This window comes from Argiope bruennichi, chromosome 8 (genome assembly GCF_947563725.1).
Source record: "Argiope bruennichi chromosome 8, qqArgBrue1.1, whole genome shotgun sequence".
Classification (NCBI taxonomy): domain Eukaryota; kingdom Metazoa; phylum Arthropoda; class Arachnida; order Araneae; family Araneidae; genus Argiope; species Argiope bruennichi.
Window position 1 is genome coordinate 64,425,701 of NC_079158.1, and position 144,179 is coordinate 64,569,879.

The 144,179-nt window shown below is 28.3% G+C and overlaps 2 protein-coding genes across 2 annotated transcripts; one reads left to right on the plus strand and one right to left on the minus strand.

The window, feature by feature from the left end:
• Nucleotides 1–21,468: 21,468 nt before the first annotated feature.
• LOC129980580 (ubiquitin carboxyl-terminal hydrolase 40-like) lies at nt 21,469–92,109 on the minus strand. The gene is made up of 30 exons (XM_056090957.1): nt 91,740–92,109; nt 90,098–90,273; nt 79,383–79,508; nt 77,739–77,777; nt 77,406–77,552; nt 68,564–68,650; nt 61,397–61,453; nt 60,295–60,347; nt 59,069–59,141; nt 58,738–58,860; nt 57,348–57,416; nt 57,025–57,230; nt 56,164–56,324; nt 55,567–55,648; nt 53,886–54,054; nt 52,073–52,166; nt 48,682–48,755; nt 44,986–45,187; nt 42,519–42,691; nt 41,248–41,310; nt 39,936–40,041; nt 38,822–38,910; nt 37,451–37,574; nt 36,212–36,454; nt 34,200–34,428; nt 34,029–34,091; nt 28,167–28,386; nt 26,866–26,961; nt 25,970–26,070; nt 21,469–25,084 (listed from the first exon to the last, which is right to left on the minus strand). The coding sequence occupies exons 1-30, from the start codon at nt 91,921–91,923 to the stop codon at nt 24,958–24,960; spliced, it is 3,756 nt and encodes a 1,251-aa protein (XP_055946932.1). The 5' UTR covers nt 91,924–92,109; the 3' UTR covers nt 21,469–24,957.
• A 13,388-nt stretch (nt 92,110–105,497) lies between these two features.
• On the plus strand, nt 105,498–124,666 carry LOC129980581 (ATP-binding cassette sub-family F member 2-like). The gene is made up of 15 exons (XM_056090958.1): nt 105,498–105,636; nt 107,913–108,099; nt 108,969–109,181; nt 109,986–110,174; nt 111,475–111,615; nt 112,979–113,105; nt 113,862–113,964; nt 114,073–114,168; nt 117,043–117,162; nt 118,310–118,399; nt 119,205–119,315; nt 120,579–120,641; nt 120,768–120,896; nt 122,006–122,209; nt 123,923–124,666. Exons 2-15 carry the CDS (start codon nt 107,934–107,936, stop codon nt 124,040–124,042), a joined length of 1,872 nt encoding a protein of 623 aa, XP_055946933.1. The 5' UTR covers nt 105,498–105,636; nt 107,913–107,933; the 3' UTR covers nt 124,043–124,666.
• Nucleotides 124,667–144,179: the final 19,513 nt, after the last annotated feature.

Genomic DNA, 144,179 nt, shown 5'->3' on the forward strand with positions numbered 1-144,179 from the left:
TTTAATAGGAGTCTCATAGATAAGAATCTATATACTTTAAAAATATTGTTTAACAATATCGATTTACATGAATAAATACAAGGGGTAATAAACTATAATGAAAACGCTACCGTCATTTACGAAACTCGAGATTTCATTATCCTAAAACTCTTACCTACAGAGACACTAGTATAAATGTTGATTTGTGTTATCCATCAAAACACAAGCATTGCGTGTCAAATGTCATCTAACTCGACAGGTGCAGTGTCTGATAAGAATCGACATATGCTTTCAATTTTACTATTTAATAACATCAGTATGAAACAGCAAATAAACATCCAAATATTTATTTTTTAGATTTTTGATAATAATTTATTTACGTAGAAGCTGTATTTGTGTGCGTTTTATTCTGTACGAGAGCATGAACTTTCTTTCGCAATTTACTCGCAAAGCATTGACATAGCGATGGAAGAGAAAGAGGTTAAAGATGCCTCGTTTGTCAAGAGTATAGGGGTGGATGCACCTTACAGATATATCGTGTATTTTGCTTTGCAACACCTCTTCTAATAGTAGCAACTAGTTATTTTTTTTATTGTAAAAGCTATTATATTTATCTTGAAAATATATACCAATCTTCTATGATTAATATAGTAAAAATCTTCAATAATGCTTTATTATCTCTATCTCTATTATTAATAATAATAATTGTGAGTGCATGTTGGCATTCCACAAGTCAGATCATTAGTCCTACAGCTACCAAATTTGGCGCATGTATGTTTTGGAGTATAGAAATGTGCACCTTGGAGATTTTTTTTTTCGAAATTTTAATTAGAATAATAAATAAAAAAAATAAGCTGGATTTGGTCGTTTTTGTATCATAAGTTTCAAAAATATTATTGAATAAAATAAATTTTAAACCATTTCAAAATTTAAAAAAAAATGTTTTTTTAATGTTTAGTGTCTTTAAACCAATCTAATAATCGTACATATTTTCCCCAAATTTAGGTATTATTTTTTGTGTGTGCCTAATTTCCAACTATATATTACATTATTGCCCCAAAATTCAAACCGTTTTCATTGTTTCTTCAAATATTAAATCGCGTGATTTTCTTATATTGTTGACCGCTAAAGAAGATGGATTTTGTTTGATATATGCATTACAAGATGAATAAAAAATGAAATATTTAAAATGTGCTAATTGAACATTAATATTTTTCATATAATGCATCATTTACAAAGGATATATTTAAATTCACCTTCACTTGTCTTTTTCTTTTCCTCTAACCAATTCAAGTTTTAATAGTTTTTTCATATTTTATCTGAATAAAAAAAAAATCGGAAGTCTGCTTTTTACACAAATAAGCCTAATTGCCATTAATAATTAATTATGCTTTCTCTAAATGGATATTAAAACGAAATTAAAAATGCCAAGTCTTTTCACTGCTTCGAATCTGCATTCTACTTAAACCAAAAATATGTTATTTAGTCGACAGGATTAGAAAAATACATTACATATATATATATCGCTTATTATTTAAAAAAAATAAAAGTTTGTATTATTTTAAAATGAAAGTATGCCATTTAAATGTAGTTAATGAAAAAAAAATCGCAAAGTTTTGCTGAAGGATAAAAAAAAAAAAAAAATTCATCATCTTTTTCTGTTGTTGTTTTTAACTTCTTTTTAATATTTCAGTGGAAAAGCTCCTTTTTACATTAAAAAAAAATAGTATTATGGTGTTTTTTTGAGTATGAGGTGAATAGTGACCTCGAAAACATCAAAGGAAAGAAAGTAACTACTTCTTTATCATGTTACATCAAATCAAATATTTTTTCTTCAATTTTTAAAATATTGATATGCTCTTCTATATTTCTGGTGGCTGTAATTAAAAAAAAGCATCACCAGTAAACTCTGCATAAATATTTGTTTCATTTAACAGCTGCCCATTCTTTAGAGATGCAAAACCCCATGAATTTATTTTTAAAAGTTAATTTTTTAAAATGGAATTTTACTTTTCTGCTTTGAGACTTCTATGATCAACAGAGATGATAAAAAGCGATAAATATGTAAAAATAATACAGGAAATGAATCAACAAAAAAAACGAAATATAAGGCGGGGCGATTCTGTAGTCCATTGCGCATGTAACTGATTGGTTGATTTGAAAGAAAAAAACATTCTTTCCTTCCTATTCAAGTTTGGAAAAGTATTATCGAATTGACTGGATAGAGATATCTCGTATATACATTTTTTCTATCTTTTTAGATTATTAGCTCATTCATAATGTGAGCATATTCTTCCTGCACAAATCGCGTCTTCTTGCCATAATAAACCGAATCCAAGACTTTCCGTAATAAAAAGAGAAGTACGCGAAATGTATCCGAAATCTAAGCAAAATAAACAGAACTGACAGTAAAACGCAAAAAGACTAGTTACGGTTACACAGCAATAACAAGGAAAAAAAAGAAGAAAAGAATTCGGAGAGAGATCAGAAACGCAAATCAGAATCAAGTGGAACGTTACACAAGCCAGCTTTGTTTATTTACGTTATTCTTACCCCCCTCCCCCACAATAGCTGATGAGTGAAATACCAAAGGCTGAATATGAGCAAACTGAAGGTCAGGATGCTAACACTATATTTATTTCAAAATTAATGGACACAGGGAGCCATCTAGTGGCGTTTAAAATTGTTCCAGTTTAGAATGCATATATGCATCACCGTCCCATGATTTCGATTTCCAGAAATACACGGGTGGGACGCCCGGCTGTGGGAGACGACCACTGGTGTTGCATATATGACATGCCCGTCGTGAAAGGATTAAAGGAAGTACTGTAATCCTCAAATAATTCGAACTCAAGATTTCGACGAATCTCTACGTTTTAGACCTCTGAGTTTGAAAAACACATTTTTGAAAAATATCTATTCGTCATTTGCCTATTTTAACAAAAAAAAAAAAAAAAAAAAAAAAACTCTTTGATCTAGAAAGAAAGAAATGTGGTATATGATCTTTACATCAATCTGTAGATTTGTATCGAAGTTTGAGTAAAATCTATTGAGAGGAAGTCTGTCTATCCAGCTGTTCGAATATAAGTTAACACGATAATTAAAAAACGAAGAGAATTAGATAGATAAAATTCGGTACACAGATTTTAAATCCATGTCAAATTTTAGGCCATATCCAACTACAGGTTGACTGTCTGTCAGTCTATATTTTCAGAAACATGTAAACGTGATAATTCAAAAACACAATCACCTAAATATATCAAATTTGGTATGGGATTTTGTGATTGCAAATGCAGTTTTGTGTCAAATCTTTGTTTCAATTGGTTAAGAAAAACGTGTGAAAAACACAAATTCTATTGCTATTAATTCGATACTATTAACGGCATGTCAGGAATTAATCGCCAAATAACTCGCCAATGATGACACAATAGATTCAGAAAAAAATATTAAATTCGTATCTATTGTCTAATTTCGTATCTATTGTACATCTAATTTCGTATCTATTGTACATCATCTATTGTGCCATGATAGGCGTTCTCTGTCATGACAAATTTATTAGAGATTATATGAGAAAGTTTTGAGAAGATCACTATTGCTGGTTTTAAGTTGCAGTCTCTTAAAAAATGTGTTTTGATGCAATGCTAATTTCTAAGATGCCTAGCTGCCATTGGTTTTAGTTTCAAACCTGTTTTCCACTACTTTCTCTTGTTTTTATCAGTATGCTTACCCATGCGTAAAAGTTAGTATTATGCTTTAATTTTGCTTAATTTAAATGTATGTGCATAATTTAGATGCTGAGATAGATCAGCATAACTTTAAGGATCGGGATATCAGCAATAAATAGATACGTTTGGTCATGGTTTAGAGATCATGTGTTAAATTACTACGTTTATAAAGTGACATCTTAGAAGCAGTTTTTAGAAAAACTACATTAAATGAATTTGATTCGTTCAAAACAAATAATACAAATAAAACCATAAATGTTAAGAGTATATGATACTGATACCGGAATTGAACACCTAAATCAAATGCCAACATAGAAATCCGCAATATTACTAATGTTGACAGCTGAAGGTCATTGCGGATCCACTATAGAGAAAAGCATCATTAGGGCAACGTTTCAGCAGCCAGAACTAATGGTATAACTCCTGATTTTGCTTGATAGACCCTGGTGATTCGAAGTGAGCTGTACTTTTGCTTAAACTTCTTTATTTACATTCCTTTTGCGATGAGTAGTTCATATAATACATGGCTGATTGCGGTTGGCTTTGTTAAACCTTACAAACTGAAGTTGTTTACAGCTTCTGAGGGGGCTGGGGAGCCGATGCAGGTCAATGTTCTAATGAACCCCCTTAAAGACTCGACGGAAGGGCGGGTAAAGGGGTTGCCGTAATTTTAACATTGCAAAGTTTGGCGTTAAGCGACATTCGCATGAACAGACCCAATATGTTTGAAATGAGTCGATCCTTCTAAACTATGCATCGAACAAAGAAATATTCCTGCTAAAGCTCTGCTAACGTAAAACTAACATTGAAGCAGTTGAAAAGTATTCACAATTTGTTTCAGTAATCACATAAAACAGCGGGTGAGGTTTCCACAAAACTTTCTCACATAAACTCTAATAAAGGTGTTATCCTAGAGAATGCTGTGCATTACATTGGTGTACAGTAGTGATAAAATATTAAGCCTTTTTACAATAGTTACAAAATATTAAGCATTTTTAATGAATCTATCGTGTCATCCTTGGCGAATTATTTGGTGATTAATCCCTGGCTTAATAGTATCCGAAAATCAAATTTGAGTTTCAGACGCGTTTTACCCGAATACTACACTCGTGTTCCGTCCTTGAGACTAGGGATTGCAATACCGGTATACCGGGATACCGAATACCGGTATTTTGAGCCATTTGTACAATTTTGTAATACCGGTATTCACAAGTTTAAATACCGGTTTTTCGGTATTGACTAGAAATTTTTAAAATTGTCTCCGCTATTTGTTCAGGTATCGCGATCATATAGCATACGTTTTTGTTTTTATGTCTCCTTAACGGGCGAAATTAATTAGCTAATTAATGGCTTAATTAATTGCTTAAATCAGAATGAGCGAAACATGGATTACCCCTGAAAGAAAATATTGTATCCATAACGACTAATGGAGCAACAGTTATGAAAAAAGTTGGAAAGTTGATTGGTGCAAATCAGCAGTTGTGATATGCACATGGAATTCAATTAGGAGTAATAGATGTATTATACCAAAAATATAAAGAACAGAACAATCCAAATACTGTGGATATAGAAACTTCGGATTCCAACTTTGAAAAGAGTAAGAGTGAGGGTGATATTGACAATGAAGATAATGACAATGTAATTGTTGAAGAAGATATTGCTAATGAGGATGAAATATTAACATATCAAGAATTGCTTCCTATAATTTATGAAGTTCGAAAAATTGTTAAAATATTTAAACGTTCCCCTATAAAAAGGATATATTACTAAAATATATACTAACTGAAAATAAAACAGAATGTATGCTAATATTAGATTCTAAAACACGTTGGAACAGTTTACTCCTAATGATGGAACGATTTTTGAAACTGAGAAATCCAATCCAAAAAGCAATAGTCGACTTAAACCTGTAAATTAATTTTTCAGAGAGTGAATTCGACATAATATCCAGAACTATATCAGCTCTACTTCCAATAAAACTGACTGTTGAGGCATTATGTCGGAGAGATTCTAATTTATTAACAGCTAATGCAGCAATAAATTTCACGTTGCAGTCACTGAAAGAACAGCACACATTAGTATCTGAAGAATTGCATATTACATTGAAAAATCGCACAGAAGAAAGACATACCGAAATAGGAAATGTCTTATGGTACTTACATAATTCTAATGATTTAAATAATGAAAATGAAAAGAAGAAAAGAAATATAACCAATTCAAATCTGATTTAAGTTAGAGTAAAGTTTCTTAAAATTTTTTTCCCACAAACCTATCCACATTCAGAATTCGGTTCAATTATCTAAGATTATGATGTCACTATCTGTAAAACTACACCTTTTTGAAGAAATCAGTCATTTGTGTTTGCTTCTTGCTTTGGAAGCATTTTCTCTTTGCTTGGAAGCAAAAAAAAAAAAAAAAAAAACCCTTAGTGCGGCAGGCGCGGATAATCGGGAGTCTACTGTAAATAAGATGTTTCTTTACTTTTTTGTGATTATATCTAATATATAAAATTCTCGTGTCACAGTTTTCGTTGCCATACTCCTCCGAAACGGCTTGACCTATTTTGATGAAATTTTTTGTGCTTATCCGGTATCTATGAGAATCGGCCAACATCTATTTTTCATCCCCCTAAATGTTAGGGGTAGTCCATTATTAATTAAAAACTAACTTTCCCGCCAAAAAAATCTTCCATTTTTCCCAACGCCAACTTTTCCGCCAAAAAAATCTTCCATTTTCCCCATCGCCAAATAAGTAAGGCATCAGTTGTTTTTTTCTCCCAACAGTAAATAGGCTAGGGTTAACATTTTTCGACGGATTATTTCAAACGATTCTGTTTATTTTCTTAATGTTTTATGCATTTAAAATTAAACATTGTTAATTAATCCATGTTTTAGATTCATTCTGAAGTACTTTTGAATTAAAATAACACAGAATAAAGGAAATTAAAAATGTCTAATCTGCATAGCGTTACCCCAACTGGCGTAGAAAAATTTACGCATTTGCGTTGACGTAACTGGCGAAGAAAATCCACGCATGCGCATTGTTCTGATTGTCCGTTGTTGGCATGCCAACCAACGGACGATTTAAATTATTTTTAGGTTAGTTGCATGCTTTTGTAAGTAAAATGTATTTATGTTAGTTATATATTTTTTGTATATGCTTATAGTTTTAAGTACATCGTTTTTTAAGTAGATTTTTTTAAACCTGTTTTCGACCGATTATTTTAAACGATTCATTTTATTTTCTTAGTGTTTGATGCATTTAAAATTAAACATTGTTAATGAATCGATCTGTTCATGATGAATCTGAGAAATTTTTGTTGACAAATTCTTGAGATATTACATAAATTAAGGAAGATATTCTTTAGTGACCATAAAGTTTAAACGCTCAGTGACTCTATTATCAGTAATCATATTATTAAAAAAAAATGCTTTGTTTCAGTAAAAAATATTATTATATTAATTGCAGATTAATCATTTACACTGTAATTTAAAGCATAATTTCTACGAGGGGTAACAGAAAATTAGAGAGATACATATCACGCTATAACTGAAGGCCTTTATAATATTATGAGTGAATTATATGACTATCAAAATTTGAAGTTTTAAAATATTTTGCTGAAGAATCTATTAAAGTTGGAATTGCGTAAAATGTTTAATGGTACGGCCGGAGTTTTATCCCCTGCTTGGCGAAATTTTTAAAAATCGCAAACAACGGCCTTGCGAAATGTTCAAAAGCAAAGAAGCAGATGTTCAATTATAGTGCATAATAAAGATTGCCAGCTTTGGTGCGTTATCGCAACTTGGCGAAGAAGGGGGTTAAACTCCGGTTAAACCTATTTAATTATTAAAATTTAAACGAACATTAAGATTGGCGAACCGGCTGGTCGCCAAAGGCGGCTAGTACTGTTATAATTTACAAGTTACAAATTATTTTTTGTAATATTTACACTCTCTAACAAAACTGGCAAATAAAAAAAAAAGAAATGCCTGTGTTTTCTTTCTTTTTCCAAAATTTCTAATACCGGTATTAAGATTTAAAAAATACCGAATACCGGTATTGAAATTTTGGTCCGGTATTGCAATCCCTACTTGAGACGCCTTTCCCCTATTCCAGCTGTAGTCATCAGGAAACCGGCGCATGTGCTGTTTCTGTTGAACTTTGATACGCTTCTTTTTTATACTTTGTGATTCAGAATTTGTAATGTCTAATTAGAGATGTAACGTAGAACGATGTTTCTTTGTGTTCGTCAATAAATGTTATTCTATGTTTTATGATATCTTCGATTCATTGAAAGCTAGAAATAGATTTTAGATGTAGATCATAAATAATTAAAACCACATAATAGAATTAGAATGGCGCGATTACATTTAGATTTATTTGATGAAAGTTCTGACGCCATACTACATCAATCAACTCGTAAACACAAAATTACATACTAAATTTGATATATTTAAATCATTGCGACTTTGAGTTATCGCGCTTACATGTTTTTAAAGGAATAGACAGACAGTCAATCCCTAGTTGGATTTGGCTCAAAATTTGATAGGTGCCTAGATTATAGATGTGGATTCTGTGTATTGAATTTTATCTATCTAGATATCTTCGTTTTGTAGTTATTTCGATAAACTATATTCGAACGATTGGACAGACAGATTTCCTTTGAGCACATTATGCTCTCCTCGACATTGCAAATATTGCAACCCGTCTCAAACATTTAATGTTTTCTCAGTTCTTGTAAAAAAAAAAAAATAGTTGCTTTGGGCAGCTAACCACCCACGGATGATCCATCGACTCTTAATAATATTTAGCCCATCTTTACTCCCGTACCATTTCATCAAGAGACAGAAGCCCGGGTTCTTCCTGTGTCATTAACAAACAAAATAGTGCTCCAACTCAGGCACTATTGAATCAAGTTTCCAGCTAATAACCTCAGAGGAAATCAATTTATTCAAATAATATCAAATTGTAAGCTACAGATTCACAATATTTCACACAATTATAACATTCAGCCCAGCGTGCCAACTCTTAGTAAGTTTACTTTGCATCATTCATCAGGTTTCTTTTTAGTTTTCTTTATCCACCAATCAAACACTGATAAGAAGTGCTTTGGCTGTTTAACATATATCTAATTCAAGTAGTAGAACTGTGCTTGTTAATTTATGCATTGGCTCATACCAGTAGTACAACCAGAGTAAATGTTGCTGACGTCATATTATTCTTATGGAGGGGGAACAGTATTCTCATCGTTTCACATCTGCTGCAGGTAATCAAGATAGACTTTATTTACAAGGAATGGAGGTTAAGTCACCAGGAACTTCCATTTGTTGCCCTTCTGTATTGTCTGTTGAATTTTGACTTTCATGATTTCTCATAAATCAATCCTTTATTAGATAGTCGCACCGAAGTATTTTAAGGAAGTAAGAGGCATCTAACAAATAAGCGTCAGTAGACACATATTTGAAAGGCCAGGACAATGTGAGAGAGATTAGATATCTTTAATCCAGAGCGGGGTTTCTTATAGACTCAGTTTTGCTTAGTTAGATTAATGTCTCATTTTAAAGCAACAAGGGGTTTATTTTAAAATGGAACTCATAACTTTGAATTATAATCAGGTATAATAAAAGTAACACCAAAATTGGCTTTCTTTTGCCAAATTTCACATTATACCAACAAGATGTTCGGTACTTGGCTGATTTGAGGTGAAGCGGATTTGCATATCTCATGGACTCGATTCTAAAACCCAGGATTTTCCAATCTTGTAATCGAGATTTCCATGAAACCACCATGACCCTGAATTTCTTATTGGAAGGAATACGAAAAGATAAGCGAGCAAATATGTACGAAAAAGCGAAAAGAGGCTTCCTTTAAATTGTAGTTTTGGAATAAATGCTGGGACTGTGCCGTTGTCGGATTCCAGTGATTATGAATTTAATTATATTTAGTATTATGATATGGTTTATAATGCAAAGGGTAAAACTGCCTAACTCCTTGCAACCCCTTTAAACCCCGTTCCGACGACCCGTACACATCTTGAGTCCGGTGGATTTTTGTCCTCTTTCCCGTCTCTTGTGGTTTTCCGAGGTTCTTTTATGTTTGTTCATTTTACCGACAATTTGCGGGAAACTCCCGATCGACGTCCACAGACGGGGGTGGTCCTACAATGGGTCAGATGAAAGATTTATGATCATATCCATAAAGGCAACGGACTGTCTGAATGGAGATTTAGCAGGTATTAACAGTCCCTGGGATAAAAACTCCGAATAAATGCTAGATTATTTTTGTGTTTCTGTGTGCATTTCGACAAGCTCAATAAATTAACTTTTTAATTAAATACAGTCAATTCTTCCCCCATTCGTTTTCGACATAAAGAATCAAGCAGAGAGAATTTCTAGCATTATACATTTGTAAATAATAAACAGGAATAAAGATTGATATTTGCCAGAAATTTGCTATCTTTCACTCTAAATGGATAAAGATTCCCCACTAACGACTTCCAGTTCCAATTTTTTACGTTTGCAGTTCTAAAAATTTAACATTACAGAAGTATATTAAAATAAGATCATGTTCTATAATAAAATTAATTAAATACTTATAGCATATGAAAGATCTTTAATTCATAAACTCGATGAAAATCTCGAACCGCGTTCTGGAACAATGAGCATCTCAACCTTCCCGCCATTCGGTTTTAATCTAGCTCCTTACTTTATATAGAAATGTGGAATGTACAATTCATTCATCGATTCTTTGTAATATTAATGTAAATATAAGTAATCTATAATGCATTTCATTCTCTTATTACTTAAGTGTTATCAGATTGCAAAGTACATCATCTTGGAAATCGAGATCTTTTAGTAGAATTTCAAATCTCAAACGTAACATTATCAGATGGCAGCTTAGTTTTTGAGTATATGAGTTTAAATTTTTCGTTGATGGTGTGGTGTGGTGTGGAAATTTGTTGACTGAGAATTTGTTTTCTTCAGAAAACTAAGAATTTTATAGATACATTTTTTTAAAATTACAAGGCTGGCTCTCCACAGTTTTTCACTTCAAAAAAAATCTGCATATTAAATAAAGCCATCAGCAATTAAAACTTTTTTTAAAGCAAATTCGCTGTAAATATAGAAAAATACACTTGTCTATTTTTTTTTTATGTTTCTTTCTTCTTTTTTCAGAATAGCCAATTTCTGTATCTGAATAAAAGAAATACAGCTAATCAACCTACCGAAGCCAGTAAAGTGCTAGAAAAAAAGAAGAGATACATTGTTGTAATTTGATCTCCTGCTAGAATCCTAGAAAATGGAATACGTGATGGGTAATGAAGGGTTATTCATCTTGCCTATTGCTGTACTTACTGAACTGCATAAATGGTTGCTATATTTTGACTGCCAAAAGTACCAACTCGCAAAAAGTATCGGTTTCATAATCAATCACCCAAAGAAATGGAACAGGGCTTCATCTATTCCATTCGACTGGATTCACATATTATCATATTGTCCATATTTTAAACTCACAGAGAGTCAAAAACTGGAACAAGTCCACGCCCCTACCATACGTGCGATTGCGCAAGTATAAGTGACCTACAGCAATTTGGTGTTATGCTTGTGAATCGTTCGATAATCTCTTGGCGGTTGGAAAATTCACCAAAAACCGCTTTCCCGCCAATTCGAAACACGTGCCTAACGTACGAGAAGGTTGAGCTAAATCGGGAAAGTCGGGGAAATGTCAAAGATTGAGAGGAGCTATTTTTAGAAATCCAATTTTTCTGGAGTGGCTCCGGAAGAGCCATCTCGCGGCTGAAGGAGGGAACCAAGCAGCTGCGGGAAAATCCACTTTCCCTGCTCCTGAACTGTGGAAAATCGGCGATTCAAGAAGAGGTCGTGGGGCATCGGAGGGGAAAAGAGAGACGCTTTTAAAATTGATCGGGCACGTTTTAGTGAAAGAATAACTTTGATCCAACGTGCCATGAAGAGAAAGATAAAAGGAAAAATAGAGTTATTTAAAGTGACAGTTTCCCAAGAAACGTGCGCAAAATATATTTGGGTGGTGTGGAAAAATTTTAAACCCTCTTGTTCAGATACGGCAGAGTTACTAGATAGGCAAATTAGGCAATTGCCTAAGGGCCCTACAGCTTCAGAAGCTTTGAGACCAAAAGATTTTTCCCAATATTTCAAGTTATTTATCAAATTTCTTGCAATCAGAATCTTTTAAAATTGAACAAACGCTTTCATATTCATTCGGCTTGTTTTGGTGAAAGAATAACTTTGATCCATGGTGCCATGGAGAGTAAGAGAAGGAGAGTAAAGTTATTTAAAATGAGTTTCCGAAAAAACATGTACAAAACATATTTTGTTACAAAAAAACAAAAAAAAAAACAACAACTTTAAACTATCCTATGCAGATAGGGCGAAGTTACTAGACAGACAATTGTCAGAGGCCTCACAACTTTAGAACTTTGAGACCACGAGATCTTTTTTTTTTTTTTTTTCTCCTTCTTCTTCTAAACAGTACTTTGAAAATTATTTATTAAACTTATTCATACTAAAATCAAACATTGTTTAAGTCAACTTTGGAGCACTATTCCACTAGCATTCTTCATTAATTATTATTTGCCAATTTTATATTATGTTTTTTTTTAATAATTCTAAAAAGATTGTGATGTTTTATTATTTAAAAAAATATTCGATCCTGGTAAGAAATATTATTTAGATTTTGTTTTTTCTCTCTCCCTCTTTTTTTTTCACTCTTGCTTAAAATTACTTTTTAATTTCTGTTATTCAATTTTTGATGTATGATATACCAAAACGAACTTTACAGAAAGTAAATCTGTAATAAAGCATTTTTCTATTTCAGTTAGTCAAAATGTGCTTCTTAAAATTATTTAAATAAAGGTTAAATTAAACTAGTAAAAAATACTTGGTTTTGAAAGTTTAGAAGAAAAAAGAGTCCTGGAAATTTGAATTGCTTAAGATTGTCTCTAGACGGCTTAATATAGTCCGGTTTTTCAGAGAAAGAACAGAAAATAAAAGAAAAAAATTAGTAAGCATCTGTTAAATACGAAAAATAAGCTCGGTATTATTTTTACAGTATATATCTAAATCTATCTTTTAAATAATTTTCAATATTACACAGCAAATATTTTATATTTGTTTGATTGAAGTGAGATAGATTATTTAATTATTCATGGACAGAAAGAAACAGGAAATGATAATATTAGAAAGTGCTTTCTTGAACTTATTTTTTTTTTTGAGACTTTTAAGTAAAACTCCTTGTGTGCTAAAAAGTAAAACACAAGATTTACAAATATAAATCAATACTCATTCAAAGATGGAAAGACGCTCCGTGTGGAAAAGACAAAAGTATATATAATGATATTTTAAAATCTAATTAAAAACCTAATTCATTTCCTAATTTTTATATTAATTTATCCTATATTAACATATATTAGAATTCTAAAATTTTCTCTTATTTTCCTGATTCAATTCTCACTTTTTGTTTGATTAATTAATTCTACACGCGCTCTAGAAAACAGCCGATTTCAGCATTATCTCACGCTCCGAATGAAGAGATACAAATCCTTAATGCTTGCAACATTCTTTTAAAGATACCTAAGATTCCCTTTCCTAAGTCGACATGTGTAAAAGAAATCCCTATCAAAATCTCATAGTAAAATCACTGAAGGGAAAAATTTCTGTCTGTTTTGCACTCCTATCGCGATGTAAACGAACGTCAATTTTATCATCGCTTTTTCTACATTAAAATGCCTCTCGTAGCGAAATAAATCGAAGTTAAAATCCCCAAAGTTTTTTTTCTATTCGGTCAGGCAACTGCTAAAATATGTTTGTATTTAAATACAAATTAAAAGAAAAAGATACAGTATATGAAAATACATAAAAATAACAATATATATATATATATATATATACAATGGGGAAGAATATGATCAAAATAAAATTATGAAAAGAAATATATATATATATATATAAGGCACAAATTTGAAGCAAGAGAAAACTGAAACCAACAAAAATCATTAAAAAAAAAGAGAAAGAATTAAAATGGGAACAAAAAAGGCTAATAAATATATGTGTGTGTTTATGCGCACACACGTGTCTATGTAAATAAACACAGAAATTGCAATCTAAATATTACGGGGAAAACATGCTTTTTCGATCAATATTCGGTCGTGAAGAAAAATTCTGAGTTGTTGGGGCACAGCTTTGGAAGACAACGAATTCGAGATCGATATCACTGGAAATTCGACCCGTCTACATTACATTTAAATCCGTAAGTATATTTTCTCCACATCGGTACTACTAGAAATACGCTGGGTAGAATATTGGATCACTTATTAATCAAGTGGCATAGCGAATGGGGGTAAAGGTAAATCGGGGGGAAAAACTTATTTTTTTCTATCGCGTAAACAGTGCGAAATTATAAGAAATAAAATGAGTTAAAAAAATATATATTTATTTTCCCGTTCCTATATGTGGCTAATTTGATTGCTTTTCGTTAATTTTTAAAATTCTAAAATTTTTCATAATCTATTTACAGCAGTATTTGCTATTTAATACTCATTTTATTAAATAAAAAAATAATATTTATTTATTTGAAACTGAATTTGTAACTTCCGCTCACATATTCCAAAGTAAAAATAAAAGATAAATGGTGAATTACTCCATTTTATTTTTAGCTTCTAATTGTCGATAATTATTTCCACGTTTCATCTTGTCCATGAATTAAAATAGTTGACTGTATATGCGTAATAAAATATTCAATTCTAAAAAATATCAATTTTTATTTATTTTCTAGCAGTACATTGAAAAACTCAAAAGTGTTTAGCAGTACATTGAAAAACTCAAAAGTAGAATTTTTCATTCGTCAGCAAAGAAAGGAATGCAAAAATAGATAAAGTGATAAAAATAAATAAATAAAAACTTTAACATGACTTTGTGTTTTTAAATATCATTTCTTTTTCTTTTTTTTAGCGTGATATTTCACACATACCAGATAATATTTGAAATTTGGACTTAATGGGCAGTTTCAGGAACTATGGGCAATATAATCGTTTCTAGACTTAAACTTTTCTAGATACTTCTGATCAGTGTTGACCTTTAAATAAATGTTAGTTTCTAAGTGCAATAATAGTTTTAAAAAATTGTTTTCTTGTGGGATTTTTCAATGACGGGGGGGGGGGGGGAGGAGGAGGAAATCGAAATATCAATGTATGGATTAACTTTCCATTAGTACTTATATAAAACTATTAACCTTTTGTACTCGAATGTCTTCTCTCAGTCCCCATTCAAAATGGTGTATCATTTTGATATCTTATTTATTTATTAATTTTAATAGCTAAAAATCCTACAGAATTCTAAAAAGTTGTAGATTTATTTTTCAAGGAAACGACTTAAAACAATTGCATGTATTTATTTTTTGGTGTAAGCCCAAGTATTAAGTGAATAATAATGCATTGAATTATTTTTCCGACTGCAAAGGGTTAACTTATTTAAGCCAACGAAAACTCTTGTTAAAAGATAAATGTGAGTGGTTCCAATACTATTCGCGGTCGGAATATTCCAAATTATTATTGTCCGAAACTTCTGAATGTTTTTATCTTTGCAACTGACTTACTAGTTTTTAACATTTGTCCAAAGGCCAATTTTCTAAAGTGTTTTCTTTCATACAGCATGAGGGTCAACACCATGTTTTCAATATGGATTAATAAAAAGTTCTCTGTTTTCATTTGCAGAATCTGTAAACTTATGATTCGTTGAAACGGTTTTGAACACGGACTTTGGGCTCTGTGAAGTATTAATATTTAACAACTGTAGCGCAGTTGATTTCAAAATAATTTTTTACAAATTTATTTTAATATCATCTGAATACTTTGTTATTATTAACCGTCTAAAAAGGACCTATTTGCCAACATCACGAATAGCAAATTCGTCAATACAATTTATCGATTTTATGGAATTGAAATATCCAGAAGTTCTTCCATAGAAGTTGAAATATCCTGAAGAAGAAAATATGTTCTTTATTTATAAGTCAACAAAAGGGAGTAAATCTATAACACTCGAATTCTCTTATAAATCAAATTTCCAAGTATCAACTGGCTAGAATTAAGAATAAAATGCCGGACAAAAAATTCAAAATACAGGAATATTTTTTAATAACTAAAGTATCGTGGAAATTATTTATATTGATATATACCACCTCAGTTGAAGTTTTTATTTTCCAGTATGACATCAATGGATTTTTTTACTTTTTTGTATATGAAGTATAAGGAAAGTACAGTAATCGTCAAAAAATTCGAACTCGAGATTTTGACGAATCTCCACATTTTAGACTTTCCTAAGTTCTAAAAACACATTTTTGAAAAATGTCCGTTCGTCTGTCTGTGACAAAGATAAATAATAATAATACAAAAAATGAGTTGGAAGGATGAAAGTTAGTATGAAGGCTTAAAACCAAATTTGTAGATTTCTTTCAAATTTTAAACAAAATCCGATCAGGGGAAGTTTGTCTGTCCGGCTGTTTGAATATAAGTTAGCATGATAGCTATAAAATAAAGAGAGCTTGATAGATAAAATATAAAATACCAAATTTTGAGCGATATCAAAAAAAGGGTTGACCGTCTGTCGGTCTGTACTTTCAGAAACCTGTAAACGAGATAACTCGAAAACGCAATGACTTAAATATTTCAAATTTGGCACGTGATTTTGTAACTTTAAGTCTTCAAGCTTTATGTCAAATTTTTGTTTCAATAGGTTGGGAAGAACGCGTCTGAAAGCCAAATTCTATCTTTGGATACTTTTGACCGCATGCCAGGGATTAATCAACACAACACTCGCCAAGGATCACACGATAAATTCAGTAAAAATGCTAAATTCACGCCAAAGGTTAATATTTCGTAACTGTTGGTCGCCAACATCATGCAAGGCGTTCAATGGGATAATGTCTTTATTGGAGAATATGAGCGAAAGTTTGGTTTATTTATTATTAATATTATTATGGGGAATATTGCATAGACAAATGGAAAAGCAATGTCTTTGAACTTATCAGAACTAATAAAAGTGAGTTATTCAGATTTTACCCCGAAAACCAATTTAAAAATATGCAGAACATTAAACAAGCAATTTTTGAATCGACTTGGTTGAATTTTTTTAATAGCAAATCTTTAACCAGTTATTAATTTCATATCGATACTAAACGGCTGATCGATCAAGTATTTTCAAGATAACATGTGAAACTAATTATTTCGTCACACTTTTGTTCAGCATTTTCATGCATCGTGTGAGGTTATATATAAAAATGCAAGCTACACAGATTTCTTTAACCAGACTAAATCAATAACTGATTGCAAAGAACTGCTTTCAATGGCTTCAGGTGCGTGCAAATTGAATTTGGATTTATTGGCTTATGCCTGCTTCTTCCAACTAAAGTCGCATATTAGATGGCAATCAAATCCCAGCTGTCAGTGATGAAAAATGGCTGAAAATATAATCGAGAAGATGTAGGGGGATATCATCGATAAGATATATGGCACCGTACTGGTAGTGGGAAAGGCATATGATTAATGGGCAGACTGGAATGTAAGCTCTCGAAACCAGAACCATGTTGAGCAACTACGATTGTGGAAGTGATGACTGACTGAACAATATGTTTCTTACTCACACAGAATCATTAGCATTTTTTTTTGTAGTCTATGCTTTCCTTCTGCCTATTGTATTGTATCAAACTGTCACAATGAGAATCTAGCTCCAGGGAGGAAACTTCCAACAAATCGATTGGTCGCCACGGTCTCTAGAATCAATGCCATCTAACACGTATTATAGAATGTTATGGGAGATGTTCTCCTGGGAAACAAATAAGCTATCATTCTCACTTTCAGGGAAAAGTGGATGGATCTATCTCAATACCTCATAAATCACATGGTGGCCGACTACAATAATTTTGACAGATGCTTCACCGCGTTTCGTCCTTAATGGATCTTTTTTCTTTATTCCCCATTTTTATTAAATTCGTAACTCTCTTATTTCAATAATTAATCTATGTGTGCTGTTATCACTAAGAATTTACTACTTTCTTTCATTTGCATTTTTAACATTAACAGTAATTTTTAATATCTTACTTTAAAAAATAAACATACAGCAGATTTGATTGATGAATCTACAAAAAAAAAAATTTGGCTTATTGAACTAAGGAAAACTCTGTTTAAAATGAATACAGCGAAAAATATTGACAATTTTTAATCTAAAGATAGAAGCAAGGATTTATTTAATAATTAATAGATGGTTAATAACTAATTAGCAAGTAAATCTGATAAAAAAAAGTAATAATATTTAAAATTACTTTGTTTAAAAATAATAAATATCAAAAGAAAGTAATAAAGTAAATAAGTTTATTACAAGTAAATAATTGCAATAAACAAACAGCATATACAGCTTTGAATACAATATTATAGTTAAAATTTCGAAATACACAGCGCAACTTTTTAAAATAGAAAGTTTGTAAAATCTGTAGATTTAAAAAATTATTCGTTTTCTGTCTATGGATGCACAATTATGAATGGATTTAACAAATAAAAATAATGCAGAAAAAGTTTTTAAAAATGTAAAGTTTTAACTTTGTATTAAATAAAATAAATTCGAATTATATACAACAAAAAAAACATTTTCATAAAGTTTAGCATTTGATTTTAACAGGAAATTCAAGGGACCAAAGAAACAATCGAATCGATCCTTTTGTCCTCAATGATCGCATCTGAATAAATTTTTTTTAAGTTCTTAATTCCTTCTGCAATTTTATTTCTGGACAGTGCATTAAAACTAATAAATAAAATCTCTCGCTTAAAACTTCTTTTTTGAATACGTTGGATATGAATTGCACAGCTTATTTTGAAATTTTGATTTGTCATACGCAAAATGATGTGCTGAAATTAATCTCATGTAAACATAAGATACAACAAATTAATTTCAATTAACAATTTAATTAATCGAAATCGATCATTTCTTCAACTCCATTTTTCACTCTTATATTTAGAAAAGTGAACTTTTTGAGAAGATAATTTTCTTTGATTGTTAAAAGGAGAGAAAAAAATCCACAAATAAAATACATTTGGTTTTGGACTTCTTCAGTCCATGAGGAAACCTTAATAATGACCAGTTTTATCAGATAAAAATGTGAAAGGATTCTGTTAACACTCGGAAGCCTTAAAAGGTGAAAGTTGCAAGGTGGTAAATCGCAGGTCATCTCTTCAAGTCTGGAAGAAAATAAAATAAACAGAAAGTACCGTGTTTCTTAATTTTCTCTTCTCCCAACAAGCAATTAACTTTGTAATTCTTCGTTGTATCTTCTCATACACACGCACACAAAAACTACAATCGTAAAAAAAAAAAAAATCTACCAGGAGGATTTGATGAATTTTCACTGTTTATATATTTTTACAAATAATAAAGATAAATGTGTGTGTGTTGGCGTTCTACAGGCCAGACTGTTTGACTGAATTTTCACTGTTTGATGAATTTTCACTGTTTATATATTTTTACAAATAATAAAGATAAATGTGTGTGTGTTGGCGTTCTACAGGCCAGACTGTTTGACTGAATTTTCACTGTTTGATGAATTTTCACTGTTTGATGAATTTTCACTGTTTGATGAATTTTCACTGTTTGATGAATTTTCACTGTTTATATATTTTTACAAATAATAAAGATAAATGTGTGTGTGTTGGCGTTCTACAGGCCAGACTGTTTGACTCAGAACCGCCAAATTTCGTTCAGATATACTTTGAAAAATGGGAGTGTGCACCTACCTCTGAACTATTTTTTGAAATTTTTATTAATTAAAAAATAAACTAGATTTTCATGTTTTTTCGAAATAACTTCCAAAAATATTCCAGCACAAAAATGACTGATGACTTTTAAAGACTCTCCTCACCCCCACCCCCCAAAAATCTTCCCATTGATGCTAATTTATTTGCTGTAAAATACTTTTGTTGTTGTGAATGAAATCAAAATCATTTTCATTGTTTCATCAAATATTTGTTGAAATTTGAATTCTTTTCTCTAATTTAATTTTCTTCCTTTTGTTGAAAACTAAAGGAGGACTCTAATATCTATATATTTTACATGACGAATAAAAAAGTAAAGCTACAAAACTGCTAAATTTAGAAAATAAACGAACCGGGCGTGATAATGATATGATGTCATGGAACTGGTCTCCGTCAGAAAAATTTATATATACAATGAAAAGAAAATATGCAAGACTTTTTAAGTAACACAGTTTTAATGGCTGGCAATTTGATAGAATCATGGACGTGAAGTTTTTTCTAAATGATTTAAATGAAATTAACTATAACCAATATCTCCAGTGAAACAGCTAGTCGCTCAAAATGGCTCTCGAAATAACTCAACAGGTTCTCAACAGGCCAGACCATTTGAATTACAGTTACCAAATTTACTCATATAACCTTTGAAAGATAGCAATGCACAGCTAATAAAAATCTTTTACCACGATAACTTCCAAACATGTTATAAACTAAAAATAATTTTTGCACTCTCTAAAATTAAATATATATAATTTCAATGATACCGATATTTTTTGATGCAGAAATTTTCCTTCTATCATTTTTCAAGCAATTTTTAAAATATATTTTAAGTGCATATTAAAATAATATTTTCATTTTTGGGCCTAAAACTTCATTCTGGATTTTTTTCCCATTTTAGATTATTAAGATATGAAGAATCGGAAAAGAGAAAATAAACGATATCATCTGCAAACAGAAAAAATCTATGGAATTCCAATCAATAAAGGTCAAGCCTTTTTTTTTTTTTAACATAAAATTTTGACTGAAAATTTTCATTTATTAATAATTAATGTTTTTATACTTGTAATCACACTGAATACAGGATTTTATATAAAAAAATCTAGATAAAAAGAATAGCTGCAACTTTTCTTTTGAAAAAAAAATTAAAATATAAGAACAGAAAAATGACAACTAGCAACATACCTCTTCCTATTTCTATCAAGCAAGTGAAACTGAAAAATCCTCCGATTTCCTTAAGAAATATCATATATACATATATATTCACTGAAAAGGAAATTAATCAAGCAACAAAAAGACTCATTCGTTTATTCTTTGAGTACATAATTTCAATATTGGTGCTATTGAATTAACAGTTTCAGAAGTTATAGAACTCAAACTGCATCATATTAAAGAACCTAATCAAAATTGTAGGCTTCAAATGATTTCTAAAATGTACAGTTTTTGAAGATAAACATAAATTATTAGAAAAAGTGGAAAATGAAGTTTCATAACTTTTCCATTTCATAGATTACAAGATCTGTTCATTGGTTTTATTATTCTGAATAATAATATTCTTGTGGAAGAAAAGTTTAATTTTATAAATATTGCTAAATTATCATTTATTTATTCCATTTGCTTTAGACCAATTTTTCATCTCATCTCTCTATATCCAAAATATTAAAAAAATACGTGGAAACAAAGCTAGTACAGATTCATGTACAAATGAATAAATCAATAAATATTTCCCCTCAATCTTTTCCAATTATTTCTTTTAACAAATTGTGCACTTTTGTTTTAAAAAAATATAGCAAATTATTTTTATTTAAAAATTGGAAAGATTCATTAACGGTTTTTTGTTATGCTGCATAAATAATATAATAAAATGACAGTGAAACAAAAAAAAATTTTTAGTCTGTGTAAAAGCAGTGTATCAAATTAGAAGTCAATATCGCTCTCTGGATAAATTTATTTAATAAATAGTAACACTATAAAAGAATACACAAAATATTATGGCAAACATTCTCAATTTTGTTAACAAAATTCATTTTCAGACATTCATACCAAAAGCTGGACACAACCAGGAATCATCACACCAATATTTCAGTTTCAGAATTATTTAAAGAAAAGTGAAGAAACCAATATTAAGAAAAATTAAGGTCTGCAACATAGAATCAAAGCCAGCAAATACCATATAAATATCTTTACATAATTGATAATTATGTAAATATTTTTTAAATAACATACATTTCTGAAATTCAGGAACATTATTTACACACAATGTGCTAAGAGATAAATTATTGTATCATAAAATTGAAGTATTACAGAAATCAAACTTTATGAATTGGTTTATATTTAATTTATTTTATGTAGCATATTTAATGCTTCCCTAAAAAAATAAGCATCAACAAATACACACCAGATAAACAATTTAAGAAATCATTATTCATTTTTATATAAAATTAATTGCTTTTATGATTCCTTTTTCATATTAGACTTAATATGAAAAAGAAGGAAGAGGAAATGGGAGTGGGTGTGATTAAAGCATCTATTTCTTAAATAATTTTAAACAATTTAAAACTTTTTATCGGTAAGGAATGACAAAAATAAATTATAACAAAATGAATATATTTAAAAAGTAAAGCATTTTAGGTGATGTCAAAATGTTTTGAAAACACAATGAAAGAATTCATACTTCAAGTAAGAAAGTATTGCTAAGGTTTTTATTGTTTGGATATATAGTTTCTTTAAGTGAAACTCAAGTAATCCATATAGAATTTTTATTACAAAAAATTGTTATTATTTTTACTTTATAAAAATTTCAATAAAAAAATTTCCAAACTTAATAAAAAAAAATTGCATGACATTGTGTATCAAATAACTGAATTTCGATTACACTTGTCTCGAGTCTTTTCAATTAATGACAAATTTTTCTTATTGGAATTATTCACACTATTTTGTAGTTGCAAATTTAAAATTCTGCAATTTCAGTGGTTATTATATGATACTTTAAAGAAAAAAATGTTAATGCATATATATAAAAAATAACAGTTTTCAAATATCATGTAAATTTTTTCAGCAATAAATGTACTTATTTTATGACTATTAATATTTCATATTAAATATCATATTCAATTTCAGTTTAAATAATTAAAAAAAGTTTGTCATTCAAACAATAACTATCTTATAGCAACTTAACACTGATGGTGACAATTTTATAAATGTGTGGCATGAAATACTTAAAAAAAATCTTTGAATTTATATAAAGTAGGTGTTAATCATCATAGATCATTAGTTGAATGTTTACACATAATCCAGAGAATACCAGAATCTTAAAAACACAGCTTATCTACAATTATTAGAAGAGGCAAAGAACTTACTAAACACAGAATATATCACAATGAGCAATGTATCTCAATAAATTTTAATTACAGTATATTAAAAATTCAATGTAGCTGAGAGAATAGAAAATGTTTGCTAATAAGGTACTTGCAGATATTTATGGCCCCTAGGTTTAATCATCAAGCAAATAAGAAATATTGCCCAGATGGTTGCATTATGCATAATGGAACTTGGGTTGATCTTGATGTAATCTAAAAAAATCATCTGAATCAGGGCCCATAAATATCTACAGGTATCATTAAAAGAAGTAAATTTCAAGGGGAAATAATTCTTTTTAGGTTGCAGGCAATAAAAAAATACACAAGTATCACAAAATACTTTTTAGGATAGTTATACAACCGTAAAAAATAGTCTGTTGAAAATTTTTATTTTAAAAACACACATTTTACTTTGAGTAAAAGTATGTCCAGGTATGCTAATTTTGTTGGCCTTTGAAAATTACAAAATAAACCTGTGACAGATGCTATTACCAATCTCTGTAACAAATGATATAAAAAAATGTAATTTTCATAAACTGCTAGCACTATCTTGATAAGATTGAGAGTGCAACAGAAAAATGTTTGTACAAAAATACTTGTACTGTAATCTAACAACTCCATGTGTGTCTGTATCAATAATAAATGGGGGAGGAGGAGGAGGAGGACTAATGAGTATTAACACCATGAATAGTTTCACAATCAATATTGAGAGTCAGAATTTTATAACTACTCCCTTCTTCTACTTTCTTATTATGAATATGAGGCAATACAAGATTAACAAATGCATAGAGGAATATGAAAGCAAAATTTTTTGAAAAGTTATGATATTAAAATTTTTGCACTATGTTTTAGTCTAACAGTCTTATCTTAGTGGTGCCAGCAGTCAGTGAAAATTATAGTGTTTATATATATATTTTTTTTGTCTTAGATATAGTTAATAGCATCTTGAGAAACCTATAAATCTTTAAACAATTACGCTAGATACACACTAATTTTAGTCTTATCTCATGATCACAAAATGTATGAAAAATCAACATGGTAAGTTAATTTATTCAAAAAGCTACCAAATTAATTTTGGTAGATGCTTTAATCTTTTATCATTGATAATGAGTATTGTGAAAATACTAGATATTTTATTTTTAATGGTATTCTAATCTAGAAACTATTATTCAATGTTTATGAGAAATGTTTATTTCAAAATAGCTTCTTTTTTTTATTTAAATAAGTATGGATTATAAATATATTTTTTATAAAGATTTGAATTGCAAAAGCTAGGTACATGCAGGAAATTTGAAATTCTGCATAATATTCAAATATTTCAATAATATTCAAATTGGAAAAATTATTAAAAAAAGAATTATCAAAAACAATTTTATAATGAGTTTTATTTTCCTATATTATTACATATTTAGTAGCACCAATAATTGAAATACATTGAGATCAAATGAAATTTAAGTTTTCTCAATATCTACAAACAAAATTTAACACCTATTATTATTATTATTTTGTTTCTTTCGAGGGGGAAAAAAGAACGTTTAACAATAACTTTTTTTATAGTTTCAAACTTCAAAATTTAGAAACACAATTTTTTTCTTTATCACATATAAACTATATACACTACTTTTTAATATACAAAGCAAAGCAACAAAAAAACTCTGCATTAGAGTTTCTTTAAAAAAAATTATATAAAAGTAACTTACCATTCACACATTCTATCAAAACAGAGTGCTCTGCAAATATTTCCCAGCGAACCCAAGAGAAAAACTTGCTAAAGCAACAGTAAAAACATACCCTGGTTTGCTTCCAAAATTAAATAAATATAAGACAATTTCATATAAACTTATATTATTTACACAGATTTTTGTATATAGTGTTTACAATTTTTTTTATCAAAACAAAATGCAGTTTCAAACATCAATATTATGCACAGCGTAGTATTTAAAGGAATCTGATGCTAGTCTCTCAAAAAATATTTTTGGCTTCGGAGATGTGGATTTTCATATTCGCCATCTCCAAAGTTCATCACTATCTGTCATATTTTAACAGCAGAGGTTCTAAAATGTAGAGCAACTCAAGTAAAATCATCTACATGGATTGTAATTCCTACTTCACACTTTTTAGCATGCCTAGGAAGTTCTCGGTCACTTCCACCTAACATCCATTCACCACATCTGGAAGGACTTTTATCTTCTTGCCGTCTGAAAAAAAAAATTATATTGTTTCATACCTTTGTTATCTCAATAAAATCATCAAACAACTATGAATGAAAATGTATTTTAGTATCCAAGTTCTCAACACTAATGATTAATTATATCATTTTGGATTACAAATTGTTCAAGAATACTTTTTAAAATGTTCTTTGAGTTAATATGCTTTGATTTTTGGTTATTTTCAAATCGTTATAATAGAATTTCCAGTGTCATTTTAGATATAACTTTCTTTTCACATCTAACCTCCTATTTTTAAAATCATTTGGGTTCAGTTATCTCAGAATACTGGAATACCCAAGTTTATCTTTCAAAGGTATAAGAAAAACCACAAAGGTAAAGTACCACAATGACAGCCCTAGTTATAAAGGAAATGTATGCTTAGTACTAATGCATCTAAGTGAGAACCTGTAACGAATAACGCAAATGCCATGGATATTCAATCAGTCATTCCTAATGAATAGGAATAAGGGGAAAGAATTATCTACAGTGATTCCATGTTTAGGTACCTGCCACAGTTTCACAGGAGGGACAATTTTGGCCTTTCAGCATGTAATGCTTCAACATGCTTTTTTTTTTCTCTGAAAATTTTGACTTAAAGGATAATTACATATTGGTCAGCCAAATAAGTTTAAAAGAGAGATAAATGAAAAGTGAGAGAACCCAGTTCTCCACAAACAATAGGAGGAATTTAAAAAAAAAAAACTTCTCATGAATCCTTATAGTTTGGCAACGCTGCTTCAAATGACTTTCTTACAATAAAATAGAAAAATAATTAAAATACTAAATAAAGTAGCATTAGAAAAACTGAATAAAATATTAATCTGTAATTAGAAATGTTTCATTTATAAATCCAATCAAAGTATCAATACTCACTTAATACGTTTATTTTCAGCAGCTATTCTTAAGATTTCTTGACCTTCAATATCTTGTTGAGTTAGGAAATCGTCCTGATCATCAGGATCACTTAAACGATCCTGTTGACAAAATATGCAATTGTAAATCAAATACATAAATTAAAGGAATATCATCTCTGATTTTAGAATTTATTTCTTTTCCCTGTATGTGCAAATTTTCACTTCTCAAATAATAATAAAACAGTATTAAAGATAAATTTTATAATCCTACATCAGTTTTTTTTTTCAAATAAATTAAATTATTTTTCTCATTATTTGCTTTAAATTATTCCAATTTTTTTATTATTTTTTATTTTACCTTAATTCAAAACAAAACCTGTTTGCAACTTTATTAAAATAGTGTTGAATTATACATTTAAAAGATCACCTGAGAATTTGAAAAATTAATACTATGACCCACATAGTGAGATAAGCCATAAACATTTGTTAATTTTTTAAATATAACACTCAAGAACTACACTAAAGAAGAAGAAGGGGAAAAAAATGCCCAATTAAATAAATAAAAATAAAATAGGTTAACATACATAATTATTTTTATGACTTTAATAAATCTTCATCGACTTTATCAGTATTACAATAAATAATCATAAAAATACATACTAAATATTTAAAGACTAACATTCTAAATCTAAATATTATTTATTATTATAAAGGCTGAATCATATTATAAATTTTAATGTTTTGAAAATATATATAGTTTTTGTATTTCCCAAAGATACAAAATTCAAGCTTATTTTTAAGTACAGGAGACATAAAAAGTCAAATCTATAATGGTTGTTTAAGAACACAGGATAGCACTTATAGAAACCTTATTAAATATTTAAAGAAATTATTTTATGAGAAAATAAAGATTACCTTTACACCTAATGTATCACCATCTTTCATAAAATAAGGTGAATTCCTCAAATTTGATTTTCCTGTGCCCCATCTTTTCTTGCGAGTATTTTTCTTCTTTACCATGAAAAGAAAATTTTTTTTTAATACAATTGAAGAAATAATTTAAATTGCCAGAAATTACCTTAATAATACTAATTACTATTAAAATAAAAATAAACAAATTTCAAATTGAATTACATGTAGCTTTAGGAACTTGAACATTTTTTTTACAAAGTAAATTACATTCCAATAGAAATAATTTTAATATCAATAATATTCACAATATTTCCATTTACATAAATTATTTTGTCAGTTCGTTCATGGCAAATATAATCTATTTTGTTGATTTAACCTGCTATGCAAACTATAGAAGTATTAAATAACAGAAATAGAATCACTTCATAAAAGTCAATTAACAAAAACATAAATTAATATAATGTAAACTTTTTCAGATAATCAATTTAAGATATAAATATGGACAAACAGTACATTAAAAAACTAGTTATTAAGGAGAAATTTAGCCTGAATATGCTTGAAATAACGGAGTTTTGTTGAGTGAAAAAATACTCCAAAAATTGTGGGTAGCACTATGAACACTCATAAACACAATAAAACAAAACTTACAGAAGCAGAAGATGTCTGCATAATATCCCTACTGCTTCTACTTTTTAACAGCTAAATTATCATTTCCTCCTCATTTTAGAAGATTACTCCTTTTGCTACCAGTCTTGTTAAAATTCCCACATTTGGAAAGTTTGGTATGAAATATTTTCCCCCAAATTATTTTCTACCTTTCTGAGCTTTCTTTGTAATCCTCTTACAGCTTTAAGTGCATTATTTCTTTTTTAATCAAACATAAATTTAATGCTTTTCATGTATTTTAATCAAATAACAAGTCCTTTTTATTAATGGATCTTATTCTAGAATAGTTTGAAATATGCAACTTAAATTAAAATCAGTTCAAAACAAACAAAAATAAATAATATAAAACAATTCTAAAGACATGTAATTGAAGACATGAATTTAAATGTTTTTTTTTTTTTTTAATTTTGCGACCAGGCATTTTTTAAAAAATTTATTATTGGATGGCCCCACTGGCTTAAATTCAACATTTTAATTTAATTAAATTTATTACTAACTGATAGTCTATTTCTGCAAGTATTAAAATTGTGCAATGATAATAAGATTACGAAAACACACAAAATTTTAATACTCTAACACATTAATAGCGAAGTTCCATTTTTATAAATATAAAACAAGTTAAAAAAGTAAAAACTTACTGAGCTTGTTCCATCATCAATTATAAGCCACTGACATTTTTCAGGAAAATGTTTAGCTGCTACTATCCTACTTACAGGGCAACCCACACAGTCTGCAATAGCTTGCTTTAAAGCCTTAGGACCAGATGATTTAGAAGTTTCCCAAACCATTTCTATAGGTGCGGTATATTGTTTGATTTCAGGCAGTCTCTGACGAATATTTAACAAAATTTCTGAATGCCTGTGAAAAGAAATTTAAACTAATAAAATTTATCTAAAAATGAAATATATTTATTGCAAAGATGGTTCAACGTTCTGTTCTGAATGGTTATTATATTTCCAGAAGATTAGAAAAGCATTTTCCAGATTTTTTCCCAAATTATGCCATGAGCAAAATTGTATTTTTTAGAAATAATGACAAAAATAGTTTTTTAAAAAAAAGCACTAACCACTTTGATTTCGGACAATAATCTACAATTTCTAAATGAAATACACAATTAAAATTATATCCATTTTGTATTAAACTATTCCTATAAATTTTTTATTATTTATCTTGTAAATAAAAAAACACAAAGGAAAATGAACTTGTCACTTTGAGAACCTTCTAGAATAGAATTGTGGAATGGAATTGATTGAATTCTAAATTTCATTAATTATCTACATAGCTCCGTGAAACTGTTTAAAATGAGGCTAAATTAATGATAACTGATTTTAAGAAAGAATACAATATACGACAAGCGAGAGACTATTCATGCTTATTTAAAAATTAAGCAAAGGAGACAGAGGCTGCTAGAATTATAGGATTTTCCTAAAATTTTCATGTATTCTAAATTTTTAAAATGAAAGCTTAATACCCTTTACTGCAAGAAAATCGTTTTTAGCAATCAAATATTTTTTTGTGATCATAATCTTGATTAAAAAATTGAGTTCAAAAATATATTTAAATGAGAAAACAAAAGATTCATGAATTCATATGTTAATAAAATGTTTTTATGTTTTTAAAAGCAAGTTTTTATTTATATATTAAGGAATGTAATGTATCAAAAATGTAGATCCTCCCCCAAATATATATATATACACTGGTGGACAAAATTAAGAGATGGAAGACATTTTCCCAAATATCTCAAAAAATACTGAATATAAATAAATGAAATTTGGTATGGATATAGCTTATACCATGATAATAAAGAATGCAAAACAAAAATGAAAGTGCCATTCACTGGCAAGACCTATTGCTAATAAATCCAATGTAGTCTGAACTTAAGGATAAAAGATGACAATAAAAGTGAGGCTTGTACAGTGTGTGTTACCTCTAGTATGGTGTATAGTCACCCCTGATAGACAGACAGCATGCACAACGAGTATGCATGCTGTTAATAAGGGAGTTAAGGAGGGGTTGTGGAAGACCCTTCCATTCTTCCACCAGAGCAATTTTTAACTCTAGAATAATTCTGGGGGGAGGTTGGCGCATCACAATAGCTCCCCCAAGAGCATCTTAAGCATTTTCAATAGGATTCATGTCAGGGAATTTGGCTGGCCAATCCATTCGTTGAATGTCCTCTCTTTCCAGATACTCATCAACCATGAGAGCCCTATGTGGTCGCGCATTGTCGTCCATAAAAATGAACTCAAGGCCAACAGCGCTCCTGAAAAGACGCACATAGGGCTCTAAGACCTCCTGCCTGTACCTCTGAGCATTCATGGAACCATTGTCAAACACATGGAGCGGTGTGCGGGTATCTTGCATGATCCCTGCCCAAACCATGAGTCCTCCACCAGCATAATGGTCCATTTCGATAATGTTGCTGGGATGGTATCGGGTTCCAGGTTCCCTCCAAATCAATAACCGTCCAGAATCAGGTTGTAGACTGATTCTGGACTCATCGGTGAAGAGAACATTAGCCCATTGAAGCTGTGTCCAATTCTGATGTTGTCTGCATCATTCTGCACGCGCTCTTTTGTGGGAAGGTGTGAGTGGGATGCAAATAGCGGGCTTCCTGGCATACAGCCCTCTTTCATGGAGTCTTCTCGAAACTGTCTTCCTCGAAATTGATGTTCCTGTAGCAGCCGCGAGGTCCCTAGACAATTGAGTGGCTGTAGGCGTCCTCTGGCGCTTAGCTGAAATGAACAAATACCGGTCTTCATTGGCCGTTGTAGCCCTCGGACGACCTTGTCCTGATCGTCTGCATACTGTCCCACTAGTTTTAAATTGACTCCACAAACTGGAAATAACGCTTGGTGTTACATCCAATTCCCTAGCAACCTGAGCTTGGGACTGGCCTGCCTCAAGTATACCCACAATTCTCCACCTCATACCATCGTCTAAACGATTATGTTCACTCATTTCACCTAAAAACCAGCAAGAAACAACACGATTATTCAAAAAATGCACTTAAATCTGCAACTGTGTTGAAGAGTGGAATGAGATGAACAGCTCGATGCGGACTTTTATACCTCCTGCTGGTTTAGCAACGCCCACAAGAATACGTAAACTTATCTCAGGGCCAATAGCGCAACAGTGACTATATATGGCAATCAACTGTCCAGGTTTTGTGCGGCATTTTTAGAGAAATGTGCGAAAATGCTTTCCGTCTCTTAATTTTGTCCACCAGTGTATATATATGAAAAAATGTGCAATGCTGATAGAACCAATCCAGGAAAATTTAAATCCCATTTATAATATACTAGCTGATATATTCAGTATTACCCGGGATGAAAATACTTTTATCATTTTATTGTCTATCAGTAAAAAAAAAAAAAAAAAAAAAAAAAAAAAAAAAAAATTATTTATTAAAACCATCCTTATGCTTCAGTAATTATGATCAAAATAATAAAATATAATGTGATTAAGTAAAACTTTTTTAACTGATGGCAATTAGACATCAATGATGTTACAATTTAGGGGTAACCTACTGTCTGTCCACGACAAGAACACTGCTAGACAATCATCTATGTTTACGGCGGGCGTTATAGAAACAGGTTCCGGTAGGGACGATCCATTTTGAATGGGTGGAATCGGACAGAAGTCTGGGGGTATTCTTTTTCTTGGCGTCAGTGTGAAGCGATAAAAGAAAACCTGTTGCTCATTCGTCTTCTCGCTTTAGTCGCAGTTGCACGTATCTTTATATTCGCTTAGCTTACTTCTCTTATATTTTATTAATCTTTTCTTTGGTTATTAACTGCATTTCATTATTTAATATTTTTTTTGTCTCTTAAATTTTGATATCCTTTAAAATGCCTTTTCGTTTTAAGAAATGAGAGGCTTTAAAATCTCAAGCACGTTACTATGGCTAAATTAAGATAAAACCTTGGAAATTAATTAAATTGAAATTAGAGTTTAAAATATCATTACATATGTATATATATGTAATGATAGAGTTGAAGTATATTATAAGATAGTTAAAGTTAGAAGATATTAGAAGATAGTTAAAGAAGAATATTTTACAATTCAGTATTTAATTTTCATCGAAATTATTGAATAATTTCCTTAAATCTAAAGGTATAATTAATTCAGTTATCTCCTATCACAATCATTGTCAAGATAAAAAATTGAGAAGGAAAAACAAAAAAACGTTCTTTTAACCTTTTGCTCTTAGTGTTAAATAATAATTATGAGAAATTGTATTTATAGTTTTAAAAGAAAAAATTACTACTTTGAAATTAAAAATAGTGATTCTATTATGCTATTTGAAAATATTTAGAGATTAAAAGGATTTAATTTCTTTTCTGGAATTGAATGAATATATGCAATTGTTAAGAAGTAATTCTATTAAATTTTTATTGCGAAATATTATTCAACTATATAATGGTATGAAGATAATATTATATTATAGGTAGCGCATTACTTTTTTTTTCAATAAAATAAAGAAAAATAGTCATTTATTCAGGCTTGTTTTCTAGCCTCCCTGTGGTTTCAATAGCTTTCCTTCTTAACTATGATTCTAAGAATCTAAAAATTTATGCACGTTAATGTGAGTTAAAAAGTATTTATTGAGATTCCTTTCTACTCAGGTGCACTGATTGTGATAATAAAACGGTAGCAGATAAGTATTCTCAAACAGCATTGATGGGCTTTGAATAGAAATGTGAAGAATTTTCAACCCCGAAATGATAAAATGCATGCAGGAATTTGGATCCTTTATTGCTTTGAGCTCATGACTACTGATATACATTGAAAGGAAAAGCTCATTTATCACTCTATTATTTGAATTAACAGTTCGTGAGAAAAAATTTTCTTTGAAATAATTGTATTTCTTTTACAAATCGAGGGAAATAAATAAATGGTAATCTGGAATACAAAAACAAACTTTTACCGCGTTTTTCGTAGAATAATGTAAAGCGATGTTGGGCTTATTTAGTTGGGTTCCTTTAAGTCCGGGACATCTGGCACATGCATGAATGAACACTTGAATTATCTTCAAATGCAGAATACTTTTACATATAAACTTTGCGAAATTAATTATGCTGTAAAAAGCTTGTGCACATTGAAAATAAGTTACAAATCAAAGTTTGACTTTTTAAAATCTGAAAATTGATAGTGTGGTAATCGTTAATTTTGTGTTTCAGGAAACAGTATATACATCAGAAAAATAAATATAAATTTGGAAAGATTTCAAGCATATTTAACAATGAACATTTTACTTTATAACAGAATAAAAGCAACATTTTGTAAAAATTATGAAATAATGACGATTAATTATGTTATAGTTTTTATGTTAAATTAGACAGATTACCTCGCGTTTGCTGCGGAGAATTTGATATTGATAACTTATATACATTTAAAACAAATGAAATGAAGACGATTAATGTTTTGTCATGCATGATTTTACTTCTAAATTATTTTTCTTCTTATGCAATCGTTAGACATACAAATAATTATTCAGTTTTTCTATTTGATTTGTTTTGTTCTTTGTATACATATGACAGGAATATCAGATATTTTCAATATTCCGAGTATGCAATTGATTTTCAGCTTAGTGAATTATTTTTTAAATTTGTTTTCAAGAATTAAATGCAATAATACTAAACATCGTCAATTTGACGCTAAAAGTGCCAATGTAAGAAACTTGAATTAATTTCTACCTCTGCGAAATGAACTCTTCCTACAGTAACCTGTTTCTATAACGCCCGCCGTAAATACAGACGATTGTCTAGCAGTGTTCTTGTCGTGGACAGACAGTACAATACGTTTCTAGAACTGTTGTATTATGTTTATTCTTATTTCGTAAAGGCAAATATAAAAACTGTAACAAGCAAACTCAATGGTCATATTTTTGAATCACATAGCCTTAATTAAATAGACAATATTGAAGATTATTTAAAATTATAAGTTAATTTTATATTTCAGAAAAAAAATTTAAATTACTTTCATAAGTTAGTTTAAGGAAGCGGTATATTTTTTAGCGATAATCATATAACTTCGGATAAAAGCTAGCTAACAAGACCATTGCTTTAAAAATTCATTGTATGATATAATGAAGCTTTATAACATTATAACAGTGATAAAATATTCATCAATTATGAAACTCTGTAGCTTTCTTTCTGCTTCTTTCTCAGTAATTTTCCTGTTACATGTATGCTATTTTTATTTTCTCAGTACATACACAACTTTTTTATTGTCCTCAGCACAGAGAGAGATAAAGAGTGATGGCAACTGAATGAACTCATGTCTTTAGCTCCTTTTCTCTAATCAAATACCCCCCCCCCTTTTTGGATTTAAATGTATACTTTTAAAATTATAATTGTTTTAAGACTCCTGATTATTTATTTACCAGAAATGGGTAGTATTTACTAGTTAAATATGATAAATTTTAAATGATTAAAAAGCATGAAAAATCACAAATGAAAAATCAAAATACATAGCATTTAAAAAGTAAAACTTACATTAAATCTTCTTCATGATATAATATTCTAGCAGCTAATGACTGAGACTGAACTTTCAATTTCCTAAAACATTCATTCAAAATTAGACATTACAAAAAATTTCAATTCCTAAACAACAATAAATAAAACTAATAACAGAGCAATAAATAGAACTAATGCAAAATATATTACCTTAAAGTATTAGAGAGACCTCGTAGTACTCGACCAGGCCTACCATTGTCAAGTATTTGTAATCTTAGATGCCTAATATTTGGTAGGCATAATCCTGATAAGGTTGGAAGAGTAAGAATGGTATTTTTTAAATCTGCAACAGTTGACTCATTGGATATTTCGACATCTCCCAATTTTATACTCCTGTTTGCATCATCTCTTATTGTATCACCATAGCTTTGAAGCAAATCTAAAAGGAAAGAATAAAACTCATTTATATCATAAAGCTTAGTTCTTCATTTATTAAAAATAATAGAATGCAGCTAATTTCAAAGTATTTTGACCTATTGGTAATATGAATTTTCCTCTGTTTCCATGAATTTCTTGATAAAATTAAAAAAGAAATGCAGAAAAAGTGCTTTTATTTATGATTTTTGCTAACTAAATACTTCATATGTTATGGTTGAAAACTTTTCAAGATCTTAATTCACTTTAGAAATTTACTGCAGTACACAGTGCTCTACTTGCAGAGCACAACTCTTTAAATTTTAAACACAAATAAAAAAGGCTAGAAAATTTATTTAGGTATATAGGAATATATTCAGAATAAATTTCATGATGACACTTATCTTTTTGATTTTAGAGGTGTTCCATAACATGGAACATTGCACTGCACGAGCTCTGGAAAGGGTGACTAAGCGAGCTTTGCCGTAAAGTGCAAAAAATCTTTAGAATTTGAATTAAAAAAAAAAAAAAAAACGATTTGAATTGTCATTGATTATTTAAAAAGAAGATTAAAAGCGAATCTTAAACATTTTTTTTTTCATTTATAATTGAATCTAACGATTTTAGAAACAAGTGAAGTTAGGTGTTCCATGTATTTGAACATTGTGGCACAAAGAGTTAGAAAACAGATATAAAAGAACAGATACAGGTACAACGTAGGTTTACTAACAATGAAATCTTATCATACAATTATTGAATTCAAACTGTTGTACTTTGCTTATTATATAAAATTACATATTATTTGAATTTAATAATTTTAAATTAAATTTTATATATAAGAATTACTGCTGTTTTAATCATTAATTATGTATAATTTATTAAGATTAGTAAATATCAAAAATAAACGTGATACTTTTTTTTCTAATGGTGTACAGTCCCCCCCTCCAAATTCTTAAATAAATCGAATTTTTGTTGTGATACTATTGGCTTCAAATTAGCTATATTCGACTGTAAGAAAATATCTAAAGAAGAGCTTGATCAGTATAGCAACGAAATATGTTGATCAACTTGAAAATAAATTAAATAAATAGAAATTAAAGAATACAAATTTTTTTTTCTGGACAAAATGTTACTTCGTTAAAAATGTTATTTTAATATTTTCTCTCATAAAATTTAAATTCTTAGAAGCATAAATTTAGATTGAAAACTGTATCAAAACTGATTCATATATTTCACTTTTTGAATCTATAATTACTATATTCCTTTATTTATCAAAAAATTAAAGATGATTTTCAATACAGAAAGGCAGAATGAATATACCAGAAAGTTAGATTAAATGAATTTACAAATAAATTTAATAAAAAAAGATTATTGAATACACACCTTAATTGGTGAACTAAAAAATTATTTCATTAAGCTATTTTCCACTTAAATTTTTAATTCACATTCATAAAAACAGTAAAATTTTGAAGTAATTTTTTTCCTTCCAAATTCATTACCAGGTAATAATACTAAAATGGAACCAAATTTTAATATCCCCCCCCTTAGAAAAAAAGTCACAACGAAAAATATTTTTGTTTATAGACCAAGCCTGAGGACTGCAAATTGGTGGGGAAAAAATTTCCAAATATTGAATTTGACTTAACTAGTTGCTATTGACTTAATTGTCATAAAATAATTTTTTCAAGTTTCCAATTATTTTTAAACTAGTCAGAAGTTCCTACTTAAAAAAAAAAAAAAACTTTTCCCTACTTTAAAAAAAAAAAAAAAATCCTCTGACTTTCAAGTAAAATAAAAAAATGACATACTTTCAATACCACTGTGCAGACCATTCATATACTCATTTCCCTTTTGAGAGTTTGTCCAGTTTTCAAGAGTAGGAAACAACCAAATTGAGAATGTTAAAAACCCTTTGGCAGGCAGACGGCCTTCCATAATTAGAAGATTCTCTCCATGTTGGATGCTTTCATCTTCTAAAGTCATGCCATCAAGCGATAACTGTTCCATTGGCTCACCGCACCAATTAGTTTTACGCAAATGCCATGCATCTCCTATAAACGGAAAAATTACAAAAAATAATAAGATGCAGCTATCACTTTTTTTTTTGTTATAAAAAATAAATACTAAATGTGAAAAAAATAGCAATATTAAGAAAGAAAAAAGCCATTAGTGGTGAAAATGATGATGTAATTTTTTTAAAATGGGGATTAACATCTCACATGGCTTTATCTAAAAAAACTTACGGTTTGGGGGGGAAAAAAACCCTACGAAGAATATTAGATTCCATTATTAGAATTATTGTTTTTATTTAAGAAATATCTTAAAATAAAAACAATAACTTAATTTAGAAGATTTTAATAAAATTTTTCAAATAAGTATTTTGTATTTCTTTTTTCTTTCTTTTGTTTACTTATAAATTAATTATTTATTTTTGAAATTCAAGGACAAAAAACTTTTTTATAATTGGAAAGGAGTTTTATTAAACAGTTTTAAAAGCCATTAGTGGTTAAAAAGTAAAAGTAAATAAAACAATAATTATATAATTAACATTAATAAATGTAGATAATTGCTTAATTAGAGTTAAACGTAGTTGCAAAGAATATTATTTCATTTAACAGTTATTTGAATGAAATCAGGGAATCTATAAACCATGGAAATTCTTTTGTCTGTTCACAATTATGTGTTTTGCACCTTAAGTGAATTAAGGCCTTTTTTTCTGATTTTCTATGCATGAAAATTATGTTGGAAAATATTTTATATTAGTTTTGTATTCAATCCAAAAGCTAGCTTGTAAAATGTATCATTTCTGTTATATTATCCTTTGGGTTCGACTTTAATTAAAAAAATTATGCTGCATATGATTTATTATATGCTTCAAGTTAGAATTTTTAAAAAATAATTCAGCTACAAAATAATTACAATTATTAGAATTCAATAATGTTCTACAAGTGGCAAAATGAAATCCTACCAGCATTAAGTAACACTCATTCTATCAATGAGAAAAGAATGTATAGCTAAAATATTTATTACATAAAGAAATATCATACCATTTAGACCAGCAATGCAAAGCATTTTCCGTAAGCATTCCTGTACACTCATATTTTTATTTACAGTAACTTCAAAATCTACAGAATCCCCTAAGCCAATACCAACAGTAAACATTATTGTTATCTGTAAAGTAGAAAAATACAATATTTTATCCAAAGAAATGCAATATATTTTTTAAAAAAATACTGTTATTATTAATAAAAAGTAAATCCCTAGCATTACAAATAAATGAATTTTAAATGTTAATGGAGATTCATATTATTTTAATTTAGGTCAATACCTTATTATTTCCTGAAGTTCTTATAATTAAGGTAATCGATTTTAAATGGCAGAGAAGATATGAGCTTCAAATTAAAACTTTCATTAATTATTTATCACAGAGTTGACCAGCGTAGAATTATTAAATAGATAACTGCCAGAAGAACCCCCAGAAGCTTCAAGATTTTATTGTGTTATTTTGAAAGGCAATGTTATGCTTGCATTTAATTATAAGACTATGCAATTGAACTTATTCAGATAAAATCAAGTACTATTGAAGTTAATTTTAAAAGTGTATTCAAATGGCATTCCCTTCACAAGTTTTATACATTAAGTAAGTTTCATTATTTTAAGTAAGAGAGAATTTAAGAAAAGGTTAAGGAAGTATTAAGTATTTTAAGAAAATAAGATGATTTATAATTAAAAAAAATCATTATTCAATCTTATAAATTAAATATTATTATACAAAAGATTATATTAAAAAATATCATTTTTTTTTCTATTTTGCTTAAAATTTAAATTTTAGTTACACATTTTTTATATGCACTATACTGAAATAAAACTGCAATGAAACACTTTGCTATTTCAGTTTATGAAAATTTACTACTTAAAAATATTTATATAAATTAAAATCTGTAAAAAAAGTTTTCAAATTTTGTAGGAGGAAAGGGTTTTGAAATTTCCACTGCCTAAAATCATCCCTAAAAAGTTTCATTACAGTTCACTAAAAAACGAACAATTGTATATCTAAAATTTTGATTTGTGATCAAGACTTTTTCAATTCTAATTCAATGATCAACTCATGTTTTATCAAAAATAGGATCCATATCTTTGATCAGGTAATCAGAAGAATAATAAGATTCATAAGCATGCTTGTGGCAGTATATTTTAATGCATCACATGCAAGGAAATTAAAAATCTAATTTTTGATTTTTCCTAATTCTATTCCACTATTTCATTCTTAAAACTTAAGCTAAAAAGTTTAAAATTCTAAGGAAGAAACTACATACAAGTGGACAACAATAATAATGTCTGTTTTTTTGCTGTTTTATAAAATAAATACAGTTATTCACATAAAATTTAAATAGAACAAATAAAATAAATGAGCAAACCTGATCAGGAGCAGGTGGTTCACCTTCCTCTATAGTTAAACAAGATGCTTCCACAATACCAGCTTCACGGATGGTGTAATGCTCATGCACTACAAAAAGTAAAAATAAAAGCTATTAAAAAGTAATCTTGTAAATCTTGTAATAAGCACAGCTTTTAATTCTTAATTTAAAAAAATTATATTTATGATATATTGAATATTTTATTTACGATTAGGAAGCACTTTCATATAAAAAAATTAAGAAATTGAAATTAAAAAAATTAGCTTGTTTTACTTGGACTATAAATAAACGTCATATCTCTATAGATATAGCAGAATATATATTCCTTATAAAAATTCATAGTATCGATATAATTTTGATGAAATATGGCATATGTGCTATTTAATTCAAAAGAAAAGTACTATCAGTTTTTCAAATTGCATAAATTAATCAATTATTAAGTGGAAATTTGAAGCTTTTATATAGCTTTCTTTCAGTAACTTACTGCAGAAATATAGCAAAAGAATAACATTTATATCCTCTTAAAATAAAATAAAATTTTAAAAAATCCAATAAATTAGTTTATATTACATTGTGTATTTAGACAAAAATTATTGCCCTTTTTTTAAAAAGAATTATGCTAAGGTCAATAGTTTGATAACTTCTTAGTTGACAGATCAACAGATCACAAAATATCATTGTAAAGGAGGAGAGGGGAGAGAAAAGTTTGCTACTGTCTTATTCTCCAACTGTATCTGTTATTTTTCAAATAAACGATTAGTTTAGACAGTTTAAGAGTTGTTAAACTGAATCAATTTGGATTCATATTCCAAAAGGAAAAACAAGAATTGCTTATACTGTCAGACTCTTCAAATAAATTTTCAATTAATTTTTTCCCTTCAAAAATAACTATTTATTTAAGTAACATCAATTCAAAATCCTTCTGTTGGATGTCTTTAGTTTAAAATAATTAACAATAAAATTAACTATTCTAAGAAATGTGCAAAATTTTTATTTAATAAATTTAATTGAATTTTTACATAAAGGGCAAAGCAGCTGGTCACCAAAATTAGCAAACACATAATACATATATATCTTTCAGCAATACAATAAATAAAATGAGACAACAACTTACATGGAGGTCTTTTACTTTGAGACTTTATATATTTTCTTAATATAAAATTTCGGTTGTTGTCTAAATTTAATTGAGTCACAGCAAGAGCTCTCAATTGCTCGACAGTCTGAAAAAAAATGTTTGAAATGTTAATAACTCAGCAAATACTAATTCAACTACTTCAAATTTTTTCAAAACAGGAAATAACAATAATATTTACATTCTACAAATTTATCAAATTCATTTACTTTCCATTACCTTTAAATCTGGTAATGCATGTTTATTGTATACTTCTTTAAAATATTTGTCTACTTTGAAGGTTAATAGATATGAATTATATATATATATATATATAATTTATATCTATCTAACACTTATTTTTGTAGCAGCAAAGAGATCTACAATTGCATTTTTGATATCTTTATTTTAAGAAAACTGAAAATTAGAAACTAATTCAATTTTCAAACCGTACTAGGCTGTGTTTCAAAATAGAACTCATATTACAAAATAATTAAAAATCTACATGTATTTAATTTTTATTTTTAAGTAAAAGAATTCTCACAATGAAGAAAACCTTTAATCTTTCTTGAAATGTGACAACTTTTGGGGCTAGGTAGTAGAAATTTCACGATAACAATGTCCATAATAGTTCATATGAAGTAAACAATTGAAAATTTCAACATTTTTGGAAAGAAAATCCAGTTTCTAGCAAGTACAGATTCAATATTTCTTAGAAGTTGATATTAATTTTTTAAAAAATGCATTCAGTGCCAGTAAAGATAATGACATGAAATAAGCTATTGAATAATTAATTTAATCATTAATTTATAGTCATTTCAAAATACACATCATACCAAGATATCAATGGATTTGTCTTAGTGGCACAAAAATTGGGTATTTAATTATATCACAAATAAAATTGTATACATACACTAGCAAAGATTATATCCAAATTTAGTAATGGTATATACACACATTATTTAAATACATAATTAAAATTCAGTTTTTAAGGATTATTATAAATTATATATGTGTCAAAGACTTAAGACATTATGACTTGATGGAAACAATCAATAGTAATATTTCAGTTCTTTTGTTTGATCTATGTAATAATTTAACAAAAACTTTAATTATATTATTTCCGAATGAGAAATAAATGTCCCTGTTTACCCATTTTAAGCAAAAATCATATTATATAAATGAATTCCATGATTAAAAATAGTGAAAAAAATCATGTTATTTTATTCATACATTTATATATCTACATTAAACAGGAATTAATGCAATAATATAAGAAAACTGAATCTATAATACCTTATTTTTAATCACTTACACTATCGAGATCAATTGTAAGCTCTGCCATAGGAATATTAGAACTGTTTTCAAGTATAAATCCCTGAAAAAATAGCAAAATAAAATAAAATATCATAAGCATACATTTATTCACTTTTAAATATTTTTTTAAAAATTTAAAAATATTTTTTAAAAATTTATTTTAAAGATTTCTACGATAAAAAATTGCAAAGCAGCTAGCAATATGATGTATACAATAAGAATATTCAATTTCTAAGACTTCAAAAGATTATGTATAAATTCATGCATAAAAAATTCTATGGAATGGGTCTGAAATATTGAAAGGAGAATAACAGCATACAGTAAATAATATTTTCTAATAATATAATATATTAAATAATTTAATAATAATATTTCTAAAATCTTATAGTAAAACCACTGATGGGGAAAATCTTGGTCTCTTCTGCTCTTGTGTCACGATGTAAATGGATGTCAGTTTTATCATTACTTCAAGTACATAATATGCCACCCTTGATAGAGTAAAGCAAAATGGCTATGCATTTGCTTAAATTATATTCTCTCTCTCTCTCTCTCTCTCTCTCACACACACACACAAAAAAAAAATAATCCAAAAGCAGATAACTATAGTACTTGTACTAATGATAGTTTTTCAGTATAAGAAGGTCAATATTTGCATAATAATAGTTATGATGTAAGATGTTATACACCTAAAAATATTTTAATGGCTGTAAGAATATCAGGACAATTCACAGTACTCGATAATCCTCTAATTTCTCTAGACTTATATCCAATCAAGAATCTGTAAGATCACTTCAACAATTTAATTTGTTTTCTAGATGATACACCCATCAACACCTTGCTGAGAAAACACTTCCAACCTTTTCAGGAGCTGTACATATTAGATATGAGAGTTACAAAGGATATTGATCAGTGATTACATTAGTAGTGTTCAATTATGTTGAAATTAATGATAGATGTGAATTTTCGCAGAATATCTTTTCAAACTGAAGAAAAGCATTTTAGTTTTCACTCAAAGGCATTATTGAGTAGATATGACGCAAAAAGACTTGGATAAACAAATAAAATAAATACTGAAATTTTTTTGGTAGATAGTTGACTGATTGATTTATTAGATTACATTTTATTCTGAAAGCAATACAAGTGATTGAGAAGACCATGGTGCTTTTGAAAGAAGACATTTTTTTAAATCAGTTTTCTATTCCTATAGGCACATATATACTTTTTCAACAATATTTCTATCAATATATGGAAGATTTCACATATTTTTACCTGACAGCAATTTTGCACCATAATTGTCACTTTACTGCACATTTCTTTCATTAGAAGAACATCACTACATCTCATACTTTCTGCAACAATGTTATCTCCATCAATGAAACTGAGTTCAGAGAGTGTATGAGCATTATGAGTTTCAGTCAATGGAGACAATCTTGTTTCTTCTCCTATAAATAAGAAAAATATCTGAAAAATCTATCTATTTTTCTTTATATTTCAATTTAATTGATTAAAAGAAATAAACTAATAAATGTTGATTTTTTCCAAACATTTCAACCATGGCTAAAACAATAATAATTATTATAGTAGTAAACTGTATAATTATATGGTTACTGGTTATTAATTTTAAGAAGTTAAATTGGTTATATACAGCTAGTATCAGAGATATATAATTTCACAACACCACATTATAAATTATTAAATTTCCAATCACACATTGGAATTTTTATAAATATCTAAAATAAAAATGACCAGAAATAATTTAAAATAATTTTTTAAAACTAACATTTATATTGCATTATTTTTATGAGTTAAAAAGTTGTTTGTAGACTTAAAGCAATAATTTCTTTCCTTTCTAAGAAGAAAATTTTTCTTAAATAGATTTATATCCCAGAGCAAAATTACAACAAATATCAGCAATATTTAATGTAATATTTTATTTAAAAATATAACAAGCTTAAAAAAACAATAATATAAATAGGTAATGGGGGAAACAATTTATAAAGCTCATAAAAAAATTGAAACAATATTGCAGCTTTCCTCATTGATTTATGTTTATTTAATAGACATTTTTTTCAAAATTAATAAATTAGCATTGTGAAATCCTGACAATTACATAAGAAGATTTTAGAAATTTTATAATTTATTCAGAACTTAATATTTTTAATTGACATTTTTATAAAAAGGAATAGTTAATGATATATTTTAAACTAACTACATAATGACAAGAAGGTGGAGTAAAAAAAGTAATTCCATTTTTATACTGCTTTGAATCTCTATTCTAGAAACCACTAGATCTAAATATAATAATCAAATCAGAATTTGTTCATTCATGATTATAAAAAAACACTTTCTCTGTTTGGAAGCATCTCATATTGAAATTAATGATTAAATTAAAACTAAATTTTATATGCAGACCCATGGAAGGTGAAAATAAAGAACCATATGAATTTCGCAAAGAGGGAAAGCTAGAATATTATAAATGTTGTACAGATCCTTATGTTAATAAATAGTCGATTATTATCTGCAAATATCATGTGTATCATTTATTTTTGCGTATGCATATATATATTTTGTCATTCCAGCAATTATGAATTTTGCATGTTACATTTTCTGTAGATTCATTTTAATCAATTATTGTCCTCTTTTCATTCCAAACGTATTAAAAAAAACATTAAAAATGTCTTCACAGTTTATACATGAAGTTTTATTGCATTCCATTCATTACTTTCCAAATAACAAAAGTTATTTCAAGGCCATCTGTACACTGATCGATTCGATAAAGAAGATGGCCTCAAAATACTTTTGGGTGAAGACTTATTCAAACAATCTCAGGCATACAGCTTAATCCTTTCACAGCAAAAATGGAATAAATCAATCAAGTCCCAATCAGAATTACTAAGATAAAAAAAAAATTTCTTTCAGTTATGTTGTTTATTTGATTGATGCTTATGTTGCCATTTCAACTTTAACATTAAGGCTGACACCAAACAAATGCTCATCTCATATTTTTGGGTGGTATATTGTAGAAGATATCTTGGTAGAGTAACATTTCATGCAATAAAAAACTTGATAGAAAAATACACAATGAAAAGAGTCCCCACAGTCCAATGTCCCACTATTTTCATCCAGTACATATCAATCTCACAATATTAAAACCACAAAAAATACAGAAAGCAGAGTAAAGAGGCCAAAGAATAGGTATTGCCAAGATTGATCTTTTCTTCAATAATAATGAACTTTCCATGCCCAATATCAGATGTGAATTTTTGAATTACAAATGTCATTAACATGACAGTCTCATATGATTGATTTTCAAGTCATCATTCTTTATTTCATGACTAAACTTTGCATCTCACCTACAAATAACATTACATTCAAGGTTACATTATTGTTTAACACATACACACAGATATGTATCACACACTTTTAAAAGTAAAAAGAAATGTTCAACTGTTAAATTTTTAGGGAAAAAATAAAATAAAAGTGTAAAAAAATAATTAGAATTTCATTATTTTGAAAAAGAAGTAGCAATTCCCCAGCCTCTACACAGTTAGCTAAACAAGATTTCAAAGCAATCTCAAATATTCTATGAAACTCTAGAACCAAGCTTCATCAATAGACTTGAAGAAAAATTACCTGCAATTTAATGCCAGTTAATATACTTTTTCAATGTATTTGATATAACTGTGTCATACACAAATAAACATTCTCCATATCAATAAAATATGTTTACACGGACCCTGTAAATCCAGTCTGCTGACACGCATATCTTCCAAAGGTAAAGGAACAAGGTTAGAAATTAGATTTTTAAGTTCAGTGACTGTAGTTGTTTTAGGAAAACCACGAGACATCTCCACAGTTTCTCCATTTTGCAGTTTGATAGAAAGATTTAGAAGAACAGGCTCATGAGCAACTCCTATTGCAAAATGTTCACCTCCAAGCTAAAAAAGAAAAGCATAATTAATTTTAAAGAAAATTAAAATACTGCACTTAAATTTTTTGAAAAAATTATGATTTTTACAAAATTTGTAATATAAAAGGATAGTTCATAGCTGAAACATTTATATTTTGAATATATATGTAGTTAATAAATCCTTTATAACCATGTTTTTCCAAGTATAACTACTCAATATTCACTGTCTTAGTTGGCTGTCGGATTCCAATCAGTTTTGCAAACTTCTTTAATATTCCACTTAATTTTTTTCTTGATTAACTATTGAACATGTTAGAAGTTTTGCCACTATTTTGACATTCTCTTTTTATATTTTTTTGACCATAGGTAATATATGTAAACACATGCCTAACATTCCAATATGATCAAAGATTGAATTAGCTAATTATTCATTTAAAATTTGTTCAATACCTTATTCCTTTTAAAAATGTTACTAAATCTAGTGGCTTACGAAGGCAGGCGTAATTCACATTGGGCTCTGAGTGTCAGCCATTTTTTTTATTAATGTGCTTTTTTATTAAATAAAAAAGCATGTCAAATAATCTATAAGGGTCTTTCCATTTTTCAATTGCCAGTGAATAGTAGGAGAACAAAAAGAGGCTGTGATGATTTAGTATTATTGTGCGGTGCATAGAAGAAGATTATCTGTTCCTAATCTTACTGAAATATTGAGATTTATCCTAAAATTATGGTTTCAATTGCATTACATAAGAGGATTTTTTTTGAAATTCAAACTCATTAAGAATTATTTCAGATCCACTATGAACTAAGAACAACTCTCTATTTAAACATCTTGCAAATTGAAAATAATATAGATAAAAGTATTGATTTTGATAACATAATTTAAAAATTTGCAGAACAAAAAAAGTTAGAAAGAAGATATTCTAAATCTCAAGTTAAAGTGCAGTTTCTTGTAATAGAGTCTACAGAAGGAAACTTGCAACCATTTGAGTTTATGTTAGAATAATAATAATAAACTAAGCACTAGATACTATCAACAGAGAAAAAAAAATATATTTACATTATACTTAAATTGTCATTCAAAATCATTTTATTTGCTCTCTCTCTCTCTCTCTCTCTCTCACACACACACACACACATGCACAAATGTTTACAAGATACTAAACATTATGTTCTTACACAATTGAGTAAAAGAAAAATTACTTCCTCATGAAATTCTATTTTTTACTTTGATGGGCATGATGGGGTCTGCATTGGGTACTACAAGACTTAACTAAGTCCACAACGCATTAATAAAAAATCACATTGGAAAACTATAAATAGTTTATTTCAAAAGTGGAAGCATACTTTTTTTATAAGATTAAAAATGGATCTAATCCATAATTTGAAAGGAATAACACATGTAAATTTCACTGTTGTATTTTTGAGACTGAAAGTGGAAGTTGGTAACCATTGTTAATTCAGATGAAAAATCATGGTTTCAAAACTAAAAACCAAAAATTATTAGTACAGCAGTTTAAGATACTGTTATAAAACTCTGAAAAGTGTGGGAAAATTGAAAAGCCTGCAAAACCTAGAAGTGGTTTTGAATTTGAATGGTAAGAAAAAGAGTTAACTTTTTGAAATGCTGATAATATATATATATATAGATATATTAAATAGATACATGTATGAGATATCCCCTAAAAGTGAAACAATTATTTTCTTAACTATAATAATTAGACATATACCTTCCTGTGTAAAGTTTTTTTTTTTTTTTTTTTTTTTTTTTCCAAATCAGGTATTTAAATATATGAAAAACGCTTCTTTCTGTAGAGGGGGATATGAAAAAAAAAAAAAATTAAATTTTTATACTGTCCCCATAGTGAAAAAGTGTAGAAGAATAAAATGTTTTTCAAACACTCATCTATAAGAATAAAGTTTCACTCTTCTATCTACAAATTTTGTTAAGGTTTTAAAAGGTGAATATACACTTCCTAATTTTTATGGATGTTTTTTTATACTTAATTAATAACAGTTTTAAAAAATTTATTCTAGATGAACACCTTTGACACTAACACAAAGTTGAATTCTTTTAACAATAGTCGTGCATATGAGAATGAATTTATTGTGTCTTAAAGACAAGCTTTTTGAATTTGTACGCAAAGATCTACAAAAGTATACTGTCAAAGACAATTCATCGCTTAATTTAGAAAAATGCCAATCAAAATGAACTAAATATATCCATTATTATTCAGCATAATGTTGCACAAAATGGAACCAACTAAAGAGCCACACCATACATTTATAGAAAATTGCCACTAATAATGAAACCTTTTGTAAGAAGAAAGGATTTATTATTCCAAAAATGGTAGATTTTATTAATATTTCTTTCTCGATAGTGAAGCATTTGCTGTTTTTATTAATATTTCTTTCTCGATAGTGAAGCATTTGCTGTCCTAATCCATGTTGTTTAGTTGCCCATGTAACTGTTGTATAAACCATGGATGCTGTATAGATATCGATTATTACATTTAGTTATTTGCTGATTTTACATTGAAATATATGAAATGTTGAGAGACATAGTTGAAGTTAGTCGAGTGCTGAGTATTGAATCAGTGGTAAGTGGGCAATAGAATTCAGCTTAAGCAAAAGGTCAAAGACGATTAGTAAACAATCTAAAGGCATGAATAGTTGTGCAAAGTCTTTTTCCTATGGAATTTTCTCAGATCGTTTTGTGCTGTTTAGATAGTTTACTACCAATTTGCTGTTTCTTTTCTTTCTTTTTACTTCTGCTGTTTAATGCAAGAGCTGTTTTTTTTTGTTTGCATTTTGTTGTTTGTATGTTCGTGTCTTTATTAGAATGAAGCATAATTGTTTGCTACCGAGGCAGTTGGACTGTTTAACTGTACACTCCCTGTACCAGAACATTAACAATATATTATGTGTGTAGAAATTTCTAGAATTTAAATACTATCGAAAAGCAAGCATCAAAAGATTTAGCAAATTCACGTTTAAAAATTTCATTCTAAATAGTCTAGAAACCAAACAGTAATTTTGTGAAATGACATAGTGAAACAAATTAACAATAATAGTTAACTAATTAATCATATAAAAATAATATGATTTTTGATTCCATTAATGTAATAATTTTAAAGTACTGCATATGATTTTGTAAATATTACTATAATATTCTGACATACGTAATTTCCATTCTTTAACAGCTAATCATAATTGTTTTGCAGTTCTTTTGATGTTTGATATAGGGTTACAAACTTTTCTGGATTCCTTTAATTATTTTTCTTTGAGAAAAAAAAAATGCTTATAGATCACATATTCCAAATTTTAAAAAATTATTATATACATTCCAGTAAAAAAGGTAAATGTAAATCCTAAAAAATATTATTTGCTGTTTTTGTGAAAACTTTTCAATTTTTATAACAAAAATTACACATTTGAAACTTTAGAAATCAATAGACAGAAGAAAGACAACAACTGAGATTAATACACACATACAAAAAATGAATAGAGTGTATTCCTTACCTGCTTCCCATCCCAAACAAAAATTTTTGTTCCCTCAAGGATTCCTAAATCTTTTAAAGACTCAAAATTTTGAGCTAAAATAAAAACAGAAAAAAAAATCTTTTTAATGAGGATATAATAAATCAAAATATAAACAAATTATAGTATATAATATAACGTTACAATAATTGCTTTGAATCACACATGAAAAAAGAAAAATCATGTTGCTTAGTTTTTATATTAATCATTTATACAATTTTATAATTATAAAAATTTTAATATATATAATTTTAGAAGCATTAAATAAATAACATAATAAATTTTTATATACATATATAAATTGAATTATTCCTTATTTCTAACAAAACAAAATGTTCACAGTATAATTAATAATCAGATATGCAAATGTAGTTATTTATGTATAAATATATATACAATAAAATTATTTCATACTGCCACTGTATCTACAGCTTCACCTGTGTATATATGTTCAATAAAATAAATAAATAAACACATATGCTTTTAAGCTGTTGAGTTTTTATATTCAATCCATAAGAAGTTTTTAAAAAGTTAATTATTATTCTAAAGCATCTAGATAAAAAACATTTTTATTGACAGCATTTGGCATATATACATAAAAATTTCTTTGAGTTCCCCCTCTTAAATATAGCTCCATATAATTAGATATTGGAGAAATGTGGGATGTTTAGGTTCATAATCATGTTTTTAGAAGATTAAATGTGAATTAAAAAAATTAATAATATTAAAAGAAAGCAATTTAAAGACTCTTTGGCTTAGATATTTAATACATTTTTTTTTTCTTAAAGTCCTGATTGCAATCTTTAGCAAAAAAAAAAAACAATCCTCTAAAGTCAAAAAATAAAAACAAACATAGTTTGTAAAAAATCTTCAATGATTGTAAGAAGTATTTGCAGACAGCATTTATTAAAAAAAAAATTGCTTTTTGGAGAAACATTTTGATAGATTAATTTCTTATTAAGATTATGATTGTACTATAAGTTTGTTCTATGAATTGAATATTTCAAACAGTTCATAAAGATTATGGTCAATATCCTTTCTTTGGTTAAAAAATTATCAATAAAAGCTATCTAGACCAAATTTATCTAGTAAACTTGAAGTAATAATCATTTAAGTTTCTGTTATTAAGTCATCGTTTTTTTTTTTTTTTTTTATATATACCATAGAGTAAAAGATAAAATGGAAGGAATAAACTTGAGAGTTTCTTGGTACTTGCTATTTTGATAAATTTGGTACATATTTGAAGCAAAATTTTCTGGGAATATAGTAATTATTTTGCACTTCTATTCTTTTAAAACATGGACTCGACTTCAAATACAATTTTTGCGACAGAATCCCCCTTTTCATTCCAAGAAATATTGAATGTCCTGGAGTTAAATGAATACAATCTTTTGGTTAAGTTTTTCACTAATTCAAATTTTTCTATAGCTAATTCTCAGTGATATAACAGATAAACCTCTCAAGACTCATGGACAGAAGAATTATTTATCAGCAACAGTAATTTGTTTTTGGAACCAAGAGGTTATCAATGTCTTAACAGATTGCTAAAGATGGAATTACTAGGACGAATTTGATAAGAGAAAGATTGTAACAATAAAATATTTAAATGTACTAGGTACACATTTTAACATTAATTGTTACTAAAACAAAATTCCAGCAATTATAGAATTTAGATAAATCATAAGTAAATAAGTTTCATGGAGTAAGATATGAGCATTGGGAATACCTATTACAAATATGTATAAAAGCATATATTTTGAAAATATTTTAATTGCATTCATTTATTTTTAAATAAAATTCTATTCAATAAACTCAATCTAAAAATTAGTAAAAATAAGACTTATGGTTTAAAAATTTAAGTTTTAATGTTATTAAACTATGAGACAAAATTAGTTTAAACAATTAAAGAAATTTCAACAACTTTAAAAAATAGCTTTTAAAACAAGTTTAAAAAAGGTACTATGCAAGAAATTCAATTTAAATTGAACTAAAATAGTTGCATAACAGAAGAAAAAGTAAAAATCTTTGAAGGAAATAATTTCAATATTGGTAAAAGAGTGCCAGTGTGGATGTAACCAAGAAATAAAATTGGTTTGATATTTTAACAAAAAATAAAGATATTGCTATAAAATGTGTTTAAATTAATTAAAAAAATTGATTAAAATGAAAAAAAAATAGCTCTTTAGTAAAGAAATTTATAACACTAATAAGCTATTTTTTAAAATTTTAAGAAGTTGTAAAAATAATTTATGTCTAATGATTTGTTCAGAAGTTATGGTAGAAAAATGAAAAATCTTTTAACTCATGTTTCACCCTCTTTTGTAGGTCATAAAAAATTTTTAATAGTGCAGTAAATCCTTACAGGTACTAAGACTCATATGCACCAAATTTCATTCAAATCTGTCAAGAGATTAGGAATTAAATACAATTTAAACTATAAATAAGCAAACAGATTTTTCAATTATAAAAATATAGATAAAATTATTTACCAATTAATGAAAATAAATTACAAGGCTCTAATTTTTTTTAAAATGTCAAATTACGGAATCAGATCAAACCCATGAGAAAACAATGATTACTTCCATTCACAAGGCGTTTATTCAAGATCTAGAAACAGAAACTGCATTGCAAAGTTACAATTCCCATTTTTCTTCTTAGGCGTTTCTCAAAATTTAAGATTTAAATCCCAAGTAAAATTTCGCTAAGCCTTCGAATTTATGTGTTCATTACCAAACATTAAAAATTTATTTCCTATAAATCTTTATATTAAAAATAAACGAAAATAAGCAAAAACCCTGATTTTCTTAAATTAGGATTCTGATTCCAAGCAGAAACATAGTAATATTTTAAGGACTGCCATAGTATTAACAGTGATTGATTGTGTTACATTACCTGAAAATAGTTATTCAAAATTTTAACTTGACGTAAAATATTTAACCCCCCCCCCTGCAGTTATGGCATGAGAGCTCTTAAAATTTACTTGAAAAGAAATTTAAATTTATACATATTTGATTAATTCTACAGAATATAAAATTTACCAGTATAGCAATCAGTCATAAATACATTTGTCAATTTTATAAGTATTACCAAAATTTTTTGTGTTTTTTTTAAATGATATATATGAAATTAAATACATTAACCTTCTAACTGAATGTAATTCTAAGGCAATTAAACTATTCTTCTGAAATAATGATTAGTTTTATTAATGAATTAATTCCTTAAAAGAATATTAATATAAATATATATTAATAATTATATATATTAAATACTTTCTGAAATAATGATTATTATATTAGTGATATAATTCTTTCAAAGTATGAAGAAATCTAAAAATTATCAAACAATAAATTTGAAATACTAAAATATAACATACATTCAGACAGTTCTTCATAAAGATGTAAACCAGCAGGAACTTCTCGAGCTGTATGTAACACAATTTCTTGACTAGGATAAAGTTCAGAACATAACTGAAATAGAATAAGTAGTAGGAAAAATTAAATTCTGGATTCTTTATTTATTTCTGTTCCAAATCTTATTAGCTCATTTATTTTAATTTAATATCTGTTAGTATATCTGGCATTGCTAGGTTTCAATGATTTAACACAAAATAATCTATGAATTTTTTAGAAGTGCAATACAAACATTTCTTTTAAAATATCTGTAATTGTAATAGCATTACAATTACAATAGAAACTCAATTCACCTTGATGTAAGAAGGGAAGTTCTTTCTTGAAAACAACAAAATCAAACTAAGGCAATCTCTAAAAGATTTATTACTCCAACAATAAAAATAAACAACTTAATTAATTGTCCATAAACTTCCATTTCTTCTGTTTACAGCATTAGTGATAAAATATTTTGAAAAATAATCTTTTAGGAGGTATGGATTTAAATGCATTAACTATATATAAAGAAGAATTTACAGATTTGAAACCTGAAATGGATACTTTTCTTCGTTTTTTTTGGGGGGGGGGGAGGAAAAGTATCCATTTGAGGTTTGATCTGTAGACTTGCTACCAAATGCTATACTAACCAAGGCAGAAGTTTGGATTCTTACTTAACGAGGTAAACATTATAAAATAAGGTTTCTTACAAAAGATTGTCCAATTTCTTTTTTTTTAAACATTATATATGAAATCAACATTAAATTTTGATTTCTATAATGTATAATTTTTAAATTCACTTCTAATTATAAAAACGTTTCATAGCATTTAGGAGCAAAATCTGGGGGGGGGGGGAGGATTTTTTTTTTTTAGTGGATTATATTTTTGCTTTCCAATTTTATGGCATAATAGCTTACTCCTCTACACAAGTCAACAGAAGAGTTTGAATAGTATTTATGCTATAAAAATATAGTTTTTAATTAATAAATTATAATTAACTATTTTCTGAATTTGTGAGAAAAATCTGAAAAAAAATTAATACAGTTGTTTGGATTTCTACAATATATATAAAAAATTGATATTTCCATTTTCATAAATTAATATATTATTTCTTTTTTTAATATTCAGTAGCAATGTTTTAACTAAATATAGCATCATAATTAAGTAGTACTCATGTGTTTTTGTTCATAGAATACAACTTCATTTCATACTCCTTAAGACTCTTATAACTTCTACTTCTCTATGCTGATTCACTAGTATGTACATCTCCAAGCTTGTTTGTGGATTTTCATTTTGTTTTAATTTCAATTATCTAATGCCTATATGCGATAAAATATTGTTTATAGTAAATAGTCACTCGTTTCATAGACTTACATAACAATTATCATTAACTTCCAGATCAAATGATCTGTTACAAGTACCAGAATACTCTAAGTTGTACAAGTTATGATTTGTCTATCAAAATCTATTTAGTGCTAAAATGATAATGCAGCATTTACTTAAAAATGTAAATTTTATTTTTTTACATTAATATATAATAAATTAAATTTACCAGACTTTTATAATTTTTTTTTTCTCTGCACTACTCAGAATTTAATGAGAATAAATTTAAGTGCCTTAGATTGAGTTTTTTTTTTTTTTTTTTTTTTTTTTTACTACAGCCCAATATTAGTAGTCTTATTTAAAATGTTAATTTAGCAATTCATAATTTCACTTTCCAAGCAAGGAAAATATTCAGAAAACTATCAAAACTGTCATAAAAATTTTTATAATTGAAATTTGTTAACCAATAAAAATACTTACTTTAAATATACTATCTCTTAAATCTAGCAAGAGTTTCCGTTTATCTATGATTAAATCTAAGTAATTAATTTCATTTGGCTTAGGTTCCAAAACACCACTGGTACATTTATAGCTGTTCCCTAAGTGCACTTGAAGGTTTATAGCATTTAAAGCTAATTCATATTCTTCTCTAAAATGAAAAGAAAAAATTTTATAAATAACAATAAAGAAAAATAATACAATTTATAAAGAAGTATTTATTCAATATTAAAAAGTTATACATATGTCTAATTTAAACAAAACACAAAATAAAATAGTGTGTTATTCTATATATTTTAAAGTATATATTCAGTTACTACAAAATTATACACAAGATCAATTTAATGAAACACAAAATAAAATAAAATATTCCATAACCAAAATACAACCAGTAGAAATGTGATTTTTAAAATCAAATCAAATAAACAATTTGACTTTTAAAAAATAAAAGTTTGTGTAGTCTCTAGTCGCAAAAATTGTGCATGGGCCCCTTTTTTTAGACAATTAAAATTCCAGCAACAGTTGTATTATTCTTTTAAAATTAGCAATCAATGCAAAACTTTACCCAAATCTTTTTTTATGCAATTTCAATTGAAAAATTAAAACATTTTTAATATATTTAATCTGAAAATCATTATTGTTTTTTAATAGCAGTAAAATACACATTTAGAGCTATTTTTCTCACTAAAGAGAATTACTTTAGTTATTATCTAAAGTAATGAACTTTCTTACAGCATGATAATCAATCCAACCAAATAATTATATGTCCAAGGTAAATAAAAGTCTATATAAAATTGGATATTTTTAAAACAGTTATTAATCTAAACAAGAATGGCAAATATATTTCTGGAAAATTTCTGGTGGGCCACACTGCTGTAATTTTTAAAATTTGTTTTTTTTTAAATTTTTTTTATTGATCATGCCTATTGTTTTCATTTAAATATCATTTTAAAACATTAGAATATATTTTATTATATAAAAATAATCATAAGATTTACAATAATAAAATGCAACATTTCAAACAATTTCTTAAAAATTTTTTAATCCAGAGAGATATTTTAAATAAATGAATTTAAATTTATTAGATAAACTAGCCCCCAATTAAGCTTGCTTTCTTAATTTTTGGAGGTTCTTAGTTGATGCTGCAAGCCTTGCATTAAAGTTAAATTGCTATAAGAAAAACGTAATTTTTGCAAGCTTTATAGAAATACATTTTTCTATAACCGATGCATTTGAAAAATTTATATATAAGAATAAACAAAGCACGTCAATTTATGATACTATTTTGACTATGAATGAAATAGAAATATCTGTTTCAACCATATGTTATTCACCTATAAAAATAGATCTCTCTTTTCTTTTTTTCTAAACAGAAATAATTTCAAAATGCAGTAAAAATTAAATCCAAAATTCAAACAAAATTTGCACAATGAAGCAGATTATCTTTGCTGCTTGCAGACATATTGAATCATAAATATATGCATCAAATTATTTTAAATCCTTGAGAAAATATCAATTTCTACAGTAGAAAAACATCACTAATTAAATAAAATTGTGAATAACTTTTAAAAAGTGAATTCAATTTGCTTTTCTCTTTAAAACTTTTATATGTATATTAATATATAGAATTCTATATAAAATTATAATAATAAATAATGAGGACCTCAGCTTTTCAAGCTCTGCATTTTCTTCTTCAACTAATCTTAATAGTTTTTCTGGTATCATGTATTTAGGATTGCCTCGAGCTGCAATAAATATACAATAATTTAATTTTACTAATAAAAAAAAAACTAAAATAATGCAAGAAGATAGTAGCAATCCAAGTCAACATAGATGAGTAGTTATAATTTTCATTTTTTTTAATATGTCAATAGACAATAAAAAATTCATTGTCAGAAACAATTGGCACAACGCATACAAAAATGGAAAAATATAAACTTAACAAAACTTTGAAAATTGTAAAAAATTCAAAATTTTGATTTAAAAAAATATTAAATTAAAAGAAAATTATGAAATTAATACATCTTTGCTCATACATAAAAAAATATTTTTACCAGTGTGTAATAAAATATTAAAATAAATGAAATAGCAGGAAGAATTCATACAGTAAGTGTACTTGATATTGATTTACACAAGATTAACAGTAAGAAAAAAAAAAAAAAAGCTATAGTTTTCCAAAAAGTCCAATTTTTAAATGTAAGAATATTTTTCAAAAAAAATAATACAAAATGAAAACAAAGCTTTTTAAAAGATTATGTACCTTCTATTGGTCTTACAAGAGATTTTCTTCTGTAAAATAGCATATAGGCACTTTCTTTACCAGAAAACTGTTTTTCGATATCTTTTACAAGAATAGAGGTAACTCTGGAATCATTGAAATCAAACCAGTTCTGCATTACAGATCCAAAATTGTTCGATACTCTGAAATAAAAATAATTATCATGATAAATAAATCTCAATTTGATGAAAATGATAAATCTGTCAATTGTCAGATTTTATTCTTGATTGAATTCTTGGTTTTATTCTTGAAAAAATCTTGATTGACTTGATATTTGATTTGGAAAAAGTTGTGACCAAAGATGATATTTTCTGGATATTATAGCAGTAGACATTTTATATTAATGAAATATTAAATTTGTGAATCTAATTTTGTATTGAAAAGATAAAATATATAGGATTTTCAAAGGTATTTACAATCATAAAAATGAGTTCTAATTATTTTGTTAGTTTGTTATAAGTTATTTTTGGCTATCTATCTTCAAATTCACAAAGCACATTTAAAATGAATTTTTAAAATTTTTTTTAATGGAGTAAAAATGGTTGTAATCAGACAAAGCAATAAAGAATAAAGTAATAATATTCAATAATTATTATTCAAAAAATGAATAAACAAAGTTTCTAAATATTTAATTAAGGATGATCTTAAAAATTGCATCAAAATTAGGAAATTTAGAAAATTTAACAATTAAAACAAAGATTCAGTCTTTTTTACATAAATCAAAGAAATGTATATCACATATAAATTAAAATAAAAGAAAACATTAGTTTTTTTAAAGATAATTTAGGATTTTCTGGATGATTAGAAAATTACACAAATCTTAAAATATAAACTACTTAATACCTCTTTTTATCAAAAATGTTTAACTTTAGAGAATTCATCACAGCAGATTTCTTGGTTTCCTTTGGACTACTAGGTGTGCAATCCATGCTGCTAGTACCAGCTGTTGAGCAATCAGGTGCAGGGTCACAATTCATTGCTTCAGCATTTAAATAAACAATATTTGTAGAAGAATTGAAATGAAATGCATCACTATGCTTCTGGAGAAACTGCAAAGGAAAATACTTCATAAATAAATATTATGCTTCAAAATAAAAATTAAATACAATCAAGCAAACAGAGAAACCATACATATATATAATAGCACAATAAGAAATACAGCTTACCTTTCCAATAGTGCCAAAAGTACTTTTAAACTTCTTGTTCCAACTCATTCCAGTCCATTTTGTAATTTCCTACAGAATTAAGATGTTGAACAATTTTTCCTTTCACAATAATTAAATATAAAGCAAACATTAATGAAATAATATTAAAAATAAAGATTAAAACAATCATATTAATTTTTGAGAAAAGGATAAAATGCACATGATAAAACAGAATACTGAGAAAAAGTAAAAAAATAAAAATGTTTAAGGTATGTAAACATAAAATGTAAATAAGTATTAACTTTAATCTAAAATGGTAATAGATAAATAAAATAGTGTTAAGCAAAATAATAAAAGAATATTTCACATACAAATATATATTGTAAGAATGCTTGATGCATTTTTGTAAGAAGAAGTTCAAAGTTTTTTTTGTTTTTTAATTATAAAATTAAATCATCTATTATAAAAACTTATAATATATATATATATATATATATATATATATATATATATATATATATATATATATATATATATATTATTGAAGAAGCTCGACTTTTACCAAATTATCAAACAATATTTTCTATTTCAAATTAAAAAGTAGTGCTTCAAATAATTTAAGACTTAATAGATAGATTAATAATAGATTTAATTATTAATTTAAAAACCACATTGCAAAACTTTAAACAAACAAAAATATCCAAATATGCAGATGTGATTTTAAAATTTTTAAAAAGGAATTAAATTCTACTATTCACAACTTCAATCAATTTTTTTAAAAAACAATCACTGACAATTTCATTATTTTTGAGAAAAAAATATTCAAGCATAGAAGTGCCAATCTTAATAAGCAATATATTGTCAATTAAATGCTTTAATTGAGCATGCCTATACTTTAAAACAAAATCAAATTGGTATATAGATATAAAAACAGATTTTAATTTTAGTAGAAATGTTAAATCAAAGGTTTTAAAACAGAAAAGTCCTCAATCTTAATTTTTTTTACCCCCATTAATTTTATTTGACAATCTGTGGAAAATACAGTGTAAAGAATTAAAGTAAGAAAGGAAATTATGAGAAATGAACCGTTTTTACAATCACTGAATTTTACATTGAAACTTTATGAATTAGAATGCATTGATATTTACAATAAAATGCCAATTATTTTAATACTACAAAAATGACAACTTTTGAGGGTTTTTTTCTTTATAAGGAAAATAAATTATAAAGGAGAAAAATAATTCATTCTAATCTGTACTGATTACATAGATATCAACCAAGTAGTGAAAGAAATTAAAATAGATACATATATAAAAATATACAGCAAAATATATAAAAATTAAAATAAATGGTAAAATAATTTTTTCTAACATTAAATTTATAAAACATAGCCAAATTTTCAAAAACTTACTGAGCTTAAAAATTCGATAGGAAGACAATGATCTTCAATGTCTGACAGTATTGTTTTGATCAGAAGAACTGGATCTTGAATATTGCAGTTACTTTCCTTACCAGACCCACTTACTTCTTCATCCTAGAATATAAAAATATAAATTTCAGAAAATATTTATATTTTGTAGACCATTATATTATACATGTTTGCTAAATGCTTTTTAAAAAGAAAATAAAAAATAACATTAAATTTAATTAAAAAACAAATTATTTTTCTTAATCTCATGCTTTTTTTTATATAAAGATTGGGAATTTTTTATATTGCTATCCATAAAAAAATGTGTACTTACAGGAGCTAACCATTTTCCTAAACAATCTACATCTCTAATAAAAGCATGATAATGTCCTCCGGAACTGCAGCCACTGTAAATACCCATTAATCAAGCGATTATACTTTTTTTAAAATTCTAAAAGTAAATGTTCACAAATAATTTTAAAAAAATCTCATACAATGGCTGTCTGCCATATTAAAAAGAATATATTATCAAACAATGATACAAATTTGAACTGTTCTCATAATTAGAATAGACCCTTTCCCCTTATATGTTGAAACTTAGATTTTCATTAGTAAAACATTTTTTGTGCATCAAATAAAAATTTTATAGATTAAACAAAGATTCTTGTATAAAAAAATTATGTATACCTATTGCAATCAAATAATACTAATGAATTTCAATTATAAGCAGGAATATATAAGTAACAATGGGAAAAATTATTTAATCAATTCTTACTGCAATAAAAATTTACAGAAAAACAGAAGGTTACTAATGATAAGGCAATTAATAATTGCCTGTAAGTCATAGCATATTCTTAACTTTGCAACTGCTAATTCTCTACCTGAATAAAAAAACATTAATGAATTTCATGCTATTTTTTTTACCTATGAATAAGAATGATTTATGATTGATAATTGCATTGGTTAAGATGTAATAAACAATTAGTTTGATCAATGCAACAAAAATGAATTAATAGTAAAGTCAATAATGAAACAAAAATAATTGAAGCATTCCAAACTGTCCAATATAAAATATAAGTTCAAATTTATTTCTAAAGTTCTGAAGAAATTTTTATCTCTATGAATAAAAGTGAACATTATTTTAAAAAAGCTTTGGCAAAAAAATCATGTCAAAAAAGACACTAGGGCTGATTTGGCCAAAAAAAAAAAAATTAAAAATTTAGCTGCACTTTTTTTGTACACAAAAATACATTTTTCCGATTCCAAGTAAATTTGCATAAATATTTGTATGATTTATTAAGATAATTATTTAGTCTTCATTAAGCCTAAAAAATTAACTATTGATAATTGTTAATAATGCTGAAAATAGAAAGAAAGAAAATCAGATTGAATTATATAACAAAGAATATTTAAATTTTAGGAGAAAAAAAACTTTACATCTTTATACGATTTCTGATGTTTTCCTAAATAATAAAATGTCAACCAAGTGATTAAAAAGTATACAACTCTATTCTTATACACAGTTTTCTTAATAGTATATAAAAATAAAAATGCACTTACCTATGTATAAGAACAGAGAACAACTCGTATGTTGTATCTTCTGGTTTCTCCTCCTTAAAAAAAATTATAAAAAACTTCAATGAATTAAACCAAAATGAGTTTGTACTTGCAATGAAATGTACTTGCATTTGAAACAAAACAATTTTTTATTTTTTTATTTTCTTTACATACTAAAATTACAAGACATTGAAAATGTAATCATAACTCGAAGAAACTTACTATGTAATTAATTGAAAAATTTTTGCAACAAAATCATAGAAAAATTTTGGTGCTTACAAATTTTAGTTTTAAAAACTGAAAAAGAAATCATTATTTGAGCACAGACATGTAATTTTTATAATTATTATTAATTAAAATTACCGTTAAAAATTGTATACTAAAGTCAGATTTAAATATTTTTAAAATAATGCTGAACAAAATTTCCAAAATAATAAAAAAGAGTTTTATTATAATTCATTGTTGTTTAACAATTATTATTGCAAAATTTAAAATTGAAATTAAAACTGCTTTCATCCTTCATCAGCTCAATTCTGAAAACAGTGCAGTTCCTGAATTGTTAGCTACTGATAATATTTATATACTTATTAATTAAATGGAATTTTAATATCAGCTATAAATGCTTCAGAATTTTACATGCACCATTTGTATTATATTTAATATCTTAACTATTTATGTTGCATAATTAATATGAATTTCTTAAATTTGTTTCAGAATATAGTTTTCCATATTTTTGATCTTTTTTTACATATAATTGTATTATTTCAAACAGTTAGGTTAAATTATAAAACCTTCTTCATGAGATAAAATTTACAAGAAACATCAGATGTTTGCTGAAACCATATTCAGCACAATGTTTTGGCAGAAGTTTTTTTTATTAGAATTTTTGAAGTGTATCAATAAACTCATATAAAAGATTTCAGAATTTGGTCAGTAGTTTATAAAAGGAAGAGCAATAATAATAAAATAAAATAATCACGATAAATAATGAATTATTAATACTAATTCAAAAACACTTGAAAAAGTATTAATTCATTATTTGACATTTTATCATCATCCATTAGTTATCTACAACACATAAATAAACAAGAAATGAAATTCTTACTTTGCTGCAGTATGGAGCCATGTCAAGTTCAAATGGAAACGTAAATTTTCCAGTTTCCTAAAATTCAATTTAAAATTGCAAAATTTAATGGCAAGCAGTTTTTTAATGCTTATTATAATATAATAATTTCCTTTTGAATATAAATATTTATATCAAAATAAAGGTGAAAATTATTTTTTTATACAGCTAGATACAATGAAATCTAATATTTTGTACATATATATATATAGATATATACATAAATATAGGATGTCTCTGAATTCACAGGCCAAACTTTTAGGGTAGGTAAAAAACATATAAAGAAACAATTTTTGTATAGCGATATGGAATCCCGGGGCAGAACAAGAATGTGTAAGTAAATGAAGCAAGGCTGAAAAATGCAGTGTCTTCAAGACTCCAGTTGACTTTGATGAGGACCTCCAGTGTAAAACTTTCAGTTGCTGCTGCAACAGTTTGTGTAACAACAGACATCTTCGAAAACAGTACGCTAATCAGCTGCTAGACTTCCAAGCCTGTATCGATGCTGGTGGCGACACATTTGAGCACTTACTGTAATATTATTTCTTTTCATTTCCTCCACATTTTTGTTTTTTCTGCAAAAATTTTCCATTTTTGACTCCTCAGTGCTATACAAAAAATGCTTCTTTATAGGTATTTTACCTACCCTTAAAGTGTACCCATGAATTCCGGGACACCCCGTATGTATACTATATATATAATGCTAACGTATGTGGCATAGAAATCCCTCTAATTATTTGTTGAATGGCAACAATCAAATGTAAACAAAACACCATATGAATTTTAAACTGCTTTATTGAACGTTTTTACAGCTACATTGAACTGAGCACTTTGCATAGCTAATTAATGAGGCTGAAAAATATTATTAGAAATTTTCTGGAATTGGTTCAATATGTTCATCAAAACGTACATTCAATTAGAAGATTTAAGAAATAAGCAAATCCCAAAACAGACTTAACCCTCACCAAATAGGAAAAACTTATGAATTGCCCATAGAAATTGATGTTTGTATCTTTCAAAACAATTATATTACAAAAATTGTCTTTGTATTAAGACTCAAAAAAATTACTTTTTTATGATATCAATTTCATTTCCATAGGATTTTCTTCTTAATTTAAATAATATTTTAAATTAAATTTGATACATTATATGCAACAATATTTTTAAATGGTATGATAATATTCAAACATTTAGTTCTTGCCAATCCTTAACGCTGTAGTAGAATCCTCATTAGGGCTGGGCGATGACTGAACTTCATTATCGTGATATGTCGTCCAACACATATCGATATTTTTCGATATATCATAATAACTATAAATAAATAATATCACAAGTTATAAATAGCATCTCTTAACATATTGACTGATCAGAACGACTCCAAATGAAAGAAAGTTTCAATTTATACAGGGTGTTTCAATGAACTGTTTCAGAACTTCTAAGAGGGGTAGGGTACATCCTGACAACTCGAAATCATAGAGCAATGTGGGGTCGGAAATGCTTTCCTGAAGAGGTATTGTACACAGAAGCACCATAAAGAAAAGAGACAGTAAATGAGAAATCGTTTTAATAATACATGAAAAGAAGCAAAAGGTACATGGATTAAAGTAAGTGTTCGAAATTTCTTCCACGGGCTACAATGCACGCCTCACATCTCCGACGCATGGACATCCGAACATTCTGGAATACTCCAGGCATATCTCGAATCTCTCCGGCAACTACTGCGATTCTTGCAACGAGCTCCTCAGCAGTGTCAACAGGGGTGTCATAAACTAGCGATTTCATATGACCCCAGAAATAAAAATCTAGGCATGATAAGTCGGGTGACCGAGCAGGCCAACGCACGGGACCACCACGTCCGATCCACCGTTCACCAAATGTGACATCCAGGCAGTTACGAACATCTCCGCTATAATGGGCAGGAGCTCCATCGTGTTGGAACCACATTGCGACGATACATTCAGATGTTCATCTCTCAAAAGTTGTGGCAATACTTGCTGCAGAAAGAGCAAGTACGTAGGTCCGGTTAGACGACCCGGTAACAGGTAAGGTCCGATGAGGTGATCTCCCACAATACCGGCCCATACATTGACCGAAAATCGATTCTGTGCCTCACGACGTCGTATTGCATGCGGGTTCTCGACCGCCCAGATATGGTCGTTATGCGTGTTGAAAATTCCTTCCCTTGTGAAGGACGCCTCATCGGAAAACAACACTTCAGCAGGAAAAGGGGATTTGTAGCACATTTTCCCAGGTACCACTGTGCGAAAGCAATACGAGGTACATAATCCTCCGGTTTCTGTGTCTGGACACGCTGCACGTGAAATGGATGCATGTCTTCTGCTCGGAGAATCCTCCAGACGCTGCAATGGGAAACCCCGATTGCATTTGCTACACTTCGTGTACTCGTTCTTGGATTCCCCTGTACATGCTGCAGCACATTCTGTTCGGCGTCTGCAGTCCGTGTTGTTCTTACCCTGTCCCTGTGAGCTCTTTCTAATGAACCTGTCTCAGCTAATCTCTGGTGCAGTCTTGCAAAGAAATTATGACTGGGAATACGCCTCGTCGGATATCGTTCCGCGTACAAACGCTGTGCGGCTGGCCCACTACAATTTGCAGCCCCGTACGCCAAATGCATATCGGCTAACTCTGCGATCGTGTAATCATCCATCCTACTAACTTGGCGTTCTTGTGCGAAACGAAGATTCCCTGCACGAAAGCTCGGACTTTTCGCACAAAGCCATCTACCGCGTCAGGAAAGCATTTCTGACTGCCCATTGGTATATGATTTTGGTTAGTCAGGATGTACCCTACCCCTCTTAGAAGTTCTGAAACGGTTCACTGAAACACCCTGTATAATAAAAGTATTCATTTTCTTTTGAAAAAAAAATTAGAAAATAATTGTGTTAAAACCCCTTTAATAAAGTGTCAATGCCAAAGCAACGTCTGCACGTTACAATTCATAATTAGTTTTCAATATAATCCAATAGATAAAAATGAATTTTTGTTTTTTCATATTTTATACGCTGCTATACTCTTCATGCGATCGCGGCAAAATTTTGCAACTTATTGCTTGCACTTGCACGAAGGTTATAGACACAGTAAAATTATTGATATTTATTTTGAACAGGATAAAATTTACAAACAAATCGTTTCTATGATTCATTATTTTAAAATTGATAGTTAATAATCGAAAAAATTAAGTAAATTTGAGCTTCTCAAATGCAATTTGAGCAATGAAGCAGATCGTTTACGAATTGAAAATTCATGTTCATTCAGAATGTCAAGATCAACATGCGGCAAGGATCGGACGACATTTATATGTTACCCGAACACGATCACGCGCATTAGAATTAGAAGACAATAATCAGAATCAGAAGGCAAGAATCGAGAAAATTATTCTTAATGGAAAGTCGAATGGAGAAGATGTGTTCATTTCAGGCATTCCCATTATTCCCAACGAACATGCCTTTTGATTTCAAAAGACTGTAGTTCCCATTTGACTTGCATTAAAAAAAGGGCACCATTGAAAACTAATACAACAAATAAAAAAAAGTGCAAGAAATAATCCAATCAAATAAAGTGAATTAAATTGGAGTAATAAAATCTATCCATTAAAAATATTCTTTATCTTAAATAATAATAATAATATATATATATATATATATAATAAAATTGGAAAAGAGCATTTTTTTAAAGATATAAAGCAAGAAAAACTATACACTTTTAGATATTTAAAAGCGCATAATACAAGCATGCGGATAAAAAGAAAGGAGAAAAACAACAATCTATATTTTCCAATGATATGCAAAACAATGCTTTGAAATCCTCCAAAAAATATTTGTAAAACATTGTCACGACTGATTCTCAACAAGCATGCCAATTCGATCACTACCAAAATCTTGGAATTACACAATTCGATAAGTATCGAAAATACAACATACGTATATCGAAAAACGGATAAATATCGGCAAGTCGGTATGTATGAAAAATTCGATAAATATACGAAGTATAAGATCGATCGAGCACTCAAACAAGTTTTGAAAGGAGTTCAGCAAGCAATTCAGCCGTCAAGCAAAAGCGAAATAACAAAGCTTTTTTTTTTTTAATGCGAGTATGCTTGAATGTGAAAATGCGAGCTGCGAATAAAATTGTGGATTTAATCTGAATTCATCCGTTTTGATTTTATTTGTGAAGATGAATACTTAGCGACTAAACAAAAGATAGTCAACAATCTTCTGATAACCGCAATTATTTTTTCATAATGGTATCATTCAGTTAGGGAACAGAAAACAGTTTATTCCAAAATGACATGCTTAAAACAAGTATTTTTATATATTAGAATATGATAGTATTTATAGAAATATTAACAAAAATTTATGAAGGTGAAAAAGAATCAAGGGCAACAAAAATAAATACTAATCGATAACCAAAACGAAATCGCAAATAAATTGCGAATATCGACTTACTGTATCGTAATTCATCGTGAACCATTTTTCATGATCATGATATCGACCGATCTTTTTCGAGAACTAGCATCAAAAATCGATTCTTTTTATAAATCGAAAATTGGAACAGCCCTAATCTTAACTTATGCTTTTATTTCATAAAATATACACTTTTAAATTTACAGTAAGTTGATTCAATTGAATTCATGTTTTTCAGTCATATCAGAAAACAAAGTGAAATGTTTTTTCCCTCTTTCCCTTTAATGCCTTTCATAAATTATTTAACAACCTAAAAAATCAATAATCTGGACAAAATAACTGGTTACCAAAGATAGCTAGTTTTACAACATTTCCATAATTTAATTAGGCTTTTTTTGTGCTAATTTTCAATAAGGCACCCTATTACTTTTATTTGCTTTATAAAAAAAGAATTATAGTCATTTTTTCAGATTTAAAAAAAAAGTTTTAGAAATCCTCAACAAGGTTGAATTTTTTTGAATTTTGAAGGAAATTAGAACTGAACTAACCAATTGAATCAATTATATTATATTTATTAAACATTTCATTACAATCTAAAAGAATTTCAATTTGTAACAAATTAAACAAACCTATAAAGCTAAAAATAATTACAATTTCTTTATATACTTTTAAGATATTAAGATAGATTTTGTGTGTGTGTGTGTGCATCTGCACGTTAATGTTACAAACTTTTCGTTTTTGTTTTACTAACAAAATGTATCATTTTTGTTCTTCAACTTTTGCTTGAATATTCTTCCATCAGTGTCAGTCCAAATTCTTCTACATTGTTCACCACTTTTAACGAATCCATCATTTCTTATATGATTTAAGTTCTTTCCAATTTGTTGTATCTTTTTGCAAAAAATCTGATGATATATCCAAGATTTTAAAACGTCTCATTGCGTTACTTAATGTATAGAAAATCATGCAGACACTTTTAAAGGTTTTGGATTAACTTGGACCCATTTCAAAGCTTTATAATTTTCTGCCATTTTTAAAGTATTGAACAATTTTCATTTCATTTCATGAGAAGCAGTATCGATAAAAAATGCAAAGGCAATAAGTTCCTCTGACAGGTATCATAAATATTGAAGAGACTTGTTATTGCACACATGGAAATGTTATTATTGATTTTTTTTCATACTCTTCCAATTTTCCAACTGCTTCAAATAATTTCTTTAGGGTAAAACAGGCAGATACTGCTTGATATCAGCTATTGATATAACATTTCATAACAAATTAACAAAAATTACAAATTCTACATTTTTCTCATTCGAACAATTTTAAATGATATCTGAATAAATATATTTTGAGCAAATAAGATGCATCTTCCATCCATTGGGTACAACACAATGCCTCTGCAGCACTAAAGTATATTCCTGTTTTAGAAAGATCTTTAAAAAATGTAGTGGCGAGCTCTAAAAGTCCTTTATAATCATTTTAAAGAGGGAACTTCTCAAGTTGATTTTTGATAAATTCAATTATATTTAAGACATTGTTGACCACTTTTCATGAACTGAAACAATGAGGCAGTATGAAAATCACTTTGATTGATTAAGCACCAAGATTTCATAAAGCGTTTAAATGTCAGTATGGTAAACTCTGCTGAAACTTCAACTGACATATCAGTAACTGTTTGAAGCATGATTTTGCACACATAATGACAAGCCACCCAAAGCATTTCTTTATTCATCTTTTGCTTAAAAAGAACACATGCTCCTTTTTGTAATTCTGTGTTAACTAAAGTTTTATTAAGATTCAAGCATTTTATTTGATCATTAATTCTCTAGAATTCCATAGTTATAAGAATACAAGTAGTTATTGTTTCTCTTGTTCCTGATAGGAATTTTGGTATAAAGTCATTAGTCAATGCTGATTGCTGTAAAACACAATTGAGCTAAATAGAAATATATATATATATATATATATATCGAGGAAAAATAAGCAGATAACTTCTTTTTTTAATGGCAACTAGTGTTGTAGGCATTTGACCAACAAGCCAAATATCTATAGATTTTCTTATTACAATAAGTAATTAACTATTCAATGCAATTAATAAAAAATGTTATAAACTAAAATATTATTATAACTTTTATAACATTATTTCAAACCATATCACTATAGTAATACTAAAATAAATTTTGATTAGACCTACTATAACTTAAGATTCAAACATGGATAAAAGACAGACTATATTCAGTACAATGACTAATTATGAAATAATTTGCTTAGATCAGATTTAATCAGAGTGTGTGACAATGATGTGCACAAGCACATATGAGCATAAATATTAGTGTTTCAACATGAAAATGCTATGAATTAAATTCATAGGTGCCAGAAATGAGAATAATAGAATTATATTCTCCTGTATTCAGCATTTTTAAAATGAATTATTATTTATGTATTTATTATATGATAGAAAGATAAATCAATTTCTGGAAATTTTCAGAACTTTAAAGTTTAGTAGTGATCTCTAAAACTTATTTTTCTAAGTCTAAAATTTTTATGAAAAAATACTTTTAAGACAGAGAACAGAAAGGAAGGATACCCAACTAAATGTTCAGAAATTGATTTTTAAGGAATCATCAGTAGTATTGAAAAATAAAGATTTGAAATTTCAGTTGAGTTCCTTTTTAAAAAAATGTTACAATCAGAAAATATAGAAGAAAAAAAAAAAAATACTTACTTTGAAACGTTCACCCTTGGCAATGTCATAACTAAATCTTAAAAGGGACAGTGTCAAAATAGGAGGAAGACATTGAATTTTCAAACCCTACAAAATAATTTCAAAATATAGAATACAAAGTTAAGAACAAATTCAATACAAAATCTACTTTCATTTTAAAAAAAATTCAGTTTTAGAGACTTTAAAAAAAACTATAGTTCAAATATATAAACTGCTTAAATTTAATATCTAATTTAATAAGTAATTCACAGTTATAATGAAAATAAATCAATCAACATTAAAGTGATTGTATAAAAAACTGTCTGAAAAACCATTTTGTAAAATAACACAATGCAGCAATTTAATTAACAAAGCAAGTCTTATAAACAAAAATTCCAACCAATACTTAATTTCCGTGCTTTCATAAGTGCAAGTGCTTTGAGGAGCCATCACCTTTTTCAAATAAAGTATTAAAAGATTATAATTTTCATAATTTACATTTTTAATTAAATTTAATAGGTCATTAAATTTTTTGCAGAATCCTTATCATAGTTTACTATTTGGATTGAAACTTATATTTAAAAAATAACAATAACAATAATTCTGAATGGATTCAAAATCTATTTAATAAAAGTGCTCCCTTTGTATTTAATATTGCATAAAAAATAATCTGATTGAATTGTCTTGTGATAATTTATTTAAAACAACACTTAACAGTAAGGAATAAATCAAGTTTTGGTAATCAGTAAAAAACGAATATCCATTCACATGTGTTAAAGTATCTCATAGGTACAGTTTATACATACAAAATCAGACTTTTGGCAGTTACTGATTTAGCAGAGAGCATTGAAGTTTCTATTATTATGGAAAATCAGCAGTGATCAATGGGCTCATCCTTCCCCCTGATATTTATATTTATAAATTCACATGGTCTAAAATGTATTTCATTTTTTATTTCAACTATACAAAAGCTATAATCTATTTAGGAAAAAGTAATCAATGAAGTTCAACATAGAGTACTTTATAAAAAGTCTAGATTCAACAATAGCACTGAAATTCGAAAAAGTTTGAGAACCATTGTTTTAATCCTTAAGCTAATTTAGTAAATTAAACGGGAGAAAGAAACAACAACAAAATTGAAAAAATAATTATAAAACTATATCATAAAATTTATGTAATCTTTTATCTTCCATAAAAACATAGAATTGCATACATTTTAATTGTAATTATTAGGATCAAATATACTCTAAATAGAATTATAATAATCAAATAACTTGAAATGAATTTTGAAAAGGGTGAACTTTACTTTTTTTGTATGTAACTGTATTTTTTGTATGCAATATATATATATATATATGTAATGATATTTTAAACTTTTAATTTAGACCATAGTAAAATATTCTCTTCTTTCGTGATCCAATTCCACATTCGGTTTAATTAATTCCTCTGTAAAAAATAATGCGCCATCAGAACTATGTTTCAAATGAAAGTGATACTTCGGTACTCTTCAAAAGGTGTCAAAGGTCACCACAATTGGCAAGTGGCCAGAAATCCTATGTTATATAAGACTAGTGAACATCTCTTCGTCCCTTTTATCCCTTTTTGCCTCTTCTTTACTTCTGTGTTTGTGTCGCGCTGCTGTTAAAATCATGCCTGCCACTCGGAATAGAATAAAACGAAATTAAAACTACGTCTCTTCACTGCTTCGAACCTGCATTCTACTTAAACCAAAAAAATGTTACATATTATTTAGCCGACAGGATTCGAAGTTCATTACAAATATATATACGAAATGATATTTTAATTCTAATTTCAATTTAATTAATTTCCAAGATTTTATTTTAATTTAGCCCATTGTAACTTCATTCTAAAAATATTCTCTTATTTTGTGATCCAATTCCACTTTCTCTACTTGATTAATTCAAGAGTAGCTTTGTCAAATTGTTGAATCGGCTAAAAACCTCACATTCCCACGCTCCGTGAGAAGGGATAGAAAAATGTCCAGTAAGCACATTCTTTTTAAAAGATCCCTGTGTTTTCCCTTACCTCGTCGACGCGTGTAGTGAAAATCCCTATCGAAATTTCATAATATATTAGCACTATGAAAAAATATTTTCCCTATCAATTTCTTCGGTTATATAAGACCAGGGATGAAATGTCCAAGATCTTTTTCCTCATTCCTCTCTGTGTCGTTCTGTGTGTGCTCATCGCTTGTACATAAGCCTGCTTCTCCAAAATGAAATAAAACGACGTCACGAAATCGAAAGTCTTTTCATTGTCTTCAAAACTACATCTTACTTCACATAAAATAATGCTTATATATATATATATATATATATATATATATATATATATATATATATATATATACTAGCTATTACCCATGGAAATTTTGGTGTGCATGTATGAGAACTGACGGTTTGATCAAAATGTAAAATGTTATCAAATCGTATCATTAAAGAGCTGTTGAAAGCAGAGTCTGATATGATATAATCAAGAAACTTGTAACTGATTGAGAAAGACCTACGGGAAAATTTCAACATTTATTGTTATTCCAATAGCATAATGTATACAACATTAAGCTCTGGTTTGGCCCTGGGATTTGTTGATCATCATTGTAAAAGCCAATTGTAAGGGAAATTGTAACCTCTTGAAACAAAATGGCAAGATGTTTGCAATAACAGATATGCAGGGAATTAAAAAACACTGTCTCCTTTAGCTGCTCCTGTAATAATGATAGTTTTTATAATATTACAGCCAAGCTCTCTGATACGAAGCGTGGTGCCGTTGCACAGTGCATGAAGATTTCGCATCAGCAGAGTTCGAACGCCAAGCTCCAGCTTATGCGAAGATGCACCTGTTAACCTGAGGAGTTGAGAAATTCAACCGGGTAGGCGGTATTATAGCCATTAGCCATCACAGTTTCTATGGATGTGTACAGTTTTGAATTTCCGATGATCATGTCTACATTTTTTTTATTTTTTTATTTTATCGACCCACTTGTTCTTTGGTGACAGCACTGCCCTCTCACACAACCATTCTTCATTACTTATATTAACCTCCGAATTGGAAAAAACTTGCATGATAAATTCATCTTCTATAGCCACTGGATAGGAAAATTCTTCTGAAAATAGAATTATCCAATCTCCATCCGTTTCTAGACGACCCTCTCCAATATGCAGAATCTTATTTGCAAAGACACCTGATTCATGGTCGTTGTACAATTGTTGGTCGTTGCGCATGTTGCTCGTAAGATGGAGCTTTTCAGTCCTAGACCACAGAGACGACGCCTTGAGGCATGCATTTATTTCATCCGCCGGTATGGCCCGCTCAATAACTGTCAGTCTCTATCTAAAATCGCCTACGCGCAAAATGACAATGCCGCCCACCACCGCCTGGTTGACACGGATGTCCTGCAGGTTTACATTTAACGCCTCTAATGCATGCTTGTGTGACATTGTGCACTCGTCCCATACTATGAACTTGCACTGCTGCAAAAGAACTCCCCGGCAGCGGTGTTTGGTGATGTTGCATGTCGGAGTATCTTCGCTTGCAAGAGTAAGCGGCAACTTGAAAACGGAATGTACAGTCCGACCACCATTAAGCAAAGTTGCAGCAAGGCAAGAGGAAGCTACAGCCAGAGCTATATTGCGGTCCTTACGGAGTTAGGCTAGCAGAGATTCAGCACAAATGTTTTACCCGTACCCCTGGTGAGTCAAGAAAGAATAATCCCTCCTCCCCACTATTACTTGGTGCAGAATCGTTTCGTAGACTTGACGTTACTTGGGAAGTAATCGTAGTGTCATTTCATTAAACTGCACTTCTAAGACCGCGGTGTCGTAGTTTAGCTCCTTCACAACTTCGATTGATAATTCCCCTCTTCGCTGCGGTGTGAGTAGGCCGAAATCAGAGAGACATTTTCCAGATATGGAAATCATTTTATCTTCAATCAATACCAAAGCTCCGTTAATGATTAGGTCATTTGAGTGCCATCTAGCCTATGCACGATATCTTCTTATAAAGCGTCTTTGTATGTATACCGCAGCTGGAGGGGGTTTGACAATCCGCACGTGCTCACCAAAATTACAAATAGGTCTTCTAGCTACTTTCATAGCCCGAGCTTTATTACTCCTCTTCGAAAGATTAGATTTGCGTTTTCTAGGAATTTCGAAAAAGTATGAAATAATAACAAATAAAAAAAATTTAAACTAATCTAAAAAAAATATGCATTTAAAACTATAAATAAATTTATGAAAAGTAATATAACAAAATAGAAAATCAAGTTCGTATTTAAAATCAACTCAAATCTATTTTATTTATCGATCGAGTTTGAGATAGCTACAACAGTATAATACACATAATTTTTAAACTTTTAATTAAAATGAAATTATAGTTGTCAACAATCAGAACACACTACGTATGCGTGAATTTTCCACGCCAGTTAGGGTACCGCAATGCAGATTAGAAATTTTTTATTTCCTTTATTCTGTTTTAATTTAAAAGTACTTCAGAATGAATCCGAAAGATCGATTAATTAACAATTTTTAAATTTAAATGTATCAAACACTGAGAAAATGAACACAATCATTTGAAATAATCGATCGAAAAAATGTTAAGCCTAGCCTCTTTAGCGTGGAAAGAAAAACAACTAAAGTCCTACTCATTTGGCGATGGGAAAATGAAGACTTTTGGCGGGAAAGTTAGTTTTTAATTAATAATAAATTAACCACTCAATTAACGGAACAAATAGTAGCCTGTGTCCCATTCCAGACTATAATCTATCCCTGTACTAAATTTCATCCAATTCCGTTCAACCGTTCTGGTGTGATTGACTAATTGGTGTGACTCTGGTGTGATAGGAAGGGCTAAATTAAGGTAAAGTTTTGGAAATTAAACTTCATTCTAAAATATTCTCTTATTTCATGATCCAATTCCACTTTCGGTTTAATTAATCTCTTTGTAAAAATAATACGCCATCAGTACTACGTATCAAATGAAAGTAATACTTTTGCCCTTGTCTAAGGTCACTCCAGCAGCACGTGGCCGGAAATCCTATGCTATATAAGGCGAGCGATCATCTGTTCGGCCCTTTTTAGCCTTCTGTTTTTGTACTGCGTTGTGCCTTTTTGTAAATAATCATGTTTGCCTCCCGAAAGAGAATAAAGCGGAATTCAAAATACAACGTCTCGTCTATGTCTTCAAACCTGCATTCTACTTAAACCAAAATATGTTTATATATATATATATATATATATATATATATATATATATATATATATATATATATATATATATATATATATATATATATATATATATATATATTATATATATATATATATAATGATATTTTAACTCTAATTTCAATTTAATTAATTTTCATAGTAACTTCATCTTAATTTAGCCCATAGTAACTTCATTCTAAAATATTCTCTTATTTCGTGATCCAATTCCACTGTCTCTACTTAATTAATTCAAGAGAAGCTTTGTTAAATTGTTGAATCAGCTAAAATCTAACTTTCCCACACTACGCGTGAAGAGATAACATACCGCTGATCAAGCAAATTCTTTTTTTAAATCTTCCTGTGTTTCCCCTACCTTCTCCGCGCCTGTAATGAAAATCCCTATCGAAATCTCATAATACATTCGCACTGTGAAGAAATATTTTCCCTATCAAAATCATAGGTTATATAAGACCAGGGATAAAATGTCCAAGAGCTCTTCCCTCATTCCTCTCTGTGTCGTTCTGTGTGCTCGTCGCTTGTACATATGCTTGCTTCTTCAAAATGAAATAAAACGACGTCACGAAATTAAAAGTATCTTCATTGTCTTCAAACTGCATCATGCTTCACAACAAATAATATTACATATATATATATATTACAATGAGATTTCGATATGTTACATATATATATATATATATATATATATATACACATACACAATGAGATTTCGATAGGGATTTTCGCTACACGTGCCCACCCAAGCAAGGGAAACACAGGGATCTTTTTTAAACGAATGTGCTTGCTGAACAATCTTCTATCCCTTCACATGGAGCGTTGGAACCACTGACAAAAGCATTTTCACTGAACTTTTGTTGCATTAATTAAATAGAAAAAGTGGAATGGGATCAGAAAATGAGAAAAAATTTAGAATGAAGTTACTATGGGCTAAATTAGGATAAAAATTTGAGAATTAATTTTGATTTAAATTAAAGTTTAAAATATTGTTATGTATGTATGTATATATATATATATATATATATATATATATATATATATATATATATATATATATATATATATATATATATATATATATATATATATATATATATATATATATATATATATATATGTGTGTGTGTGTGTGTGTGTGTGTGTAAAAAATCTACTTTTAAGGTGACTGCCTACGTTCGAGACAATTTTTTTTAAAAAGGCTATTTTTTAAGCTTTCATTGGTGTTTTCTAGTTAAGTGGGATATTATAAGAATAAAAATCTATTTTAAAAAATTCTGTGACTGCCCCATTTTTTTGAATTGTCAAATTTGATGTAAATTTTAGCAAAAATCAACCAAAACGGTTAACACTCTACACAAAATTCTAATTCAGCAATTAAAATTTTCTTTACACATATTATACATAACATAGTTATCTTCAAAATAAACTAAAATCTAAGAGATTTATTAAACTGCAAAAATATTATGAAGGTTTTTATGTTGCAATGTACACATTATTCATAATTTTTCAGATATTTTCTAACAAAAAAGGCTATAAGTAAAAAAGTATTAGATGTATAACAAAACTTTTAGTTCATTTCATAGACAATGATATAAAGATCATTTTCTGAAAATTTCATTAAAAAATATTAATTAATGCTGGAGATATCATGTTAATGGTTTACAAGTTCTACCGAAAAAATTATTTTGAGAAAAATGAGTTTAAAGTTTACAGTTAATTTAAAAAAGCATTTCCTCTTAATAAATCAGTCTAAAATTCTCCACATTTATAGGTCAAACCTTCTTTTACTTCATGCATTGCACATTTTTTCTTTCTCTGAGCTCTCTTTTTCTTTCTTTGAACTTTTGCAGCTGGTAATGAGTGCCTTTTTGAGCTACAAATTCGCTCATAATCAAAAAGCTTTAGTCCTTTATGAATTTGACTATCAACTTCTATTTACAATTGATTTAATACACTTTTTATGCCATTCCCACCTTCATTAAATTGAAGGACAGCAATATAGGACCCCAAAGACAGAGTTTGGAGCTCAACAAAATGTTGTTTTGGGACTATATTCCAGAGCAAACCATTAAAACTCTCATTAGCATTTTGTGTCATTCCATGCAAGCACTTCTTTAACAGTTTTTGATCACAAAGCTGCATATATAAAGGTTTGGTGATGTTAATAATTTTTTCTGGAAGTCCAATGGATTTCCCAAGAAAGGTTTTCCCCTGTGCCATAGCTCGTTGATATTTACACCAGCTATCGACACCTACTGGACATTGCCCATGCATAGGATGTTTCAAGCTGCAACAACAGTGGTAAAATGCTGCAATAACTCCAGATTGCGTGTTATTTAGATTATCAAGATTACTACGAATGGCAATTCCATAGTAATTCTGTAATCTGTCGATAAAATCATCAGTTAATTTGCCCTTGCAATCAGTAACAAAACCTCTGGTGACTTGTCAACCCAGAAATTAACAATCTGCAAAAAATATTCATTGAGAATTTGTAGTTTTAAAAAATGCTACATCGCTCATAAATTTTTAAATTTAAAAATTGATATAAAATTTGTTATTACTAAGCATCAATATTTCTATCACACTCCTTAAATTTTTTTTAGAATTTACATGCTCTATTTTTTCAGAAAGACGACATGAATCATTCATGTAATCAATCAGCCATACATTTTTCATCATAAAGTAAACATAGGAAATAAAATAAAACCTTTTTTAAATTATAGCCATATAATCAACAATATTTAGAAAATAAATTTCACAGTAAAGTTTGTTGATATTGGATTTTCCTGCTTGGTGACTTACTTTTGAACTATTTAAAACCCAGCATAGCATAGCATTTGAATAATATTAAAACCTGATCTAAATTTAAAAATTGATGAACAATATTAAAACCAGGATCTTTGTATTCAATTTTTGTTAAGTAAAAATGGCGAAAATATAATGTTTAGGAGATCTGCAACATTTATGATTTTTTTGCATGCGGTAATTAATAAGAATTGTTCTAATAAAAGAAAATATATAGCCAATAAACAAAATAGATTTCCATCGAGGCAATAAGAAGCAACTGAAATTCATAAACAGTTAATGAGAGAAAGCAAAAGAAAAACACAGACAGAATGAAAGCAAATTTTGTATAAGAGCAATTGTGAGCATAGTAGTTTTCATGAACTTCTGGACAACTAGCTTTGACATGAATTATTGTTGTTGTTTTTTGGGGGGGAGAGGGGGGGGGTCGATTCAATTGTTGTCGTTTGACATTTTTATTATTATTGTAGTTTCCCCACCTCACTTCTTTTTATCATTATATTTTCAGTGCGATAAAGGAAGCATAAAACATCTAAATCTCTCATTGGAAAAGTTACATTAAAATAGAAAATGTGACTTAAAAAAAATAATTTCAAGGGCTCCTGCAATTCTGCAGCCCTACTGAGCAAGCTATCACTGATCAAAGCAGAAAAGGTTATTTCAATCACTTGTAAGTTTAATATCTATGAATCCTTGACAGCCTTTTATTTTATAAATATATATATACACCCATAAACAATATTTTGCTTTAAAATTAATTTTAAATAAGTTTTATGCAAAATAAATAAAATGAAATAATAATCACGTCATATTACCTTTTTAGCATCAACTAGATTGCAACAAGTGCTACAACGATATTGATTTTTACCCTTCATAATCTCAGTCTGCAAAAATGTGGCATTTAGACTATCTTGAAGGTTATTGAAACCAGCTACTATAACATTTAGATCTAAAAAATCTTCCTAAAAATGAAAGAAAAATAGTAAATTTAAATATTAAAATCTAGCAAATAAAAATTTATTCTAATGCTCGATTCAAATTTTAAAAATAATTGTGATATGAAAAGATAAAAGAGAAACAACTAGAGTGAGGTAATGTATTTAAAAACAATACAAAAAACAAATAAAAAAAAAGCAATGAACTCTTACTTCTCTTTCACTAATTTTTCCACATACTTGGCAAACAATCTGAAATAAAAAGATACAAAATTAAAAAACAACAATGCATAAAAGGGGGCAAGTTATTTTATATGTAACAGAGAGAAAAAATGATTTGTAGTATTCTATAATAATACTTTTATATATACTTTTATATCATTAGACTGGATTGTTTACAAAGCTATTATAAATAGATATTTAATTTATAGCCTATAACAAATTACTTTGCGGTCCAGTCACAGCAAAACATTTTTACCTGTATGTAATAGCATTAAAGGTGGAAAAAAAGAAAAAAAAATAATCATTTTATCAAACTGAGAGTTATGTTTACTGTTGTAGATCAGATACATTAAAGATAAACTGAATAATCAACACAGAAATTGATGATTTTGTAATAAAAGGAAATTTTAAGTTGGCAAGATCCATACACTTATTGGATTAACTATGAAAATACTTAATGCTAATTAGATTTCTTCTGAAGTAGAAAATTGACACCAGAAATCTGAATATCAAAAGAAAAGTTTAGTTGTACATTATTTACCAAGTAATTAAATTGTAATTTACGGTCAATATTTTTAAAAAAATAAATCTTTTTTTTTTTTTTTTTAAAGAAAGATTTTTTTTTCTTTAGCTTTTAGTTCTTTATTCTCTAGCTGTCTACTTTAATACATATATTTTCTTCTTTATTAAATATTTATTTGACAAGTCCAATATAAACAAAGTATCAAATTTTATATCAAGACTGGAATTTAAAATCATGAAAATTATCAGAGATCACAGAAAAAAATCTTGTTTGTTGTCACAGATACTATATCACATATATATATGAGCATATTCATAACTGAACACTCCGACATAAACAAAGGTACAACAGCATTGGCAATAACTAAGGCTGAGTCCCAATTCCTATTACCAGCCACAGTACATCCTTCCTATAAGAGACACATCCCGTCATTGGTACGGAGTTGCCACCCTTAAATATTTTCGTACGCACCAGAGTGGTGAGAACTAACCACCATTCTGAAAGTTTCTTATATTCATGTCTAAGGCACTGCTCAGAGGAAAGGAATTATACAAGAGAGAAGAAGGTATTTTGTAAAAACTCATCAATTTCAAAGAATAAAATAAATAAAGTTCACATTTTTATTATATAAACCTATAAAAAATGATAAGACATTAATTTATATAATGAAAACTATTAAATAAATCATCTGTGAAAGACACTACACTGGATAAATTTTATGCTGAAGGCATATACAAAAGTCAAATGCCTAATGAGAAAAATATAGCAAGAAACTCATATATAGAAAATAATATATTTATTATTTTATATTTGTTAATACAGGGAAATGAAATTGATTGCCCAGTTAAACTGTACTTCATCGTATGCCTATACAATATCAACTAGAGTTTATACATTGTCCTATTTTAGTTATTATAAATAATAATCTTTGGTTTTAATCTCTTTCAGAAAATACTATATAACATTGTTTAAAATAAATGTATACAGTTTAATTTTCAACATTATTGTGATGGTTAACAAGATAATTCATGGAATCGTTTTTTTTAAAAATATAATTCTGCTTTTCTATTTCAATTTTTTTTTTTAATGTTCTAAATGTATTTTTAAATTACCTCTGTAATAGTTGATCCATGGTACAACTGAGAAATTAAATCTTTACCCGACGTCCCAACAAGGGATGAATCAATTGCACTGAATAGAATTCGATTAAGCTCTTGTACATCATGCTGTTGGAGTTCCTAAAAAACAAGAATAATTACTTTAAATGGTACATTCAAAACATAGTAAACTATTTAAATACATAAGTTTCATTAAGGTTAAATAGCTCCTTAGGGTTCAAACAAATTTATTTTAAGGAGCAATTTGAAAAAGTAACACAGCGGAAAGCAATTTCAATTTGCAAACAACCCTTTAAGATCTCTAGAGGAAGGAAATTTAACTGCAAAAATCGTTTAAAATAGAGATTTTTGACACTTTTTGAGAAATATATGATGCCCAACAAAATAAAAATATAATTCTTCCCTTAATTTAAAACATTTTTCCCAATCAGAACAACTTTCTTATCTCTAACAATTCAGAAATTAGCTATCGGAGGTACAATAGGAGCGGACACCTTGTGTGTGTGTCAATGCAGACATTCCTTTTAATTCAGTCAATAGTTGCCGTTACTGAAATTTTTTGTAAAATATCATTTTCAGTAGTAGAAAGGTCACTAAATGTGTGCATGTTTTACCAACTGTAATAAACTTACATTTTAAATTGGAAGAAATTTCAAGATAAGAGATGCAAAGTAATAGTACTTTTCATATTAGCGGAAAAGTACAGCAATATCTTGTTTATTGTAATTAAACAGGTTATCTGTTTTCAATTTTTTCTTGATAACATCTGCAAATACTATGTTTATTTATCCTAATAAAAAATATATCCCAAATGAAACGGACAAAACAAAGGCAATAAATCAGTTTTATGAAACTATATCTAAATGCCTTGAATAAAAAACAGATTGTCTTTTTATAATCAAAAACTGATTAAGTGAAACTGATCTGATAATCTGAAACTGATAAAAGTGACTTTATTACAGCATTATGCAATTCAATTATAATTTCCACTATAAGCAAAGGATCTTTTCTTTAAGATTCTCCAGATTCCGATGGCAGAAATAAAGTTTATATGGTAAAATACAAAAAGTATACAGATATATTTGCAACATTATATACAGCAAATTTTATATATTGAAAAGTAGTAATATATTACATATTTCTTAAAATATGACACAAAAATAAAATATTCAGTTGTTAACATAAAACATTGAAAGTCCTGTGTAAAATTGGTTACCTGACGTATTCCCTACCTCCCCACGAAATTTGAAGTTTTGAATCACCTGTGTATGCAACACACACAAGGCGTACCTCTAAAATGGAATAGATTTCAATTTCCTACATTACTGCACTTAGGCATATACATCCATTATAAAGTTTAATTAACTCCTTCATGACTAACATCCAGAATAAGCAATGCGTCAGTTCCACCCGGTGTCACATCCACGCATTATCTTGAGGGGGGGGGCAGAGTTGCATTATCTCTGAAATGGATATGCAAAGTGAAAATGGAACAATCTATTTGTACTTTTAAATGCTATTTAGACGGCAAAAAATGGCAATGGTTCTTACAACAGTCAAGTCAGAGGTATTTGACCTTCATGTAAAGCTATGTATATATATATATATAAATTTTTGGTTTTTGATTTGTAATAGTGCGGAAAAGTTGTCTTTTGGTGTAGATAAAATAAGTTATAAATATATGAAAAAATATTGGAGTAGGTCTTGAGGTGCCGCAAGAATAAAATTAAAATTTTTGCTAAATTTAAAGTTTTTTTTAATGAAATAATCAACTTTCGATTTTAGACTTGTAATAGCACGAAAAAGTTGTCTTTTGGTATAGATAAGGTAAATAAAAATTATACAAAATATTAGAATACATCTTGAGGTGCCGCAAGGATGTTACAGTTTCATAAAAACACATTTTTTGCAACTTTTTAAGAACTTTGCTTGCCTCGATTATGAAATAAAAAGCTTTCAATAGGTCATGTGAATAAAAGCTTAAAAACAGTTTTACTATTGCAATGGCATGACACTGAGTCGTCACAGGACCGGTTGTAATTGAGGTAAGGAGATTTGTCTGCGTCCGGTGACAAGGACAGTGCTGGTTTCAAATCAGTAGCTTTGCCGAGTTCAGTTGAGTTGGCATCTCCGCTCCGTCTATTGTGTAATTGATTTGTTAGTTTGTGCGCTTTGCTGTGTGTAAAAATTACTCAGTCTAAATTAGTGAAGACAAGATAAATATCGGAGTGTTCTATTTTTGGGAAATTTAGTGATTTGCTTGAAGTTGAACTCGCAACATACGAATCTAGTGCTACTGTTATATTAGATATAACCTCAAAATTGTTCAGAGAAGGATCTTTCTGTAAGCGAAATATGTGACACTTTATTTCCCATAATAGAACAAATATGATCAAGAGCTTCTATTTTCGTTGCTTCTAGCAAAAGAATTTCACAAATGATAAAAGCTTATCATGCTAAATACAGGAATTTATTAGTCTAAAAGCAGAAAATGTTCAGATAAGTTTGAACCTAACCTCACATAATTTAGAAAAGAAACTAGACGTCTATTTGATATTGCTGATTTGTATAAAAAAAGAAAAAAAAATCGTGTCAGCTATGGAATAAAAAGGTTCTAAACGATCAACGCTCTAACAGGAAAATAGTTATAAGTCATATTGATATAGCTACAACACATGCACTTTGAGGAAGAAAAATTAAAGAAAGAGAAAAGAACAACAGAGAATAGTCAAGTTTAATCAAGATGGATAAAAAATACTAGTGCATTAGAAATGATTATGGGCGACAACGACAACGGTGAAGAAAACATTGTTTTAACAAAAAGAGGCAAACCAACCAGATCCTTCAAATACACTCATGTCCATAAATTAAGGATAATTCAGAGTCACGAGGAAATCGAGCTATTAAATACATAATATCACCCTTCAAATTGCAGGAAGCCACTAGATGACACCGATAGTATGGCACAATGACGAGAGTGTAGGAGAGTGATGTATAAGGAATACCGGCAAAGAAGTAAAATTGTTCTCAAGCGCTTTATAAGCCTTTCAGTGCAATAACCGCATAGTTATGACACAAAAGACGCATTTGGATGATTTTTTACGTGGTATAATTATCGGCCATCTGGAAGTGGGCGTCACTCTGGGCGATTCCAGCTGGTAGCATCCGAGGAACTTGGAATCGCACAGAGTGTCATCTCCTGGCCTTTGCAACGATTCCAAGATGACGGTAACGTGAGTAGACGTTACAGCACAGGTTGCACCGGAGTTACAACACCGAATAAGGACCAGTATTTGGCAGTTATTGCCAAAAGAAACAGACGGAGCACAGCATCGGACTTGTCTCGTCAGCTCTCTTCAGCCACTGGTACGACAATTTCAAGGCAGACCGTGTACAGATGCTTGGGGCAGATTGGTCTATATGCTCGTAGCCTGTCAGATGTGTTCCACTTACTGCAATTCATTGTCGCCTGCGGTTAACCTGGAGTAGAGAGCATGCATTGTGGACACCGCAACAGAGGGCTTGTGTGATGTTTTCCGACGAGTCCAGGTTTAGCTTGGAACCTGATTCTCGCCGGACTTTCATATGGAGAGCGCCAGGTACCCGTTACCACCAAGAGAACATCATTGAACGACACCCTTACGATGGTGCAGGATTGATCGTTTGGGAAGGAATTATTCTGGGTTCCAGAACTGACCTGCATGTTCAAATTGGAGCCATGACAGGCCAAATCTATCGGTACGTCATTCTACTATGGGCGCAGAATTCGTGTTTATGGATGACAACACCCATCCTCATTGTGCAAAAATCGTAAACGAATGACTTCGATCGGATATCACCTGTATGGACTGGGCAGCATTCTCACCTGACGAATCCAATAGAGCATGTGTGGGACATACTTGGCCGACGAGTTGCAACCCGTCAACCACCTCCTACATGTCTTCGGAAAACATTGCTTGATGAGTGGTATAATATTCCCCACGATTAGATCGATAATTTGATACTTATCATGCCTAGGTGTTGTAAGGATTGTATTGCATCGTCTGGGAGATATACTATGTATTAACCATCATACTAATCATGTAATTTTTGTTTTTTGTAAATAGCTTTTTTTTTTTCCTCCGGGGAGCAAAAAATAGCAATTTTTATGAATGATATCAAACATATAGCATCTTTTTTACTCTTTACCCTTTGTTTAATAAATAGGATTTACAAATAAGTCGCATTTGTTTTACTTCTGACTCTTTCTTTTCCTGAATTTACATTATCCTTAATTTATAGACATGAGTGTATATCTTAAGACTTCCGCTGAGTGCATTGTGAAAGTATATGTGTTTGTATGGTTTAATATTTAGTTAAAATCTTCATATACTAATGGTTCCGTTCCAAATCTGTTTAACTTTATTTCATATTCAAGACATCTCTATGTCGATCTCAAGAACGTTATAGACCCGATTATACAAAGAAATTGGTACTTTGGATTATACAAAGAAATTGGTACAAATTGGTATACAAAGAATTGCCCATGTTAAATGACGAACGTAAAATTCAACGAGAACATAAAACGACATGTTTGAAAAGCAAGAACAGAAAGTAGAGGCGGATTCAGGAAGTTTAAAGTTCCAAAGATAAACTTCGATGCAAAGGATTGTATTGACATGATATCATGGCTTGAAAATGGTGTAACTGAACCCCCCCCCCTCACACACACAAACTTGCTAAAATATGTTTCCAGTAACTCTCTCAAAAACTTTATACAGAATGCATCTGAAGCCGAACCAAATAATATAGAGGACTAGATTACCGACTTTCCGAGGCTTCCTTGTCACACGCAAGCAATGGAAAGAGCTGTGAAACTAGTGGCGAAACGGCTCAAAATGTCTGTGGTTCAATCGCAAGTGAAGGACATAAAAGCAAAAATTGACTCAAGTGTGAATACGGCAAAATTTAACTTAAAAAAAAAACAATTTAATATGGCAATGAAGTAGAAACAAACATTTTGCAGCTGTAACATTTGTAATCATTAAGGATACAGAAGTAAGAAACGCAAAATTTGACATAAAAAATATTTTTATTATTATTATACTTTATAATATACAATTTTTTCCAATTGTAATGCTCATATTTAAAATCATCTTTTGTAACCTTATATGAACGAAAAATTTATAAAAATATTTTATCAAAGTTTATAATTTTTCAATTTTTTTTTACAACTTTTAATCTCTTTGCAGCACCTCGAGATATTCTTGTATTGCAACCAGAGTTTTTTAATATTCTCTTGGAACCTAAAAGCTATTCCACACTATTACCAAATTAAAATCTAAAAAGGCCATTTTCGTTTCACCCTAATGTGCAGTATTAGTTTTTGTTCTGCATTTCTGAATTTGATAGATTTAATCATGTAAATAAATGGCTCTTTAAAAGAGCATGTGATTTGAAGAAATCCCCATATTTTTGTTCATTACTTTGCTGCTCTTGTTCGGAGAATATGGGAAAATGCATTTAGCTGACTATTTCAGGGAGTGAGGGTGAAATATTTTTTAGAAATCTTGGGATGTGTGCTGGAGGGTGCATTGCGAAATCTTGGGATGTGTGCATTGAGTTTCATTTTGTTAATCATGCCTTGGAGACTAAGATATGTTCCGAGATTAGTAAAAATAGAAATCAAGGTTGAATCAAGGTTCATTTTCTTCAGACATAGAGGAGTATTATTACAAACTGCAAGTACATGCTCTGAACTTGCAGCTAGTTGGTCTTCTGAACTAAATCACTGTCAATGAGAACTGGTGAAACTGGATTTTTTTTTTTTTTTTTTTAAATTTCATATGGTTTTCATTTGTAATTTTGTTTCCATCTACATAGTATTTATTTTCACATACATAGTATTGTAGTATTTTGCATTTTCCTTCATTTCTTTTAATTATATATATTTTATATTAATATCCATATTAAGAAGTAGTATATTATAAATATAGTTTTCAAAATTGGTGACATTATATTAAAATGCTGATTTAACATGATTTTTTTTTTTTCAAAATTGGTGAAAATGCATGAGTTAGTGACAATGATAGAATTAAGAATATTTGGTCCCATGACTGCTTTGTTCTCTATGTGCTAGTCCCAAAAAGGGTGTTAAATAAATAGAAAATTGTATGAAAACATTTTGGATACTATAGAAGTTGACAGTAAAAAGTTTTAGAAAATTTAATTCTTACATGTCTCTCATAGTGTAAAAGTGTCGATTGGTAAAATGTTTATCTTCCACTCATCTACGCACAAGCAAAGTTTCACATTTCTATTCACAAAGGGATGCTTATTTTAAAATTTAGATGGAAACCTTTCGGTCAAAAACGCAAACTTATTCAGTACAGAAAAAAAAAAAAAAAATTATACGAAAAAAATTCAGACTAGCAGTACATTATCCAGTGATCATGACTTGAAAGAAATTTGCTATTCATGCATAATTTTATTCACTTTCATTTGTTGATCGTTGAAAATTTGACTTTATAACAAGACAAGAAATTAAACATTAAGATTTCTTCCAAAGTACTGGAATACCAAACAAGAAATGAAAATTCTTGTGCACAATTAAGCATTTCTTTAAAAAAAAAAATTATATATATTTCAGTAACAAGATAAGTTTGGAAAGGCAGGGAATGTATGTAATCATAATGCTGGCCTAAATGTTAAAAAAAAAAAAAAAAAAATTCTAAATTCTCAGCATCCTTTAAGAAATGTGTTTACGGAACGGTTTAGTCCCTCATACAGTACTTATTGAAGTAATAAGGAAATTAAGGATCTTACAGTGATAATGAATTAGAGGATTCTTATTTGCATTATTAAGATGAAATATTATACAAACAATACAAAAATTGGTATTTTGGCTTATTTTTCGAATTACACTCATTCTAGAATATGAGCAATCAATTCAGAACTCAACATTCAAATAACTACAGTGTAGAAAGTATTTCAATTTAATAACTCTTATTCATTCAACATTCATGGACTGTTACCACAGTTAAATAATCAATTACACAAAAGTGACATCTAGAATTTTACAATTAAACCTAACCAGAGGTAAAATTAAATTCTTCTATTCAAATAAATGTAATTTAGAGAGATTAATGTTTCTTTAATTGAGAAAGAAAGATTAATTTTCAAAACGATCACTTTTAGAATAGCAAAAATCCATTTTTCACATAAGGGGATTCATCATTAGAGGTAATTTTCTACAAATATGTGATGTGACATTTTTAGAAACTCATTGGTTAGTTCCATTTTCTACAAAAATATACAGAATAGTTACTGGTATTTTCAGTTTAGATTTGATTATTATTACATCTGAACTAATGAATGAATTGCCTTTGACAATACAGTGTAAATATTTGCCAACAAATTCAAAAAGCTTGATTTTATGTAATAAGCAAATAGATCACATATACACATGTATTTTTTAAACAATGTAACTTTGTTCAGATGTTGAAGAATGTATTATTATTTTCTGATTCTGACCTTTTAAGAATCTTTCATAATATGTACATTAAGTCCGAAAATTACAGCGGCCAAGGATACAGAAAAATGGTTTAAGTCAATAAATTTGCTCTTTAATATCTTGGAAAATTTTATAGACAGAAGCATGAAATCTTGTATAAGAAAAAAAGGATACAGGCAAAATTTCTTGCTAACTGACACTTTTTTTACTGTGGGGTCATATAAAAATTTAATTTTTGTGAACTTTATTATTAACTTCTACAGAAACCAAAATATTTCCATACATTTGAGTTCTTATTTGATGATACTTTGCAACTGAACATATGTGTCTAATTAAAATAGTTAAGGGAATAAACTCTTGTTCCACTTTTTTTTTAAACACCCTGTATATAATAGTCATAAATAAAGGAAGGAGTTTTCCATTGATTCAAATCTTTTATAAATGCATCTTTGAGGTAATTTTGTAGTTAAACTATGCAACCATGATTGTAGTGATTGGATTTTGAAGCATTAGGAAATAAACGTTCATAGATGGCGCTAGGCAACTAGCGAGAGTGTAATTAAAAGAGTGATGTCATTCGAGTGTTTGCTCTTGGAGGAGAAGGAGTTACTGAGCAGAGTAACTCGAACGAATCTGCAATAAATTTGTTAAGTTTTCTATTTGCCTAATTTTTTTCAAAGCACTCACGAACCAGCCACGACAATGATCACTAACCAAAGAGATATGGTTTCAATGAAAAAGCAAAAATCTTTGCAACACAGACTAAACATTTATGCATTACTTTGGGGCTCATTATATATGTCACACAACCATATTGATGGCCCTGATAAATTATGAAAATTACACTTTAGTTATAAAAATGTAGAAAATTTAATGGAACACATATAGCCAAACATCATACAGGGTGTCCCAAAAGTACTGAAGCAGAGTTTAGTTTTTTACCTATTAGAAATAAGTGGACAATATAAATTGCAAAGTAGTTCAAAATAAAGTGCAAAATAAGATTATGTTAATAAAAAGTTTTTCCAGTTAATTTTCCAAAAGTTACACTTTTTAAATTTTTATGAAATCCCTATAAACAAATTTATTCAATAAGAAAGCTTTAATTTTTTTATGCAACAACATCGTTACAAAAAAATTGCATACTCGCATCTTTAAAACTGAGTGAGTTATATTTAACTGAAAATTCAGCATATTGTATAGGGACAAAATACCAAAAGATAGCCGGGACAAATTATATAAATTTACCTGAAATTTCACACACATTTGTTTATGAAAAGACAATTGAGAACTATCATATCTAAGAACTGCTTGTACAAGCAGGCCATTGTATATCTCTGTCTATTAAAATTACATTAGGATTTTTTGACACACGCTACAACATTTTTGATCTAAAAATTTACAATATCAATTTGTATATGGTCCCAATTTTTACAGAAGAGATAGCATTTTAAGTGATGTGAGAAATGGCATAAGTCAATTTTTTTTCTGTATCATCATTTATTTGGTTTTAAAGATACAATTATGAGGTTTATCTTCTGATGATTTTGTTGGATGTCATAGAAAAACTTTTAATTGACCAAATTTGTCTAGAGGGGTCACATAAGAATGAAAAAAGTGTAATTTTTTGAAAATTAATGGAAATTTTTATTATTAATGTAGTCTTATTTTGTACCTTAAGTTTTACACCTTCAAGAGATGATTTAAAGAGCAACATCCTGTAAGGTCATGATTTAAAGTACAATTTCAATTACTTTTAATTTTTGCCAACTCCCTTTTGCTTAAAATGATCTATTAAATTATGGATTTATTATATCGTATTACATACAGAATGAATAAATGTGTAGCATTTTTAGTTTAACATTGCAATAATAATCTACAACATGGACCATCAGAAAATACTTTTAGCAATCTTGAAGTATGTCTGCATACTAAGAATAATACTCAAACTATCACTTCTATTTTCATTATTTTGATGAGACAATTATTAGATATAATAACCTTATATAAATCATGATTGTTAGTAGAATTAAGTGTGCATTTCTTATATCTAAGTTAAAGCACTATTAAAATAATTTCAATTATAATAATCGATATTAAAAAAAATAAATTAAGAATTATAAGTTAGGAATAAGAATGATTTTAAAATTACTGGTATGAATTATAATCAGATAAAGTAGATAAAAATGAACAAATTTTTTTTTAACAGAATGCATGATTAGAAATAGAATTTTGAGGTGATAAAGAGATAACTGATGACACCGCATTTGCATATTAGGTTACATTCAACATCCACATTAAGGTGTATGATAATCTGCAAAGCATACGGCTGACAGGAAAGTTATGTTTGATTTGATATAGAATACATGCCAAATTTATGACATATTTATTTGAACCATACATTCTACATACTAGATAAAATATTAGCATATATGACATTTTTATTTAAGAATATATAGCTTGCCCTGAACATAAAAAGTATGTCAACAATGTATGTGTTTATGAAGTGAAACATATTACACAATACTCATACCAGGACAGAAGATTGTTTTCTACAAGATCAACATATCATTTCAATATAAATTTAGCTAATCTTGGTTCTCTCTATTTGCCTTTAATTTTGCACCAGACATTTAAAATCACTCAATACATATGACTTCAATGATTACTTGGAAAATCAGATTTTGAAGACTCAATATTACTTTAATACTTATAAAGTAATATTGAGTATTAATAGTAATTTCAGGAAATGTGTCTCTTTAAGGCTATAAATGTATAGAGATTCTTCAGTAAATCCACTTTTTTAAAGGTATAAGTAATAAATAGATATGTGTTTCAAACATTTTTCTTATAATTCATTTTATCATAAAAAAAGATTTAAAAAAAAAAAAAAAAATTAAAGATAGAGTATTATATTTTGGTACTTTTCCATTTCACTGATGCAAATCTCGCCAAGCAAACTTTATTGGAGACAATTCATATACACACATAAAAATACATATATAGTATACACATAAAAATAATGTTAATAATGCCATTGCTAGTAGGGATATTCTGTTTGGCATTGATTGTATCACATGCACCGGTAAAATAGAAAAGTACCCTTTCTGGTAAGTGATTGAACATTTGATGTACAAAAATAAAAGTTAATTACACATTGATTTAAAGTTTAAACAAATAAAAATAATAATAATTATTAACATTTGTGAATAATTACTTCATTGTTACTCCAACCAAAGCTATCTGTTAATTCAGACGTTGATGCAGCTTGTTGGTCTACCAAAAGCAATCTAGCAAAAAGTCTCTGTAGTTGAAGTGGAATAATTCTAGTTTTGGCTTTTTCTCGGTTTTCAAGGGAGCCAAGTTCTGCATCCGATAACGAGAATAGACCTTCTAAAATATTAAAAAAACAATTATTTAATATACAATATTTCTAAAAATAGCTTTTTAGTTACATATATAAATTTATAAATACATCAGTATAAATAGAAACTTAAAAATCTCTATATATAATTTTAAATGCAATTTCTAAGTTTGCTCTACTTTTTCAACGAGAAAAATAATTTACAACATAAATAATAAAGAATTTATAATTTCAACAAAAAAAGATAAGAAAACATAAATATGTGTAGAATTCAAAAAAATCCTTAGGGTATAAAAATATTTATAAAGCTTGAAATAAAGTAGTATAAAACAATCATCCCTATCTTTATCACACACAAATAACACTGAATTTTTGATTTTTTAATATGATATAAATGAATTAATAAAATTTTAATTGCCTAGTTTTAAAACATCAAGTCTTAATTTTTATAGATGAAATCAAAAATTCTTTAGTAAATCAATATAAAATCTAAATTTATTTTTAATTTTGTTTATTCAACTTCATTTTTAAACATTATACATTTTTTACATTCATAAATGCCAATAGTATTCAGTAAAAATTTTAATGGGAAGGGAGGACAACAAATATAGCAGAAAGATTTTTTTTTTTTTTTCTTTTTAAAAAAAGGGCAGTTACATATTTTTCAATGAATAAAGTTTTATTGATAACACCACTGATAAGAAAATACATATCAGGTATGCTAAACATACTTTTAAGTAAGTAAAATATATGATTTTTACTAAGCAATTTTGCATACCAATTAACCACTGACAGATTAACAGACAGATATTTCTAGCCAATAAGTTTGCCTGATAACAGTTGTTGTATATTTAATAAAAAAAGTTCTACATTTACAAAAATATATCAGAATGCAGGCAATACTTTCCCCTTAGCATATCAATATTTTAGTAAATATCATATTAATTATATAAATGATTATAAAAAACTAAATAAAAACTTTTCTTCAAGAAAGAGAAGAAAAAATCAATTATAAGCATCAACAACAAAGTCCTCCCAAATAAAGCGGACAACACAATAAATATCTAGATTACCAAACCGTACTACAATTTTATATGTCATAGTTTTTAAGTGTTAACTGTGCCAATTTGCAATCAGATATTTTTGTTCAATTTTCAAAGATTGTCAATAGATCAGAAATCACTAAGTTTACTTCATTATTGTAATCATGTTGATTATTTAAAATACATGTCTGGAAGTAGAAATCCTATCAGTGAAATCTCTTATCTTTGGTGTATCTGTTGAAATATCTAAGCTAAAGTTATGGAATTGGCGTAAATCTATACCTTATCTTATATATATCAACCTCATAGCTTTACATAGTCTTTTGTCAATTATTCAATGATCTAGAAAAACAAAATTATTTTCGGTTTATTCACTAATTTCATAGTTACATACTTTGTCTGAAAAAATGCACATGCAAACAGTATAAATAGTAACCATTATATTTTAATACCTCTGAATTCAGGAGTATATAATAGAGTTTGCAAAAGTGAGTTCAGGTAACATGTAGCCCCTTGATTTTCAATGCCACTCAGTCCACAAGGAAGACGCCGGTTAGGAGGCATCGGTTTTGGCAATGTGTGCACGCTAGTCATCACACCAGCCGTCCTTTCATCATCAAATAAACTTCCAAACATTTGGGTAAAAACTTAAAACAAAAAAACAATATAACTCCCAGCGCTATATTAAGAAAATATAGCACCTTACAGTTTGTGCTATGACATCAAACCATTCACATTTGGTACATTTATAAACATTGATGTTTGAAAACAGCAGCGTAAACGCATCTTTCCCACCGAATCCAGATTCCGGAGTTTCTTTTTTTCTTGACACGGCTTTGAAAGCTCAAGATTAGATATTTGTTCGTTTCAGTAAAATGTTAATTATTTACAAAATTTTTTAAACAAAATTTGATCAATGTATCATATATTTCACCTTGAATTTTAATTGTACTGAAAATTTCAAATGTCACTTCTAAAAATATAGCTTAATAATAATTATTCGTTATCAGAAAAAATGTCCTCAAATTTTATGATTTTTAAATTTGTATTAATGTAAGATGTTTTGTGATGATGTTTCTAAATTTTTATTCATTGAAATATTCCCAATATTTTTTTAAATTCTAGTGCGACGATGATTCAGCAAAAAAAGAAAGACCTCTACTTTGATTAACTAGTGATAACAATGCAATGCAATAATACTGCGCAGTTTATACTGAAAGAATAAACTGACAATAAAGACAAATATTTTATAAGTATCGGTTTTTGATTCTCAAAATCATTTTAATATGCTGGCTAGAATAGTAATGTATAGAGATGCATAATCCACAATTTTTTGAATAACAAATAATTTTGCTATTGTTATTTTTAAATATTTGTTCCAAATATCTGTTATTTCAATCATATTATTAATTAGTATTAAATATAAAATTAATTGTAATTTATACTTAATTTAAGTAACGTGTGATTGAATTAATTTATCTATTTCAGCTTACTTCTTAAATTTGATTTTTTCAAAACTATCTATTTAATTTCTTTATTAGAATAAACCATTTTCTGAAAAATTTGAATTAAATATATATGTTATTTCTTTAAAATGTTTACTTTAGTTCTCTGTTCCACCAATAGATGGCGCCAGCGATAAACAGACTATATGCAATCACAAGTAGTTAAAAATCATCTTTATGGAATAGTGCATCGCCAAATGGGAATATCGGAAAGTCAAGGTCACTCCCATGAAGTGGAGCAGTGACTTCGCACTTTGCAGTGAAGCCTCACACTTTCCAGTGAAGTCGCCGCTCCGATAAGTTTCAGTGATATGCAATTCAATGATGCGATAATTCCAAGAATAATCGGTCCGTTCATTTCAGTGGGTAAGGGACTTTACCTATGTATGATTGAATTCTAGTTCAAGAGCTTCCATTGGACAGATCGTATTGATTGTTATTTTCTATCGTGATCCAAGACCTGTAATCGGAATATCACTAGTAAGATCGTATCAAGTAAGATCAATCACACCCCTCTTCGAAAAGTATTGATCACTGGTTTTGTTACTTTTTGATACTAGTTACGTAATAACCGTTCGTAAAATATTCGTCATCCCTAGTAGTGTACCGCGAATGGAGATGGAGAATCTGCTTTTCTGTGGAGCTGCTGCGCTTTATTGAACGAAGCCGGAATATTAAATAGGCTAAATTGCTTAAAACATCAAGATTTCAAGCAGTTTTTAGTTTTCATTTGGTATACAAAGCCAGATACTTGAATTTATTTGTAGTAATGCCCAATGAAAATTTATGGTGTTTTGCTTGTTCATGCACATTTGTGTTATGCAATTTTTTTATTTAGGCCGCGGTGGCCTGGTGGTTAGGTCTCGGCTTTGGAATCGGAGGGTTTTATGTTCGTGACCCACCCGATTCCATCGAAGAACTGTCGTGTAAGCGGGTCTGGTGCACGTTAAACTGTCCGGGCCAAACGTCCTCCCGCTGGTGTGGTGTGGAGAAGGGAATGCCATCTCAGGTGTCGTCCTCGTCATCTGACCGAGATTCAAAATTACGAGGTCCGTGCCAAAATAGCCCTGGTGTTGCTTTAAATCGGGACAATAATATAACTAAACCAATTTTTTACTTTCTTTTATACGAAGCATGGAAAAAGTTTAGTAATCATCAAAGAAATCGAAATTTTGATGAGTCTCCACATTTTTATTTCTTTGAATCCGAAAAGCACATTTGAAGAAAATGTCTGTCCGTCTGTGACAAAGATAACTCAAAAAGATTTCAGCTAGACGGTTGAAATTTGATGAACAGACTTTAAACCAAATTTGCAGGTTTATTATCAAATTTTTAATTGAATCTTTTCAGAGGAAGCCCGTCTGTCCAGATGTTCGAATATAAGTTAACACGATAATTGTAAAACGAAGAGAGCTAGATAGATAAAATTCTGTACGCAGATTTAACATCTATTGTGTTGACATCTTTCAAATTTTGAACGAAATCCTGTTACAGGCAGACTGTCTGTCAATCTGTACTTTCAGAAACATGTAAATGCGGTAATTCAAAAACGCAATGATTTAAATATATCGAATTTAGTATGGGATTTTGTGACTAGAAGTGCAGGTTTGCCCCAAATTTTTGTTTAAATTAGTTAAGAAAAACGTGCCTAAAACACAAATTCGATGTTCGGATATTATTAATGAATGTCAGGGATTCACCATCAAATAACTGGACAAGGATGACACGATAGATTCAGTAAAAATGCTAAATTACTGCCAAAAATTAATTACTACTGTACATCATTGTCATGTAAAGTGTTCTCTGGCACGATAAGTTTATTAGAGAGTACGAAAAAAAGTTTTAAGAATGCCATTTCCGTTTTTTTAAATTTATTGTCTAATTTAACAATAAATTTTGAATTTGAATATCTAAATATATTGAAACCAGCTATAACCAAAGACTTTGCCATATCATTTGTGACTTAAAAATTGATTAGAATGAGTTTAAATTAAAATCAATAATAAACAACGTTTGAAAGTTAACGGGAAAGAGACCCCCGAAACTGGTTAGCCTATAGAGGCCCTAACAGACTTAATGCTGTCATGATAACCTCAACGCTCAAAAAACCTGATTCAGGTGCGAAGCGACGGGGACAATGTAAGTATAGATGCTCCAGACTGCAGTCATAGAGCATCCATAAGAAAGAAATATTAGCTCATTTATGTCACTTTTTAAAAAGAAATGACATGACAGGAAAAAATGTTAGGTTCAAAAGAACAGTTACACTTACTAAACAAAATGGGAGTGAAAAAATTCATACTAGCATCAGAGGCTTGTAATTCTGGCTGGCTATTGTCTCAAGTACAAGAAAACATCAGCAACTTTAAATTAGACCACAAATCTTAAAATTATAAAGAACGTTAAAAAAATTCTTGTATGTCTCTGAAAAATTTATTGTTACAATTTCACTTTCTGAAGGAGTCGAAGCTGCCCTAGAATTTAAATTCAACTTAAAATACCACGAAAGAAAAAGTTTCGAATAAAAGACATTGGCAATAAAAAGAAAGAACACTAATGTCTAAGGAAAGTTCAGCACTAATGATCTGGTGTAAAGGAGCTAACTTATTCTAATAGATTCACAAAACTTATTACAAAGTCATTAAAGCAAAAGTTTGAAAAATATTTTGATTTTTTTTATTGATTTAAAAAATCAATGAATTAACCAAATACATTTAAAATATTTCGCATTTTACGATTTCCAATAAACAAATAAATAAGAAAAAAATAATTTTGAGTTTCTCAAATTGTGTAATCAGTTTGACAGATCTTGAAATAATTTTTCCACATAAAAACTGAATTATTTTATTTACTATTTTATTTGTTTATTAGCTGCTTTTGGTGACCAGCTAGTTCGTAATGGTTTCTAAAATTTTCATTTAAACATTTATTAACATTGGTTTCTTGATAGTTTCTTCAGCAAAATATATTAAAGATTCAAATTTCGATAGTCACGTAACATATAATTGTAGAAGCTTACGATATTTTGTTCATTGTGTTCTATATATCGTTCTCATTTGCTGTCACCTGTCGCAAGATTTAAATTTGAATTTCAAATGAAAGAGATAAAATTTCAATAAATGAACAAATCTTTTGGCTGAAACCGAATATATCTTTTAAAAACTATGACTACAGAAAATCGAACCCTTCAGCATGGTAAATTTATGTGAAGCTTGAAATATTTTTAAAAAATAATTTATGCAATATTTCACTGACTTATTCAATAAAAATTTCTTTGATTTATCATAACATTTAGTTTTACCTTCAAAAAGATTTAAATGTGGTAAATAATATTTTATTTTATTTCATAATAAGCCTACATCTGTAAACAGTCATGAAGTTTAAATTTTATACAGTTTCTCAATCCTGTAAATATATTCAGGAAAATTATCTTGACAATCTAACATTTCAATCTTCTGCGATGAAGCCTGACAGAGTTGTAAAGCTTTCAATATCACTATTTTTGGACAAACAATATTTCATTATTTTAGGCAATCAATCATGGGGAAAGTCCAGTGTTGATTGGAGTATATTCTTCAATACATCAATGGAGAAGTTTAAAATCGCTTTTTTTTATTTATATAATAGAGACATTCAAATTTGAATAACTTAATCAGTTTTAATTACAAAAGAGTGGAACTGTTTTTTTTTAATTTAAAATATTAACATTTCAAGAAAATTTTATTAAATCTGACTCACAGAACAGATCTATATAAAAATTTAAAATTCGTAATTCGCAGTTTAAATCATATATTGATTCAAACTACATAATTATTTATTTCATTTAGATCATTTTTTATTAGATACGCACGCCAATTAATAAAGTTTTAGAAATTAGGCGTTGGGCCCTGATTAGATTGGGTATCCTGTATATATTAACCCTTTGCACTTAGAAAATTTATTCGATGCGTTTATCGATAAGCGTTTTTAGGTAAATTTAGGTAAGCGGTTTTTAACAGTTTAAAGTTGAAAATACGAAGCTATAAGCTAAGTGGATTGACATTATATGACAATTAGCAAATTATTGATTCCAAAAAGACATTCTCTGCCAAAAGCAAAAACTCAAAGAAATTTTTTTTTGTCTAATACAAAAGAAGCGCTTGCAAAATAAGAAAAAAAGAGAAATCATATCTTTGGTTAAGAGAAATTTTAAACTCCTGTAACCACAGAAGCCATGTTTTTATATTAGAGGAAATATTGAACTGTCATTTTCTCAAATTTTATTCAATAAAAATTTATCACCTTTAACACGATCAAAATCTAACAAACATACTATAACTGGATTTCAAATGATATAGGGCAACGAAATGAGGTATTTTTTTTTTTTTTTTCAGATAGCGAAATATTTTTTTATTTGTAATTGTTTATGTCAAAATTCAGTTGTAAAGTAATAAAAAAATGCATGCTTACACTAATTTTTTCTCCTAATTTACTTGAGATCCAAATTTTTCTTAGATTTTTGTGTCCTTTCATAGATTCTTACCCCCATAATTTGTGTGCAAACAAAATTGCAATTTGAAGTAAAGTATTAACCATTTAGATCAATTGACTTTAAAATTAACTGCAAATTCCCCTGCTGCTCAAAAAAATATGAAATTTATGGGAGAAAAGGCTGCTAAGTCATTTTTGTATTTATACTTGACATTTGCATTGAAAAATAGTAAAAGATTATTTAAAAAAAAAAATCCAATTATTCAATGTTTCAAACATAGTCGATCACTTTAAATTATTTTATTTATTTGCAACCAAGATACCACTGGCAATGCTTAAGTAAATCTTGCTATCATACTTTAAACATTTTTAATCATTTATGAAAATAGATTAAATTTCATCTGCTTCTAAAATTCGTTTGGTGATACTGGTAATTATTTAAGAAGTCATGATATTTAGGATTGTATGCTAAAAATAACATTTTCACTTTAATTAAAAACAATGCGCATTATAAGAGTTTAACTGTAATAGTTAAACTGTAATTTTATTTAAGATTATTAATGTTTTGCATAAAAGTATCTCTCGCAGGAAAATATTATATATGATTTTAAAAATACGCTTTCTTTAGTATTCCATCAAATGCTAGTATTAAATTCTAGTCACCTTTGGAGATTGGTTGATTCACTTAGATTTATGGTAGCTACAATTGTTGTTGTTGCGCGAGGCTTCTTAATTTTCTGTAACCTCACCTAAAATTTGAAATTTAATTTGAAAAACGGAAGTGATTAAATTCTTACAGAAACTTACACGCTGAAATTAAATGTTTTCCTTTAAAATATAAAAATAGAAAGTAAAATCATACAATACTGAAGTTTTATGTCTGTCTTAGAATAGTTTTTGTTACTTGTGCAGTGGCTCAAAGCCCTATTAATAAAAATATCTCTGATTCCACAAATACATTAATTCACTGCGATAAGAAGGATAAATAAGCAATAAGAATGATAAATTGTTCTTAAATATCCAGTAATATTGCGTCAAAGAAGAACAATAATTTAAAAGAGATGCATTTAAGAAAATAATTCGTCACTACTAATTTCTAAAATTAAATTTAATTGTAAATATAACAAACTTTGAAAAGTATATTAAAAGCATAATTTAAATAGAAACTTATTCCATACGAAAAATAAGCCATAACTTCATATTTTCACTATCAATAATGGAAGAAAAATAAATGATGAAATACTTGTAGTAACAATAAAAAGGATATGAGCTTCTTTACAATAGTAATATATTTTGTTGAAAAATAAGCATAAAACTGTTTTTTTCAAAAATTTATTTGAAATTTGACACCTTTGGTAACCATTAATTAAATGGACTAATGAGATTAATGGTTACTAAAAATTTCAGTTAAATATTTTGAGTAATTATGTCTTAACATCTTCCTCACCAAAATATTTTTTAAATTCAAATTTTTACAGATATTTAACTCGTACAATTTTAGAAGCTTTACACTGTTCTATTTATTGTATCACACACTTAAATAATTTTCAGTCTATATCATTATATATTCAAATATATCACAGGAAAGAGCAACAATATTTAAAAATAGCCGCAGTCTTAAATATTTTTAATCTTTAATTGATTTTGAAATAATTCCTTAATTGTAAGTACAATAAATTTTTTAAAAATAATTATTTAAAGCATACCCTAAATTGAAACCTGCTGAGCATGAAAAAATAGCCAAATCTTCGTACTTTTACTATCAATTGTGGAAAAAAGGCAAAGATAGAAGATTAGTAGCAAAAATGAATACAATTTAAATTTTATTTCAACAATAGAATATAATGCTGTAAAATATATTTGAAATTTTTTTTTAATTTGATTAAAATATTTAAAAAAATTATGTCACAAAATAACTGATATCATTAAAAAGATAATTTTTTTTTAAGTTTACGAAAAGGAAAACTTGCTTTCGTGCTATTACATTGTCTTAAGTTATCACAGAAAAAATGTTAAAATTTCGCTTAGTATTTAATTAATTAAAATTTTTGAAAAAAACAACTCCGAAGTGGTCCTTTCTATCTTCAAAATACGCGTACTAAATTCGATATTTCTATGCTTCATGGTATGTCCTTTAGAGAGCTAAAACCCATGCACACAGAGGCACACGAACATCTTTATTAATTGTACAGATGGACCAAAAAAGCTGTACCGTGATTTTTACAGAGAATACACTGTTACACTAATTTAATTTTTTTTTAGTTACCTGATTTATACTCATACATGTTGAAACTGCATTAAATATTTTTCTGCGTATGTTAACGCAACTGCATAATCAAAAGCATATTTTTTTTAATTGATTAAAATAGATTAATTAATCTTACATCATTATCAGCTTGGTGTTTCGAATAAGAGATTCGAATTCCTTTACAGTTTTTTTGTCAGAATGTCAGAAAAGACTGTCATTAAAAGAAATGTGTATAGAAATTAAACAAATGCAAAAAGATAAATAATCTATTCTTCTACAAAAAAAAAAAAAAAAAAAAAAAAAAAAAAAAGAGGGAGGGAAAAAGCCAGTTTCATACTACTTGTAACCAAAATGCAAATTGGATTAGCAATCGAAATTACATTAATCATTTCTATTCCCATAAAAGCATATTTTTGTAATTTATGATTTTCATTCAAAATGCTCTGAATTCAGCATTCTCAAGATTAGCATTGCAATTCCAAGCAAGCATAAAAAAATTCGAACTTGAGTTTTTGACAAATTTAATGTTTCGGATCTCTTTGAATCCGAAAAATATATTTATAGTATAATGTATATGTCTGCCTTACAATACTCTTTGAGCTAGGCAGATAAAATTTCGTGTTAGAACTTACGATCAAATTTAGAAGTTGCTATCATATTTCGAACGAAATTTATTCAGACAAGTCTAGCTGGCTGGCTATTCAAGTAAACCGAACTCGATAACTACAAAATGCAAGGAGCTATGTGTATAAAATTTAGGTCACCATTTAGGATAATTAGGCATTTGGGTGATAGGTTTAACATCAAAATTTTCGATTTTTATCATATTATTATTTATCCCTTCGATAGATTTAAATCAAATTTATCAAAGAGTTAACCGTCTTTCGATTCATACTTTCACAAGCATGTAAATATAATAAACATAAAGACTAAAATCAATTAAATTCGATATACAGGTGGTTATCAAAATAATGAAAATACTTGTGAATAAAGGTGATATTTTTGAATGCGCTTTGCAAGCATTAAAATATAATAATAGTCACCAGTTGTTTTTTTTTATAAATAAGAATGCATATATTCTGATAGTATGTGTCAGCTTTATTAAAGTTCTGTAATTCTTGGATTTTTTTTCAAAAGCTTAAAATGTCTGACCTCTCCTACAATAGAGGCCAAATTCTGGAAGCCCGTCTAGGTGGAGAAAGCATGATCGAAATATCCCAGCTTTTAGGCGTTTCTAAAGGTACGATGCCTAAAGTCATGACAGCATACATGCAGAGCGGCAAAACAAGCTTGGCAAAGCAAAATAGTGTACGGAAAGAAAAGCTCAGTGAAAAAACCCCCACCAGATTGTAATGTCTAAAAAAGCGAACAACTGCAGCACAAATGACCGCAGAGCTCATTACCCATCTGGATTCTTCAGTTCCAGTGATTACAGTTAGAAGGCATCTTCATAAACAGAACATTTATGGCAGAGCAGTAATTCTCAAGCCACTTGTCACAGATGTTAATAGTAAATGTCTACAATGGTGTCACACTCACAAAATCCGATCAATTGATAAGTGGAAGAAAGTAATATGCTCTGACGAATCATGCTTCACACTTTTCCCTACAACAGGATGGGTGCACGTTTGGAAGACACCTGCTCAAGCGTATGATCATGATTGTCTCCTTCCAACTTTCAAGCATGGAGGTAGATCTGTCATGATATTGGCAGCCATGTCGTAGTTTTCTGCTGGACCAATCGTAACCCTGAAAGATAGGATCACTGGGGAGAAATATAGAAAAGATTTAGCTGACCAGATCCATCCTATGATGCAAATTTTGTGTCCTGCAAGAGATGGAATTTTCCAGGATGATAATGCACCTATCCTTTCAGCGAAACTTGTCCAATCATGATTTGATGAACACGAGGATGAAGTTAAACATCTGCCTTGGCCCGCACAGTCACCCGACCTCAATATAATTCAACCGTTATGGTCTATTTTAGAGCTTTCAATCGATATCCTCCATCGGTATCTCTCCCAGAAGTTTCACAATATCTCCAGGAAGAATGATACAATATTCCTCTAAACGCTATTAAACACTTGTATGAATCTATTCCAAGGCGAATCCAAGCTGTATTACATGTCAAAGGCGGTTCTAAATCATACTAATTAAGGATTCTTTATAAATATAAAGTGTTTCCATTATTTTGATAACCACTTATATGATCTTGTGACTACTATTGTAATTTCGTTTCGGATTTCAATTTCAATCGGTCGGCAAAAAGGTATCGAAAACACATACTCACACGACAAATTCAGTAAAAATGCTACGATTCAGGGCTATGGTTTATATCTCATAACTATTGTTCACCAATGCCATGAAAGGTATTCTTTCCTTACTTTAGGTCCATAATTTTAAGGGGCAAAAACTGCGGGAAAGTTTCGGGAAACCACTCCCACTGGTTAATGCAAGTTATTATAATCGTTTCTTAAAATTACGGTAGCTACCGACTAAAAAAGAGTTGTAATCAGTAATTCTTAGCATGTTTTTTATATATTTCTAAGAAAAGATATATAAAAGTAATTATGTTAGCGATTCTTTAAAATCAAGTTCTAATTTATGATGTATTAGTCTAAAATGGCGTCAAATAGTTCTCAAGAATTTATGTTTTCTAAAAATTTCAATAAAATATTAGGGTAACTTCCTTTATTTTGAAAGGTATCCCATCAAGATATAACTTTCTAATCTTTATACGGCCATATCTCACCAGTACTTTAAATTTAATCACTCTGCATATTAAAATATTAATCTTTCACCGGAAGAAAATTTAGTTCCTCACCTATTCATAAAACTACCAATTCTAAATTATATAGTCGTATAATGAAGTAATACGATTATTAAAGGGTTTGGGTTTAAGATTTCAAAATTTGATCGAGATAAAAGCATGCATATTTTGCTTTTTCTTACAAAAATATTGAACGAATGAATGAAGATGGAATCGTAGATTCAGTGATTAGCACATCTTTACTTATATATAAAATAAAGTGTGTGAGAGAGAGTGCGTGCGTGTGTACGTTGTCATTTTACAGGCCATAGCTTTTAAGCAACCGCTCTTGGCACATACATACTTTCGAAGGGTAGGAATGTGCGTCTCACAGGGATATTTTTGATATTTCATTTACAATTTTCATTAATTAAAAATTAGATGAAATATTTTCATCTTTTCACGATAACTTATGAAAATATTGCAGCACAAAATTGAATTCTACATCATCTTAAATTTTAAATTATATTTTAACATATTTTCCAGCTATTTATTTCGCACAAAATAAAAATAAAATTGAACTTGCACAAACGGATTACTCGTGCTTGAGGGAAAATTAGCTTTTATCAAATTTTTGCCATCACATTGGCAAAAGCTCAAATTAAAAAAAAATTAATTAGTTGTTTCTGCAAATTAAAATTAAAAAAGCACATATCCGTATGAAATGAAATATGATATTTTCTAAAAAATAAACGCTAGAAAAATTTTTCTGTGATTTCTTACAACATCTATATTATTAATTCAACAAATCAGTTTTATTTAAAGCTAACATTTTTTTAAATATATACTTGACATCTATTCTAATCGGGACTCAACATCTATTTTGTAAACTTTAGTAATAGACAATATCTGCTAATAAAATGGTCTCAGGAAGTAAATAATAATATTTTATGTGACTTGGGTCAATAAATGCTCCGATGAATTACTAATTTGAAATTTTTGGATAGATTCTCTGCCCTGTGAATCATATTTAAGAAAATATTCTTGAGACACTAATGTTTTAAATAAAAAGTGCTGCACTCTAATAAACTAAATCAATCATTAAAACTGACTGATTTATGAATATTTGAATATCACTTTTCCATAAAAATGCAAAATTTTAGACCTTTTCATTCACCGTCTTAAAGAAAATAAAACACAAAAATGTGCATAAAAAATGTGCACCTGCGAGAAATGTGCACAAAATTTTAGACCTTTCCATCCACTGTCTTAAAGAAAATATGCCAATCAGTTTCCGGAGTTCACAAGGCTCATTATTAAATGCATACTTATTTGTGTTAGTGCCTTACACACCAAACCATATGAGCTAGAGTTACCAAGCTTGGCCCAAATATAGTTTCTAGAACAGAAATGTGCACCTGAGAGGGTTTTTTTTTGAAATTTTAATTAATTAAAAATTAAGTGAAATTTGGCATTTCCCGCGATAACTTCCAAAAATATTACAGAACAAATTTAATTTTTGTACTATCTCAAAGTTCAAAAAGAAATCTTTCAATTGGTACTAATATTTTAACCTATAAATTAAATTTGTACTTTTAAGGAATTTTTTAAAAAAATATTTAAATAATATTTTCCAACATTTCATTTCGTACAAAATGAAAATAGAATTTAACCTGCTCCAGCACGTTATTATTGAGTGGGAAAAATGAACTTTTATCTACGCGTTGACGAAAATTCAAACTGAAAGATTAGGTTAAATTTTAGCGGAACTAAACCTAAGACGGTGTGATATTCAGCACGTGTTTGTGTAAAATGATAAATTTTCTTTTAAAGAAATTAACACAAGGAAAGTTTTTTTTACGTTTTAAAATTGTTATATTATATATTCAATAATTCACTTTTATTTAAGTCGTACATAATTTAACACTTTGCACTCGAATGGCGACTCTCGCTTACCATTCAAGACGTAGCATCATTTTGACGTTTTATTTATTTATTTTTCAATTTTGATTATTAAAAATACCTACAGAATGGTAAAAAGACGTAGATTAATTTTTGAAATTCGGTATGACGCTTTTTAATCAAATTTCTGCATCAACTTTTAGCGACTTTTGATTGAAATATATTTAAAGAAAATTTGTTTAAACGGCTATCCTAGTACAGCAGAAAACAACAACTTCAAAATTTAAGAAACTTCATTATTAAATTTTGTATGCAATTTTGTACTTAAAGTCTAAATCAAATCTCAAATGAAATTACTTCAAGAAACTGACCATTTATTTGCATTTTCATAGAAATTTAGAAATTCAACAATTTGGATTAATCAAATTTCAAACAAATCATTTGATGTGTAGGTTTCGTGTATGCATGTAAACGCGATAACTCAGAAACTTTATGAATTAGCTAAATTAAATTTGGTATATAATCATGTAACTACAATAGTATCAAATTTTGGTTTTGATAGGTTAAAAAAAAGGCATTAAAAATGAATACTCTGTTTTCTTTATTAATACTGCTTAGAACAAAAGGCGCAGTGTAGGATTATGAAAATTAAGAAATGGGCACTTGTGATACTTACGGCTTTTTCAAAGCCAAACATTTTTTTATGGAGGAGAAAAGGGGATGGTAATTTTATAAAATAATATTCAATAAAGTTTCTGGAAGATATCCTTCCCTTCTGGTTTGAAATGTGAAATTGTTTAAATTTCTTCACTTCTTTTATTTTGTAGCAATAATAATAATACCTAATTTCTATTTTTAGCCAAAGTTATTACTTTGCGTTAATAACTAAATCAAAATTCCTGTGATCCAATTTCTATAAAAATATAAAATTAAGTTGCCATTTTTTATCGCTTTCTTCGCTACAGACAATTTTAAAATTTTATGAATCTGACAAGATTGATTTTTAATACATATTTTATATTATTAAATGGAAAAACTAAATGAATAATATGAAAAAGAATAAGGAAATACATAAATTTTGAAAACCAAAAGATATTTGAATATTAACTATAGACATTTATCACGTGGTGCATTTTTTCAATTCATTTCATCCTATTTTCGCTCTGAAATATTACTCGTGCTTCTAACAATAAATTTTTTCCATTTTGTCAATAAATCTATGATTTATTGACAAAATGCTTACAAATTCTGAAAACACAAAGTTTTGTTTCTATTTCTTTAAAGGAAGTTGCCACGAAGAATGAGATAAATATAGTTTACTAAAGTGTTGCCTAAAGTTTCCTTTTTCCTGTTCGAGATTGGCGGTAACAGTTAGTGGCATCACAATTACACGGTTCGGTGTTGATACATAATCCTTCTTTTCACTTACAACAATAATTTTGACACCGCGTGCGTATCTGCATCTTCCACATTTGGTAATTATTTTTTATTATACCTGCCTAATATCTAAAATTTTAATGTACTTTTTAAGTCATAAGTTACTTGTTAAATTAAGCAATAAGTTTTTAGAATATAATACATTCTCTAATTAGGGAACAAATATTTTATAATTCTCGTATTCATGCTGAAATCGTATATACTACGTTTGAAGCAGTTTTTATAGGAATGACCTGTATTTAGTTCAGTTTCAAACTCAGAAATAAATAATAATATGGCAGTTGTGTAATATTTTTCTTCCGTGACCTATCCAAATTAATGTAATTATTTTTTTTTGCATCCTTTTTATTGAAATATACGTAATTTGAACTAGTTATATTTGTTTTTGAAATGCTGAATAATTAGGTTATACTTGTAGAACTATTAAATATTTTTGGACAATATTCAGTCACAACCTAAATCCTCGAATTCTTAATTTTAAATTAGTTCTTTTTTCGGAGTTCAATTTGAGTTATAATTTATTTCCTTTTCTATTTAGAAGCATACAGCTATTTTATTCACTTTACAGGATTCATCTACTAAATATTATCTTTAAAATATACTTTATTCTAATAATAAGAAATTCACCTTAAAACCGATTTCTAAAGATAAACAAATAAGTTAAATGTTTATTAATATTTTTTTAAGTATCAAAGAACAATTTTGAATAAATCAGTTACAAAATTCGATAGTGAAACTGTTTTGTATATTGTTTAAAATTTTATCTGACAAGTTTCTACAATATATTTATAGTAAGTAATAATTAGGAAATTAGTTTTCTATTTCCTAATTATTGCATACAAATTTGAAAATAATTGTTTTGTGGAAATGTTTTTCATTCTTTGAAGATGTCTATTTAGAATTGTCTTACTTTTAAAGACACATTTTTAATCCAGAATATTTAACAATATATTAAAATTCTGTTATATTTTGAACTAGACTAGACAAATTATATATCTCTCTTATATTTTGGACAAAATGACTAGACAAAATTTTGAATTTTTATTTCCACAAAACTTTGTTCTCTTTATAAAACTGAATTGATTCTTGAGATATAAATCCTGATTGCTCCTCAGTTATATAAATTAGGCTACAACTTATAAATTTTTCTCTTCATGATATAATCTCTTTTTAAAGAAAGACAAAGTTGACTTAATTTGTGTTAAAAAACCTGGTAAAAAAAAAAAAAAAACCTGGTTGTGACTTTAAAATTTAAAAATGTTGGAAAAAAAATGTGTTAATAAATGATAATATTTATTAAATTTAAAATTGCAATTCTACAAATTGTGATATTTTTGAAGTATTGATGCTTTTCTTAATTATTTTTGTTTATATTTATTGAAAAAATCTAAAAGAAAATGAATGGGAAAAATATTTCTGTAATCTGTTAAAGTGTTTTATGTGACTCACTTGAGGGTTACAATTCAGCTTATAGTTCCTGAATTGTAATATATCAGTGTTTTGTTATTCTTATTACATTAATTTGTAATGTATTTATTTGATTTGTGAATCAATTTTATGTATACATGTAAAATAAGCGAATGATTTTAGATATAAGCTTCTAAAAATTTTTTATTGCAAGCTGAGATAATGGAATAAAACTCGATTTTCTCCATTTTGTTGTACTAATAAAATGTAATTTTTCTGCTATGTATTAGTTTATTGCTGTCTAATAATATATTTAATAGCATTTTTTGTATTAAATTGATAATTTTAAAATGTTTTCTTCCTCTATTGCATGAATGGTTATTATAAGTGTTCATTTTCACTACATTGTTTTAATATATTTTGAAATGATTGTATATAATAGAATCGTAGAATGTAGACTTTAAATTTAATTATTTAAATAAATTTAAATTATATTTAAAGTGAAATCTAGCATTGTTTTTTACTAAATTACTTGAACAATTTATTGCAATATATATATTATCTTGAATAATTATAAATGAAATATTTAGAATAATTTTAAAGGTTATTCTTAAATTAACTAATTTTAAAATGACATTTGATGTAATTTCTTATGAATTTTAATATTAAGAATAATTTTAAACTTTATTTTTTGTTGATTTATTAAATAATATTTGGCACGTTATTCTTATTTAAACATAAAAGTAACAATGAATGTAGATAATAAACTAATGGCAATTTGATACTAGATTATCTTTTTCTCTTTGGTACATCATTTACTTAAAAAAAAAAGCCTTTTTAATATATTGACAACATTTTCTGTATTTCAAATTTATGTCTTAATTTTATTCATTTTCTTTCAACTTAGTTAAGTATTCATTTATCAAAAATGCCTTCTGATGCAAAGAAACGCCGCGATGCAAAAAAGAAGGAAGCTGCAAAGGCAAGAACACAAAAGAAACCTACACAAAAAGCTGAAGAACAAATAAATGGAGATTCTAATTGCAATGATACAGCAGCTGAGATACAAACTAATGGTGTTCATTTGTCTGCAGGTAATTATTTTCTATTATTACTTAATTATGTTTGTTTAAAAACAGGTGCATTTCTTTAATGATACGCATTTTATTCTTAATGAGTAAAGTTCAGATTTTGGAGAATATGAATAAATATTTATTAAAAAATGATTTTTATCTTAAAACTTTATTTGATAAAATAAAAACAAGAAGTCTGATTTTTTAAAAATATCAGTTTAAATTGTTAAATATATATTGATTTAAGTACTATTTGAATTATATTTTTGTATTTTCATAAAAATTTTGCAAATATATCTTTAGAATATTATTTATCTTAAAGTTAGAATTAGTTTTTATCATATAAATTTACCTTTTTAATTTTCATTATATTTAAAATAAAATATAAGCTGTTGTGCAATATTTTTCATCAGTAATATTTTGAACTGTACCTTCTTCTTATCTTATTTTATTTTCATGTAATTGAACTTGTCTATTTTGATATGCATGAAAAGTTTTATCAAGCTTCCTTTACCATGTAAATTTAAATGTATTAAATTTTACTTAAGAAATTCAAATTTGGTTCACTTCACATGCGGAAATTCATGCATGTTTGTTTCTTGATTGATCCTGTAAAAAAAATCTCCTTTCAGTCGGCCAATTTTTTCTTCTTTGTGAATAATAATGTTTCTGTAATAAAGAAATGCAAATATTGTGTAAACATACAATATCTGTATTGATATGTTTTTTTCACTTTGATGGTAATTTGTTCCTTTAAAACATATGTTTTAGAGATGAAACAATAAATTGGAGTATTTAAATTAAACCCATATTTTAAGAATTTATAAGGTATTTTAAAGTTTTAAAAAGTATATAATATTAATATCTAACATGGAATTTTTTCATTGCAGCTGAAGAAGAACTTGTAAATAAATTGGAACATGATATGAAATTAAATGCAGAAGCTAGAGCATGTACTGGTGTTTTAGCTGTACATCCGCGTTCAAGAGATATAAAAATAGAGAATTTTTCTATAAATTTTCATGGAGTTGAACTTTTAACTGATACAAAATTGGAATTAAATTGTGGGCGAAGATATGGCTTAATTGGATTAAATGGCAGTGGTAAGTATTTTCATTGTTTTTTATATTTGTTTATTTTTATCATGCTGTATTTGTAATTCATTATTACATTCCTGTAGTTCGTAATAATATGATGACAGGGTGTCTCAGTGTTAGATGATCAATTTGGATTTGCTTATGAATGTGTGATAGTCTTTCCTTTTAGACAGTTTTCTTCACATTGAAGGAAATTCTTGAAATATACCTTTAAAGCTAACTTATTGACTATTTAGTAAGCTAGCATAACATACATTACTTACTAAAAGAAATTTTAAATCAGTATTGAATATCCTATATTTAACTATGACTTGTTTATGAAAGTTGTTTTTAAGTACAAGAGTGCATATATTGATCTTCACTGATAACATTGAGGTAATAATTATCAGCAGATGTTTATCTCTCTCGTCTTGTGAAAACTGTGTAACTTTGCACCTGTTCAGTTTTTCTTAGGCTCCAGCTTATTTTAAAAATTAAGCAGATGGCTACTTGTGGCTTTTTATCGTCGACAATATCAGTTTTTATGGAAGGAACTTAATCTTCAATTAATATTTTGGCAAAAATTGCAATGTTTGCTTGCTATTGAATATTTTTTTTTCTATGATGGAAATATTAATCAACTTGACTATTAGACTGAAGATTGTTTCAAATACTTGTTTTGTTATATCATTGTTGAATTAGTGATTGACATAATAATGGAAATAAAGTAAACTTCTGATGTAAAGAAATTTGTGATTAAATAAAAGCATAGACATAGTTTTTCTTTGCAATTTGTTATATTTTTGAAATAATATAAATGTTTCTTTTTAGGAAAATCAACATTATTAGCTGCTCTGGGCAGAAGAGAAGTACCCATTCAAAGTCATATTGATATATATCATTTAACTCGTGAAATGGAAGCCAGTGAAAAATCTGCTCTTCAAGCTGTTATGGATGTAGACGTTGAAAGGGCAAGATTGGAAAAGTTATCTGAAGAATTAGCTCATTATGATGATGAAGGTATATTAATTTGTTTGTCTTTTTATTAGAAAATGTATTATATTGTTTAAAATTTTTAAAATATTTAGATTTTAAAAATTTTAATGAGGTATTTATTCTTCTCTGGATATTTTTAATATGAACATATTGTATGTTTTGGGAAATACTTGTATATATGCTTGTGAAGATTATTTATGCTGATGTTAAAAGAAAATATTTGGAGTATATATTTTGTTCTGTATTGTGAATTATTGAGGTTGCAAGATTATAGTATATAGAACTTGTAGAAACAGCATTAAATAATCATGTTAAGAAGGGAATCGAGCATGGTATAGTTATTTATATATTATGGACATCAATATATTTTTTTTAGCCGTTTGTACTATTTTATGCCTATATTTTTACTTTTCCCCATTTTTTTATTTTATTCCAACTTTATTTATATTTTTTCTGCATTTCACAATATTTTATTATATATTTTGTTATTTTAAGTTTTTGCATTTTTACTATCCATTGTTTAACATTTTGAAGAACCATAATCCAAACAAGTCATCTCCTGGTCCTCAGTTTTGTCCTTTGTCAATCTGCCATTTTTTTGGTGCTTTTCTATCAGGCAAATTGCTTTGTGATGGCCTATTTTAACCTGTTTGGTTTAGGCAGGTTTTGGTTTTTATAACCATGATATAGTTCATAAGAAACAAAGTTATATTGGATTATTGAAAATTTTTTTCATTTACTATTAAAAGTTAAGGATGGAATTTTTAAATGGAAAATCCGACATTCTTTCTCTAAGTGTCTAGTGAAAGTAAATGGTTAATAGTTCTTGTTAGTTAAGTACAGATTTTCCATGCTAGTTGGATATAATGGCTGAAAAAAAACAACAACCCTCCAGATACTTTTGTTTTGAAGCAAGTTGCCCTTTACATTAGTAAACACATGTTTTTAGCAATCCAGTGACTCGTAGTACTTGCCCAACCCCAATCAGACCCCAGAGAGAGAGAAATACTATTTTATGGGACTAATCTTTTGAAAGAAACATGGATTAAAGAAACATCTCATAGAAAGCATTTTGTTCCAAAAACATACTGCTCCCATACATCAATACGCCTATTGTGTTCTGTGATTATGCAAAAATGCATCATTCAGCCCCAAAGAGAATCCAATGCCAATGCAAATAACATGTGTCATTCATTCTGAGGGGGGGTTAAAGAATTCATTTTTGTTTCTAATTAGAAATCAGTTTTTTAAAAACCTACTTTAGTAGTCTAATATTTCTGTCATTTTAATTTATAATCAATTTCTAATGACTTGATTTTTTTAGAGTCTCAAGAGCAGCTAATGGATATTTATGAAAGATTAGATGAAATAGGAGCCGATAAGGCACAAGCTAAAGCTGCATATATTTTGCATGGTTTAGGATTTTCAAAACAAATGCAACAGAAACAATGTAAAGATTTTTCAGGTAAGTTTATTATGAATTTCTCTTTGAATTAATTCATTTTTCGTTATTCACATGTTGGTAAATCTAGGATTACTTTGGATGAAATTGACATATTTCTTATTAATGAAAAATTTACTATTTAATTACTAGGTACAAAACTGTTATTACTATCATTTTTATGTTTTAGTATTTGTGAGTAAGAATTAAAGAAAATTAAAGAAAGATATTTAAAGATATTGAAAGAAAAGGCAAGTTTCCACATTCAAATAAGGTGCTAAAAGCTACATTGTGTAAATGTCTTGTATGTGAAAGTAGAAATATATTTATTAAGACTTAGTATATATAAAGTATTAAAAATTTTTACTGTAAAAGATAGTTTTATGGTTTTTTATCACAAATATTTATACACAAAATGTTTATCTGCCATTTTATTTTTAATTAAAATTGGAGATTTTTTTTAAAACAAAGACTTTAAAAAATCTCTTAGCTTCTTGAAAAATTTGATTCTGGAAATGATTTTAAACAAATGCCAAAAATTTTATATCTTCAGAAGTTATTAACATTTGTTAAGTAGTGATAAAAAATTGAGTGGCAACTTAAAATGCAATTAGAGCATTGAGCATGAAGACAGCCATTTTGAATGGTGAATTTAAATTTACATCAACTATTTGATGTATGTAATCAAGTTTCGTATCAATTTCCTTAAGTAACAGGTAATCTTTAAATAATTCAGGTTAAAAGGCATATTTTTTTGATATTGCTTGAATGAAAAATATTATTTAAATATATCTTTTCCATGTTTGCCTGTTTTGAATTGAACTTATTCAATGAAATTCAGATGCTACTGTTACATGCTTATGCAATACAAGCATAGTATTTAATTAATAAAAAATTAACTATTTGATTAATTTCATTAAAAAGTTGCATGTACTTCATAGTATTTTTGAGCAAAATTTGAAGAAACCTAATTTTTCATTTCTGTAGCTTGTAAAAAATTTACACATTAGTTTTATTTTTATAGATGCACTGTAACTATCTTTCTAAATCTGTTGGTATAAAAAATATATATGCATAATCGATTAATATATTAGTTAATTCTTGTAATACATACTGTTAATATGTGACACGAATCTGCAGCATTCATTTTTGTGATGCAAAATGACATGAATGCTATCATTTCAATTTTCTAATTCATTTCAGTATTAAAAAAAATTGCCTATATATTTTTACAAAGAAAGTTAAAGAAAGATTTTACAAAAAAAAAAAAAAAAAAAAATTAAGAAAATGATTGCTTTCTGTGATTGTGTTCAAATTCTCTTTCATAATTTAAAAATTTTTCATTGTTTTTTCTGTATTTTATTAATGACTAATTTTATTCTTCTAGGTGGTTGGAGAATGCGAATTGCATTAGCCAGAGCATTATATGTGCGACCACATTTACTGCTTCTTGATGAACCAACTAACCATCTTGATTTGGAAGCTTGTGTGTGGCTAGAAGATGAACTAAAAACGTAAGATAAAAATATTCAAGTATATATGATTGTATGTGACTGCAAGCATGTAATTTGGAAAAAAAAGTTTTAAAAATTGATTAACTATTAGATTTTGGAAATAAATTTAACCAATTACAAAAGGATGATTCAAAAGATTTTTTTTTTTTTTTGGTTAAAAAAGTATACTATATTATATATATTAAAGAATTGTTTCAAAAAGTATATGAAAATGTAAATGTTTACATCTTTAACTTTCTGGTTTTAATGATTTACATCAATATAAGATTATTTTTGTCACATTCTTTGAATAGTTTTCAAATCTAATTTTCTTTTGTAACTGCCCAGTGAAATGCTGTAATATTATAGTCTTGAATGTAGAGATTTACTCAATAAAATTAGTAGTTATAAGTACCTAAAACGTATTAAGTTTTAGGTACTTATAACTAAGTTTCAGTGTCACGAGTTATAACAAGTTTCAGTGTCACGAGTGCCCTCTCTCAAATAATATTGTTTTTCATTCCATACCAAGTTGATAATGGAAACAAGTATTTAATCTTTTCTGTTCAAAATTTAGTGTAGCTAAAATTTAAATCAATTACTGTAGCATTTATATAAAATTTATAAGGAAAAAGAAACTTCCTTTAATAAGCAAGGCAAAACTTCTATGACTTTTTTTAATGCAATTGTGACATTTTTTTATCAATAAATTTTATTTTCTATTAACAAAAATAAAAGTTTTATATCAAATTTGGTTTTTTTGATTTTTTTTTTCAGATATAAGCGAATATTAGTGATTATATCACATTCTCAAGATTTTTTGAATGGTGTTTGTACTAATATAATTCATATTGAAAAGAAAAGGTTGAATTACTATGGTGTAAGTATTTATTTTCCAATCTCATGCACTTCATTTTCTAAACTTATTATTAATGCTTTCAGTTTTTTTATATTTAACCTATTTTTTATTTATTTTATCCTTTTTCAGGGTAACTATGATACCTTTGTACGAACTCGATTGGAACTTTTAGAAAATCAGATGAAGCGATATAATTGGGAACAAAGTCAGATAGCTCATATGAAGGTATGCTATAAAAAGAATATTGATGCAATCAAGCAGTTTTTCTCATTCTTGACAGTATTATCAATGATGAAAAAAAGGCCGATATGAGGTTGAGAATTTAAAAATATAAATTCTCCCTGTGAAAAAAACTTTTAGAAGCGTCCTCTGAGATATCAACTGTCATTAGCATATTTATTTATAATTTTAGTTGTTTTTATTTTTTTGGTTCTTAATAAAACATTTAGATTAAAAACAGTCAATCTGCATTGCATGTATTATTCAGAAACAGTTGATGTCGCTCATAACATATTTGATAGCATAATCATCTAATTTTTTTTTTATTAAATCAAAATTAGGATAGTTAAAGGCACATAATACTTAATACATATTTTCATAAAAGTATGCAAAATTTTGAAAAATGCTTAATTGTTTCAAAATGCATAATATTTGTGACTTCATTCTCTTTTTCATATTATGCTCTTTTTCTAAGATTTAAAAATCTGATGACTTATTAAATTTTTCTTCCATTCTTGACATTCAGATTAGTTTTTTTTGTAACATAACTGATAAAATATGATTTATTTTATTTTCATATAAAAAAAAAACTGCTAACTTTTTTTGGAAATTTAATTATTTAAAATGAAACTTAATAGCAATGAAAGGAAAAAAGAAAACTTTATTGAATGAAAAATAGTTAGGAGTGCTCAAAAATGGTATTCTTTTTTTGATATTTTCTGCTTTAAATTGTATAAGTTATTTAATAAAACTATTACTAATCTGCTGATAATTTAGTAGTTACTAACTGATTTGCTTAAATTATTTTATGTTTGAAAATGATGATATAAGGCCGAGTTTGAGTGACATTTTTACACATGGCATTCCCTTTGTTTTTGGTTGAGTGTTGTGTTTGAATTTCACCATGACATAACTCGAGAAGCGTTGCAAATTTATCTGATTAAAAGCTTTAGATTTGGCTAAATAATTTACCTGAAGATTTAAACTTATTAGAATTTACCCATCCTTAATTTTTTTATATATATCCTAATAATTTTCATTGACCACAGTGCTAAATTGTACCATATTTATTTTGAATTAATAAATTTGGATGATGAAATTGTTTTGTTTTTGTAAATGATGATATTAGGCCGAGTTTGAGTGTAATCTATGCACTTCTATTCCCACTGTTTGTGGTTGAGTGTTGTGTGTTAGGTTTCACTGTGACATAACTCGGGAAGCGTTTTAAATTATCTGAAAGCAAATATTTTCAATTTTCTAAAATCTTTATTTAAAAATTTATTAATTGTAAGGTCATACAAATTTTTCTTGTATATATATTCACTTTAAAAAACTGCATTATTTTAATATGTCCCTGCCTGTTCTTAAATTAGTTTTGGAATTTGTTTTATATTTTTTCTAAATAAGGTTATGAAATAGTAGAAAGGCCACAAATGCTTTGCATGGTATTGGTGAACAATAATTATGAAATATTCATCTCTTGCATAAATGTAGCATTTTTATTGAATCCATTTTATATCCCTAGCAAAATTTTGATATTAATCCCTAGCATTTAATAATAAGAATCCAAAAATTGAATTTCTGTTATAGACACATCATATCCAACTGATTGAAACCAAATTTTGTCGCAGAACTGCAAATGCAATCATAATATTTCATATAAGTCATTGTGTTTACATGCTTGTGGAAGACAGACACTGACAGAAATCTTACCTCTTAGTAGATTTAGTTCTAAATTTGCTAAGTATCTATAGATAATAAATTTATGTACCAAATTTTATCTAGCTAGCTTTTTTTATTTTCTAGTTATTTTGTTACATTATATTCGGGCATCTGGACAGATTCTGTGAATGAATTTCTGTCCTAATTTGATAGAAATCTATAAACTTGCTTTTAAGATCATACTTCAAATTTCATCAGTCTTCCTAAAAGTTTTTGAATTATTTTTGTCACAGACAGATATAATTGTTCAAACTCAATGAGATGTAAGATTTGGAGATTCGTCAAAATCTCAAGTTGGAATTTTTTGATGATTACGATGCATTCTCTATACTTTGTATGTGAAATATCATTATGGCTGAGCTTGGCATTATTTAAAGTATTAAGAAAGGATATTACATTAAAACTAGATTGAACTAGAACTAGAAGAACTTAAAGTTGACCATACTTGAAATAATCTCTTAAAAAATTGATGAAGCTCTTCAGACTGTAACAACTTGCTTGATTGAGCCACATATGTTTATTAGGTACTATACTCATTTTTTGACAATCCTTTGCTCAGAAACACTGTGTGAATATGAACTTTTTGTTTTGATTATAAAGTTCTGAGGAGTTGAAATATTTAGCACCCAGGCTTTCATAATTCTTTAGGACTTTATTGTATTAAGAATTATATATTAAAATTGTAGAAGTAATAGTAATAAATGAATCAAATTGTTGTAAATATTTTGATATTATGTAGTCATTTTCTTGTTATTTTTGAAGAATAATGTAACAATTCCTTATAAAGTAACTTAAATTTAAAAAAGTACCCATTTTTACTTTAGAATATGAATATTATTGAATTAATAGTATTTATTGACATAAAATTTCATAAGATTAATAATTGGAATATTAGGTTTTGCTATAATTTTTTTCAATCTGTATAGTCATTTAAAATATGTAAAATAACTTTTTTAATGTCTGTTATTCAAATTGTATATTTATAGAAATTTGTTTTGCAGGCTATAGAATTGCTCTTATCTTTAGCTGCTCATATTATATTTTTTAAAATTAAGATTTGAAAATTATTGCTGCATTTTTTTTTGTAAAATTGAATTATTATACTGTAAATTTAGTTTTTCTTTTAGTTTGTAAAATGGTGCTTTTTCTAATTTTTAGGATTATATTGCTCGTTTTGGTCATGGTAGTGCTAAATTAGCACGACAGGCTCAAAGTAAGGAAAAGACAATGGCGAAAATGGTTGCAGCAGGATTGACCGAAAAAGTTATTTCTGAAAAGGTAATCTATATAAAATTTGAATTTAAGGCTATTTATTTTGTTAGCATACTTTTAAATAATGTACATGCCTTTTTAAAATTTCTTTTTATCTCATTTAATTATTTTGAACTTATTTGGAATTTCAGTATATATATATATAAATAGTAGTTGTATTTGGCATCTTACGAGATTCTTACTGGTTGCATTATTAATTTTAAAAGAAGGATTACAAATTTTTTTTGATGCCTGAATTTTAATTTATAATTTTTGTGTATTTTATTTTTTGAACTTAAAATTTTATCAATTATACTGTATTTTTTGACATAACACATGCTTTGTAACTACATTTACAACTAATTAGTTCTTGTGACGTCTTTAACAATTTTGATGATATTAAATAAGATGTGTAACTGTTTAGTTATAAAGTAAATTATCAGGCAAGTATTATTTAATATATACAATTTAATAATGTTTGTACCATTTTGTTGTTAAAAATTGAGTATATATAGAATTACATTCAATTGACACGTGCATAAAAGGCTCTGCATAGTTGAGATGGTGGTGTATAGAAAGATTTGATGGCCTGATAAGGTTTCAGCTTCAGATTTTGAAATCCAATTCTATTAAAGAACTGCTTTGCAACATAGCTTGGTGTTCATGAAATCTGTTGGAGCTAAATGTTTTTTTATTAATGTACTGTTGAAGTTTAGAGAATGGCAGAAGTTTATCCTCTGGCCACAGTTCAAGATATTGTCATCTATACCAAAATAGCTGTAGTATGGCATTAAAAAGGATGCTAATATTAAATAACCAAATCCTGGATGCATCTAATAAATCCTGGTTATCTCTATTTCTGTTTTCTATAACGAGTTGATCTCTGATTTTGACCTGCCTTTAATCTTATGATGATCATCCATTGCTGTTGTCATGACAAATAATGCTTTTTAGATAATGTAATTGTCTGTTGCAGATTTATAATTAATGAAACACATTCTTATTTTTAAAAATTTTATTAGACTAGTTGCAAATTGGTGCATTCCAGTTATATCGATAACATTTTACACATTGCTGCTGTGTTTTGTATTTTTTTATTTCATAGCATGCTCAAGTTTTTTATTGGTGATTTCTTTTTATTGCATAATATTAAATTTTTCTTATTTTTTTATAGGTTGTTCAGTTTTATTTTCCTGATTGTGGGACCATTCCTCCTCCTGTCATCATGGTTCAAAATGTATCTTTCAGATACACAGATGATGGGGTATGTGTGGATATGTTTTGTTTTTAATCATACTATGCTTTTATTTTTTTAGTTATGAATAGAGCAGACATTTTTTTTTTTTTTTTTACAATATGTTCCTGTAGTTGTTCCAAAGTTTATTTAAGCGATTTAAAATTTATTATACATTAATAGATACTACTTCAGCAACTCTAAAGCATGAACAGTTAAATTATATTTCAGTAATTGGATTTTTTAAAAAAATATTCTTTCTAATACATTTTTGTTTTAAATATTTCAAGTTTTTTTTTAATTGATGTATGAAAGTACCTTCAAAAATTATAAATAATGTTGAAATTGTAAAAGTGAGTCTGCTGTTATAAATTTTCTAGTTTAGAAGAAGCAACATGGAATAGTAAAATTGCTAATTAGGGAATGTTAATTATGATTCATTAATTGCATAGAATATTTAAAATTATTTTTGAAAATGTTTATGTATAATGTACAAAACATAATATATTTACCTATAGTAATATTTATATATATGTGTGTGTTTTGCAGACTTGAACATATATATGCTTTGATATTTTGCTTAAACAAATTTTTTGACTTAGAAAAATTTCTAAAGAACATAATCGATTTATATTCTAAATAGATATGAGTATTTAATTTCTAGTTGTCCATGTTCGAATAGTTGTCACTATAAAGCCATATTTAATTAGTTGAAAAGTTGGAGTTAAAATTGCTTATCATAACTGTTTGTGTTTGGCATTATAAATAATTAACTGAAATGGGTTTGAAATTTGGAAAAACTGACATTTACTTGATAATGCAAATTTAATTTTAGCCATGGATTTATAAGAACTTGGAATTTGGTATTGATCTTGATTCAAGAATTGCCTTAGTGGGACCTAATGGAGCTGGGAAATCTACTTTACTGAAACTGCTATGTGGTGAAGTAAGTTCTATAATATTTTATTTTTGGTCTTTTATGATTTTTTCTAGTTCAGTGTTATATTTTGTTGAAATTGATTAGCCTGTATTGATTAAAAATAAATGTTTCTTTTTTCTTCACTATTTTTAAGCATCTATATTCTTTTCATATTAGTATTTTTATATACAATTGAATGCAGTATGCTGTTAGCACAGAAAAGTTGCTTTTATTCTATTATTGCATTGCTTCTAGAAAAAGATAATTTTATATTGCATATTGGGTTTTTTTTTGGTGTAATATGTTGTACTTTAATGTTTTGTATATTTTATAATTTTGTACAAATTTTGCATTAATAGTTGGGAAAACCTTACATTCTTTTGTTTTTGGATTGCCATTTAAAATATGATTATTTTTATCTTTATTTCCTTTATTTTTATGCTGCAGTGTTTGTATAGATTAAGGTTTCAAAAGCTTTTTTATTTACCTTGTGCTTTGGAAATAAACAGAATTATAATTATTCTATTTTCTAAAAGAATTATTTTGCTGCAAATAAAAAAAAACAATAGTGATATATTGACCAACAAGAAGGAAATGAAGTTGAAACGGTTATTTAGTAAATTTAAATGCATTGTCTTAAATAAAAAGGTGTTCTTGAGAATTGAATTCTTAATATCTAAGTGACTAAGTACTCCAAACTCCCATTCTCCATGGCTGTGGTTAAGCAATCATTTCGTTGTTTAAGTAGGTAGCATTGCACAACTTAAGAAGCTTTGAAATAGAAAATAATAGCTAACTTATTTTCTTTCGTTTCATAAAGTTTGCATCTTTATTGACAAAATTCTTAATATTTTGATGCTTCTAGGTGCATCTTGAACTGAGGTTTGAAAATTAGTTATTTATATCTGATAATTTTGTGAATGAAAATCAAATAGAATATCTGAATGCCTCAGCAACATGTGTATTTCAAATTTATTTGAAACCACTGCAGAATTATGTTTTTTACAATACAGAATTATTTTTTTTTACATTGCAGAATTATATTATTCATAACATGTTTAGATAACAAAGATTTAAATTCATGAAAAAATTTATTGTGAAATATGTGTGACGTTTGTAAAATATTTTTACTTTTATTCTCATAGTTTTTCAAATAAAATTTAAATTTATTTGTTAATAGAATCAGTAGTTTTAATCAAATCATCAATTAAATTGCACATTTTTTATGCATTTTCTGACTTAAAAATGAAAGAATGAATATTTACTTGTTCTTTGAATTTTTTTTTATAGCTTGTCCCTAGTGATGGTTTAATTAGAACACATTCACATTTACGATTTGCCAGATATCACCAGGTAAATATTTTTCAATAAATTTTTTAATCTGTTATAACATAATTTGCTATGATAATCATAAAAGAACAGCTTCTGTTTAATAAATCTAAATATCTTAGTAAATCAACAATTATTTTTGGTTTACAGCATTTAACAGATTTACTTAATCTTGATATTTCTGCCTTGGAATATATGATGAGTAGTTTTCCTGAAATAAAAGAAAAAGAAGAAATGAGAAAAATAATTGGACGATTTGGATTGACTGGCCGCCAACAGGTATCTCCCTACTCCCCTTTTTAAAATTTATTTTATATATTTTTGTTTATGTTGAGAATTATCTTGTAGAAAAGGTTTAAGTAAGTGAAACATTTTTTTTAGTTTCTCTTGGCATTCAGATAATTTAAAAGCATATTTTTGTACTTTTATTAATCTAGATTTTTTCCATTATTAAAATTTATTATTATTAGCCATTAATTTTAGAATTTTTATATAATGTGTTGATATTGTTAAGACATAAAATGTATGCACGCTAAATGCAGATCAAATATATTTTTTTACTGGAAAACATATAATAAAATTAAATGAAAGTAATGCAATTTGGTATTTTTAATTAAGAAAATTAATTATTCTTTGTTGGAAAGATTATTAATGAAACTTTCAGATTTTCAATAAAATTCATAAAATAAGATTTAGTTGTTATTCTTTCTGAAAAAATTCTTAATTAAATCTTCCTTTATTAAAAAAAATAAGATTCACATGTTTAAGAAAAGTAAACATATCGCTAAATGATAGTTTTATGATTTCTTGATAATATTGGGATTTCCATGGTAGTTAGAATTCTTAAATTTACACTAAAATATTTTGTTCCAATATGTTTATTCATTTTTTCTTTTAATTTTTGTGTCAGTTAAAAAAAATTTGCATTCATAATTTTGCCAGCAGCAATATTTTTAACTTAGGAATGTTTTCTAAGGATCAAGCTTATTTGAATTCTTAATGTATATGGAAATATTGCTAAACAGTAAATAAAAGGAAAGTTAAAAAAAAAAAAAAAATCTAAGCATGAATTGTTTTTGTAATATTATGTAATGAAATATATTTATAAAAACTTGACATTTTTTTATTTTCTCTTCAGAGTTTTAAAATTGTATAGCTGGATAGTTATCTACTTACAAAAAAAAAAAAAAAACTGTTATAAAATAAATTTGTTTAAAGTATTTACAAAAATATCCTTTAGAGGAAATACTAAAAACTATTTTTTTTTTCAACCGTTACATAATTCCAAATATAGTAAGAAAGTTACTTAAAATGTTCATTTGAGTATTTGAATGCAAATGTTCCTAATTTATTTGCAATTTAAAATTAATCGCATTTTATTTTGATAGGTGTGTCCCATCCGCCAATTGTCTGATGGGCAGAGGTGTCGTGTTGTATTTGCATGGCTAGCATGGCAATCTCCACATTTACTACTACTTGACGAACCTACAAATCATTTAGACATGGAAACTATTGATGCCTTAGCTGAAGCAATAAATGAATTCTCTGGGGGCATGGTACTAGTTAGCCATGACTTCAGGCTTATAAGTCAAGTAAGCATTGCATTTAAATATATGACCATTCTTTTACTTTCATTTTACATGATATCATGGAGTAAATTTTTCTTTCTTATTTATTTACGCGTATGCGAAGTTTAGAGAATGAATTGCAATTGTCAAAAAATTTGAACTCAAGATTTTAATGTATCCATGTTTTTGCCCCCTCCCCTCAAATTTATGTTGGCATTATGTTTGTCTGTCTGTTTGTGACAAAGATGATTAAAAAACATTTCAAGCTGGAATAAGGAAATTTTGTATATGGTTTTTATACCTGATTTTTAGATACCAGTCAAATTTTGAATAATATGCATGTGGAGGAAATCTGTTTAGCTGTCCATATATAAGTTACAAAGTAACCACAAAACAAAGAGAGCTAGATGGATAAAATTTGGTACATGGATTTAATATCCGAAATGAAGCTGAATAAAACATTAGGAACTAAATCTGTCTTAGGGTTGACTTTCTATCATTTTATTCTTTTACTAGCATGTAAACATAACTCAAAAGTGCAATGACTGAAATATATGAAATTTTGTGACTGCAGTTGTTTTGTATCAAATTTTGTTTTGATTTGGGTGGGAACAACACATTAAAAACATTTCTAAATAAGGATAGATAAATACAAATTTGATTTTTTAAAAATTACCTCTTGGTAAATACCAGGGATTAATCCCCCTCCAAACACACATGTGTGCACACGCACCCCCCCCCAGGACCGCACGATAGATTCATAAAAATGTTGAATTCATGTAAAAAAATTAATATTTCCTAATTATTTTTTATCAGTGTCATGCAAGTCATACATGACCTTACCGAAAGTCTACAATTTTATGTGGGGAAGGGAACGAAATCTTTATTAGAGAATATGCAAGAAATTTTGGGGATGCCGTTCTCGCTAATTCTATTATATATCCAGAAAGGTTATGGCAACACAGTGAGAATGGCTTTAAGTAAAATTGTGTTTATAGGCAATTCTAGAATCCAAAATAGTTTAAAGTAACATATAATAACATAAGGAGTAACGGAGTAAAAAAAGGGGGGGGGAGCTTTGTCTTTCATTGATTGTAAGCACTAATATGCCAGTCCTTTTGTAATGTTACTTTTCTTTGTTTAATTGATGGAAATGAATTTTTTTTTCTTGTGCCGAACAGGAGTAACAAATTTGGAATGGTTTCTTTCTTTTCTATAAAAAATGCACTTAAATCCTTGATATCAAAAGTAACATGCAGTGTACATTAAAGTACAAAATGAATGCTTGACTATAGATAATTATTCTTAATTCAGCATATGTAAGTTCTTTATATTTTAAACAGTTTTCTGAATAAGGATGGATAATTGGCTTGAGAATGGCAAGCTGCAAGACTCCTCTTAACATTTGATATATGCATAAAGCTGAGACATGTTAAGTTTGTTGACGTTTACATATATTTTGGTGGTTACGGATGTTTGAATGGCATTCATATATCTTGTTATTTTACCTTCATTCAAATATAGCCTGTTTGCATTTGGTTAGGATGCAGTTTGAAAGCATATTAAGTAAACAAAATTAAACTCGAAAAATATTCTTGCAATTTCTGTTTTTTAATGAACTTATTCAAATGCATAAAATAATTCAATTTTACATATTTTAAACTCGATATTATTGTAATATTCAATGTTGAAATATTAATTTTTAGTAATTATTATATAAATCATTGCATCTTTTAGGTAGCTCAAGAAATATGGGTATGTGAGAACCAGACTATTACTAAATGGCCTGGGACTATTCAAAGCTACAAGGATCATCTACGTAAACGAATTTTAAAAGATCTAGAAAATCCTATGTGAATATTCATCAAAGAAACAACCTCTCCTTAATTCCAGCTTTTCTTCAGCTGCCAGTTTTCCACCTTATGTTGTCTCTAACCTCCTATTTATTTTTAAGCTCCTTGTTTTTAATACCTCAAATTTGTTTGTTATACAATGAAACATATTTATGTTTACACTATCAGTAAATAATGTAAAATTCAGTAAATACACTAAGCACTTACCTGACAATATCTGCTGCTTCCAGATGCATTCTAAATTTAAGATATGTTTATATCGATCTTCCATATAATTGCTTTTGATGTATGTACTTTTTTATTTTGTTAATTCTGCATAAAAGTTACAAGAACAAATTAATATTCTTAGTTGTGGGCTGTATTTAATTCCATAAGTTTTAAATTTTGGTAACTAGATTATTTTGATTTTCTTTTTATTAATTCCGACCTGGAAATGCATTTTTTATGTCACTTATGTTTTCCAAATAAAGTCTCAGTTGTATTATTTCCAATAATTTAAATTGCTGATCCAATGTATGTATGACTTTACCTGTGACATGGTTTGTGATACTTTTTTGAAAATGTTCTGTTGGTATTGAGCATTAGAATGTGATACTCTGCTGATAAGAATAAACTGACTACTATTGTTTTTATTTGAAAATTTATTTCACACTTTTATGGATTCATAAATAATTTTCCATTTAAATATATTTCCATTGGAATTTTATACTTGGAAGTCATAAAACTGCAGCATTCTTTACAATTAAAAACCACCACCAGCAAAAAAAGACAGTTTTAAAAAGTTTTCAAAAGTATGCTTTTATTAATGTATTATAGTAAGCCTCAGTTTTTCTCATTGCACTAGTACACATTTATTAATTTTTTAAAAAAATTACCATATAATTTGTCTTTAAAAGCCATTTTTATTAATTTAAAAAGGTTGCAATTCTTGAAAAGGCTTCTATTTCTTAGTTATTGATTTCAAGATTCTGTATTTATAAGTTTTTTTGCAAATTTACTTCTAGTTACTACTTAGAGGATGGATCACAATCTGATTTAATTAATGTATTTGATTATTGTATCTGTAGATATTATAATGGTGAAATTTCACCAGGCGCACCACTCGTATAATATACAGAAGAAGAATTTTGAAATTCTTAAGATATTGGGAAGGGAGTGAAGAAAATAATGATTACCATCTACTCTCTTTATGAACAAGTAAAATTTGAAAAGAGTAAATAATATATCATAAGTTATGATATATTAATAACTGATCTAGATTGCTAATGCAAATGATTCCAATATAAATATAAATGGATATATGCAAAGTGAAGTAAAGTATATATGAAGTGATAGTAAATACATTGAGCAATGCTTTATGAATTAACACTGTCCCCCTCCACTCCAAATATTAAAGATCTAATGTAATTAGGTTTAAATATACATAAAAAAAATGACAGTTATCTTTAATAGCAAAAGTTATGAGTGTGATAAGATATAAATACAGGATAAGATATATGCTAATTCTACATTTAGATTCATTGTACTCATTTTATTTTTAACATAATATATCTTATTTTTTAAAATTCAGGAATTGTTTCCAAATAATCCCCCCCCCCAATGGATAAGGAAATTCTGTTATATATAAAAAAAAAGAACTAAAAGCAGGAGATGATTTTTTGATTAAACACAGAGTTGCTTCGTATCGCAAAAAGTTAAAAAACACAAGAAAGTTCGAAAATGGACACAATTCTATATAGCATGATGAAAAGACAAAGAAAGCATACGTAAAACTTGAGCAGGTAATAAAATACAGAGAGCAGGTGGTAATAGTTTAAAAAGAAATAAATATATCTAAAAATGCATAAAACATTAAAATACAAGTTGAATGACAAGCTAAATGTTGAAAACAAAGGTAAAATGTGCTAAATCCGATGTAAAAACCAAATAGATCTTGAAAAGTTAAAAATATTCGGGTGGGTTTTTCACTTACTAAATCGTGTAGAGTCAATGATGTAAATAAAATAAAATAGAGGAAATCAATCTAAAGGACATCCAATTACAAAATTTTATTAAAGATAAAATGTTTTGGATAAAACTACCGTTTTTCTACTGTGTCAAAAGATTTACAATGTACCGTGGAAAACCGAATGTTAATATGAAACTATAATTTTATAACTAAAATAATACAATATTTTTTTTTCCCAACGATTTAACAAGCTTGGAAATAAATTGCAAAATATTGAAGTGGAATGTATTTGAAACTATGAAATAATTTTTTTGGTAATAGAATTTAGTATCATGTAATCATCAGCAATAATCACCATTTGCAGCATTATGTTATTTATAATAATTATTAGTAATTATAGTATTAGTTATTTGTAATTTAGAAGTAGCATAGTAAACAATCCTACAGGAGATTCAAGGAGAATGAGTGGAAATTCTACTTTAGATCTACACTCAACTGATACATTTTGAAAGTGAAAGGATTATTCAAAAAGGAAGGGAGAATCCCCTAAATTATGTAAATGTTTATAAAGATGCTTACCTTTGAACTGATGAGGACATCACTGAAATTGACTAACAGTTTCAACAGAAAAGCTTAACTGTATTTAAACCCCATTTTAAAGGTACACGAGCTAATTTTATATGGATTTCGTAATTTTATACCATATTTGGATGAAAAATGGGAAGAGACCTGAACCTGCATTTCCTTTTCCAAACTTTTTCATCACTATTTTTGAAGAATGCATAAAAGGACTAATATGCACTTTGCTCATATATCTTGCGATTTTTCTTGTGATTCTTCAGTCACTTGTCTGAAAGTTTGTTGCGAAGTCACATTTCCCTATTGAACCAGAAGAGAAAAACGATATATATATATATATATATTGAACAATTTTTTTTGAAATTTTTATTAATTGAAGATCAGTTGTCAGTTCGATGTTTTTTCACCAGAACTTCCACATCATTATAGCACAAAAATGATTTTTACACTCTTTTAAAATTCAAAAGTTTATCTTTTTAGTTCCCTTCCAATTTTTAAAAAAAATTTATTCCAATTTTTTTCAACACCAGATTTTATTGTTGTATCTAATTCAAATTGCTTTAATTGTTTTATCAAATATTTAATTACATAATTTTCATTTATTGTTAAAAGTAAAATAAAAAAGATTCTGTTTAATATTTGTTTATTTTATATTAGGGGGTATGGAAAAATATTACATTATGCAAAAGTTTGAAAAAAGATAGATTGGACAGTTAACTTTCTCAGATTATCATATTTTCATGGAACTTGACTTTAATAAGATGGTTAATGTTCACATTAAGCAAAACTGGTGTAAAGCTATTTAAAGGAAATAGCTTTAATGTTCATTACAATTTGATACTTAAAAATACTTAGTGATGAAATCGGGAATATTAAATAAATCATAAGACATTTAATTGAAATTAAACACAACCAGTACTCAAAGCAAACCATATGATCGAATTATGAATTTTTCTGGTGAGAAAACCTTAATATTTGCAAGGGGTCATATTCTCATTGGTTATAAAAAATAGAAATAAATTAATGAGAAAATTTTGATAAAATCTTTTTATTTCTTAGCAGACCGATGGATACGACGAAAGAAAAAAAAAAAAAAATCAGACTGAAAGAGATGGCAACTTATTTTTGCTTATTTATTTTTCTGGGAACGTTACTTTCAATGGAATTAGGAGATGCCCAGACAGAGGTCTAACCTTAAATATTGATAGATTTGATGGCATTTTCATTTATAGACGAAAATCTAACGTATCAAGATTATCAGATAACAGCAAATAAAAAGCTGTAAATCTGAACCTAATTTTACGATTAAAAACTCCAAGCAAAATTTAGATGTCTTTCTGCCTGAGTGTACTTGAATATGATAATTCAAAAAAGAAATGAACTAGATGAATAAAATTTAGAATATATTTTCATTATTAAAACTGCAGATTTTCATCAAATTTTGGATCAAATTTATCAATAAATAATCGAAAGAGAAAATTAAAAAACAAAAATTGCAACTTATATGAATGAAATTTATTGTGTGGTTTTGATTCCAAAATTATAGATTCTTGCTAGATTTTTGACTCGATTTGCCAAAGAGAACAGATTAAAAATGTATATGCAATTCTTTTCATTATACAATAAAACTATAAACCAAGGGCCGGGATAGCCTGGTTGGTAGGGCGTTGGATTCGCAACCTTTGGATTGCGAGTTCGCACTCCGCCGGTCGAAGACTCTCCGTGTGTGTGGTGGCTGGCGCACGTATAAATCCGTCGTGGTCACAAAGTCCTCCATGTCGACAGTAATACCATTGGGGGTACTGGATCAGGGGTGATCGTTCTCTGATTCAGGTCTAAATTACGATCTCTGATTGATTGAATGAAATACATGAATGAAGTCCGCCCCGTAAAAAGGGTTGTGACGTGTATGTAGCTAGGTCGTACTCTTGGCCCTAGATGGCCCTACTGAAAAAATAAGAGACGCATCCTTGGCTTAAAATCACTGACTTCTTAAGTCAGTGGGCTTGTCTATGACAAGTGCCATTAGAAAAAACAAAACGACTTATTTTAGAAGCTTACGAGAAAAATGAATAGAAGTATACAGGAGAAGAGAGATTGGACATAAATCTTTAATTATTAGCATTTAACTTTGAATATTTAGAAAGTAACAATTCATATTTATTTGATTCTGTTCAGAGAGCAGAGCAAAAACATTACGAATTTATAATTTTGTTTTCCTGCGATTAGTTTCATTGCTGGAAAGAAGAATTTACAATGAATTCTTAATGGATGTCAGATCAATACACTTCGATCTTGAAAACCAAAACGAGGATTTTTGAAATTGCAAGAATTATGATACTATCTCTGTTGGAAATCAAGATTTGAGGATTTTTCTAGAAACGTGATGTTGACATCAGTTTTCATGTGACACTGTGGACTATCTCGAGAGTATAAAAGCAGAGGTGCTCATGCGGGAAATAATCCTCCTTTCAGAGTTTTGTTTGCAGATCACTCTTTTTAGTTGTCTTTGTTGAGCACTGTTACTTTTTCCTATTTAACTATTTACTATCAGCTTGTTTCATTAGTGTCAACAAATATTGTTCTTTGTAAACATATTGGTTGTGTTTTTGTCAGCTGTTCTCCGTGTTTTCTGGATTATTTGCAGAATAAAGCATATCGATTTTCTTTCACTGTACACACACACTGGTCGATTCACATAGGAAAATTTTAATTTTAAAATGCACTACGCTTATTTTATAGGCAATGGAACGTGACATTACAGTACAGTGTAAGGCAAGATGCGGTTGGATATTAGATATCATGCACAATTACCTATCATGTATGACAATTACCTATTGTCATATCACCAGAATTTATTCCGTTATCAAGCATAATTCAAAAGGATTAGTACACTGCTACGGAAATTTTCCAGAATTCGTGACTGGGTTGCACTGTGAAAAATCTAGCAGACATAATAACATCGAAATAACGTTTTGTTCTACTCGAAAATATAGACAAAAAAACAGCAGAAGCACACAAGAATATCACAGGTAGTAAACTGTTGCACAGAAGCAGCAAATCGGTAATAAATAACTGTAATAGCATTACACGTTTGGAGAGAACTTGCAAGAGAAAAACTACGCCCACACCTCTCGATTTGTTTGCTACTCTGATTGACTCCGTACTGACTGACTTCAGCTCTGTCTCTTGGCAAAAAGTCAAGAGACAGAAGCTTCTAGAAAGACTGTCAAAACTTGAATTTGCGTTGATCTGTTGTCAAAATTCCTGTAGTTTCTGGAATCTTTGATTTTGTCATTAAAGTCACGAAGCTTATCATGAAATGGTCGTCAAGTTTATTGCCAAGCGCAGGGTCATTGACTCGACATCTATTCAGCATCCATCAGAGCTATTTGTAAAACAATCTTCCTTATGTCTCCCTTACAAGGAATTAGGGAGTAAAATTCGTATGCTGTGTTACGGTCTTATAAGTCATGTTTGGAAACTATTTTTAATACACTAACATTTTAAACATGGAAAATTCTACATTTCTGCCAGTAAAGTTAACAGAGAATATCATTACATAAGAATAAATCAACGACCTCCTCGACTAAATGCCATTGATTATTTGAGGCAGTCGTTGAAGCGGCTCATATAATTTAAAATAGTCATATTCAAAGTTTCATAACTTATTTGTAAAAGAATGGAATTTGTCTTCTTTAAAGTAATAGTGAACAAAGAATATTTAATTACTAGCTGCCTTTGACAACTAGTTGACTTATTGGAATTAATTATTGCTAAAAATTTCAATTACATATTTTGTATAATTTAGTATTAATGTCTTTCTCAGCAAAATATTTCTAAACTTCAAATTTTAATAGCTTTATATGTTCTGTTCATTGTTGAGTCAGTTGCGTTGATACATTATGCATATTTATTAGTAAAATATCGAACAGAAATTTGAAATTATGCTGTGCAAATGAATACCAAAAATATCTTTACATATGTTAGAAAGACATAACATGGGAAAAAAAAAATCTAATTTTTACAAATGGGTATGTTCGGCTAACACTAAGGGATTCACAATACAAGTGTTGCCTTGTTCAAGCATGGTTCGACTTCCCTGTATTTTTTTTTTCGTTCAATAGAAATATTTTTTTGGAAATCAACATTTTTTTATTAGAATTTAATTAATATCCTTTATTAGAATTTAATTGATATTTAATTAATATCTGATTTTATTTGAAATAATTTAATTTTTCCAATTTTATTAACTTTTTTGGATTAAAAAAGAAATAAGATTTTTTTAAAAAATGAGTAACTTTTATGAAACTTAAGACTGCTGAATGAGATGAAATGTTGATAAAATGGGATCACTTTTTGGCAGTACTTTATAAAAAACTATTTTTTTTTTCATCACACAGAAACAGAAAAAAATCTCATTGATCAATTCGAAGTGGTGTAAAGCTTAATTTTTTTCATTTTAATCCAATTTTTGCATATAATTGGGATGAAGTGCAGTTCTGTAATAGGAAAACGAAGGAAATTATTTGTTCTGTAGTGGGTAAAATTGTTCAAAATTGGTTTCTAATCTTTTTGAAATCTACATTTGACAACAGCTTATTTTCATCACAAATGGTGAGGTTTATATGAATATTTTATTACGATCCTGCGTGTCATTGGGACATCGGCACTGAATTAAAAGCCAGTACTTGAGAAATTTTCTTTTCTTGAAAGAAAAGCAAACCATTACATCCGCGTTTTCCCTGAAGATTGTAACATTCCCCGTTTCCCAGTACTGATAAGACATTGTGTTGTACTGGTTCATTCTGTAGTCGCTGTTACTTACTAAACTCCTCGAGATAGCCAGATGGTGGATCTTTTTACCTGGGTGGTCTGGCATCTGTTCATTAGCGACATATGGAATATGGAATTCCTCGTCCCAGAGGTATTGACAGTACCTTCAAAGAGAAAGGGGTGTCCGAACATCTGAGTGCTAGATGTTTCTCTTTGTGAAAGGATCTTCCCACGACCCACTGGCGCCGCTGAGAGAGCATATGGCTGAACCCCGATTGGCCGAAGGAGAGCTCAAATGACTAATGTAAATTAAGAGGCAGAGATTGTCGCCGAAATAAAGCGCGGAGATTTCTTTTTAGAGAGAGAAGAAACGAATGGCAGGAACTGTTGGACTACGCCCACGAGTTCGGAGTCTGAGAAAACTACCACTGAAATGGTCGTGTTGACGAAATAAAGAACTGAGTTTCAAGAAAAACCTCCGAATTTGACAGTTGTATTTCCTACTACAGGTGTAAATATCTATTTATTTAACCAAGATTAGAACAAGTTGTTCTTTGTATATATCGGGCTGTAAAATAAAGAATTGTCTGGAAATTCTGCTTCGTTATTTGATCAGTCTAGATCAGGACATTACAAGACTGAAAGTTTTAAAAGGAATTTTTATGGATTTAAATATGAATTGCAAAATTAAATAAATTAATGATTATATCTGCACAAACAAAGCTGGATGTTTTTTCGACTGTTCTTGTGATTCTGCGTTTGTGCATTCTTACATAAATTGCAAAACAAGCAGCGAATAAGTCAATATACTTCCAATTATAGAAAACACAACACTTCTTTTAAAGTCGAAGAATCCTGCAGCTGAGAGTGTGAATGGTGGAGTTTGATGTGAATTAAACAAAACAAGAAACTCCTGTTTTCTATTTCTCTGTTTCGAAGCAGTAATTTGTCGTAGTAGATATTTTTGGGATTCCTTGGCGATCTTGCTCGCTTCGTGCACGGAAGCAGCAGCCAAAGAAAAGCATAAGCAAGAAAGTAATGCTTTGAATGCTATGAACGATATAACCGAGGTATATTTCGTTATCCAAACATTTTCTGGTAAACGTCCAAATGGATCTATGCTGACAAATCCGACGAACATGCTAATATAATCAGATATTGCAATGAAAAAGATAGGAAAAGACATACTATCTTCAAAGGACTTTGCTATATTTTCTATGTATTCGTAGAATTGTAAATAACATTGAAAAGATTCATAATCATGAATGATGCCACAATATTTTTTAGAATATGCAAGGAAGAATTTTCTTAAGTAATAGCAAATTATTATATATAGAACTGTGATTGAAGTGCGTAGAATGCTGCCCGGGGTAACGTGGATAAATTGTATTATGAATATAATTGGACAAAAGTAATTTTCTGAATTAAAACTATGGCCAAAGATATAGCTATAATAATTCCTTAATGCTTTACATCCATCTCCTGTAGCTGTTACAGCCAGATTGATCCAGGCAGTCACTGAAATTATTACAATGATAGCAACGCTTATATTTATCAATGACTTTTCAAATTTTTCATTTAATTTGTTTCCCAGAAGTTGGATATTTCGTATTAAGTTAGATAGCTTTCTACTCTTGATTTTCAGATAACACCAAATTACAAAGACAATGACTTCAATAGATTTCCCAGAAATCCATGCGTGAACATTTTTCGTAGAGTGAATACAACTTGTTATAAAAGTAGCTGCGGAATACAGTATGAAAAATACCCAGAAAAGTGACATAAGTTTCTGATAAGCATTTTGCAGTTTTAATATAACAAAATTTGACGTTTTTCTGTTATTTCTGATATCTATACCAAGAAAGAACAGCAAAATTTCCATAGCCGAGAATACTTGAAAGGATTCAGAAAAATCCTGGTATGCCATCATAAATAGATATTAAAAAAATTTCTTTTAAACTATTTTAACAAAATTTAAATAATTCTTGGTAAATCTTCTATATAGATTTTGGATTTATAAATGTTTTCTTTGAATTAGTATTGATTATGTCAAGATCAGTTATACATGTATATATACACTTTCGAAATCTTAAAAATTAAACTTTCGCTTCTAAATTATGCGACATCAACATCTATTGCAAATGCTACTTTGAATGATTAGATCGTAATCTCATATATATTATCTTGAAATTGCTCATTTTTAATAACAAAGGATACTATTTTGCTGTTGATATCGAATTTTTGCTGGGAGAAAGAAATATCAATATTAGTTTTATCAATTTACTAGCTAAACATAAAAAATGTAAACATGCCTTTTTATAACGACATTTTAGACACATAAACGAGTTCCAAAAGAAAATAAGAAAACATAACCCTCTCAGATATGTTTAATCGATATGTTTGGTAATATATTGCCATGACAGTGCTTTAATGTATACTGCATTAATAGAATGACAATCGATATAATTTGAATTAATAACCGATATCAGTTGATGCTTTTTTTACGCAACTAAAACAGGTTGTGAAACGCAAAAAAGAAAAAAAAAATGTTAAAGAATCTCTTAAAATCAAATCTCGTTTTCCGAAGAAAAAAAAAATATTATTCATGGAAATGCATTTATAATTAAATTCAAATAGATAGAATTTCTGTAGATTATATGGATTTTTTTATAAGTATAATATAATGAAATAAAATTATATTACTATAATATAGCCAAACATAAATATGTCAAGGTATTAATTTTCAGAAAATAGTATCTTATGAAAGGAATCGCATTCAAAATAAAATGAATACAGTAGACTTTTATTACAAAATATCTTAATTCGTAAAAATGTAACATATTGTTTCTAACCAAATTATTTTCAAGAACTCATAGCTTGCAACAATGTTCATTGAAATCTATCATATATTAAATTCAAAACCTTTCTTTCGCATTGTAACAAAGATTATTCTTAAATATGGTAGATTGTACCATTAAAATGTAGTATTTTAGTATTTTTAATTTTTCAATTTTTTTTTTTTAAAGAAAAGTTTTTTTATTTTTTTTAATTTTTTTTAATAAAAAGTCTTGTTCTCGTTATCATTTTTTTATTCATCAAGTTTTTTAAATTGCTTAGTAAAATAAAACAATTACAGCAGTAGTACATGAAACTACCGCTCACAGTAATTATTATATATATTTTTCATACTTGTAAAATTATGGATGGAATTTAGTTTATTTATAGTGAACAGACTCAAAATTCCAAGAAGCAAGCAGGATTTCTAAATTTCTATATTCATTTTCATTATCCAACTCAGCACTCTTTACAAATTTATTTACTAGTGCAATTTGTTTTCAAGATAAGAAAATACTTTAAAAATTATAATAAGAAAATATATTGAGCAAAAATGCTGCAAGCGTCAGTAATTCATTGCAAGCGTCAGTAATTCATTGAAAATTTTGCTAAATATTGTTGTTGTTTCTTATGGCACTTGCCACGGACAAGCCCGCTGTTCGAAGACAGCCTATTTAAGCCTAATGGGAGAGCCTCTTGTTTTTATCGTAGAGCCATCTTGGGCCAAGAGTACGACTTGACTACTGACGCATCACTCATTCGCTTGCACAACCCCTTTTTACAGGAAGGCTCTTTCACACATCTCACAGATAGAACAGGAAGAGCAACCATGCCCAAACCGGGACGCCCAGATCACGGGGAAGACGCGCTACCCCTATGCCAGGATGCCGGCTTGTTAAATATTAAATCGACAAAATGAAGAGAAAAATATATCTTTATAAGTTTTCATTAATATTAGAAAATAAAAAACAGTAAATGAAAATGTTTCGGATTTTCATCTTTTTATATCAATGAAATATTTTTTTCTCTAGAAATTCATAGGAATCCGAGACAACTTGGTTTTATAATAATCGTTGTATTCTCTTATTTTTAATAATGTTTCTTTCGATTTATGCCGTTCTTAACAAAGTTATTTCTGAAAATATATATAGCTTAAATTATGTTTCGCTATATTTAAAAAATCAAATCAATTTTTATTGAATCTTTTTTTCCAACTTCTGTCTTCGAAAAAATATATCCCCACTCCCCCGAAAAAATTAAAATTTTTACAAATATTTCCTGAATTACATCTTACTTGAATTTGTCTGTTTTATTTATTATTCATTTAATTTCATTTTCATTTTATTTCTTCGATTTTTTGTGTAAAAAAACTGTTTGAACAACAACGGGCCTTAAATTTATTATAATGATAAGAGGCAAAAAATGGCAAAAATTGAAAAGGCATTTTAAAATTTTAGTACAATCGCTTGCTTTAAATAATTCCTTTCTTTGAGAATTTTAAAATTTTTTTAAAGTTTTAAGCTTTCAAAAATTCAAAGGTAAGATGTCAAAAAAAGATATTTGGCATTCCTTAAGATGTTCGAGAAAGAGGTTATACAGGTGTTGGAGATTTTTGGATATCTCCCAAATGTAAGTGAACAAATAATTGGGAACTAAGCAACAATTTTGGTATCACTTTTTCCTTACACGACGATTACTTTTTTTTTTCGTAGTAGCATTATCAGTCCCAAAATCCAATATAATACAAGATATGGCTTTTCAATGACTGAATGTTAAAATTTCAATTAGCAGTTATATTATCCCTGCAATATAAGGCAAATTTCCTATTTTTTTGTTCTTTCTTTTTGAATTTTTTCACGTTATGCAGAAAACTAAGTTTACCAGATGCATTGTACCAATTCGCAGAAATTGAAGCAATAATAATAATTACTATTTAATCCACAAATTTTTGGATATTTGCAAATATATAGCGCAAAATGGAGCAACGTTACGAACAACCAAAAGATTTCTTATCAAGATTTATTAACCGTTGGGGGCTCTATCATAAGTTTGATAAGGTATTTTCACACACACACACACACACACACACACACACACACACACACACACACACACACACACACACACACACACATACACACACACACACATACACACACACACACACACACGATCTGTATCTATAAATCAGTTTTTACTAAAACATACAAGTAATAAACTACGAACCACAAATAATAAAAAACTTTATTTAATAATAATAAAAGCACATAAATATAAACAGAGAAATTTAATAAATAATAACAAATAAAAATAATTAATATTGCGTAACTCTATTAAATAATTAAGTGATCATCAACAACAAGAATTTCATTTCAAAATATACAAAATAGAATACATTGCTCAAAATAAAGAAATAAAATATTTATATATATATAAAAGCTGTAAAATTTTAATGTGTGCTCCAAAGCATCCATTAAAATATCTGATTTATTTTATCAGAAAACATTTGTAAAGGATAATATATTCTTCATTTGTAAAAATATCGAGATGATTTAATGAAAACATTTTGATGAAATCTTGTTCCTTCACATCTCCGCGTAATACTCTCCCCCCTCTCCTCCACATAAAAAGGCTTACGCTGAACGGGTTAAAAACTTATTTAAAAAAATATATTTCTGGATATATTATTTTTGATTAAAAAAATGTTGAGACTGAGGATTAACCGTAAATAGTGACTGTTGTGTGTAAGAAAATATAAGATATAAAAAGTTCAATAAGAAAAGAAAAATCTGAAAAAACAAAACAAAACAAAAGCATAGAGAGAAACAGTTAAAAAAAAAAGCTAAAACTTTATTAAATGAACGAACCTCTTCAACTAATCTGATTACGTCTGCTAGTTATAGCATATAAAGGCTTCTTTTCTTTTAATCATACTTTCTACTTCTTTAATGTTAAGAGGAAGAAATAAAGGTTTTGAAGACATATTCTAATGCACCTAATTAATTACTTGTACTTTCCCATACAAAAAGAGAATTTGCAAACTTCAAAACATTTCACATCGAAATTTTGTTATTTGTGATTCCAATATCTTCAAACTTATCGAGCTAGATAAACGAAATTAGGTTATGTTGTCTTGAGAGTAAAATAAAAGATTCAAACAGAATTTTAGGCTCAATGGATCAAATGTTTTTTTTAAAGTTTAGTTATATTAATGCCTAATTTTGAGGCAATACAAGGTTTATTTAGGGACGAACCTCGTATTTTTGACCATGGTCAGACGACGAAGATGATATCTAAGCCGGCGCTCCCTCCAAACTTCCACATCACACCAGCGGCAGGACATTTGACCCCGTCGGATCTAGCTTGCACCAGACATGCTCACACGACAGTTCTTCGATGAAATAAGGTCTAGAACCTGGAATTCTCCAATACTGAAGTCGAAACCTTGACATTCAATGCTGCCCAGTGGCTCAAATGTAAGAGGTTCAAAGTATATATTCGATTATCTTTATATAACAACGAAAGCTAAACACAAGAACTTGCCTTATTATGAAAATACACTATGTAGAGAATACTTCCGCTGATTGTTTGATCATGAATGTTTAGATGATTATTATTTTGAATAGAGTCAGTTTGTGATCACTTAATGTACTTAATGCCAAAGTTGTATCCACTTTGACAATTTCATTTCGGAATTCTTTACGAATATCGAAAAAATAAAGAATAAATAACGCCCTATCATATTGTCTGTTTGCCGATTTGAGGGGAATGTCACAGAGCGCTAGAACTCAAGATTCTTAACCTCCAGATATAACAGGGGAGTAGAGTAATGGCAGAGCTTCAAAGGGGCCTAGGTTGGGCCCTAATTTTTCCAATTTGAGGCCCTAATTTTTTGTAAAGAAAAAAGAAAATACAAATCTGAACATATATTATTAATGCATATTTATTAAATGCGTGATTTTTTTTTGATAATACATCAATTACTTCAGAAAAATTACAATTTTTTTTCGATGCAAGTGCATTTAAACTTGTGCACACATGTTTGACCGAAAATAATTCTTTATTAATTTTAATTTGCTGAAAGAGCGCTCAGCACTTGCTGTAGTAATTGGCAACATAAAGAAAAGTTTTAACACAGTTTAGAAATAACTTATTATAATTATTATTTAGTATGTATTGCAATATGTCTTGTGCATTATTTACATCTCTTTCATCCAAAAACAAACACATTTCTTGGATTAGGTTTTCATCTACATCTGTGTTATAAAACTTTACAAAGTTTTTGAAAAATTTCTTTAATTCTTATTCTGTGTCTTGTGACAAAACCTGACGACAGCTATGCAAACAGCTTCAATAGTTCTTAATCTCCCACTTAGAATAAATTTCAATTTTTCTGGCGTCTTTGTGGTTCCTAAGGGTTTAAGACTGAAATCATGTATAAAGCTTAAAGGATATGTGTAGGAAGAAGGTATATATAAAAATTATTTATATCATCAATTTTCAAAATATTAAGTTTTTTCATTGATAAAATTGATTCCTAATTAAAGATGAGTTTAACATTAAATGAAAAAATATACAAAATACTAATTATACATAATACATTCCATATTATCAAATTTTAATAAAATGAATGATTGCATTTCTCTTTTCAGGTTTTGAGCATTATTTGTGCCACTTGAGGCTTCAATTCAGTTTCTGGATACTTTTTATAGTAAGACACAGTAATTAAAGTTTCAATAAGACTTAAGTTTAATGTCCAGTTACTTGCAAAACATGACAAAATCGTGCCAACTTTCTGAAAACTCATCAACAGTCAATCAAATAAGAATGGGTTGACGGTGTGCCTAGCCAGGACTTATAATAGTTAAAAAATATAGTTTATAGTTTATATATAATAGTTTAAGTATAGTTTTATAGTTTGCACTTATAAAAGTATTTAAAAAAATTCGAACGCCATATTTTGACGAATCAGCACATTTTAATCTCCCAGAATCTGAGAAACTTATTTTTTTAAATAAAATCCCGCCTATGAGTGATCACAATTATTCAAATGCGTTTTCAGCTTAATGGATGAAATTTTGTATATCAAATTTTGAACGAAGTACATTCAGAGGAAATTTGTCAATTCGGTGGTCAGAAAGTAATTTAACACGATAGCAACAAAACGAAGAACGCTAAATGAGTAATATTTGATGTACAGATTTAGCATCTGATGATGTCGTGTCCGCGTTACAACGGAAATATGGGTTCAGTCGCTTCTGAGTGTAAATATCCCTGAGCACCCGAGGACAGAAGTCTGACTTCCAGCTCATATGAAGATGGCACTCACACACTCGCTTGCACAACCTGTTTTTACAAGGGGGCTCTTTCACACGCCTCACAGATAGAACACAAGGGGAAGAACAACCATGCCCGAATCAGGACAAGAAACCGGGACGCCCAGGTCACGAGGAAGACGCGCTACCCCTAGTCTAGGATGCCGGCGATTTAACATCTAAAGTATTTCAAATCTGGATTGACAGTCTGTCGATCTGTTTGTTCACAAGCATGTAAACGTAGTAACAGCGACTTAATCTGATAATTGATCTTATCATTAAAATAGTTTGGTATGGAATTTTGAGTTTCATTTGGTTGACAGATGAGCGTCCAAAATGCATATTCGGTTTTCTTCATTTTTCTACGAAGAACTAAACGCTCATGTAAGATATTTTGAAAATCGGTGCTCCTTGAATTGATGTTTTTTCTGCATTAGTTTCGCTTGCATTTTATCTTTTAGCATATTTTTACTCTTTTCTTCTCATTTTCATTTACCTTCCACTTCCTTTATTTAACTAATTACTACACTAATATGAGATGGCAATTTACCTCAAATATAGCACAGGGCAGAAACTTATTTCTTAACATATTAAGTAAAAGAAAATTCGTTCTCAAATTTTACTCAACGCATTTTTTACAATTTTAATCAATTTCAATCTCAATCAATTTTAATCTTGATCGATAGTATTCGTTTTAAATCCCTTATGAAAAATTTAATTAATATTCGAAAAAATATATAAATTAAAACCCAAATAATTTAATTAAATATTAAATCCCTTCTTTGCTCCCCTCTAGTATTCTATGCTTGATTACTAGATTTATTCCATTGTTAACTTAGTAATAATCATTGGTTATATTTCAGTTGTTATTGGATGCAGAAGGTTTCAAAAATCACTCTTATTATTGTTGTTAGCAGAAATATTACTGTTTAATGTTAAACAAACGCATAAAATATAAACAATATAATAGATGAAACAATGAATCCGCCTTTTGCTGCTCTGTTAAGAATCATTTCTCTTTTTGCAACTGATCGTTGTGTGACTTTTTTTTTGCTGAGCTATGCTTGGTGTATTTTGTGAACATTTCAACGAGGCTACGGCCATCGTTGGATGGATCGTCCTATGGACGATCTTGGAACTGTTGAAATATTACATGTTCCCTCACTTACCCTCAATCGGAGATCTGTTTTTCGATCCCGATTTGGATCAAGATGTTGATACACCATCTGATCCACCTGCGACTAGAGTAGAATCCGTCCCAGTGGTTCGCTCCTACACGGTATTTAGGATTTGCCAGGCTTTAGAACTTCCAGCGAAACTGGCTCCATCTGCAACCCAGAAGTTAGATATCCCTGTTGTAGAATCCTATACGGTCTACAAGCTGTGTTCTGCTTTGGGTTTGCCTGCACGGATGGCTCCTGTCGGAGTGCCAGTTGTAGAATCCTTTGCGATCTACCAGTTCTGCTTAGCCTTGGATATTCCAGTGAGATACCGGTCGCAGAAGGACGCAGTTTAATATCAAAACTGTCGTCGGCTGCCCGATGCAGTTTTCAGATCAGAACTGTCTTTGGATGCAGCGATGGAGGGTGGGTGGGCGGGGAACAAAAGTAGCCCACCTCCACGTGGTGTTCCCTGGGCAACGGTGCAATTCTTTGGAACTGCATCGGCTAAGAGGCTACTCAAGTATGAAACAAATAATGAACTTTTAATTTAGTTTGACAAAATTACACACTTAATTTTTGATTTTGCGTTTTAATGCCACAAAATTTCATTACAAGCATCAAATTCAGAACATGCAGAACGTGTATTTACGGTAGCAACAGCTGCAATGTTTTTTAGATACACTTAAGAATTATATATTTTTTTATCCTAAAAAAAAGAATTTAAAATATGTTTTTGACAAAGAACTGTTGTCAAACTCACACATACAGAAAATCAGTAGCGTTGGCAATCATAAATCTGATGGAGGAATTTTAATGATTTAAATTTGAAAAAGTATAGTGACAAAAATTTACAAATTCATCACAGAATTCGTCGCCATATATTTATAGCCAGTTATAAAAATTAGATTAAAGGTTTTATGGTCAGAGCCGGTCTTCTCTTCAAAGAGGCCTGGGGGCAAGAAGTCATTTGGGGTCCTAATTTTTTGTAAAGCAAAAATAAATAAATAAATAAAAATGCAAATATGAACATATATTAACATTATTAATGCATATTTATTTAATGCGTGATTTTTTTTCTGCTAATACATCAGAAAAATTAAAATTTTTTGCAATTTATTTTTTGATGCTTAATACAGCAAGTGCATTTAAATGTTCTGAACACATGTTTGACCGAAGATATTTTTTTTATTAATTTTAATTTGCTGAAAGAGCGCTCAGCACTTGCTGTATTAACTGACAACATAAAGAAAAGTTTTAACACAGTTAATACATTTAGAAATAACTTATTATAATTATTATTTAGTATGCATTGCAATATGTCTTGTGCATTATTTACATCTCTTTAATTCAATTAATTTTCTGATAATTTTCTTTTTTGACACCCAGAACGATATTTTATTGGCATGTACATGGTTATATCTAAACAGTATTAAGTAGTTTATATAATGCATTATCAAATTAATATATGCTATACCTGGTAAGTGAGATAAGTGACTGTAAATCCACTTACCTTATATTAATAATATTTGCACACTTGCGCTAAATTATGATATATACTGTAAACTTCTATGTTTCCAAATCTGTCGACTGCTTCATTTAAACTTCTTCCTTAATTCTTCTTATTCTGGTCGTGGTAGGTGAAGAAGTAATGCAGTGTGCATTGCTAGGAGTTGATCGTTTAATTTATCTTCGTTTTACTTTTTGTTACAACAGCTTAATATAAACAAATATGCACAGATGCACACATAAAATATATCACATTAGAAGTAGAAAAAAAAAGAAAAGATAATTGAGGATTTACAAGTCCATTTGAACCTAGCCTCATCCTCGACTTCTGAGAGCCGCATGCTCCCAGAAATCGGGCCGCTCTGTCTTAACAAGTCTGAAGGGGATCTCCTTATTCATAAATGAACTCCCCCCCCCTTTTATAGGTATCACTGCTATCGTTGCCCAATAACAGCGTAAGTCGAAGTTCAGCCAGCCACGAGGAAACAAACGTATATTTTTGTATGTGTAAACAAACGTATTATTGTTCTATTATTAAACTAAACTATTATTGCTCTGAAGACTATTTTAATTCTTGATCACAGCGGAGCCCCTCAATCGTGGGGCCCCGGTGCATAGCATTCACCGCACCCCTCAGATGGCCTCCCTGAGTAATGGTATGGCAATGAGATTCCTTAGTATTATCATTCTTGTAAGATAACTTCAATATGGCTTTAGATAGCAGATGCATTTGCATTTATCATGTGACAAGAAAGCCACATGAATATATTCCATTACCACCTACAGCTAGAACAGGTGGAAGGGGCGTATTATATAAGAATTGGGATACTTTTTCAATAATTTCAAATATATAATATTTTGTAAGTTTCATAAAAAAATGTAAGCTTTCATCTTCGCCTTGCCATATAAATTGCCCATTCTGATCATGGGCCAATAAGTAATCGAAACTGTGAGGACTAGGTAAATGCTTTCAACTGGAAATGATTTAAATAATTTATGATGTAATGAATATTATTAAACATATTGAATTTATATTGAGAAAAAAAGTAAGAATATTTTTACAGTGTTTCTAGATTTTATCAGTTATATTCACTAAAATATTCTTAACGCTCTAACATTTTGGTTAATGACTAAAATTTATCACATTATAAACTTATTGAAGAACTTAATATCTTTTTTTCATCTAAATATAAGCTATTTTTTTTTCTTACCGAGATGTTTATGGAATTTATTTTCGGACCTTTTCGTATTCATAATCCAAGGCACACTCAACCGTTAGAATTTTTTTTTCTTTTTGGAATAGGAAAATTTATTTGTAATTTTTGATTTTTCTGGAGTCGAGATTTTACTGTATTTCCTACAAAACTTTTCTATTTTTTTTCCCTTCAAAGATCCTACATAACTTAATATTAAATGGCGATATTTCAATTATTGTTGTAGAATTACATCACATCTTAAAAATATTTTAATGCACATTTTTTCATCCTAAATTTTATTTATTTATATTGATCATATTTCATACTGTTCGACAACGGATTGTAAAACTCTCCGCGTTTTTGCGCATGCTTTAGAATGGGTTTAATTCGTTAAAATAGGGGTTAAAGGAAAGATGAAAGGAGGATGAGAGGTTTACATTTAACAATGAAGACTCGTGGTTTTATGAGACGTTAAAATTACAAATAATTAGTAGTACAGAAGAAAAAAGGTACTAACGCACAGTAAAATATTTTAGAGCAATTTTTATTTAATGTAAGGGGCATAAACATTAAATTATGAAGAATAAGTAAAAAATTTCTTTTCTTAAAATTTGGAAATTACTTTTTTACAAAATAATAACGATATTTTTTATATTAAAATGCTTTTTTATATGTTTTTATTTGTTATATTTTATATGTTATGCGTTCAAGTAATATTTTCCGTTTATTCTGACATCTTTTACATTTAAAGCCAATTTTATGTAGAATTTTCCTTAAATATTCCTTACTCCACTTTAAGTTCATTGTTTCTTTCAAAACTGGA

What these genes read in the sequence shown, in the direction of transcription:
- LOC129980581 (XM_056090958.1), top strand. Translation starts at nt 107,934, where the DNA reads ATGCCTTCTGATGCAAAGAAACGCCGCGATGCAAAAAAGAAGGAAGCT. An exon ending in ACAATGTAAAGATTTTTCAG is followed by an intron (nt 111,616 to 112,978) that starts GTAAGTTTATTA and finishes TTATTCTTCTAG; the next exon opens with GTGGTTGGAGAATGCGAATT. An exon ending in GATTTGCCAGATATCACCAG is followed by an intron (nt 120,642 to 120,767) that starts GTAAATATTTTT and finishes TTTGGTTTACAG; the next exon opens with CATTTAACAGATTTACTTAA.
- LOC129980580 (XM_056090957.1), bottom strand. Translation starts at nt 91,923, where the DNA reads ATGTTTGGAAGTTTATTTGATGATGAAAGGACGGCTGGTGTGATGACT. An exon ending in TTGGTTGGAGTAACAATGAA is followed by an intron (nt 79,509 to 90,097) that starts GTAATTATTCAC and finishes CTTGTTTTTTAG; the next exon opens with GAACTCCAACAGCATGATGT. An exon ending in TGGCTCCATACTGCAGCAAA is followed by an intron (nt 60,348 to 61,396) that starts GTAAGAATTTCA and finishes ATTTTTTTTAAG; the next exon opens with GAGGAGAAACCAGAAGATAC.